At 40.0% G+C, this 144,179-nt stretch overlaps 2 protein-coding genes across 8 annotated transcripts; both read left to right on the top strand.

Moving 5' to 3' along the window:
• The first annotated feature begins 11,018 nt into the window (after positions 1-11,018).
• Positions 11,019-34,366, top strand: LOC116455732. Of its 3 annotated transcripts, XR_004244459.1 has the most exons (4): positions 11,019-11,203; positions 17,684-17,871; positions 23,900-24,091; positions 33,740-34,366. XR_004244459.1 is itself a non-coding variant. In XM_032133973.1 (3 exons), the coding sequence occupies exons 1-3, from the start codon at positions 11,026-11,028 to the stop codon at positions 23,903-23,905; spliced, it is 354 nt and encodes a 117-aa protein (XP_031989864.1). In that variant the 5' UTR covers positions 11,019-11,025; the 3' UTR covers positions 23,906-24,304. The 3 variants fall into 3 exon arrangements, 2 of the variants coding, with proteins under 2 accessions (XP_031989864.1, XP_031989853.1); XM_032133973.1 differs by lacking the exon at positions 33,740-34,366 and having other exon boundaries at positions 17,684-17,853; positions 23,900-24,304; XM_032133962.1 differs by lacking the exon at positions 33,740-34,366 and having other exon boundaries at positions 23,900-24,304.
• Positions 34,367-53,840: 19,474 nt separating this feature from the next.
• ZFAT (zinc finger and AT-hook domain containing) lies at positions 53,841-133,452 on the top strand. Of its 5 annotated transcripts, none has more exons than XM_032133918.1 (16): positions 53,841-54,046; positions 63,852-64,022; positions 69,677-69,937; positions 78,663-78,836; positions 86,483-86,633; positions 86,908-88,370; positions 89,566-89,798; positions 97,178-97,265; positions 101,082-101,231; positions 103,092-103,265; positions 108,726-108,814; positions 111,229-111,367; positions 117,252-117,370; positions 118,790-118,916; positions 120,982-121,112; positions 132,163-133,452. In XM_032133918.1, exons 1-16 carry the CDS (start codon positions 54,028-54,030, stop codon positions 132,400-132,402), a joined length of 3,729 nt encoding a protein of 1,242 aa, XP_031989809.1. In that variant the 5' UTR covers positions 53,841-54,027; the 3' UTR covers positions 132,403-133,452. The 5 variants fall into 5 exon arrangements, with proteins under 5 accessions (XP_031989809.1, XP_031989829.1, XP_031989834.1 ...); XM_032133938.1 differs by lacking the exon at positions 111,229-111,367 and adding an exon at positions 111,101-111,188; XM_032133943.1 differs by lacking the exon at positions 132,163-133,452 and adding an exon at positions 125,308-132,146.
• Positions 133,453-144,179: the final 10,727 nt, after the last annotated feature.

The following is a 144,179-nucleotide window of genomic DNA, read 5'->3' as shown; positions in this document are numbered from 1 at the left end:
CTGGGTTAAGCAGTGCCCATCTAGATCAGCTCTCTTTGCCTGTCAGAGAGGACATTTCCACAGGGATATGGCAAGATTTTTACTACAGCTGAGGCAAAGCTGCTTTGCCTTTACCAACTGGGCTAAGAACTACACTGGCTTCATGGGATATGCTTTATTCTTAAAAACTCAATGTTGGCAGTTTCTCATAGGGATGGAGCAAATAATTCATTTCAGTATCTTTACAAATATCAGAACTGCAATGTTTGATTTAGAATTGTGGATCCTCCCTTCCCCTGTTTTTTAAGTACATAATTTATTTTAATATATATTACCAGAGCTGTCATGCAGGTTACACCCACACAAACAGATGGAAAAATGCAGGGAAAGTTCCTGGGCACTGGGACTGAATTCTCCCTATCTTACACTGTGAGAGGAGATGTTATTTCAGCCAGTTAGTGTCTTCCCAAAGAATTCCTGCACACCATGCAAGAGCTGTCTGCATGAGCCCATCCTGTTTCGAATGGTAGAAATTTAAAAATATAGCCATAGCCAGCTATGTCAGTCAGCCCAGAGCAAAATAAGGGCCCCACTGTTGCTTACTTTGTAGATTTTTCCGATTTTGGTTATTTTTGAAATTTTGTCTCACTAATCACTGCAGAAAAAACCCACAATTTCCAGAATAATTTCAGATATCTGAAATAATTAACCAAGTAGGTAAATGAAGGAATATGATCCACTTCCTACAAAACAAAGGGACTTTGGCAAAATGGCTGATGCCAAAAACTTTTGTCTGTTTAAAATGTTCCCATCAGCAGGTGTCTGACACAATAAAAGAGGGTATCACACATCACCCTTCAGGACTGCAGCTTAGTTGCTGGGGTTGAATCACTCCCTCCACTCTCCATCCAGTTTGTCCTTAGTACTTGAGGTTTTTCAGAAGAAATTTTGGATGGAGTAGAGCTTGCTTTAGCCATTAATTCCCGGCCAGTCTCTGGAGCTACATTAAGCAAGGTTTCCAATAATGTTTCCAATTAATTTTTAGGTAATAGCAGTGCATGGCGTTCTGCGAGGAACACTGAAGGTTGGTGGAGGTCCATTCATCAAAACCTGATGGGAACCGTGGCCTCCATGGTGTACACAGATGTTGTTCTGGTCTAGGGAAACATTAGAGAGAATAGTTAACACAGCAAGGCAAAGGATATATCACAGTAAAAGATTTCCAGCCATATAATTAAAAAGAGAAGAGGGTAAAAGCATATCTATTCAGCAGAGAGAGTGGAGTAATAACTAAAGATAATCTAATTACAGTCTGAAGCAAGAAAGAACTTTTTTTCCACAGTTTTCAGTGAGACAGATTACCCTGTATTGTGGAGGGGACTCAGAAGTGAGCAGAGACTATAATCATCTCCAGCCAAGTCCTTCTGGTAGGACAGCCAAGGTGTGACAAGGGCGAGATGTGATGACAGGTTTGACACCCTGTGATGGGACCAGAACAGAGACAAAGCCTTAGAGCCAACCCACTTGTGAATGGTCCTCAGAGTGAACACACCAGGCCACAAAAAAAGAGTTGATGAGGAAGGGTTTGTTTTTATTAGAAGACAAATTAGAACAATCAATTTCTAAAATACAGAAAATTGGATGTTCTGGGTGAGAGACTTCAGTACTAAAGTTTTTGTAAGGAAGTTTCCCTCCATATGCCCTCCACTTATGAGAGTCTGTGAAAACTTTTCAAGGGCAGATCTTGCTCCAGCCACCTCAGCAAGGAGCCAAGGGGCAAGTCTGATGGGAGCTGGACTGGTCAGCCTGGTGCTTTGGCAGGGTTTGGCCTGGGGCAGGCCATGGGGCTGCAGGGTAGAGAGGTAGGGGCTCCCCGTGCTGGACACAGCTGATCCCAGTTGGCTCCAATGGCCCCACCACAGGGCACATCTGAGCCCCTCAACCAAGCAGGGGTGTCCAGATGATGCTCTTACTCATCAAGTTCAGTGGTAGGATGTCCTGCACAGAGCAGGGAGTTGGACTCCAAGATCCTTATGGGTCCTTTTCAACTTGAGATATTCTATGATTCTGTGACCATAACCCCCATTCCCACCCACTGCAACTCTTGGGGCCTGTTTTTTCTGGCAGAGAGAAGTCTGGGATCATCTGAGAGCTGTCTACAGCTACACCAAGATGGGAGCTGTAAAGACAGCGCAGACAAACACTCTCAGCCCTGGCAGACAGGGTAAGGAAGAGCAAGGGCCACAAAAGGCAGCATGGAAAATTCAGGTGGGACACAATGACAATCTTTTTCACTCAAGGGTGATGAAGTCCAGGCACAGGTTTCCACAGCAAGGCTGTGGATCTGCTGTTCCTGGGGATTTTTAAATGTCAAAGACATGGCTTATCCCAGCAGTTGCTAGTACAATACCTGCTTTCAGTGAGTGGTTGGACCAGAGACCTCCAGAAGTCTCTTTGGACCAGCACTTCAATGACTGTGATTATAACAGCTGTAAAACAAAAGTGTGGTGGACTAGTTTTGAAAAGTAAGGAAAGTAATATAACCCAGGAAGAATATTTGCAGCCACTGCAAAAGAACTCCCATACTTAGAATAAGGAGTCTGAAGGTTAAATCCTCCTGGGGAAAAACTGCAATAAAGATAAAGGTAGTATAAAGAAAGTTGGTGAGATCATAAAGATAGATGACCTTGGGGAATAACACTTTATTTTCAACACTTATTTTGCTTTGTTCTGATTTTTAGGGGGAAAAAAAAAATGTGTTGTGCTGTCTTTTTAAGGGAAGCATAGCAGGCAATGCTCCTTGCAGGAAAAGTACAGCTGGGCAACCATTGCTGTGTTCCTGCATTTGCTGGAGGGCTGGTGGAACTGGGATCCCTCCCAGAGCTGAAGAAGTGTTGTGGGGCAGAAGCTCTCCCCCTTGTATTACAAGCATTTGGGCTTGGACACAGGTGGAGGATCCAAAACTAAGCTGAAGATGAGAGCTGCCATCTCATATACAGGTAAGAATCCAACTCATCTTATGCAAAGGGTTTCTGCACTACTGGGAATGAGGAGAAGGGGGAATCACAGCCTTCCTGGAGGCAAGTTAACAGCAGCCAGAGGATCTGAAGGATGCTTCCCCTGTTGAGGGGAATGGTTAAGCCTGGAAAACCATGCTGCCTCAAGTACTCCACTGGGAGGGATAGAAATGGCCTGTAGGGACCATGACTGAGAGATGCTATGGATCCTGTACACATGGAATGACTGGCAAGGCTGAATGCAGGACTTGGAATGCAGCTGTGATCACAAGTAAACACTGCTGTCCCTCTAGCCTCTCTGAAAAACTCTGCCCACATCTGACTGAATGAGTTCAGAGAAGACAAATTCAGTGTGGACTAGGTAAAAGGAAGGGCTTTTTGAAGAACCATGGGAGTGGAGGGCCTATTTTATAAAGTCCTGTTTCATAAGAAGTCTTGTTTAGTCTGGCAGAAGAGTGGCTGCAAGAGAACATGACTGCTTTCTAAAAATACAACAAGGAGGGAAACACTGGGGAAAACTATTTAAGTGAAAAGCCAATTCTGGTGCAGAAACAGGTGGTATAAATTGTCTCAGAAAAAAATTAGTGCAGATTTGTAACCAACCAAACAGGGATGTCTAACAGCTGCAATGTGTTGAGAGTGGGGGGCATCCAAACTACTTTGTGACAAAATTTGGCAGGTTTGAACCTGCTCATGAGGCTCTTTGTAGTAGCAGACAATGGGACTCAGTCACTCAGGAGTTGTTCTGCCTCTGGCCCTGCAGGGCTGGTGTGTCAGAGGGCAGAGATCCTGTGATCCCCATGCTGTTCTGCCATCAGGGCAGAATTACACTGCTCTTTAAAGTGCTTTGGTAAATGCAGCCTAAATGTTTTCCTTTGCTTTCACAGATTTCTTGTGAATCTCAACACTTTGTTCTGCTGGTGTCCCGGGGAGATACTGTAGTCCAGCCAAAGGACCAACGCCTTCTTCTGTGCTTTATCTTCTGTTTTTTCCAGCATTGTCTGACACTGCCTCTCAATTAGCATGCATTCCCTCTTCTCCTTTAACTTCATGTTTTCCAATCCATCTGATTCTTCCTCCTGATTTCTTTTCTTCTACCCTGTGCTACATCTGCTTGATCTTCTGTATCATCCTGAATCTCTGATGTCAATTCCCAGCTCTTCTTCCACCACTGTCACCGCTTGCATCCCACATCTTCCTGAAGTGGGGTTGATGTTTGTACTTCTTACTTCCAACTGATAATACATCAAAATCTACACCTCACATGTTCCATGTGGAACGTGTGCCTAACAGCAGTATCATAGGATGTAGAACATAAAGTAAACCAGAGCAGATGTACGTTGACATAAAGTGTGGCTTGAGGGAGTACAACTGCTCATTTCTATGAATGGGCCATCCACCACCAGGAGATTGCAAGGCTTGTGTTGTGGGACAGAGAAGCACCACAGCTGGGTTAAGGAGGATTTTTTGCTTGGGAATTTGCCTGCCTTTTTTCGGTGTCTGCCTTCTAGCTGAAAAGAAAGTCCTGGATTCTTAGTCCCTTGAAACTTGGCTCCTCCTATGTGTGACTCTGTCTGGTGTGCAGAGACTGTTTAAATTAGATTCCAGCATGCACACGAAAGAGCAAAACACCGCCCGCTCAGAAAAATGTGTCAACTGAATGTCCAGCAGAAAAGCATGATGATCCCACACCCCAGAGTGGACACTAGAGGCCTGGTCAGCTGGATGCTCTCTAGGCTCTGCTGGCTGGGTCTCTGTTGGCTCTGGTGGGAATATAGATACCCAGCTCAGAGGGAAATGCCTGCACACAGCCCAGTTACATTTAACCAGTTGAAATGCAAGTGCCAAGAGTCACTGGAGATGCGCCAGGGTATCTCAGATGTATTTATGGGACTGTCAGAAATTACACAGGATCTACAGTGGACTTGTGACCTTCTGAAGCAGGAGCTGCAGTTGTCTACAATATCTTAAATGGCACAGAAGTTTTATGTGTGGGCAACTGCATCAAGCTGTGTGTGTTAATCTGGAGCTGAATTGTGGCTGGAAAGATAAAATAAAAATTTTCATGTGCAGCTGAAGAAACCAAAAAACTGGTTTTGCAAGCTCCAGAGCTTCAGTGCAGCACTTGCAACTTGATATCGATCATGCAATAAAACCAACACCGACCTAAATCAAAAGGAATCACTCAAATCTCCAAAGAGGAGCAAAAGCAAAGTCTGAGGGAAAGGCAGGAGACTGTTAACTGAGTTATATCACAGGATACAGTGGCTGAAGACTTTGATACTGTAAATAAGAAAGCAGCCTTAGAAATGGCCTAAACTGAAATAAAACCAGCTTTGAATGAAAACAAAGTGTTTGCTGCCTCAGAGGTTTGAAATTAACTTGGCTGCTGATTCAATAGATCAAAAATTGCATTGATCTAATGCCTCTGACTTTCCACTTATGTCCAAAAAAATGTAACTTGTACAGCTCAACTGGAAGATTGCTGTCTGAAGAGTTTTTTTTTTTTCTTTTAATGGAAAATTTCAGCTCCATTTTTCCAGCAGTCCAAAACATCCTCTGCTTCCCACATTGTGAGATGACAACAATGCTCAGCTGTCTTTGGCCTGAGTTGTGGCACCAGGCCAGAAAGTATCTCAAGTTGTGAAAAGTCTTAAATCAACACATTTTACCATTGAAGAGTGAGGAAAAACAGTTTCTAAACCATATGAAATATTCATGTCTAGCATCTTGTGAGATACCATCTGGTTAGATCAAACCAAAGTAGAGCTGATAGTGACAGAGAAACACTGGGTAGAAAGTGGGGTGCTGTGACTTGAAGATTCATTGTTTCATGCTCTACAAAAGAGCACTACAAAACCAGCATCACTTCAGCAACAATTTACTTTTCCAACAACAACAACAACAAAAATCTGAAATGAAAGTGTTGATCTTTTGGGTCTGTTACTAGGAAAATCATAATGTACTTCATATAATATCACACTTCTCATAAGGGCATTGACAATTAAATTACAATTTAATATTTGCCTAAATATTAAAGTGTCTAAGAAAAAAAGCCAAACCCCAAAATTACCAAACAAGGACTTCTACAGACAGCAAGAAGAATAAACAAAGAACAAATCCTGCTGCAGACATTGTGATCTTCTTGCATTTTATATTTATATCCCCAGAAAGTGCTTTTATCCCTAAAAAGCACTTGTTCATGGGACATAGCACTTGGGAGACCTGATCTTTTCTCCCGTCAGAGCTACTTTTCTGATATATGACCTTGAGACAAATATTTTGCTTCTGTTATTGCTTCCCCTCCCACTTCCAGTCTCTTCCAAACAGCAGCAGGTTTGCTGTGCCTTATACAATGGGGCCTTCAGGTGCTAATGCAATGTAAATAGTGGCAGCACAGGTGCAGTTGTGAGTAGAGTATGGCTTTGATTATTCAGTTACAAGGTCACCCTTGGGTAAAAGGATTGCTGCATAAAACATTGCTGAGCCATCAGTCTGTGGCTGCCTCCTGGTTATATAATAATGTTGTTTCAAATGCACTGGAAGTGATTAGGGGTTTCCCAAAATTGCCAAGTTTGTGGTGCAGTGGAACATCAGTGGTAAAACAGTCCCACACAGGTGAGTATGAACACAGACATGCTTACAGTGCTGGGGTTTTCCCCACCCTCTCCCTGTTGTTGGCAATTAACCCATTCCTTCTCTCAAGGTTAATTAAGCTTTGTGCCACTTTGGAGCATAAGGAACTATTGTACCCAGCTCCGGGGAGGGGGAAGATAAAGAAAGCAGAAATTAAATGGCTGCCTTGGAGCATAGAGCCGGAATCAGGACCAGAGTGCTCTCCTTTCCCTCTCCGCATACCTTGTGATAAAACCAAAATACCCCTTTAACAGCAGTGTCACTCACACAGTATGGGTTCTGCACAGGCTTTGAAAACAGAGAAGAGAGCATCAAACGTTCCAGCCCACTTAATTTGAAAGCTGCCTATAATAAACCTTTGGGAACATGTAAAACAGACAGGGCAAATTACATAATTACACAAATATCACTGGATTTCTGGCATTTAGGAATAAAAGGCTTTGATCTGTTCAATTTAAAAGTGCCTAAAACATCCATACACTATGTTAAAATCTAACAGTAAGTGCTTTTCTTTTTGTACTTTCCAAAAGCTTAGCTAGAGACAATTTGGACACAGCAGGACAAAACTTTGCCTTAATAATATAAATATCTATGCACAAGTAATTTGACACAGTGTGCCATTGCAAAATATTTTATATTCAGTAAAATGACAGTCCTTATCTAGTTCTTATCCACAGAAACCCTTAAAGAAACAATCCAGTGTCCTTTAAAAGCCCCACTCAATTCCTCGCTTTCCCATCCATCTTATTTATAGCTCTGTCTTTGTAAAGCGCTCCAGGATCTACGAATAAGAAGTGCTCATAAAACCTCTGTGTGAGCTGGGATTTGAAATAAGCAGCACTTATGGATGTTATGCATATGAAGGGAAGACTTGAGTGCAATGCTGCAGCATTCAAAATCAACCCCACATCAGTGTCCTCGTCAACGACTTTGCTTTAAACCAGCGCTCACTTGACATCTGTATAAATTCACCAAAATGCCTCTTACCCCTTCTCCCACTTATTTTTGACAGGCGTTTCACTGTGTTTATGAGCAGGGATCCTCCCTCCCTGTTTTCCCTCATTGCACAATTCGCTTTCCATGGGCCTCTTTGGCAGCTCCAGCCCTTTCGGAAAGCAGAGTTTATTCCTCCCCTCCTCTTTGAGCCTTGCATTGAGGAGGAGGTCTGTGGCAGGACTCGATGCAGCAGAATGTCAATGCCAGAAGTGGCCTTTCTCATGGAAATCAGGTGCAGGAGCTTGGCATTGTCTGTGCAAGAATGAGAGACGTTGGTGGGTTGGTTTTTTTGCCCCCTCCCTTTCTGGAAGATTATATTTGAACTGATGAGCTCTGGCTCTCTCATGCCTTGTGGGTGCCAGATCTTTCCTCAGGACTGATTTCTCCATCTCCTCCCTCACCTACATTGTTGTGCCATCTCCTTTCGTCATGTCCAATTAGTCATTATGGGCTTATCTTGGCTTTTTTTAAGATTTCATGGATAAAAATGCCAAAGAAGTGTATTTGGTTTGAATTTACTCATGCTGAGGACTGTATTTATGTCCCCAACTAACACTGATTACATCACCTGACCCCCGGGAGAAAAGAAAGGACTCTCCTCGCTAAACTGGGGAGCAACAGGAGATGTGCAGAAAGGAAATGACTTCCCTGCAGACACACTGAGGTCATACTGATATATTCCTGCTGGCTCATTTATTTATGCCCTTCCTTAGAGTTTGCTTTTCAAAGTATTCCTCCTGATTTGACTCAACAGAGTTTTTGTGGGGATTGGTAACACGGACACCACACTTTTTCAGCGTTACAAATATGAAGGTCCAAGTCCTGGTGTCTTGATACACAGTTTATCCTGGCTGACAGTCACATCCAGCCCAGATGGTTCTCTGGTACCTTAGAATAAGGTCACTCCTGGCTGCTCCTGACTGGCCAAACTCATCCCCTTCACAGCCCTGTGAGCTGGCCACAGTCAGACTCATGGCTTGGAGACTGGAATTAAAGGAACCCATGAAAAAGGAAATTCCAGCAGAGCTGGCACCTACCAGAACCACTGTGCAAAGCCAGCAGATCCACACATGGCCTGCCGATGCAGGCTGGTGTCACCCTCACCACCCACCATGCAAGAGTTGCCTTCCACCCAAACACTCCTTCTCTGAATAGCATCCAGTTGCAGCATTTTCACAGAATCACAGAATATTCTGAGTTGGAAGGGACCCACAAGGATCATTGAGTCCAGCTCTTCAGTGAACGGCCTGCACAGGTATCAAACCCACAACCATGGCATTATCAGTCAGTAACACAACACTAAATCTACTTGGGCTGATAAGAAATAAGCTATGTCACAAAGTCAGTGATAGCTAAAAATGTCTCTTTAAAATTATTTCCTTATTAAATCTCTACCTTCAAATGAACAAGACACAAACCATGCATGAATTCACACTGCAGATCCTGGTCTTGCTGTGATAGGATTTGAACTGGTTTGTTCATACTCTGGAATAAAGGTATGGTGCATTTCAAAGGCAGGAAAACTGTATCCATGCCCTTTTATCCACCTTCAGGATATCCTTCAGGAAAGGTTTGCTGAACATAGCTTGCATTTTTGACGAATATTGGATTGTATTTCTGAATTAATATTTTGATTAAAATTGTTTGAAATCTGTCACAGCTCCAAAAATGACAGCAAGTGGCACACATAAAGTATTCAGTGTGTTCTGCATGTCGGGCAGCTGAAAGACAGTGTAATTGCTAATTGATAGTGTATTTAAATACCATGCCTGCATACTTATCTTGACATAAAGCCTGAAATATGTAACATGCACACACCTTTCATGAAACAAAGTACAAACCCTGAGTCAAACATGCTGACCTTACACACATTGCAAGCTGCATGTGCTCGCAGCTGACAAGTGTTTGAAGCAAAGCATTTACACATAAAACATTTATGCACACATTGTGCACTGAGGCATTGAAATATGCAGCCTTCCATATGTTATACATATTACATATATGATATCTATGCCAAGTATTTTGGGAAAAGAAAAAGCAATTACCCATATGCTCTCTAAACAATAGGCTCGTGCTGTAAGTTGTGGGACTGGAAAAGCAGCTTTATCCTCAGGGAATATTTAAGTGTCATGGGATATGGAAGAACATTAGAGATGGAAAGGAGCAGGCAAACTGCGACGGCACAAGCTGAGCTTGTGCAAATGTGTGCATAGAAAAGGCAGTATTTAAATTCACAGAACAGAACAGGATAGAATCAAAGAGAACATCCTGAGCTGGAAATGACCACTTCCAGTGGAAGGATCATTGAGCCCAACTCCTGGCCCTGCACAGCATGATCACCAAGAATCATACCATGTGCCTGAGAGTATTGTCCAAACTCTTCTTGAACTCTGTCAGGCTGGTGCTATGACTGCTTCCTTGGGGACCCTGTTCCAGTGCCCAAACACCTCCTGGGGGAAGAACCTTTCCTGATACTCAACCTAAACCTTCACTGACACAGCATCAGGTCATTCCCTTGGGACCGGTGACTGGTCACCAGAGAGGAGAGATTGATGCTACTCCTTGTGAAGAAGCTGCAGACCACAATAAGGTCTCCTCTCAGTTTCCTCCAGACTGAACAGAGCAAGTGACCTTGGCCACACCTCATATGGCTTCCCCTCCAGACCCTTCACCACCCTCATGGCTCTTCTTTGGACACTCTACAATGGCTTAATGTCTTTATATTGTGGTGCCCACAACTGCCCCCAGGAGTCGAGGGGAGGCCCCCAGTGCAGAGCAGAGTGGGACAATCCCCTTGCTTGGCTGGCAATGCTGCCCCTGATGCCCCAGGACACGGATGTCCCTCCTGGCTGCCAGGGCACTCATGTTCAACTTGCCATAAGCCAGGATCCCAACATTGCCTCTCTCCTGGTAGAGAGGATGGAAGGACTGACTCCATGAAGGCCTTTGCGCATGTGCTCGCACATCTCACACTCCCAAGGCACACCCATAGGCACACCAGACTGCCCTGGCATTCAAACCCTATAGCCGACAGCAGCTCTGCTCCAGGGTTTGCTAAAAACAATCACCAAGGGCCTTGTTCTGTACTGTCACAGAATCCTGCTTGTGCAGTGGGCTGCTGTGGGGGGAAAGAAGGAATATACTATATATACACACATGTATATATGCACACACACACACACATACACACATATATAACAGAAATACACATAATATCAATACTGTATGTTTATTATCGGCTCGGCTCCCTGTGGGTGACTCCGGGGGGCGGGGCGAGCCCGCCCCCGCCGCGCGCTCATTGGCGGGGGGGCTGGAGGCACCGCCCCCTCCGGCCGGCGGCGCGTGCGCGCGCGCGGGGTTGGGGGGCGGGGCCGGGAGAGGGCGGGGATTGGTTGCCATGGCGGTGACGTCAGAGGGTGCCGGGGACGGGCGGCGGAGACACGGAAAGGTCAAACTGGAGGCGAGGGCAGCGAGCGCGGTGGGGCCGCGGCGGCGGCACGGCTGCTCCGGGAGGCTCCGCGGCACGCACCGGCCGGGCGAGGCGGCTCCTTGGTCCCCGCCGCCTCCCCGCGCAGGTACGGGAGGAGCGGCGCTCCGGGGCCGGGCTTGGGTTGGGGGACAGGCGGCGAGGAGGGGGTCGGGGCCGGGTTGAGGAGCGCCTGTGGAGGACCTCGTGTGAGGGGTCGCGGCCGGCCATTCCCGGCAGTGGGGGAGCTAGGAGGGGGCTCCCTGCGCTGTGCGGGGTGGGACGGGAGCCCTGCACCTTCCCGGTGCCCCTTCCCCACCCCCCGTGCCGGGGGTCGTTTTCCCTGCGGTTGTGACCCCGGCACTGTGACCCCCATGACCCTTGAACAGAAGTTGGGCTTTTTTTTTTTTCTGTGGGCCTCAGGGAGTTCTGCCCCCCGCCCGGCCCCCAGCTTTGCATAACTTGACTCCCAGTTGACTGTCCCTTCCTCCCTGCACTTCGCCCTTGCCCGGTGGTCTGTGGCGTGAGGGAGTAAAACTATTCAAGGACTGGGTTTTGTTTCTCTAGGGAAAGAGCTGGGTCACAAATGAGGCAGGCTACCTAATAATATATACGTATATTCCTTTTTTCCCCCCACAGCAGCCCATTGCACGAGCAGGATTCTGTGACAGTACAGAACAAGGCCCTTGGGTGTGATTTTTTAGCAAACCCTGGAGCAGAGCTGCTATTAGCATGTAGAGTTTGAATGCCACAGGCAGTCTGTTGTCTCTTCCTGCTGAAAGAATAATTTAGAGGAGCAGCAGTGACTCATTAATAGAAAGTATTAGTTGCAGGAAGGCAAAACCAGGTGAAGTTTCTTACTTTACTACAGACTTACTCTGTGACCTTGGATCAGTCTTTTCTGCACCCATCAGTCCTCTGTTTGCTTATGAATCGGGAATAGCGGTGCTTTCCAAAAATGTCCTGTGGATAAACATACCGATGACTGTGAAATGCTTATCTGCTGTAGTAATAATGGGTAGATAGTGGTGGTATTTCTATTATAGAAGCAGAGAGGCTCTAGCCAGGATGTGAACTGTAGTAGCCACACTTTGATGGAAATAGGAGCTTGCTTGAAAAGACATTTAATAACCTGTGATATTGCATGATTTGCACTGTGGTCATCTTGCATTTCATATTTTGATGTAGTGTGTGCTTTCAAAGAGCTGCCATTCCACACTGCAAATACTTTATGGATTTTTTTTTTTTTTTTCCCCTTCTGTTAGCCTAGAACAAAGCTGGTGTGGTATCCTCTTCTACTGCTAAGGAAACCTTGTGAATTTCTAATGTGGCAGATGATCCCCGATAGTTGACATCTCTGAGCTACGTGGTGTTTTTGCAAGGAAATACTAAAGGGAGTGACAAATTGTTCATTATACCTGTAATGAAAGGCAAACTTAGTTTTAGGAGCAGTATTTTTCCCCTCACCTTATAGGATGCTCTCTATGTAAAATCAGAATACTTTAAAGGATTTCATAGGCAAAAACCTAAATACAGGAGTTCTGAAGCTGAAGGAGTTCACTGTTGTGGTTCACACACTGCTCTGAAGTGCAGCCACTGCAATAACAGATGGAAGCAGCCAAGCACAGAGCTGGGAGCTGCTGCTGCAAATCCTGACCTGAGTGAAATAAGTTTTCCCTCTTTACAGTTTTGCTTTATACTAACTTGTGCAGCTTGATTACTCATCTTTTTTTCTAATTTCTTTTAATATATTGTAGAAGGATACACCAGGAAGAAACACTGTTTGCCTCATATCTTGGGGATTTTTTGAAAATAATTTGATCTATAGTTTCTCACTTACCTATTCAATTTAATATGAAACTTCCATAATCAGATTAACGTTAAATAGAAAGGCTTTTGTGTTGAGGAGGAGGTAAGCACAACCCAGTTGGGTTTGGGTTTTGTGTTTTATTTTGTTTTTTTTTTAATGAACCTGAAAGCTGCTCTGGTAGAATGGCAATTCATTGTTAATTCATCATATGTAGGTGCCCTGGAAAAATCAAATACCCAGTTTCATAGCTACCCTTAGGCATCTTTAATTTATGCAAGCAGGGCTCACTGAGTAACTACTATAAGTCTCATTGACCTTAGTAGGTTTGCAGAGGTCATATTTTCAAGTGGGTAAGTTGTGCTTGAACTATTTTCTCAGTAAGTATCAGGCTCATGTATTTGTGTACACAATTACATGCTTTTTCCAGTTCTCCATTACATTTTCTGTTTTTCTTTAGATTCTTGCTCATCTTAAAGAAAGCTCTCGTTAGGAAGAAACACAGGTTTTTGAAAACAAGTTCCTTTTCAAGATGTGGCTGTAGCAGAGCAGACTGCAAGGTTTTACAAACAGCCAGAAAGGCCAGTGTTGGTTTCAGAGAAACTTGGCCAGCGCAAGCCGAATGTACACGAGTGACATCAGCATTTTCCTGAGCCATTTATGCTGTTCACTTGTGCTGGTTCCCAGCAGTGCCTTGTGTCTTATGTAAGCTTACACTGTACATCCTGTCCGGCTGTTCTCATGCATGATAATTCACTGGTGTTATCTTACGGGAGGGTTTGAGAGCTGCTGCTTGTCTCAAATGTCTGCATGCAAGTTTCCTATGAGCCAGGAGCATAACAGTGTCCTAGAAGACATCTGAGGAACAACTTGGAGTGAGACACAGCTTGTCCCCTGCTCCTTTTGGTAATGGAACTGTAACCACTGTGAAGTCATGTGGCTGTGACAGAGATTTTAGGGGACTGAAGCCTTGATCTGTATCATATGTAGATGGGCCACTAATGCAGTTTTGATGGCTGGTGATAAAACAGCCATAAAACTCAAAGGACTTAAGTTTCCCTCGATTATTAAGACTGGAAAATAAAGGCTTTTATTATGTTGTCACTGCACACTGTTACAAGGTGTTTGGAAGGAATTAATTGTGTCTTCAGATACTGATCCTTCAAACTTGTCCTTGCAGTTAGCATTTAGTCACGTGTAATGAAAGTACTGCCACTTGATGGGTGAAATTGAAACAAACCCTCCATTATAAGCTCTCAAACCCAGACATTCCTTCTGTTTTTCTTTTCAGCTAAATCTAGCTGAAACTTGCTGGCATAAAATCCTTCAGTAACTCAATGCACATAATCTAGTTCTAAGTAAATGGACCACCTTCTTTAAATAGTGTCTGATGTTTCATACTTCAGTCTCTTTTGTTAGCGCTGTAGCAGTGTGAGGGAGCCAAATTCCTGATTACCTGTCTTGGTGAACGTGGCTGTCCTTGTGTGACTCCTTGGCTTGTTCGGAACAGCTGGAAAGTTTCCTTAGGAGTTCTGATCTGGCACAGCTGTGTACAGGACTGTGAGATTTATAGCTCTGCAAGGGAACCACCTACAGAGGGAAGAAGGGTTGACATGGAGAAGTGCAGCTGGAGAGGAGTGCTGATGTTCCTTGTGGAAGTAACCAGGTCTGTCCTGTGACTTTTCCTGAGTGATCTGCTCCAAACTGCACAAAACAGTTTTTTGTTGTAGTGGAGAAACGAGGAATGCAAGACTTGACAAGGGGACTGGTTATCTGAAAAGGAACAGGTGCAGTCCTTAGACTCTGAAAAGCTAAACAGATGCCTTTAAGTGAGCTGTTCTTACGAAGTTTAAGGACACTTATTGCCAAAACATATAAGAGAAACTTAAATTTTTGTTTTGAGAAGGAACTTGAATTATCACTACTACTTTTATTGACCAAAGGTAGGGATGCATGGGCTTTTCCTAGTGCTTTTGTTATTTATGGAGGACATGCAAATCTGTTTTGAAACCACATACAGGAGAATAGGGAGCAAGGAAGTTGTGTGCATTTTAGAGACCTGTAGCAGCTGTAAGAATAAGCATTGTAAAAAAAAAAAAAAAACAAAAAAAACCCAAACAAACTCCCCCCCAAAAAATCCCAAACTTCAAAAGCTCCTTCATTTAGCACATTCAAGATTCTGTTAATTATATTTTGTTGCATTACAAATATTTATATGACTATAAAAGTTCACATATATGTTATCATGAATCAATAGCTTTTTTAGTAGATGTGGGCAAATAAAATGTAGTCTGCATGCTTAAATCGCTAAAATATTTATAAGAAAGCTGGCTCTTGGAAAAAGTTTCCCACAGGATGCAGTGGGTGTCAGGTCTAAAGGTCAGCAGCAGACACAGTAAAGCAAAGGCTCTTCAGCATTTATTTTTCTCCAAATTTTTCAAACAAACCTTGTGTAAAGAAGCATAGAATCTTTCTTACTTCCTAAATTCCAATTGCTAATAGGCATTTGCAGGTTCGTTCATACTTAAGCTGTTTGTTGCAAACTTTTTTTTCTTAAAGAGAGGGGAAAAAAAAACCCCTCCATGCAGTTAATACATTCATGAACTCTTAGCACGGAAGTTCTTGGTGTAAATCATAAAAGCCAGATGGAGTTTTAAGGGACTGTCATGTACAACTTGGGGAATGAACATTCTTGATACTAATAAAAGGGCCAGATTGGAGCTACATAATTAATCCCAGCGTCCTTTTCAATGCATGATAAGATTTGGCTACAACAGCCGTGGAGTTAATGGAGACAACTGTCACATCCTGTGAAGCAGTGGATTATTTGCCTAAAATAAAAATACCTGTGTGCTTACTCTGGTATGTATCTCCAGGTGGTTAGTACTCAAATTGCAGTTCAAATCAGGAGAAAAAGAGTGTGAGTAGTAACTGAGTTTTTCTTGAATCTATTTTCTGTCTTAAGTATGTATGTAAATATATTTATACATATATTCAATATGTATAATTTTTCTGCATACATATTTTATATCTATAAATGTTATTAAAGCAGACAATAAGTATGTAGGGCTTTTTCGGGTGTTACACGGCAAAACCTTTTCTAAATAGGAGTTGATTTGAAATGTAATGCCTGGGAATCCCCAGGAAACAATCATACAATGAAGTTTATTCCCTCTATGTACCAGTGTCCTGAAGCAAGTGTGCAGAAAAGTGCTAAAAAAGCATATGAGATGGCACAAAGGCTGTGTCAGAGACAGACAGGAGGAGGAGTGGGCAGATGGCAGTCAGTACAAAACACGTGAATAATCAGATTGAGAACAAGCTGAATAGACTGTCAGTATGCTGGTTGCATGCTGCTGCATTTTGGGTTTGGTGAATGTGCTGGGGATTTTTTCTGTTTTGATCAGTGTTTGATACTCCAGAGAGGTAAAAATCTTCAAGTTAGAAGCATATATAAGGGTGAAGGCATGCCTACCATTGTCAGGGGAACTTCTGGGATGAGGGAAAGGTCAGTGCTTCCAGAACTATCAGGACTGGAAAACATTAGAAAAAAATCTGTTCAGTTTATTATAGACTTCATCTGCAAGTTTATTCAGATCTATCTTTGGTGTGCATGACGTGGAATAATGTTAAAATGATCCAAAGTCTTAGTGCCTGAACCTGTGTGATGATAGACTTATTTCTTTCTCTGAAAAGGTCTGGAAGGTAGTAAGACTTACTTGTGATAAATTGTTTACATAACTTAGTCTAATTTATTGGAAAACTCTTTGGGTAGCTGTCTGGCCTGACTGTTCATTGCCTGGCTCAGTGGTCTTTTCCACATTGTTGGTTGGATGCACTCCTGGAGTGTGGAATGGAAAGAAGAGCAAAGGGATGGCTGCACTGGTGAATGATTGATCCCATAACCCCTAGTACAATGCTAAGGATTATAGAGAAAAATAAATCCAAAAATGGAACAAAAAAACCCCTCCTGCCCTACCAATTCTTACTTGAAAAAGGTTATAATATCAATTTATAACAGCAATAAGGTATACACATGGAAGAGAGTGTATTGAGATGCAGTTGATCTGTAGCAACTTGGTCTTGTTTATATTTGTTTCAAAATATTCCTGCTTTTTTCTTTTTCAGCGAGTTCCATAGGCTAAAACAGTAGTGAACTGGTCTAACTGGAGAATGTCCTACTTCCAAGAAAGAGGCTTTGCTTTGTCTGAGATGGCATCTGAATGAAAGGAGCAGCACACACCTTGGAGTTTAAAATTTATTTAGTACAGATAATTTTGCATGTCTCAAGTTATCCTTTAGTAATACCAGTTTGCTCCTTGTACACTGTATTAGCATGCCTCAGTCTGAACAACAGCAGTAAAGGGTTTAACAGCACAACAAGGTAGAGCAAATTGGTCTATATTTCTGCAGAAGTGAAGGTTAGAAAGATAAAGGGAAAGAGATTAAAATATTCACAAGAAGTGCCCTAGATAAGACTGTTTCATGTCTGAGGGTGTGATGAATCCTGTGGGAATGAGGAAGCTAAAAGGCCGTTTAATTCCGATGTCGCACACTGAATCAACATGTTAGATATCAAAGTGGTATTAGTGAAATTTGTAAGAACATGGGCATTTTATGTAAAGAATAAAGAAATAAAAGAAGTTCATCCAAACCAAATCTTTTGCTGTATCCGAGCTATGCGGAGAATGAATGTTGGAGGCTTAACGTGAGTATAATAAATCAAACTGCCAGCTGAGCCTCAGAGGGCTTTATTCATGCATTTCATTGTTCTCTCTGCAGATACAGCGGGGCTCAGCCAAACGCAGGGTTGTCATTCTGCAGATGTTCAGAGTGTTTCCCAGTGTTCTGAAGACCGAGCTGGTGTCTGCCTTATCCAAACTGCTCAGTTCACCTCTCGGAGTGGCCGTGCTCTGACTCTCGTGGGCACTTTTACATACAGGAATCACAGCGTGAGTTCGCAGTTTGGGGTGAGTGGGGAGCTATGTTGTGTACTGTTGGTCACTCCCAGGAAAGGCTCACATTTGTACCTTCTGGAAAGTACTTTTTGGCAGCAGAGGATGCCCTGCTGACCCTCTGCAGCTTGGCAGAAAATATTTCTCAGTGCATGAGCTTCCAAAACATCTCTCTCACGGTACAGACTGCTTGGGACTGCTGGCACAGAGCAGGTTTTTTAACCTTCACCAAACTGTCTCCTTTCCCCATATCCTCAGTACCAGGCAAACAGAATAGTAAAACAGGAGGCAGACTTGTTTTATAAGATAGAAATGGGAAACAAAAGGGTAGAAGCAGAACAGATGCAAAGTTGTGTTCTGGTTTAACACATGATGACACATCTGGCTGTTCATACCCAGAGTTCTAAAGCAGCTCTCTGCTGTTGGGCCTGGAGAGTCAGTACTCATAGCAATAGTCTCTCATTAGTGTTAGCTTTAAGTATTTAAAGTTAAAATTGCTAAGTTTTCCATCACATCTTCGTTTCTTTTACCTCATCCTCACTGGGCCTCTGGCTGAAGATGGGCACCTTTGTGTTGAAAGAGTGTTGCTTTTTCATTCTATCCATATTCATTTTTCTGGTTGACTGGTCCATATTTGATATGCATCAGTATTGTAATAAACATGCTTGCAGCATGCTCATATGATTAGTGCAGTGTGTTTTGTTAACTCAATGTTTCCTGAGAGTATCTTGAGCATTTTATAGAGACCTCATGGGACATATTTTTAGTCCTGCTGATAAACTTTAACTAAATGATCTGATTACACACAGATCATGCTTGTAAATAAATATTCTTTCTCATCTTCTCCTTAGTCTGCTGCTTTTGGAGTTTTGCTTAAGTTACTGTTCAGTAAACTTAACCAGTAAAACTTTAACCTAAGAGCAATCAGTATTGCACTCACTTCCAGAAGGATAAGTAAACACATTTTTTCCTATCAAATCAGGTTAACATACAAAATACTACAGCTAACTAATTTCTGATATTAGTTTGACAGCTGTGTACTTTATCCCAGTACAACAAAGGCAGTGTTCAGGAATGTTTTTCTTGGTGGTGGTTCTGTGAGCATGACCCTTGGATCTCGCTGTAGGTCAAGGACAAGCTTCACACAGCCCTTTGCAGTGGGATAACTAAGCTGTCTGCTGACAGGATCAGGTACTTTCAGGTCACTGGAGCACTGGGAATGTTCTGGTATCAGGGAAGCCAGTTTTTCTGCAACCTGCCCCTCATCTGTTCTGAATATATCAAGGGAGTATTTCAAGGAAATGCTAAGGAAGGTAAAGGTGACTTCTAGGGCTTTATGAAGATTGGTGTACATATCTCTAGCTGAACACAACTTCCAGTGTTCAAACTTGACTCAGGTGTGCTGCAAGACTGATTCTTAAACAAGGAAGTCTGTGATACTTGCTTAAACTATTCATCTGTGTATTTTGACTCTTCCTTTCTTTGGATTCTTTTTTCAATTACTCTAACTGAAAAAAGAGTTGTCACATCTGATCCAATGCTTTTGATATTATTAATTGCAAAATAAATGTAGTAGTTATGCTACAGATATTATGTGATTAGGCATGATTATTTGGTCTTGCATTCTTCATTTGATTTCAGCTTGCATGATTGCTTTGAGTTCAGAAACCTAATTAAAATTTTATTATGAGTTTTTTTATAGTGGCTGAATGACTTGTCTAGATAAACACACTAGTTAGACCAGGATCTGCTAAGGTGATGGTTCACTTAAGAGTCAGGTTATGCTAAATATTAACCAGAAGTGGTAAAATCTCATCAAAGTCTAATGAATCTGTGTACTTAAATATTCCTTGGTTCTAACAAACTGATGGAAACTGTGCTTCTGTATGTTAATGTGAAGTTGCATATTGCAAGATCAGGGAGAGGTTTGGTGTATTTGTTGCTCTTTCTTACACAACAAAAACTTCAGTGTGAAGTTCCTTGTTGTAGTTAATGATACCTGGCTTCTTGCTTTTATAGAAATTAAGACACAAGACCTTTATTTACACAGCTTGAATTGCTGTAATGTGTAATACTACTTCTAAATTTCTTCTGAGAGTACCAGACATCCTAGTAAAACCAAACCTCTGCTGCAATTTTCAAAGACTGTTAATCATTAATTTATTTTTTGGGGGGCAGGAGAAGGGTTAATGTTTTCTTAAGTTGCCTCATTTAAATGAGAAGGTGACTACTAGTTTTCTGTCATTTTACTGGTGTGCTACAAATCTATTTCTTAATAGTTTAGACAGTTTATAATCTGCTGGTAACTTGAACTATGTGGCTGTTTGCTTCAGTCATTTCTTCCCCCTCTGTAGAATTATTTTAGCTGTCTGGTTTATCTTTGCAGAGATGGGGCTTGCAGATCGTTGGGAGACTGAAGCACTGTGGTATTCAGGCTATTGCTAATTCTGTGATATTTCCTGTCTTTTAAGCTACTGGTTTAAGTTCTAAAATATAATTAGTTTGAGGTGTTGTACTCTTAAGTAGTATTGTAGTTAAATTGGTATTTGCAAGATTAAATATTAGATTTCACTTGTGTACAGAGCTTGACAAATATTGCCAACTATGATACTCTGTTTCTTGCATTTAAGTGGAGCCTAAGGCAGCTGACTGTGGCTTTGTGCAAGGGTGGTGAGTTTTGGTACTTGAGTTTATTGTATACAAATGACTGGAAGCCTGTGTTTGCAGCATTTCCTTAAGTGTACCTTTGTTGGTCCCATTGTACAAGTTCAATTTTTGCAGAACATATTTGTTCTAGAAATGCTATTCCTGATTGTTTTTACTCTAGGACCAGTTACATTTGAATTCTTCACATTGAAATAAGATTACAAACTGCACATGAAATTGATTTTTTTTTTTAATTGAATTGATTCCTTAGAGTAATTTCTTGGATGTTTTTACAGTATTTCTGTTGAGCTAATACGATGTTCATTGACCTCTGCTTGAGTTGCTACAGTTACAGAATCACAGAAGGGTTTGAGTTGGAATGGACCTTAAAGATCATCTTGTTCTAACCTCCTTGCCATGAGCAGTGACATCTTCCACTAGACCAGGTTGCTCAAAGCCCCATCCAGCCTGACTTTGAGCCTCCTTGACTGAGAATTTGCAGTTGGTCACTCAGATAAAGACTAGGAGCAGTAGGTGTTGCTTTCAGTAACTTGACCTGCACCTGCAGGTAAACACTCTGGAAGAGGCTGTGGAAAACAACTGATTACAGAGTTTGATCAGCGTCCAAACACCTTGGGAGTTTTCTTCAGTTACCTGTTCTAGTTTGTTTGGCTTTTTAAAAAGCAGTTGAAGCAAATGGTAACTGTTGTGGAAAGCTGAGTGAACTTTTTAGCTCTTTCAACAGGTGAAGTAAGTCTTAAGGACTGCAGCATCCTTGCACTTCAAACCTCTGTGGGGACCATCATCTGGTTCATGAACTGAGTGTGGCAGGATTCCTATGAAGAGCCATATGTTTTCTTATTTTTCTGTTTTTGTAAACAAATTTTTCTAGGCAAATGTGGTGAAATGAGGCAGGCAGCTTTAATTTTTTTTTTCTCTTTTTTTTTGGTTGATGCCTAACTTTAATGAGCTTTTATTTTGGTCTCTTATATATAAAATAAAATCTTTAGTGTAGAAACTCCACATTTAATGACATTTTTGTGTGGGAGCTCTACTCTTGGGCTTGGCTTGCATCACTCATGCAAATTCTGCAGAGCTGTACCCTTGACCTAATGAAGTAACTGATGCTCATGTGTCAGCCACACGTGTCGTTTCCAGTCACTGAAGGAGGGTGGAACCACATCCTTGGGTAGAGGTTTTCACAGATATTTTTTGGGAATATTAGTATTCAGAAATGTGTTGTACCAGCAAGGTCTTCAGGGAAATTTTTGCTTGAGGTGCTTTAAATGCTTCTGACTACTCAGAAAGGATTTTGTTTATTCTTACATTCTTTTAGTTTGCCTTGGCCTCCCCAAGGGCTGGGTGCTTTTGGGACTAACCTGCACTGTACCAGGTACTGGCAAGTGGAGCACTGGGAATGCAAAACAGACTTGGAACTCCTTCCAGCATTTGGGAAAAGTGCTGTGGAATTGCTCAGCTGATTTCCATGGAGGTGGAGTCTGCTGACTGTTTGGCACAGAAGCCTGTGGGAAGAGCTCCATGTTAACGTGCAGCATTAACAAAAGAGGCTGAAGGACAGTGTTCAGACTTGCAGAGAGGGTGTGTAGCAGGTTGAGTTCGAAACCGGGCAGAAACACCAATTAAATGTAGTGGTTTTGGTTCAAAATATTCATTACTTACTTATTTTCCTTCTGTGAGATAAGAATTAGGAGAAAAGCAAAGCAGGCACAAACCTTAAACAGTTGCAGTACAATGAAAGAGTTTTATTACTAATAGAATTAAAAGTAAAGAGAAAATAACAAAACAAAATTAAAGCAAATCCCCCCCCCCCCCCCCAGCACTTCTCTCCTTTTACCCAGCTCACACAAGGGATAACAGAACATGGGATGTTAGTCAGTGTTGCAGTTCTTGAAAAGTCTCTCTCTTATGCTTAAGGAAAAAAGGGTTTTCCTTCAGTTGCACGTGGTTCCCAAACTGCCACCAACAGCAGACCCGCCCGGAAACAATCGATCTGCTGTGTGTAGAACATCTCTCCCATGAAAAATCTCACAATTCCTTCACACTGCAAAACATGGGCCATCACATGGGGTTATTAATCTTTTTAAGGATAAGTTATTTTGGCCTGCACACAAAGGCTTATCTTCGCCACAAGTCTCTAACAGCCTCTTACTACTTCTATATAGCCTGGCATAGGCATTCTTCACAATCTTCACAGGCCACATGAGGATTCTCCATCCCCCCATGTTCTTCAGATGGATTAAAGAGACAAGCAGTTTGTGGTATTACAGTTTCTTACCACGGCATGCAAGAAGGTTTCTTTTAAGCTGTGCGCCAGAATCGCGGCACCGCCCTCTTCTCTCCCGTCGCCATGCTCAGCTCCGTCCCACGGGACTCACTTCCCTTTCTCTCTGACTCTGAAGCCTCCACGTTGAAGGGTGTTCTTGTTCGGGCTTTACGGTGGGGAAAGCCTCGCTCCCTTTGTGCTGCTGGCTGCACGGTGTCTTCTTCAGTTCAGCACGAAGTGTGCTGGCTGCAGGCAGGAGGCTCCGCCGGCTCCCGTTGACTCCGCCGGCTCCGCATGGAGAGGAGAGGGACCCGCCTGTCCCCAGAAGCCGCGCTGGATGGGTTTAGCTGTGGCAGTCCATGGCTGGTTTTAGCTGCCTGCGGCTCTGGGACAGTCCCCCCTTGCCAGCGACCCAGGGTCCGTGCCGCAGCATTGGGGAAGGGGGGGAAGGGGCAGTGGTCCCGGCCCGGCCCAGCGGGGCCGGGAGGCTCGGAGCCCCCCCCACCTTCCAGCAGGGGAGCTCTGACAAAAAGGGGAAGTGGCGCCTTTCCGTGCAGTTTAAATATGTAAATTGCAAGAAGCGTAATTGGTCTTAAAGACTGTCCATCAACTCAGGGTCAACCCACAGGGTGAACTTCAATGCAGAGAGTAAAAAGCAACTTGATGTTCCTCTGATGATTTTTTGGTTTTTTTTTTTCCCTCCCCCCAATGTCAGGTTCCTCTTGCAAGGCAGGGAAGTATTGAAGCTGCATCTAAATGGTTGCAGAGTTAATATTACCTTTAAGGAAGCATGTCTTGCCAAATTAATTTTTTATTGTTTACTCTGTCTCTTGAGATCTACATCTTGCTCACATTACTATTCCCCACTCAAAAGGTTGATGCCAGAGGTCTTAAGTATTTGTCTTTTTAGGGGGCAGGGGAAGGGAAAGTTCTGTTGTGGTTAAACAATTCACCTATCTTGGTTTAGCACTATATTGCCACCAAAACAGGCGGTCCTGGCCTATGCGGTACCTTCCTGTCAGTGCTGAGGATTGAACTGCTCTCCAGTGATTGAGATCGTCTGTCTGCTGTGGCAGAAAACTCATCTTTTTTTGTCTTATTTTTTTTTCCCAGGTTTAGTTTGCAGATAATACAGTGGTTGTCCAAGTAACTTGCATCATGAAGTCCAAAAATTCCTGCAGCAGTAGAGGAAGCAGGAATCCCTCAGCTGGAAGACAGAGAACACAACTACCCTTCTGCCACAATGCTTTTACCATGTTCAGTTTAAACCATCCTGAAAGTATACCAGTAGTCAGACTCTGTGGTGTGAGTATTCTTTTCATGTCTTTGAAACAGTCATTGTGCAACAGCCTCCCTCATTAAGATAATTTTAAAGCTATACTGAGTTGCATTAAGTGATGTTGCGCAGTTGTTTTCTGTTTGAGGTACGACATGGAATTCAGCTGCATGTAGTTGTTGTGTTCATGTATTACTCTGTATTTTGCAGAGCTAATAAAAATTGCTTCAAGATTAACTTGAGAACAACTGTGTGTTGTTGTCCCCAGAATGCCTGTCACTGTAGGCTGGGTACTGGGATTCTTTGTTGCTGATCCTGCTGAACATGCAAGTGATGTTTTGGGAGAAACAGAGTTGAAGCATGTGCTTCTAGACTTCATTGATGGGTTTGGTTTAAGGGTATTTGGACCTTAGGCAGGATTAGAGCCTATTTTGAAGTGAGATCCCCTGGAATATGTGTAGTTTAAATATTGTCTTCAGCACAAACTGTTAGGTTTTGCAGATCTCCTCCCACTGCAGTACACTCACTAACCACTAATGTGGGCAGAGAGCTGGGGTTTGTTTATTTTAGAGGAATACTTCAGTTAGTTAACCAAAAGGTGTGAAAAGCATCAGTCAACGCAAGGAAGAAAGTTCATTTTAGCTACTAATCTTGATAAAATTGAGTTGCTCTCATTGTTGGTTTGGAACTTGGTGACAGTGTGGGAGTTCCAGGTTTGCTGGATCAGAAGTACCCAAGCCCCAGGATTTTAATGTCAGGCAATGATCTGGGTTTCCCCTTCACCAGGCTGTTTTGTCTCTTGCATTTAATTGTTGCTTAAACTGCATTGTTGTGGGAGTGAGTTGTAGGAACAGGTCCTTCTACTCCTACGTTACTTCTGAACTATTTGTTTACTGTAAATGGTTTAATTTTGATTATTACTGAAGCCCTGCACTTGTAAGGTGACTGAAAAACAGTTTGGGTCATACTGTCCATCTTCAGTGTTTAGTTTATGATGGTTCAAAAAGCTTATTCAGTACTGGGAGAAAACAAAAATGAGATTTGCTGGGAAAAAAATAGACACTGAAAATCAGTAGTCAATCCTTAAATGTTAGGCATCCCTGTGTACTGCTTCACAGTAACATTTTAAAGTTTTCATGTTCAAAATAGAGTATTGTAGAAACATTCTGCTACCTTTTTCAAATTTGAGGGAGTTCCTGCATACAAGCTAGTAAAAATATCTTTTGTGTTGCTTGTTCTTCAATATACTGGCATAAAATTGTAATCTTAAAGAGTTCTTTTTCTGGAAGAACACTGAGTCATCTACAGAGGTGACCATTGGATAGTGTTTGGCAGCATATTTAAATACAGTAGGCTTAGGTATGCAACTTCTATTCTCTCTGTAATTTATTTTTTAAAATATTTGGCATCAACTCATTAAAATAGTTTTAACATCAAATATTTGTGATTTCAGAACTGTTGGGCCTGCTGGCAGTGGAATCTATTGATAACACCTGGTTATTTATAGAAAAGACTGTACTGATGTAATCTGTGGATAGTTCTATATCCAATATTGACTTCACTATGTCTGGGAACAATTATATAAACAAGGCTCTAGTTGCTGGAAGCATATCGCAGGAATTAATGAGATTATGGAGCTGCAGGTATAATTGTCAGAAGAAACTTCTGGGGGTTTCTGGTCCAACTACTCATTTAAAGCAGGGGTAGAACTAGCACTGGGTGGGATAAGTCATGGCTTTGATCCCTGAAGCCATGAAAACCCCCAAGAACAGCAAATCCACAACCTCTCTGTGAAAGGTTGAAATGAAAAAGATAGTCTTTGTGTCCAACCTGAATCTTCTATGCTGCCTTTTGTGGCCATTGCTCTTCCTTACCCTGTCTGCCCGGGCTGAGAGTGTGTGTCTGCACTGTCTTTACAGCTCCCATCTTGGTGTAGCTGTAGACAGCTCTCAGATGGTCCCAGCCTTGTCTGTGCCAGAGAGAACAGGCCCCTCTGCCTCTCCCTATGGATGATACCCCTGAGGCCCTTGACCACCTGGGTAGCCTATGGCTGGACGCTCCTTGGTTCCTGAGTCTCCTGCTGAAGTGGGTCCCCACCTGGGCACCAGGTTTGTGCAGAGTGGCTTTGCCAGCATCTGGCCAGGCAGGGATCACCCCCTTCCTGCTGGCTCCTGTTCCCTCTGGTGTCTGCCCCAGCACCTGGGCCCTTTCCCACAGGGCTGGTGCTGTGCCAGCCCTCCCAGCTTGTATTGGGGCACGGGGCTCTTCTGCCCTGGGGGCACAGCTTTACTTTCCTGCCCTGAGCCTGATGAGGTTTGTTTTGGCCCCATCCTCGGGCTTATCCTGGTTGGTTTATGTTTGTGGAAGTGCTGCCATTCCCTCTGTGAGCCCTCTTTTCCCTGCCCCCCTTCTCTTTTCGATCCCCTTGCCAGTTTGCTGAGGGTGCACTCTGCCCCATCTTCTGGGTGCTGATGAGTGTTTGGAGCCCTGGGATGGCCCCTGGAGTCCTCTCTGGCCAAGTTGCAGCTGTGTGATCCAGAGATCTGGCTTGTTCTCCAGGCCAGCTTTCCTTCTGTTCATGGAGCTTGGGGCGCTTTAGCTCCCAGGTAAGACTGCGGTGGGAGATCTGTCCTGAAGTCAGAGAATGTTCTCTTGGCCATTCATCTTTCATCAGAGCCCCCCAGCAGTTGGGTACACTCTGCCCTTGATAAATATTTGTTAACTCCTTAAGATCATCAAAACTAATCTCATCAGGATTTGTTCCATGTTCCTTCCAGAAGCTGATGGGACTCTATACTTTTGAGTTCTCAGGCACAACTACAGTGGGAACCTCCTGTGAATGCCATGACACTTAAGTAGGTGACAACACTCAAAGGCACATGGTGTGATTCATGGGGTGTCCTGTGCAGGGCCAGGAGCTGGACCTCGTGATCCAGATGGGCCCCTTCCAACTCAGCATATTCTGTGATTCATTGATTCTTGGGGTAATTCTGTGTAGAACACAGAAAAAAAACCAGCTAATTTAAGTTGGTAAGCAAAATTTTTAACAGGCAGTAGGAAAATCAAAAATTATTTTCATGATTTAGGAAAAAAAATATTTCCTACTAAAAGTTACTTCTGTCTCCTCCAAAAGGTTGTATGCCTCATCTTGTAGTCCAGTAACTAAATTTTAACTCTTATGTTGTTCCAAGTAGGGACAGATAACGCAGATTTATCAGTTATACTCCTGGCAAATTTGCAGACTAGGAAAGTCGTTTTAATTCTTGTTTGTTATAAATTATTGAAGGAGATGGCTTGATTCTGGGGGAGATGGTGTTTAGAGGCTCTGAAAGCAGTAATTTTCCAAGTCTATTTGTCAGATCCGATGTAAGATTGATTCTATAATATAGAGTTAATGTTTTCAAAATGAGCTGCTTGGCCAGTGCACTGTGTCTGGTTCCAATTACTGTCAGTAAATCCTGAAAACTATTTTTTGAGAAGGACTTGGTGAAATCTGCATTTTAAATAGAGATAATCAGTCTGAAAGTAGCTGAAAGGAGTTTTGTATTTCTTCATGCTGTATGGTTTCGCTTTTGTCTTTGAGAATGTTGATCCTGAAGTGGATGCCATGACTCTGCTGTTCTGGCGTGCACTGTTTCCTCTGTGGAAGCAAGATTATGAGTGTGCTTAAAAGAATGGATCTCCTGGGTATTATTGCAAAACAACTAATTGACTTTCTTTAAAAAAAACCTTGTGCATAAGGACAGAGATGCTGTGTAAACCCAAGTGCTGTGCACTTATTTGATGTTTGTGACTTGCATGCTTGCTGGGTTGAGCTTATTTTCTTTTAAGTAATTTTAAAAAGTGTATATGCTCTGGAAGCAAGGTTAGGATTGATACCAGTGTATAGATTGCTTCTCAGTCTGAAACTCTTCAGGATTTAAATGCAGTGGAGCAGTTGAGCCCTCTTTATACAGCAGGGAAAATAGGTGGTTGTGGCACTGTACTTTCAGCAGAATCTACCGGCTGCAGACTCTGCTTTCAAAATTCAGTGTGATGATGCCAGGACTTGTCATATTTGCAACTATACTCATTTGAAAGGATTGGAATACGTTCACAGAGGATTATCCTTAAAATGGGAACATTGTCTCTGGACCTCTTGGTGCCCTAGCTCTTACCAGTTTCTGCAGCAATTTAGTAATTGCTGCAGACTTAGTTGTTGGACCCTGCCGTCAGTTGACTGTCAAAATGTACCCTTGTTCAGCAAGGTAAGCAAAGGGATTTTGAATGTCTGCTTGCAATTCTCTACTTGTTCCCTCACAGTGTTACAGAGAGCTGTTGTTGGCAACTGATATCACCAGAGAATTATAATTTCAAATGTGAGTGAACAGTCATTAAGTGAAGGAGTGTGCTAAATGTGTCATTGATTGGAGTCTGCGACACCAGACTCAATTGATATCCACTCAAAAGAACCCCCAAACAACCAACAACCTACTTAACAAATGACATACTTATATAGATTTTTTGGTTTCAGTCTTTTTAGGGAGGTTTTTCCATCCATACTCGGCCATGTTTGAGTCAGCAGGTGTGGAGGACTTCAATAGTGAACTTATTACAAATAATTCAATCTTTACCATTCCCGGTATTTCGATTATTTTTAGAGGGCACTGCAATGAACTTCTATTAGGTGTATTCTTCATTTCTATTTCTTGTCAAGTGTTAAGGTTATTTTTTGCCCTTGTGCTTCTGTCTTCAGCTCTCTTAGAATAATCAGATCACTGGGTATGAACTTTCTTTGTATTTTTTTCAGATTGGAGGATCTTCTGAATCTTATACTTTAAAGATGCCTTTAAAATGAAAGAGTCCATTTTCTACAGGCAGCTTTGTCATCTTAGATCAGAGAGATTGGTTACCTTGGAAGAAGAAAAGATAGACTATGGGCCCAAATTAGGAGTTGGAAGAGTCTTCAGGATAAAATGGAGATATGTCACATAGAGGTAGCTGGAAACACTTAGAGATTTGTTTGAATAGTTTGTTTTTAAGTATCTACAAGAATCTGCCCCAGATTGAGCAATCTAGTTTCCCTGTAGGTCTTTACCAGGAATGAGGCAAAAATTCCTTTTCTGTAAGAGGGAGCAAAAGAGGTAAATAGCTGAAACTATGAAATTAGAACTGTGCCATGGACAGCAATAATGAGCTATAATGTTAAACCTACTGAAGTTGTCAAAATTTCTTGCTGACAGTGGGGAAGGAATACTTTATTGGAAACATGAGGGAAGGATCAAATCTTTATGTGAAATCTGGCATAAAATATTCATAGTATTTGTAGTTCTCCTAATGCTGTAGTACTGGTTGTTCAGGTTTCTCTTGTTCATTGGGATGAGGCTGTCCTGCTAGAAAAGTTTAAAATGTACAAAGTGAAAATAACAGTGCATGTTGCTGTATATTATATTCCAATGTAAACTGCTGGATGTCTGTATGCTGAGAAAGAGAAATACAAGTAAGGGTGGTTTCTTCTTTCTGTTCTTGATTGCAGCTTAACCTACTGGTTGGGACTTCATGAGGGTAATTCATTATGATAACTTCTTAGTGTGGCAGACGAGTTTTAAATTTTTTTTAGCTCATTTTTAAAGCAAAATGACCTTGAATTAGCCACTTCCTACCTCCTGTGGTGACTCTGGAGATTACCAGTTACTGCAGAACTTCCTGAAATAAAGACTTAATTTGCCTGAATAACATCTTGGGTATAGTACTCCACCCAATGGAGAGCCAAGATTGTGTTCCATAAATAAACATATGGTTTCTTTAGGCAGAGCTGTTGCTCAGCCAGAGGAATATGAGACTCTGGTGGGGAAGAAAGGGATGTCTGACTGCTGCCATCATTCTTAGGCAGAGCACACTAAATTTATTACTTTTTCTAACTTTGTTCAGACTAAGATGTGGGGCAGTCTTGAATCAGAACCTGAACTTTATTTCGGCTCACACCATTATCCTTTTTCAGTAGTTTGTCCTCCTTAGAATTCCTTTTGTCAGATAAAAATAATTACCACACAGACTTCTAGTGGTTTGTTTTACTAAAATAATTACGTATACTGTATGCACCCAGCCCTCACTGAAATTCCATCTGAGATGTGCTAGTAACATTCTACTTTCATGCTTTCCCAGACATTTTTAAAATACAAAGACACTTTTTTCCTCTTTTTTTACAATTGGTAATGTTAGATTCAATCTCTTTCATTGTGTTAGAATTCATGTCCCAGTTTAAAAGGTCTTTCTCCCTCTTGTGCTGAATTTGCTAGTTGCACTGTGTAAGTATTAGTGATCAAAAGAAGCTGCATGTGTGTTTTTCTGAAAATACACAGGAAATGCAGTGTTAAAACTACTTGTGTACACTTCCTACTTCACCATAATTCCTCATGATGAGTATTGTTAACTTGTAGCGAACTCTCTGTTGGTGTCAGAAGTTAGCTGCAGTTCACGGTGGAACCTCTTGATTTCCATTGTGAAGGTCTTCCTACTGTATTTAAATTTGTGTACAGTTCGAGGATCCCTTTTAATAGTTAGATTTTAATGTTTAATTCTCAATTCTCTTCTGGTCAGTATACATGACTGTAAAGAAAACCTCATAGCAACAATGAGCATCTATCTGCCTTTGTAATTTTTCAGCACTCTGTGCTTGCGTCAGGAATCTGAGGGTAAATTGCCTTGACAGACAGATGGACTGACTGACAAGACCTTGGCTCCAAACACACACACACACAGACAGGCTCCTTGGCTCCATTTACATTTGACTATTTTTACGTGGCAGCTGAGGCCCCAAATACAATGAGTTTCAGTGGTGATGCTGGTTGTAGAGTGAGGAAGTATTAAGATGTGGTGGAAGAGAAGGAAGAAGCTCTTTGGCTCCTTACTCTCTTCTCTCTTCCTTTCTCCTCCCTGTCTTGCTGGACTTTTTGCTTAAGGTGGTCATGAAAGGTGCAGTAGAAATTCAGAGTGACTGGTAAATTAATGATGGAGGCTTGGGAAAATTGCAGTAAGTCTTGGTGATCTGCATGACTTTGATTTGGAAATGGTGAATAAACATGAACAGTATGGTGTCTCTTTAATGGTGTCTCTTTTAAATCCTGACTGTTACTATGAGGTTTTTTTAAAGTCATGCATATTGACCAGAAGAGAATTGAGAATGAAACATTAAATCCTAACTATTAAAGGGATTCTTGAACTGCACACAAATATAAATACAGTAGGAAGAACATCACAGTGGAAGTCAACAGCCAGCATCCACAAATTTTCTGGTAGTTGAAAAAGGATTTTAATTTTTTTGTTGTTGTTGTTATTCCGGAGTATTGACAGCTGAAGAACGGTTCCTAGGCAGGTGATCTTACATTACTGTTAATGACAAAGAGGTAGATTTCAGGTGTCAGAAGGACTTAATGTAGTGTTAAAGATCTGCATCATTCCTTGTGTTGTCTACATGTGGAGTTAGAAGGGGACTTCACACTTGAAAGAATGGTATCTTTTATTACTGTTCTCAATAAAATCAGTTAAACGCATTAACGGAAGCCAGCAGCCAATATTCTTCATCTTGTGATGACGTTAGAATAAATCCTGGTTGTTCTCAGAGCTTTTAGTCTTTACAAAAAAAAGAGGGCTGTGCCATTAAGGAATATTAGAGTATGCTCTCTACTTTTTTGTTTGAAAAGAAGAAAGTGGTTGGGAAAATAGCTGAAGATGGTTCTTAATGAATGTATGGCTTCAGTTTTGATTGAACTTTTCTAGAAATTGGTGTCTTTCAAGCATGTAGTTGTACTGTGACCTGTAATGCCTCTGCCTTTTTTAACACCACATTTGGAAATGCAAATTTAAACTCCTTTTATACAAATACAATTACTTTGTAAAATGTTGTGTAAGTATTTATAGTCGATAGTGAATCCAATAAAGCAAGAGATTTCACTGTCATGTAGATTGGCAATTTTGTGATGATGCACATGGTAAACCAAAATGAGGTTGTGGAGAGTTTGTTCTCTTTGGGCAGGTGACATTGTAGTAACCTTCCTTATTCCTTAAGAACTGTTAAAGGAAAGCAGCGTAAGAAATGGCTCATTGCAACTTAATGCTCAGCAGCCTAATTAGTCAAATACCATGTACCTACCTCTGCATGAAATAGGCTATTTCTTTCCAATGTAAAATAGGAATTTTCAGTTTCGGAACAGCCTGAAGAGGGCCTTTGTTGCAAATGACCACTGGCTTTTTAGTTATTTATTCTCAAAAATAATGAAGGTCAGCATGGTATCCATAGTGACTGCATGCAGCTTCCTCGTTAATCTTGGCATGCTGCTGTAAAAACGAAATTCACTTACTAGTAAGAACTTTTCGTGTTGCAGAGGGAAACCTTTCTTTGAAAACTGGATGTGATTGGGTTTCTGTAACTTGAGAAATCTTGAATACTGTAGTTTTTCTTCAGTTTTAAATTCCTTGTCAATTTCTGGTTGCATGAGTTGCTGTGGAGGTCTTAACAGAGAACAACCAACCTTAAATTGCTGATGTATGTGTATAATCTGGCACTGGAAAACTTGTGACTTGAAAAATTACTTTCATTTGGAAGTGATAAGGACTGCTAAATGGGGAATATATCATTCTACTTGCAGCTCTGTTAGTAAAAGGAAGGCATTCTGCTATAAACTGCAAAATTCAGGCTTCTAAGAAGTATGTGAATATGATCAAGCCAGAATGGTTGAATGGTCCCAATTCCACGGCGTGAAATGGAGCATTAGGAGAAAATGTGGCAACTAACTTGGTGAAATGCTTTTAGTAAATAACTAAAAACTAGTAAAAACCTAAATTTAGGAAATGTTCACTATTTCTTTTTGAGTATTACACAGTATAAATACTAAATTTTAATATTACAAAGGCTCTTTTAACTTCGAGGAAGTATTGTTGCAGAACTGAATGCAAGTCTTGTGGGAGTTTTGATAGGAACTTGTTGAAGATGGGGAGTGAAGTGGTTCCATCCGGATGTTGCTGTTGTTTTCCCTCTCACCCCATCCCTCTCCTTTAATGCTTACCCAAAGAGAGTGGGTTTGGGTTGGGTTTTTTTTAATCAGTTGGTTGTAATAGAGTTTTAAACTGATCAGGCAGGATTCTGACACTGAGGGTAAATATTTTCAGAATTCTGTCAAGTTTCTGTTTCTGATATTTTCTTCATTATGAATGTGGCTGTTTTTGCTTCTGTCTTTAATTTTGCATAGAGCTGTATGTAAAAACATAAATATTTATGAGAGGATAGCCATTTGCAAAATTCATGGGAAAGTTCAAAGTGGAAGTCTGTTTTAGAGCGCTCTAGGAATGAGCCTATAGGGAAGTAAAGTCAATGTATCTTTAAAGTAATAATTATTTTATGTCTATTTTAAATGTATAAATGAAAAAATATTTATAAATAAGTATAAAATAATATAGAAATAAGAATTAATCTATTTGAACCAAAGAGGTCTTAAAATGTGTATTAAAATTGAGAATTTGTAATCTAGTTGTTGCATTTAGAAATACTAATTTAATGTAAGTTGTGTGTGAATCTAAAACTGTACTTTTGCTACTGAATGTAAAAAATATGTTTTCTTTGATATTAGCTGCACAGTAATTGGCTGGAATGCTACAGAAGCTTATCTTAAATCCTTTCTTTTTTTATTTCCCTCTCCTAGAGGTGACCAGCTGCTCTGCGCCAAGTCCCTTGCAGTGATGTATCGTAGTCTGTTGCTGTAAACATCCCCGACTGGAAGCTGTACCAGCGCCAGCTTTCAGTCAGATGTTTGCTGCACCTGGCTATGCTTGGACAACAGCAGAAGGAGAAGCTGTCATGAATACATATGTGCATTTATATTTATCAAACAGTGTTTCTACAGAAAGAGATTAATTGCCTTCCCATGAATTAACCTGGCTGGTAGGTGCAATTTCCTGAAATCTAGTCTGAAATGGAGATCCAAAGCTGGTGCATGGGTCACTCAAAGCTGAGCTCTTTGCTGCTTTGTGGTATTAACTACAGGGTTAGGCTTCCCTGGAATGACAAGTGGTGGTGAACTTCTACAATTGCACATGAACCCTTCATTGCTTTATCAATTGTCTGTTTTAGCAGCTTCTGTTACTTAGGGCTCTGAGGACAAATTACTATCAATGCTGTCAAATACTTAGCAGGTACCTTACCTGCTGTGCTTTGCTTTTTATTGTTTTTTCTGGAATTCTGTAGTCCAAGTGTCCTTGTTAGTAGGTTATGCTCTTAATTGTTTGTAAGCTGGACATAACCCAAGACCAAAATAAAGGTTAAAAACATATGGCCCAGTGTGTATTTTTGCTGTATTTTTGCATAGCATATACCCTTGTGTAGTGGTTTGGTCCAAAATACTCATTACTGTTTACCTTCTGTGAGATAAGAATTAGGAGAAAAGCAAAGCAGGCACAAAACTTGAAAGAATATAAAGAAGTTTATTAATAGACCTAAAAGAAGGGAAAGAAAAAATAAAATCATACCACACCTTCAGAACACTTCTCCTCCCCCCACCTTTCCCCCTCTCCCACTGTAAAAAAGACAACCCTTGAGATGTTCAGTCTGTTTACCACTTCCATAATAACCTTGTTCAGTTTATTTAGGGAGAGGAGTCTCTCTTGCTCATCTCCACAAGAAATTCTCTCATGGCTTCAAGTATCACAAGGAGACAGCTGCCCATGTTGATTCTCTGCTCGCATCATGTGAGAGTCCCTTCCCCCGACTTGCAGCTTTTCCCACAACTGCTTTCGAGGGTCCAGTCTTGAGCTACTGGGGTACCATTTTAAGGTTGAGCCATTCAGAAACAAAAGTTCTCTTCACCCATCTCTGGGAGCATTTTCATCTCTAAGAATAGAGGCCCTCCCTTTTTCCTGGGAGACAAGGGTCCTCATCATCTTCATCTCTAGGACTATCTCTGGGAGCATCTCTAGGAACTGAGGTCTTCTCCTTCCAATTTGGAGCAAGAGTCCTCATTGCTTCCATCTCTCCCTATTCAAGCTTCTCATCAAATTACAGCTGCTTCAGCATTTGCTTATTCCAGCACAGGTGCTTTTGCTCACAAGTACAAGTTGAACGCTCCACCCCCCATGCTTTCATGAAATTACAACGGGTACTCTGATATATCATAGTCTATCACCACCCATAGTTTTACAGCAGATTTTCAGCTTTATGCATCTCCTCTTTCTCCTCCCTCAGAATTTCAGTTCTTCTTTCTTTACTTAATGTCTGCAGCACTTACAGCACTAAAAGGGTTAATCTCAGTCGGGCCTTGCAGCTGGAATTTTGCTTATTGGTCACATGATCTTTGCTGGACAGCGGGGCAGCTTCAGCTGAATCTTCGGCCGCATCTTCGGCCGCACTGGAGAGGGGGAGCCGGGCCGCGCCGTCTGCACGTAACAGAGCTGGGGGGGCGCAGGTGGAACAGGGCCCATTGGCCCCAGGATGGCTGTAGCCCGACCCAGGCCCAGCCCAAGCAGGTCCCGGCAGGCCCCGCTGGGCCCTGTATGGGCCCAGCCCAGTTACCTGTCCCCCAGCCAGAAGCAAGAAAGAGAGGGAGCTTCCCAGGGTCTGTCCATTCCTAAATGTGGACCACAGAGGTGGTCAGAATTCTAAGTGGCTTAAAAAATTGTCAATATTCAAACTAGCCAGTTGATAGGTTCTGTTAGGTCACAGAGGAAGCTGTAAGCACCTCTTTGCAGGAAAATCCAGAGCTTGTCTGGTGTGTTTGGTTTGTGGTGCCTCCACCATGGCCCTGCAAGGGTTTGCTTTTCATGGAAATAACAGCTTTTGAAAGTATTCCTTCAGAAGCAAGTCTACACTGATTTAGTTCCTGGACAACTTAAAACAGTCTTGTCATCAGGAACAGCATCTGCAGAAAAGCTTCTGCACTTTCCACTTTTCTCCAGTGGGATCTGCACGTGTGGTTGCCTGGATCTTCTCTGGGATTTCTTTCCTTCTTCGTTTCACTTTAGTCTTCTATTTTTAAAGGGATGGCCTCTGTGAGTAACTGCTGTTAATACAAAAAATATTCTTGCAATAATGTAGCTCTCCATTCTTTCACCTCCCAAAATGGTGGTTTTTTTTTTTTTTATTCCCTAACACTTAAAGACTTTGTTTAATTGAAGTGGTAGTATATCAAACCTAGGTATTTATTTGTTCAGCTTCACTATAGTGGTTCTACAAAAGATGATTATGTCCAAAAATACAGATACTTTTAAAAGGGAAATATTTTCTCCTTAACTTACCAGAATTGAAACTAGGAGGACTTCTTAGTCTTGGGAAAGCTGAACTAATAAGCATTGGAAAGCTGATGATTTTGAAGCTGTCTGGAAATGATCAAAAGTGAACCAAGGACAGCCATTGTTCTGTGATGGTCCTATTGCTCTAACCACTTTGTTTCTTACCCTGTGTTCTGTCCGGTGACGTAGGAACATGTGTGGTGATAGAAGGTTGTGAACTTATTTATTGATCTAATTCATTGCTAGCACCTCTACAAAGATTTTTAAAGCAACTTGCACACCTAATATAACCTCAGTTAAAATTGCTTTTTAAAAAATAACTCTATTTGGTTTGAAAAATCATGTTGGTATATTTGTAAAAAAAGACTTTGATGCAGAAACTACAGAGCTTGATTTTTAAAAAAAAATGCTGGTAGTTGTTTTCCAAGCTTTCTTTGCTGTAAATATTTAGCATTTCCTAGTTCTAGATAGTATTTGGGCTTAAAAGAAAGGAAATGTTTCTCGTTAACGAACTTCTTTGTTCAAAGTAAGTGTCTTATAATTAATCTAGTGGACATATTGATTAGTGTTGTCTTAGCCATTCCACATGCCAGATCAGTGCTGCTGCTTTTTTTTTTTTTTAAATAAGCTTAGTTCACGTGCAGTTTGTCTGTCCAGTCTTGTGGAATTGTACTTGTGCCTACCTTTATATTGTACTGGTGTCTAATTCATGTACTCCAACACAGCTGTCACATGTCAGCATACAAAAATAATTTGAAGTGGCTTGAAACTGCAAGAAATAAATAGGTTTAAAGATCCACACTGTATTTTTGCTTGAGTTTTTTTTTCAAGTGTTTGAAATGCAGGGATCTGCTTTTTCTATTCATGAAATACAAAGTCCTGAACATACTAACATGTCTCAAATGTGGCTCTTGTTTGCAGCTGAAGAAGGTGGGCGTCTTAGTGTTGTCCAAATGCGTATTTATGCCGTGATCCCAGGTGAGCTTGCGGTACTGGGAGATTTGGGAAGGGATGATGGGGATTTGACATGGTGTCTGTGCAGTTCTGCTGGTGCTGGGGATGAGGAGTTGAAGCAACTGTTGCAGAATGTGGCAGGACAGGCTCACAAACACAGCAGTGAAGTTTGGGAACAGAAGCAGATTCGACACGTCAGCCTGGTGGCCAGCAAGCAAATGACCTCATCTTGTTCACATGAAGCTAGCGACCAGTGCTTGTGTGACGTGGATCAGTTCCTGGTGTTTTGCAGCAGAGGAAAACACCTGAATGAAAACCAGTCTGGGGATCCAGAGTGACACAGTGGCCACATAGCCATTGCTTTTGGGTGGCTGTCATAAGCTGTATGTGCAGGTGCAAGGTACAGCTCTTTGGTGATGGAAGCTTGTGATTAATACAAAGGTTGTCCCTTGCTGAGCCAGTGGAGTGTCTGTGAAGTCCAGTGTTTGGGGGCTGCCTGTGGTGTTCCTCTGAGTTGCTTTTGAGCATTACCTCAAAGTCCTCAGTGCCTTTGGACTGGCCTGGTGAAGCGCTGTCTTCCCTTGCTCGGAACTCGGCAGCTGCGTTCAGCAGAAATGCCTGAGCTCATGTTTTCCTTCATACAAAGAACAACTGTTAAAACATTTGGAGGGCTTCCCCCCGCCTCCTCTATGCATGAAATAATCTGCATCTGTGATTTCTTTTACCCAGTAAAGCTGCAAACACCTGTTCAGGGAAGAGCTTGGAGAAGGCTGAGGCTCAGTGTCTTGACTGATTGGGTTCATCGAAGTTTTCTTTCTCTGCACTGCTGAGGTCCTGTTTGTTCAAGACTGGACATCAAATTAAACTAACCTGTAAAATACAAGATAAGATGCTGAAGAGTGTTCTGCTCTTTTGCTATTATAATGACTTGTATTTCTGAGTAGCTGAAAGTGGAGGAGAAAATAAGAATGAAAACAGTTGAAATAGTAGAAGTGCCTTGTAAAAGTTCTGGAGGAGAAACTGGAATTATTTTAAGAACATAAAAATAAGATGTACAAATGTCACAACAAATGTAAAATTTAGCACACTAAGGAAACTTGAAATATAAACAAAGGGTTGTTTTTGCATAGAATTTGAGATGGACATTTTTGAGGACTCCAAGTCTCTACCTCCTCTTTAATCTCCCATATATATTTTAGACTTGAGTTTCAGTTTTAAAAATTTTGAGATTTCTAGAAGGTGCCTGTACTGAGCATCAAGGGCCTTGGCAGCTACATGCAATAGAATGCTTATCTTACACAGGCTGTGAGAAACTTCTTATTTTTGCTTTTGGATCTCTACAGCATCAGGGACTGTACACGGGTATCATTGTATTCTCAGATTCAGAAGAGTAAATGTTAAAATACATATTTTGACTTTGTAATGTTAGTCAAGGTTAATGAGAGTCACGTGTACTTTATGAATTGTGTAAATACTCTGAAGTATGTCTGTGCAGATTTATTTTTAGATATCTTGAAAGGCACTGCTGTATTTATATAGTTAAGCTAATTTTTAGTTCCTGTAAACATCCTACACTCAGCTATAACAAGTGCTGATGCTGGGGCGTGGTTGTTAACTTCAGCTGACTTGGAAAGGCAGCTTTCCTCAATGACCAAGTGATACATTGGCAAGCAGGGAATACTATTTTTCAGTAGTATTTAAAATAACATTGTAAGCACTAATTTCTGTGGAAGCAGTATGTATTTCTAGAAATCTCTTAATACTCAAATTATGATTCTGGCTGTATAAAGGCATACATGTTTATTGTGAAGCAGGGTTTAACTGATGGGATCTATATCTTTCTAATTGCAAATAAACTGTGACAATATATCTTTGCTTGAAAAGCAACTTCTGATACCCTGATGACAGAGAAATAATCTAAAACCTTATATTGAATGTTCAGGTCTCAGTTGCAGTAGTGATTTATTGCTTCTTATCTACTTGATCATTGTCAAAGGAGGAATAGATTTACAGAGTACTGTAAAAACAATTCCCAAACCAAGAGATCATTAAAGTAGTAAAACTACTAAGATTTAACCATTTCTATTGCCCTTTGTATCTTACAAAATGAGAAATATCTTTGACAGGGGAAATTTGCATAGGAGAAAAAAGAAGACAAGCATCTCTTGCTTTCCTAGTAGCTCCTCTTCTATCACTTGGATATTATCTCTTGGAATCACATTCCCACTGATGATGGATGTGTTGTTAAATGAAGTATGGCTTCAGGATTTGGACAGTATTAAGTACCAAGAAATTTAAAAACTTACATATTTTTTATTTGAACAGAAGAATGGGGGACATGGAATTCATCTTTGTGAAGCATAACCTGGCTTCTTGAGGATCACTTTTACAATCTGATATCCTTGTTAATATTTGAAAGGCTCAGACTCTAAGATGTAACATTTTTTACTTATAAGGCCAAATACATTATAAAAATAATCAAGAGGGTTTGTCCTCATTTAAATTCACAGACACGAGCCCCTTTTTGCTATAGTTAAGCTTTTTGTTGTGGTTTACTTTTGCTTACAGACGGAGGTGGTCTTTTTAATATGTAAGTCCTTATGGGCAGTTTCTATGCAATATATGGCACTAGAGGCTATTGCATGGAAGAGACCACATCAAATTCTGTATTTGAAGATCATCTGTGTGTGTGTGTGTGAACACTGCACTGCAACCATGTGTTTGCTGTGTGTGCACTTCTGCATGTACAAAACTATTTTAGATTTTTATTCAGTGCATCTGTTTAACTGGTACAAAACACATTTCTCCAGTTGGGATGAACTAGGGAAGTATGAGGGACGCGAATTCTCCTCAGGAGAGATATGTAATTAAAAACATTGAAAGCTTATCTCCAGAAAGAATCTGCATGTCTGTCTGTTCTATTCCATTTCCCAGAATCAGATGCCTCATGGCACCCCTGACTCTGCCTGAGAGAACTTCTCTCAAGTTCTGCTGTCTTTGCGTCACCCATCCTGCTGTGGGCTGCCACGCTCAGGGAATGCCAGGTTTTGACAGCTGTGCTGAAGCACGAGGAAAGTGCCAAGACAGAAGGATTTCCCTGTGAGGCTGTAACATTTTGCAGCTTTGCTGTCACTTGTTGTGTGGTAGTGAATGCTGACACACACTTTTGACCCATCCCACTGTGATTTCTGCCCTTGCTCACGGGAAGGAACACACAGTGTAACAAACGCAGCTCTCTCGTGTCACGGGGAGAGCAGTGACATGCTCTCGCTGTCCTTCCACAGGCTGGATCCATGCCCTCACGGGGTGTATTGTATGCACCACAAGCTGATGGAGCCATGCAATTGTGCAGTGACATAAAAAAAAAAAAAAAAAATTGATGACAAGAAGGAATCCTCAAATCAACATTTACTGTCAACCAAAAAATCTAAGATTCATCTTTCTAGCCAGTGCCTCTGTGTGGAGCTGATTTTGTTGGTAGTATGGACAGTGAGTAAACAATCTGAGCAGATCAGGTGTGGAGGTATACTTGGTGTTTCAGCAGTTTGTTTTTTTTAAATGCATTTGAAATCTAGAATTCATATTGCAGAAACTCAGGAGTGATCAAACTAGAGACTTGCTGTTGTTTTATTACAGAAAGAACAGTTCTGACCACTTTTGATGCAGCTCTTGAAAACTCACTAGGAGTGGAATGTAAAAATAGTAAACCAGTGAGCCTATTGAAGCTTTAATTAATGTATTTGAATAGTTGGGGTTTGCAAGAGTTTGAGTTCTTTGTGGTTCCAGGTTTGGGGGTTTTGTTTAGCTACTCCTTGGTTAAATAGGCAGGAGAAGAGGTTATAATGATACTCTGTCAAACGATTTCAAATAGTTTGGCTCCTCTTAAGGGAGAAAACACATTCACTGAAGAGTGTCAGGACCACTGTTTGGAGGGGGGGGGGTTGGGTAGGGGTTGTTTGATTTTGGTTTTTTTAGGTGAGGATTTGGTAGGAGAATGAGTATTGTGCTTGTGTGCACCCTTCCATGGGCTTGGCTGCACTTGTGAGTGTTGTGAAAGTGCTGACTTGTTTTCCTTTCTGTGAAAATCTTCATTTGAGAGTCAGACAGACCAATTTTGGTACTGTTCTTCCTTGTTGAGGTAATCTTTGGCATTCTGGTTTGGGTTAAACTAAAACTAAACTTCTAGAATATGTCTTTGAGGATTCCAAGTATAAAATAACTCTGCAGAACTTGAAAATCTATTTTAAATAGTGTAGTTCACTTTTTTCTTCCATTCTTTTAGTGCTTTTTAGATAAACAGTGATAATCCCATGGCGCCAGTGATGGCCTAAAACAAAATGGGATAAGTATCTTGGGGAAAGATAGTGTGAATGATTTATAAGATTGTCTGGAAGTTTTTTATAGCTATGACATCAATGGTAAATCACTTAACATTAGTCAAAAATTAAATTTCTCTAGAAAAACACAGAGGCATCATTAATGTGGATTTTTTTCACAGCAATTTTGAAAATACACATTTACTCATGTTTGATTCTTCCTGGGTTTGTCTTCTGCTAAAAAAACAAGTATTTCAATAGATGGTCACTGATACTTGGTTTACTTGTCTGTTGTGTTCACTGAGACTGTTCCAAAATTCAGCTCACTTCCTTTTAACCAGCTATGCCAGTTCTGACCAGCTTAATTCACGTTTTATAGAGGTCCTGTGTCTGGCGAGAGTACAAAGTTAAAACTGCTTAAAACTTGAGCTTAAAACATGATTTTATAGTTGGTGAGTATTCGTAGTGAGGATCTTACCTCTGGCATTTGGGTTTCCTCTGTAAAGGAACAGCAGATCCTTCACTTGTCCACCACTGCAGGCAAGGAGAGCCTGATCCATGGAACAGTACATGGGCCCTGGAAGCAGAACGAAGGAAATGCAGTTTATGTCAGTCAGAATTGTTTGTGGTCTGATAACATCGCTGTCTCAGCAGGGAAATAATTTCCTGTAAACAATATGGCTTTATCTCAAAAACCTGCTTTTTTAATAAAGTGAAAAATTATTTTTCCAAGCTTCACACAAGTCGTATCTTTGTCTGACAGGAAAAAGGGAGGCAGGGATGAAAGATGCTTTGTGAACTGAGCTCTGTTTACTTAAGGCTATGGAAAACATGCTGAAAACATATACATTAGGTGCATAGCTTAATGCATTTTTTTAATAAACACATTTCCCCACATATTATTGAATTAGTTGAATTGACTAACTACTATCTAGGGGAAAATGTGATCTGTTAACAATCTTTTTTTGGAGATGTTTAGATGTTACTCTAAGGAATTTATGAGATAGAAAATCTCTTAACCTGGATTCCAGTCCAATGTTGACAGTCCACAGAAGCTTTTTAACTGCGTGTGATATCCCACTATACACAAAGTCTTGTTCATCCTATGAGCTGTCTGCCATAGTTACTGTAGGCTGCTTCCTGCCTGTAATGGAGACATAACACACCCAGGATTTCCATTGTCACAGCTACTCTGGTTCTCCAGGCAGAGGCATTTCTTGGATGCATCCCACGCCAAGGGGCTGACACTGGTCTGGCTCTGTCAGCTGGAGACACAAACTTTGTACCTTCAGAGAAGTGTTAATGAAATCTGTCTTCTGCTACTAAACAAAGAAATACCCCTGACCCCTTCCTGCTTAAATCAGTCTTAGAAAAAAGTTGGTGTTACGGGATAGAGGCAGGAAAGCAAGAAGTAAACTGGATCTTATCAGAAGATGGAATCTTTGAGGGGCAAAGGAGAGGGAAGATAATTTAGTAGAATTCTCAGAGGCACTAGTGTGTATGTTGGTTCTTTCTGTTCTGCAGGAATTTGAACAGTGATGTTACATCTCCCACTAGTAAATATATTTATATCTATGTTTAGCTCAGGCTTCCACACATTAGAAAACTTAGGGAAAACTAAGTTAAGAAGTTGTGAGGAATCTCTTCTATCTATGCTATGATGCTTCTTGGTCAACTAAATTCATAGGTGTTTTGTAGGTTTTTGAAGCACAAATTTCCCATATTTGTATATTTTTTTGTTCCTTTCTGAACTTTTTTGAGTTTTTGCTATATAGAGATTTTCCTATTTTTAATCAGTGAATTCAGGAAATGGAAACTTTAGCCATTTCACATGCTTAGTAGCAAAAAATAAATATTTAAATAATCTTGGATGGTGTTTCACAGTAAGAGTAAAGGTTTTGATACAGTTTTTCATATTTTTTTTTAATACTAGAAAAACCAATTGCATGTTGAACAATCAGAAATAATTTCCATACAGATGCTCATCTTAAAACTGTTTTTTCTATTTATTTAGACTGCTTAAAGTGCAGATTTAAGGTACTGTACCATAAAACTGGTGTGTGTATGTGTGTATGTATATATAAGAAAAGTCAAGATCTAATGAAGGTTTTCATAGGGCAATACTGATAAGAATGTTTGCTTATTAATGCTTTAACTGATGAGGCAGTAGTTAATATTGTGGGATGCACAATGAAGGCTGCAGTTCTTTCCATCAAAAACATCCTTTTTGGTGTAGATACCATTTTAATTAAACATCCATGTGTGCTGCTGTGTGACAGTGACCCTGTGGAGGTTTGTAATGTGCCAGGCTCTGACCTTTCACTGGCAGCTCCAGTTCTGGAGCTCTTGCAGACAAGGCCTGCATGCTTGGGAGCCACAAGGGATGTGAAGGTTCTGCTGGTCCTTGGCTGAATGTCCTCCAGTGTGTCCAGGTGGGATATTGGGAAATCCTACAGTACCAAACTTCCATGAATTTTTGTTTGAGCTGCAGCATTTCTGCTAGAAAAATAGGTGAGGTCATACTAAGGTCACACTAAACTAATGACTTCCAAGGGCTTGATCTCAGTGACAGCTCACATCTGTTAATTATATTTGGTGATTGTGTTTATGGCAGAGTAGTAGATGTAAGAGCATGTAATCTATCTGAAGTTGTTGTGACTGAAGGCCAGATTCTGACTCCATTAAATTCCATAACATCTGACTGACTCCACTGATGTCTAAGGTGGTTTTTTTCTGGCTTTCATGAATATGAATGAGATTATAATCAGGCTTCAGTTATGGTTCAGAATATATCAGGAGATAATAAATATGTGCAAATGTAAACAGTCCTAAAGCACATTAAGTATCCACAATACATACCTGGGTTTATTCATAAATGAGTTTTGCAAAATTGACAGCTGAGCCATGACAGGGATGAGTAATTTCTTAGCAGAGCTTTCCTGTATGAGCATAAAAGCAGAACTCATGTAGTTTTATTGGATGTTTAAGTAGTGGTGTCTGTGTTACAAAAATAACCAAACCCAAACCCTTGTCATGGTGTACTAATGAAAGGAGACTGAGCAGATGGTTTTTAGGGACTGCACGGCACGTGTTATGCAACTGTGCTGTTCTTTCAGAGAAAGAGAAGTGAGGCAGAAAGAAGTCTAGCTAAACCTTTAATGCTTAAATTTTCACTCGTTAAAAGAACACAGAAAATGAATGACAAAAGCTCCACAAATAGAATATTCAAGTGTGCAAGCTACAAAACTTACTTGCTTTTACTCTCCAATCTGAGCAATTATCTCAATAGAGCACCAGAGTTACAAATTAGGCACACTCAACATGTTTTTATCAAGGAGGAAGAGAAAAGGAATAATAAATTGTTCTTGGATGAGGAAAAACCTTGTAGCATGGCCAAGAGAACAATGCTAGACAGAGCACAGAGTTGCTTGGGTTTGAGATACTGCCCAATGAAACCTGAAGATGCGAGCTTACACTGGAGGAGTAATAAAAAAAGAAAATCAAACAGCTTATTCCAATTAAGGAGTAAAACTGGAGCCTCTGTCAGCCCTAGTAAATGAGGTTTAGAGAAGTGAAGTCATGTTCTCACACAGACTGCCTGTAGACTGTACAATTCAGTGGTGTTGTCATCACATTTCAGTGGCTGGAGTATTCAAAAGATGAACAGTATTAGTGATTTTTAGGAAAACTGTAAAGCTGTAAATTTTCCTTGAAACATTTTGTGGTGTAATCTCTATACTACTTTCAAAATTCCTCTGTAAGAGAGACGGGTTGGTTAAAATACCCACAAACACTGCGCAGTGCACGTGTTTTCCTCCGTGTAAGGAGCAAAGAACGAATAGGTGGTGATCAGACTTTCTGTCAGTCAAGCAATATTACTCTGAAAAAGGACTTATTTACAGCTTTTCCCTGTTAATGGATTTTCGTTTATCATCACTTTATTATGTCAAAGAGGGCAGTGTCGGGCTGTGATAATTGTGGAAGTTGCAATGTAGGATGGAAAGACTAATGAGCAAATCAATGGTATCAACACTACACAGATTAGATCCCTTAGCTTTTTTTTCATAAGTAGGTATGTGCTCCTTTAGAGTCTTTTTTATATGGTCACAGTGGTCTCATCAATCTCCTTCTGTAGTCACTGGGGAATTCTAGATGCTTCTGAGGCCCTCTGGAAGCTATAGGCAGACAGGCCTAGATCATGGAATCACAGAATGTTTCGGGTTAGAAGGGACATTAAAGGTCATATAGTTCCAAGCCCACTGCCATGTATGGGGACACCTTCCACTAGACTAGTTTGCTCAAGGCCTTATCCAGCCTGGCTTTGAACACTGCCAGGGTTGGGGCATCCACATCATCTCTAGGCAACCCAGTCTAGAGTCTCACCACCCTCACAGTAAGGACCTTCTTAATATCCAGCCTAAATTTCCCCTCTTTCAGTTTGTACCCATTATTCTCTGTCCTATCACTACAGTTCCTGATGAAGAGTCCCTCTCTGGCTTCCCTGTAGCCCCTTCAGATACTGGAAGGTTGCTGTGAGTTCTCCCTGGAACCTGCTCAAGGCTGAACAACCCCAACTTTCTCAGCCTGTCTTCATGGGGGAGGAACTCCAGTCCTCTTACCAACTTTATGACCTCCTCTGGACTTGTTCCATGGTTCCATGTCCTTTTTATGTTGGGGACACCAGAACTGGATGCATTTGGGGGATCTCACAAGAGCAGAGTAGAGGGGGAGCATCACCTCCCTAAGCCTGCTGCCCTTGGTGCTTTTGCTGCAGCCCAGGACTTATTTGGCTTTCTGGGCTGCAAGAGCTCACTGCCAGCTCATGGTGAATTTTCCATCACCCATCACCCCCAACTCCTTCTCCCAGGGCTGGTCTCAATCACTTCTCTACCCAATCTGTTGGTGTGTCTGGGATCACCATGACACAGGTGCAGGACCTTGCACTTTGCTCTGTCAAACTTCATGAGGTCTGACCAGCCCCACCTCTCCAGCCTGTCCAGGTCCCTCTGGATCCATCCCTTCCCTCCAGTCTGTGACTGCACCACACAGCTTGGTGTGGTCAGTGAATTTGCTGAGGGTGCCTCGATCCCACCGTCCATGTCACTGACGAAGCTGTTGAACAGCATCAGCCCCAGTACTGACCCCTGCGGGACTCCACTCATCACTGGTTTCCATGTGGACAATTCGCTGTTGACCACAACTCTTCATGTGCACCATCCAGCCAGTTCTTCATCCATCCGTCCATCCATCCATCCATCCATCCATCCATCCATCCATCCATGTCTCTCCAATTTGGAGACAAGGATGTTGTGTGGGACTGTCTCACATGCTTTCTGTAAGTCCAGGTAGATGATGTCAGTAGGTAATGGTGGTGGTTCTCATTTTCCTGGGAGGGAGCTTAAGGTATTAAGTATTTAATAACATGATAATCTTGCAGAAACTTGATGAAGATTGAGAATTGTACAGCAATCTGCTGAAGTCAAACATATGATGCAATGTCTAATCAAATTAACATCATACAAATCATGGAGGAACTGTCAGATTTGTACAGTTTGGGCATATCATGGTTGTCAAATTTCTACTGTAGATTTTATAAATCAAACCCAGCATGATCGGTGCTGTTTTTCCTCTCTGTTCCACTATCCTATAAATAGCTCCCTGTTCCATGAGAGCAGTGGCAACTTTCCCAGCAGGAATACGATAACAAAGATGTCTATCTTCTCCACCTCTCTTTGTGCCTTTTTCAGTACCACTTAGTGGTGTGGAGAATATGCTGTTTGTACTATGAATTTACCTTTTCTATTAGGTGTGTATATACATTTCTTCTTGCTCTGAATTACAGTAAAGGTGAAGTGAATGAAATCAGGGTGCTGTTTGGATATTGTGCTGCACTTTTCATACATAATCATAAATATAAATAATCTTCTATTTTGACAGTGCTACATTTTGCAAAGCTTCAGGCAAAGTTTGCTTTCTCACATGCATTTCTATCTCAGTCCAGCTGCACAGTGTTCGTTTTGTACTAGACTGAAGAAACAGCACATAATAGCATTTCTTAACTTTCATTTCTCTAATATAATTTCTTGTCTTACAGGTCCCTGTGTAAGAAAACAATCCCCAATCCAAAACTACTTAAAAAAACAAGGAGAACCACCATTTAAACCTGCACAGTGTTCCAGCTGTGCTGCTGTCTCCAGCTAGCCCGACATCACCTACCAAAGGAAAAACATGCTGTACAGTTGTAATAGGATTAAACAGTATAAACCTGCAAGCAGAAATGTGATTAATACAGGGTATTTCTGACTCCTGCAGTGACTATATTGCTACACTGAGAAAACCAGAATCTGTTTATTAGAAGCATTTTCAGTATGTATATATTTTTCTGAAGTTATTTATAATTGTTGCCTTTCTCTCAGGCCTGCAGGAGATAAATTTCAAATTAACTGTGCAGTGTAATCAGTATCAGTAGACTATACAATCCTGAGATGTCAAGAATTATGATAAGCCTCATACTAAGCTCTGGAGAGATTTGTAACTGTGTAGTTTGCATTTGTAGTTTGCCCCATTTTTATTAGCATTTTCATTATGAAGTTGTTACTGGAAGCATAAAGTTAATGTTCTGTAACAAGAAAATAGCAATTATGCAGTCCTAAACAAGAACTCAACATTAAACATAGCAGATAAAAATAACAAGCAGATACAGTTACTGCAGACAGATAATGTGGAAAAAAAGTAATGTAGCATTTACAGTAAAGCAATGGCAACTTTTCTTCCTTAAGCATAAAGCTGGTTGCCAAACAACCCCCTATAATTTCTGAGCATTCATCTTTGCATTTTCAAGTAGAACTTTCAAAAGTGCAGACCATAAGCTCAAATTGTTTTCCCTTTGAAATCAATGAGAAAATAAAAATGTTGCAAAAATATATGTGCTAATTAACTTTAAAAAATTCTCTTAAACGTTTGTATCTTTTGAGAATGCTCTCTTCTGTGTCCTCCCCCAGAATGTATTTTAAATGGATACTGGTGAGTACCTCCACAGCTGTAAATATGGCTCAAGTTTTTCTTAGTGGAAAAACAGTTTACAAAACCCAGGAAGAACTGTTTAATTACTTTACAAAGTTCAGTCTTCGCTCTCACTAAACAATGGTCCCTTTTCTTTTAAAAATAATGCAACACATCCATGGGGCCGGATGGGATCCACCCCAGGGTAGTGACGGAATGGAGGAAGAGCTCACCCTGCCACTCTCCATCATTTATCAGCAGTCCTGGCTGACTGGGGAGGTCCCAGTTGACCGGAGGTTCGCAAATGCAACACCCACCTACACAAAGGGCTGGAAGGAGGATGTGGGGAATGACAGCCTGACCATGGTGCCAGGGGAAGTCGTGCTGCAAATCATTGTGAGTGTCGCCAGATACAGAACAACCAGGGGATCAGTCCCAGCCAGCACAGGGTCATGAAAGGCAGGTTCTGCTTGACCAGCCTGACCTCCTTCTATTATCAGGTGACAATGTAGTGGGTGAGGGAAGGCTGTGGATGTGTCTACCTGGACTTCACCAAAGCCTTTGACACCTTTTCCCACAGCATTCTCCTGGAGAAACTCGCTTCCTATGGCTTGGGCAGGTGCACTCTTTGCTGGGTTAAAAACTGGCTGAATGGCCAAGCCCAGAGAGTGGTGGTGAATGGTGACACATCCAGATGGTGGCTGGTCACTAGCGGCATTTCCCAGGGCTCAGTACTCTGTCCAGCCCTGATTAAGATCTTTATCGATGACCTGGATGAGGGGATTGAATGTACTCTCGTTAAATTTGCAGATGACACCAAACTGAGAGGGAGTGTTGGTCTGCTGGAGGGTAGGAAGGTTCTGGACAGGCTGGATTGGCAGACCCAGACCAGTTGTATGAGGTTCAGTAAGGCCAAGTGCTGGGTCCTGCTGCTGGATCCCAGCAACCCCCTCCAGTGCTCCAGGCTAGGGGCAGAGGCGCTGGAAAGCTCCCAGCAGGAAAGGCTCTGGGGATGCTGGCCGACAGCAGCTGACCATGAGCCAGCATGTGCCCAGGTGGGCAAGGAGGCTGGTGGCCTCCTGGCCTTCTGTGTCAGCAATAGTGTGGTCAGCAGGACCAGGGCACTGACTGTCCCCCTGTACCTGGCACTGGTGAGGACACACCCCAAGTGCTGTGTTCAGTTCTGGGTCTCTCACTACAATAAAGAGATTGAGGTGCTGAAGTGTGTCCAGAGAAGAACAGTGGAGCTGGGAAGGGTCTGGAGCACAAGTCTGATGAGGAGCAGCTGAGGGAGCCAGGGATGTTCAGCCTGGAGAAAAGGAAGCTCAGGGGGCACTTAATTGCTCTGTACAACTACCTGAAAGGAGGCTGTATCCAGATGGGAATTGGCCTCTTCTCCCAAGTAACAAGCCACAGGAGGTAATGGCCTCAAGTTGTACCAGGCAAAGTTTAGGTAAGGTATTATTGGATATTCACAGAAAGGGTTGTTAGGCATTGGAACAAGCTGCCCAGGGAATTATTTGCAAGCAAGTACAGGAAACTGAAATGCAGTAGAGTGTTTGTGTACTGTGTAATTAATGAAAGACCCAGACAGATGTTTTGGGTTTTTTCCATTCTACAGCAAGTGCGCACAAAGTTGAGGATTTTTCATTTTACACTGTTTCTTACAATATTTAACTTGTTGTATCTATGAGTTCTGCTCTCCTGCTAGAATGCTTTACGCACTCTACTTCATAAAATGCTAAAGGATTTTTGTCTTAAAATATTGGTAATAAAAATCAGGTTGGAAATTCAAGCACTGGAAGGTCATTAAGCATCTAAATCAAGGTTGTCAGCATACGTCTGTTTTTATCCTCTGTTGGTATTTTTTGTTGCAGATCCTTAGGTCACAATCACATAATTTACTGTTTTCTCTCACAGGACAACTGCTTCATTTAGCCAATTATTGTGTCTTCCCTCAACAGAGCTTTGTCTCGTTTTGGGTGCTTATGGGACATTTATTGATTTGCTATTTCAACAGAAATTACTTTATTTTCTCAAAATGCTCACGGGGGAAAAAAGGGAAAGTGAAGCACTGAAGGTTAGGGTAAAGTTTCCCTAACTGGGTATTTTCAATGTAAGTCATCCAGGATAAGGGGGTTTAAAAGTAATTATCACATTTAAGCATCGATGCTAAAATTTTCAACTATAGAAATACATAAAGCTTTTCAAAGCACATTGCAAATGCCATTGTGAAGAAGCAGAAAAGGAGAAAGATGAAATTAATGAACACTGTTTTTGTATCATAAATGAACTCTGTGAGAGCAATCTGTTCCTAATTTCCCTTCATAAAACCTCATGTTTACTTCTCAACATTTTCCAGCTTCTGTAACAAATGAGGCAGAGTCTTGTGTTACAGACGAGCCCCTGTGCTGTGTAGCCCTCATTCATATCTAGGTCAGGTACGTCAGCAACGCTGAATGAGTCAGAGATTCTGAACAAATGCAGTGTATGACTGTGGGATGTAAAATATTCCCAGAAATAGCTTATGCAGAACCAAATGGAAATGAAAGCTGTATAGAGCAGTACTAATTCTAATTTTTGATTGATTTTACCACCTTAATTCTGTGGGGCTGTTATGGAACAGCCAAGCAAGCTGCACTCTCATTTCACACTTGGGAATACACATCTTCAGTGAAGTGCTTTTCCTATTTGTGAATAAAGCCAAACCATGTAACTGGGAAAAGAAGTCAGCATCTGGTATGCCCTCAGTAAGGCCATGCACACTCTGTTCATGGATTCCAGCTCCATATGCAGGCTGAAGCCTGTGCAATACTGAACTTGCTCTATATTTGAACTTGGCATTCTCTAGCAATTGGTAGAGATATTATTATTATTATTATTATTATTATTATTATACTACAAGAGTTGATTCAGGAGAAGTCAACTCATACCAGCCAGGCATGGAGGCTATGAGAAGGAGCTACTCAGTGGGCTGAAGAGAGGGAACTGGGAGCTGTATTTGATAAACACTTGTGTGTGCAGGAGCTTATCTGCAAGTGGCTAGAGAGACGTCAGGGGTGAGAGAGAAAGTGCTGAAAGCATCTGGAAAGAGCACTTCAGAAAAACAGGAAAGATTTTCCTGTGAATGAAAACTGGGACTGGGACCTGAAAAACAACAAAAGAGGTCAGACAAGTGAATGTGCAGGAGGGAGAGGGAAAGCATGGGTAGTGTGAGCCTTGAATTTTGTCAATAAGGAAACTGTGACAGAATGAGATGAACAGATGGGGATCAGGTTCTCCCTTAAGACAGGAACTGTTCATAGAATCACAGAATATCCTGAGTTGGAAGGGACCATCAAGGATCATTGAAGTCGAGGTCCTGCATGGAACAGCCCAAGGAATCACTGCTGTGTTGAGAGGGCCTCACACCTGATGCTGCTTATCCCAGTACCTGGATCTGTGTTGTGTGTGGTGCAGCTGAACTCTGCTGGTGATGAGTTATGTGGCTTCTGATATGATGGCACTTGGAAGAACTTGAGGGCATTTTTGTTTAAGCTGTGAAACTGTTTATTCAGAGCTGCAAAAACTTTGCTTCATGAGGCTCTGTGACCTGACCAGGCACCCCAACAGTGATAGCTTTCCTCTTTCTTCTCTGACATCCAACAGACAGACCTCCCAAACATTTTGACTGGGACAGGCAGCACAGCTCAGAGATTCTAACTCTGATTTGCTGTCTTAGGTAAAGAACAAGCCTTCATTAATGTAGCCTTTTAAACAGGCTTGTGGTTGTGCAAAGCAGAACCGTATGCAATATCTGTATGTAAAAAGTAAACCATGTGGCATGCTGATGCTCAGCCAGTGGTTCTATGTGAAGACAAGTGTTTTTCTTGGCAGGAGAATCCATCCCACTTGCTGTAGTGAGGCTCAGTGACTCAAGGACCAGAGAATGTTCTTTCAATGCCAAGGTAAGGATGAATATTATTCATGTCCAAAAAAGAGCACAGTCCCTTCCTTTCATGGGCAGTGTGTGCCTGAGCATAAGTGTGCTTTCATCTTTATTGCTCCTAGAAGTATGAAACATTCTCGAGAAGATATGTGCAGTGGGTAGGAAGAGGGGCAGAAAGGGGCACAAGGAGTCTAGAAAGTGAAGAGGGCAGGTCAAGGCTGCAGGCTAAAACAGGTTCCCAGTGTTGTTTCTCGTGAGGTCAGAACACCCACTGATGACTCTGCTAAAATATTGCTCTGTTATTTGCATCTGGTCAGAGGAGGCAAATTTTGCAGAGGAGCAACGACAGCCTCTGGAGAGATCTGGTCTTTCCCTTCTGCCTTCTGGTTGGATCTCTGACACAAATTTTAAAGAACATGTTTTTGTAAGAGTTGTCTCATGCAAGTCATTCTGAGTAAGAGACGCACTGATGGGGTGAACACTGGTAAAGTAAAGCTGCCCCGTCTGCCTGCTGGGGGCTAAGACCCAGCCTGGCCCTGCCATGCTGCACCTGTATAGAGCAAAGCTCAGTGTAAGGCTAGCAGAAGTGTGACACCAGCGAGGAGAGGCGACTTTTACACACAAACGACCCTGCTTCCTCACACTTGCCTTTTCATGCCCATAAACACCAAGGGTGTTTGTTCATATAGTCCTGCCTGAGTTACCTGTGGTGACACAGAGGACAAGGGACACATGCCCCGGGTCCCCATGATCACAGCTCTTACCTCAGAAGGTAGGTTTAAATTAAGAAGAAATCCCTTACTGTGAGGATGGCAAGACTCTGCAGATTCTTGAGTCAATCAGACTCAATATTGCCCAGGGAAGCTGTGGATGTCCCACTCTCGGAAGTGTTCAAGGCCAGGCTGGATGTGGCTTGGAACAACCTGGTTTAGTGGAAGGTCTCCCTGCCCATAGCAGAAGGGTTGGAACGACATGGTCTTTAAGGTCCCTACAAAGCCAGTATATTCTATGACTACCTCGTACGTGCTAAAGTACCAGGCTCATAAAAACACATTTTACCCACAGGTGGTGAATTAAAACGCCTTTAGCATGCCGGGGCTGTGTCAGCCTGAGCTGAGCAGCCCCGGCCTCCCGGGGTCCTGGGGCAGGCGGCGGGTGCTCAGGAGGGTACGGGGAGATGACGGCGGGGTGTCGCGGCTGTCTCGGGTGTCTCTGGTCGCGGCTGTCCCCGCGTCCCTCATCCTCCTCCCGCCGCTCCCTCAGCCCGCGGGCGGCGCCTCAAGGGGACGCGGCCACGCGCGGCCGCCACTGCGCAGGCGCCGCTCCGCCCCGCGGAGCCGAGCCGAGCGGCCACTGCCGTGTCGGCCGCGGCAGATTCGCCATAAGGCGCCGCACGGGGACCCGATTTTCGGTGTTGTTTTTTTTTTTTTCCCCCTCTTTTCCCTCACTCTGTTTTCCAAGCGGGCCGCGCTCGGCTCCCGGCGCGCTGTCCCGCTGAGCCCCCGCGGCGATGGAGGCGGCGGCTGCAGGTGAGCGGGGCCGGGCCGGGCGGGCGGGGGAGCGCGCACGGATCCCCGCGCGGCGGGCTCGGAGAAGTAGTTCCGGCGGGGTTGCGGTGACGCTCCTTCCGCACGACAAGTAGTTCCCAGAGTGGCGGCCGCCCCAGAATCCGTCGCCCGGTGCTGCTGGCGTGTGGGGGGCTTCGGGAAGCGGACGGAGGACTCGGGAAGCCCGAACCTAGGAGTCCTGCTGTTCCCCGGCTGCCCGTCCCGAGGCTGCCGCTTAGCAGCGAGTCGGGAAGCACTGGGAGCTGCTGCTGGTGCCGATTTGATGCGTGGAGACCCCATAACAACCTTACAGGATGTGACGGGGGCCTGCAGAGAAGGCGGAGAGGTTTCTCTTCGTGAGGAACTGTAGTGACAGGACAGGGAATAATGGGTACAAACTGAAAGAGGGGAAATTTAGGCTGGATGTTAGGAAGAAATCCTTTACTGTGAGAGTGGTGAGACTCTGGAACAGGTTGACCAGGAAGGTTGTGGATGCCCCAGCCCTGGCAGTGTTCAAAGGCCAGGTTGCCTTGAGCAGCCTGGTCTGGTGGGAGGTGTCCCTGGCCATGGCAGGGGGGTTGCGACTGGATGGTCTTTGAGGTCCGTTCGAATGCCTTTCCATTCTGTGATTCCATGGTTCTGTGCTCACCTCGGTTTGAAACGCTCGTGAGCTCCTCTGGCAGCCGCTGTAAATAGTGTAAACAGCTCAAGGTCCCCAGAGTTTATCTGCAGAAGGCAAATGTTTAAGACGTGTTAAAGATGTTTCCAGTGCAGTGTCATCTCATGCCTTTATGTGCCTTGTAGTGGCCTGGCTTTCATTCCAGCAGTGAAAACGGTGTCACAGAGGTAACAGCCTTAGGAGTGCTGTGTATGTGCTTTCTGCATTTCACAATCCCTATGTGCTGTTGCAGTACAAGTTCGTGAAGTGATGTCGCAATAATTGAATGCCTGTTAATTACCCTGTATATTCAAATTTGGCTTCTGGTTGTCATTCCCCGAGCTGACTTCTTAACTTTTGGAGTCCTGTGTTATTTCTACCTGTCCTACAAAGTATTGATGGATAGTTTACAACTCAAAGCACCACTAAGGGGCAACAGACGTATTCTAAAACTCAGAAATTTCAACTACAACATGTAGAAGAACCTCTTTATGTTGAGGACGACAGTGGAACAGGCTGCCCAGGGAGGTCATGGAGTCTCCTTTTCTGGAGATATTCAGTACCCACCTGGGTGCATTCCTGTGTCACCTGCTCTAGGTGATCCAGCTTTGGCAGGAGGGTTGGACTAGATGGTCTCCAGAGGTCCCTTCCAACCCCATCTATTCTGTGTTTCTGTGAAACAGTATTGTATGCCAATGAGAATTGCACTATCAGGAGAATAACTGAGTAGCAGAATAGCCAACAGGTGCTGTGTTACTTAAGGACTATTGTAAAAGCATTCCAGGACTGCTTTATATTCTGGGATCCAGCTTTCAGTGAGAAATAATTCTCTTATTACTAGTGCTACTAATAAATTCGTATTTATTCAAGCATATTTGTCTTAATAAAAAGTGTTCTGAGTGTGGTTGAATGCATAATTGTCCTGAGTGTTCAGTATTTTTGATATTGCTGCTGAGGCGTATCTGACCTCAGATGCATTTCCATTATCGGTGCTTTCAAAAATCAGGTTCAGAGTGTTTCCTGAAGTACGTCCTGAAGTCGATGGCTGATCACGTAGTTTGTGCTTATTCTTTGAGGGGTTCTGAGTGGTTTTGGTGTCTGATAGTGCATCTTACACATTTTGATGTCGTGTATTAGTGTATTTCAGTGGAACCTTCAGTAGTGTTGTGTTTAGCCACATGAGGGAGATCTTAGAACACGAAAATAAAAATGTCTTGCTATCAACATATTTACTCTGGCTCTTTTTTTTTCCCCTTAATGATGGAAAAGCTGTCTTGTTTATATGTTTGATAAAGCGATTATTCTAAACTGAAAATAATTTAATTTCCTAGTTATTTGAATATCCTATTAAATCCATGTTATATCCAAGTCCTGAATTTTATATATTTTAGCCAACATAAATGTGTAGAGACAGTTGTCTTCTTTTAGAGAACTTTATTTAACTTTTTTCCAGGAGCATTTGTAAAGATGGGGTGTGTAAAACAGAAAAATACATGTGCTTTTATTTACCATCATCAGTTAAACTCCTAGTTTCAAATGCAAGTTTCTTTTCAAAAATAGTTTCAGACTGGTTAAATACAATGTGTTTGGTTTAGATGAGAATGTGAGAGGTCTGGGTGAGCCTTGTGGAGCTCAGCAAGGCCAAGTGCAAGATCCTACACCTGGCTTGGGGCAGTCCCAAGCACAAACATAGACTGGGGAGGGAATGGATTGAGAGTAGCCCTGAGGAGAAGGACTGGGGTGTTGGTGGGTGAGAAGCTAGACATCACCCAGCAGTGTGCTCTGGCAGCCTAGAAACCAAATGTGTCCTGGGCTGCATCCAAAGCAGCTTGAGGGAGGGGATTCTGCCCCTCTGCTCTGCTCTCGTGAGACCCCACCTGCAGTGCTGTGTCCACCTCTGGGACCTCAAACATAGAAAGGATCCTGTTTGAATGCTGGAATAACTGAGCTACGTTAAGGTTTATGTTAGGCAGTGTTCTTGTTGTGATGTACAAAATACAGTGTCAGAAAGTATTGAATGATTTGGATCTTAATTTTGTTTCACTCCTGACATTCCATGTGCCTAACAGCCACTCAAGGATGCATGTTTAAATAGAAAAGTGTAAGAGCAGGGCATGCACACAGTGATACTTGTCCAGAATATGGTCTTAGACCTTCTTATGGGCTTTGCTGAGCCCTGACCATTCTCTTTCAACTTGATGCTTCCTGGTCAACTTCTAAGAATTGTGGACACCAAGTGGATGTGTACCTGCCTTAGAGTTGCAGTAGCAGGGAGAGATCAGCTACAAGACAGGTAGTAGTTTCAGAGGGATCATGTCCTTCATGACACATGGTTTTGTAGTTCCTCATTTTACACTTTGCCTTTTCTCTAGTCCTCGATTCCATCCTTCTCGGGCAAAAAAAAATCTAATTTATTTAACTGCTTACTATGCTGTGTTGTTGATCTTCGTTATTTCTGCACTTTTTAAGGATGATGATTATGATTATTCTGGTAGAGGAGCAATAGCCAAAGATGTAAGCCCAGTATGGATTTTTTTTTTTTTTTAATAGGTCTTCGTATTATAGGACCATCTGTTTTCTAGGTCTGCCTGTTTTAACTGTAAGGTTTTGTTTCTGAGGAGTACAGTTCCTAGCCTTGTTTTGAGGCTGTCTTTAAAGTGTTTGCTGTAATTGAGAGATCTTTCACAGAAAACCTCTCCAAGCCATTATAAAATGACAGCAGATTGAAACACTTGGTTTGCTACGGGGTCACTTTCTTTGAAGAGTCTTTTTCCTATACAGATTACTTTTCATTGCACAGGCTCTTGGGCAGGCCTGTTACTATTGAGATGTTTTTAAAATGTTGCTCCATTCTGCTTTTTCTTTTTTAAGTTGATAGAATTGCCCTTGATGACCTGCCTCACTGTGTTTTTACATTAAATTTGACACAATTTAAATCTTCCTTTGCTTTCCTCATTTTACAAAACTTCTGTAAAGATGATTTCTTCTACTGAAAGTTCATTTCACTGCTATTTAGCTGTGCTAGATTTTTCCTTCCTGTTTCTAAAACCTTCTTTGATGATTAGCATCAAATCTGATGCTTTTAAATAGCCTTCATGCTGATTTCAAGGATTTAACTTGTCTTGGAACTTTTTTAGTCCTTTTTGTGGTTTGTTCTGTTAAAGATGCTTTTTTTTCTTTATATAGTTCGCATTGTTGAAGTGAAATGCAAACCTTTGGCTCTTTATCACTCTTTTAAGAGGGCTTTTGAGTAGTATTTTATTCATGGTTACAGAGTAACTCTCAAATAATATCACTTTGAAAAGGGTCCTGTGTTTTACTTCTGATAAAGTCAAGAACTGTTTCTCCTCTTGTAGTTTCTCTGACTGCGTGCTGGGTTAAACAGTCACTAATGGCATTTAAACGTTTAACCTTGGCATCCTGTCCTGACCTGACGTTTAACCACTCTGCATAAGGCTAATTAAAACCTACAATATGTTTTTTCTGTCTTTGTAACCTCTTCTATCCCCTCCAGTGTGCCACAGTCACTTGTACCCCTGTGGTCAGATTGTTGCTCATGTGTAGTCCTTACACTGTGCTTTTCTGTACACTGTATTTAAATTCCTCAGTAGTTGTTACTTGTTAAAATAGCCTGTTAATCAGATTTGACCCTAAGCTGCTTCTAACAGGCCTTATTTCCTTAAAATAATACATCCTACTTTGTCCTCGATATTTTGGTAGTGGTAGTGACCCACTGGCATTACAACGTTTATCAGAAGCTTATTTGAATGCATGAATGTCAGTAATCCTTGTCTACAACCAGGCATTCCAACTTTGCCACTTTATTAGGCTTCTTGCATTATTGTAGTAGTATGTAGGTTTATTTTTTTTTTAAAAGCAACTACAAAAACAAACCTAAGAAGTTGTTTTGTTCTTTCCTGCAAAAATTTTACTGATTTCTGTATCATCCTTCATTTGAAAGTAGTCTCTGATTTTTGCTGCTGCAAGGTGAATCTCCTTCATCTTTGTGGTCTTTTGCACTTGTCACCTACCCTTCAGTCTTGATTTAAAACCACTTTCATACTCCCTTGAAGTTTTGCTTGGGTAAAGCCTGATGCTCCTCTGTTTTTATTTCTCAAATTGTAATTTTCTCTTAGATATATACAGAGCTGCTAACTTAGTTCTGCTCACAACAGCACCATCATGAATTCATATCCCAGGCACCTTAACTAGTGCACTTTTCTTTCTTTCTTTCAGTGCTAGTGTATTTGTATTGTATAGATCATAGAATCACAGAATGGTTTGTGTTGGGAGGGACCTTAAAGATCACCCAATTCCACCCACCTGCCATGGGCAGAGACACCTTCCACTAGATCAGATTGCTCAGGGCCCCATCCAATCTGGCTTTGAACACTTCCAGGGATGGGGCGTCCACAGGTTCTCTGGACAGCCTGTGCTAGTGCCTCACCACCCTCACAGGAAAGGTAGGGATTTTAAAATACATTATTTCTTAATCATGAACGTTCACAAACTTCAGTGTAATTTAGTCTTGTATGCAATGTTTGAGAGCCTCTACAGATGTAGTTTGAGTAAACTTCACTTATGGCCTGGCTAGGAAAAATGGTGAATGTATATGACTGGGTTTTCCATAAAACCATATTAAGTGGTGTTGATTTTACCATTATCTTTTCATTTTTGCAGGAATGCATCCTGTACCAACATTGCTGTAGCATTCTTCCTTTCTGTTAAAATAAATGTTGTGGCACTTAACTAAAGATAATTAAATTGTGCTGAGTTTTGTTAGCAACTAAGAGTGAGAACAGTCATGGTCAGGGGCTCCTTTTCTTTGATTGAATGCTTTCTGCGCTGCTGCTTTTGTCTCAGCAGTCATTTTGTGCTGGTGAATTAGAAAACTGTTGCTTACTGTTTAGAATTGCCCAAATTCAGATGAAGGAAGCCCTAAAATAGCTTTTGATTCTCCACCTGCCACTTCTGATATGGTTAGCAAATAGTTTGTTTTATAGACTTCATATACTTATTTTTTTTTTAACACTTACCAAGGATAATGCTTTTGATTCAAGAGATGTCCTGTAATACTGGATATTAATTTCTTGATGAATCAAAATAGAGAAAATAGCCAGAAACCAGTATTGGTTTTTTAAATCTTTTTTAATGAAGAGAAATAAAATTAGTTTATACCAGCATCTTTACTAAAATAATGATTATAATGTTATGAGGTCCGTAAAAAGTAGATTTTAAGTAAAACAACAGCAACAAAAAAAAAATCCTACAAAAAACTGCAAAACCAACAAACAAGTGTTCTGGAGGTGAAACATCAGAGATGCATTGTAATATGTTTGGGAAAATTTTGGATGTTTGAAATGTCTTTGAAGATGAAAAGCCGCTACCATGCTCAGAGGAGTAAGATCCTCTGTAAAATATTTTTTAAGTATTTGATAGTAGTACAGGATATCATAATTCCTTCTACTGTGTTTTCCCATTCTTTTATGTTCAGTTCAAACTGTTTTATTACTAAGAAATAGTATTGCTTGTCTTAAACAAGTTATTGGCGTTTTGCATGCTGCTTTCATATTAACTGCTACCTCATATTTCAATGCTTCTACCTAAATAGAAAAAGTCTTGTTTATTGTTCTTAGACACTTCAATATCTTACATGCTCAACATTTGTGTGTGAAAAGTTCTTTCACAAAACAAACAATTTGATTGGAATAGTTGTGCCCACTTTTTATTGTATTTGGTATCTGTACGGAAACAGCAGAAAGAGGAAAAAAAAAAGCCCAAGACCAAGTCCTAGTCTGATGAATAAGATTTTTAATTGCAGAAAGTTCCTGTTAAGAATTTGATGGTGGTGAGGCAACAAAGTTTGTCTCAGCTCTGCAATAAGTTTAGAAGGAAAGAAATAATTAGAATTTCATTGCTGTCTATTTTATAAAGGTTGACCACATGTGTAGTTATCCTATCAACTTTTTCCACAGGCCAACAAATATCCAGTGACTTTTTAATTTTGTATTTAATTGTGGAGTTCTAGTTCCTTTTAACAGCTGCAGAACTTCAAAGGTACTTACAGAAGTTGTTAACTGTTGTCTGCTTTGAAAGGAGGGGAGAAAAGTTTTGGATCTATTAGAATGATTTAGGGCATATAAATACAGATTTGTGTCCTTGCTCTGTGTGTCTTGTAAAAGTAGTTATGAAAAATAAAACAATACCCAACACTGAGCCTTCCTTTTATGCAAAATGAAAGTTTTTGGTTAGTTAAAATTGACTCTGGACTAGGTTTTGTCATACAGTGTTTAAAAGTATACATGACAATAATATATTCCTTGATTCACTTACGTACTGTTAATTTCAGTGATCTTTCCAAGATAAGTGTTTCTTTCTTCCCGCTTCCCTCTTCCCCACTCCAGCTTCAAAGCAGAACAGGACAGATACTGGTTTATGCTTAGTGAAGGGCGTTGGGAATCAGGGAATCTGCTTCCTAGTCTGCAGCTTGTTCTTTGTTTTTAGTAATCCATTTGTTAAACTTCCTTTGCTGTAGATATACTTAGTGTGAAGAAAAAAAGCCCTACTAATTAAGCAATATGCTGAGGGTTTTGGAAGAATTAAAAAAAAGGCTTTGCTTACGTTGTGGCTTTATTTTCTACATAGTCAATTAAGAAGAAAATTATTGGTATTATTTATTTCAATATATATTTAGCACAGTTTATAGGGGCAAACTGAAGATAATGAATTACCACAAAGCATGTTTAGTGAACAGAATGTCCCAGATTGGTTTTGGCTGAATTTCCTGATGTTTGTGTACCTGCATACTTGATTACTGTTCCTTTCTTTCTCCACATATTTAATTGCTGCCTAATTAATTGCTCTGTTGATTTCCTACATAATTAGTTATTCACTAATTAGTCATTGATTCCATGCATAGTTAATTAACTTACTCCTTATTTGATTTTTACACTTAATTGACTATAATTCATTGCTTTATTGCTACACTGCCTAATTAGCAGCTGGGTAATCAATTATTGTTTGCTTACTCCATACTTGTTTAGTCTGGTGATCAGCAAAGTTTTTTCTCTGCTCTCTGACCTCCTTTTCAAGTCATTCTTCCTAAAATAATTCCTTTACTCTGTTTGGTTTCCATCTCACCTCTGAGTAAAGCTCATGCATCTTCTGTGTGTTCTCCTGGTGCTTCCTGCACCTTCACTGACACTCATTGTCCTCTGCCTGCTGGGCTGTCCATTTCTGGGTTTTGTCCAGCTTTACTTCTGTTTGGTGATGTTGGTAATCAAACACTTTAAACATCCACAGAAGCTTCTGGGGATTCTTCTTGCTCTTCTGCCCCTCCTCAAGTCCTCGCTGGGAGGAGTGAGAGATAAAGTGGTGTGTGAGTACCCATTGCAGCTGTTGAAGGAGGAGACAGGAGACAAAACACTGAGCCCGAACTTCTAGGGAAAACAGCCAGCAGGGCAGGAAGCAGGAACAGTGACAAAGAAAACCTCAAAACAGAAATGTCAGCTAAATCATGGAATTTCAGTTAATTAAACATTTAGATAAATGTTCATAGGTTTTATGGTGCATTTACATTTAAAGAGAGCAGCTGTCATCCACTGGGTCAATAACAGGCTTCATTCCCTTAAAAAAAAAAAAAAAATTAATGCTAACTAGAGCAGAACTAGTTCAAAGGAACATTTCAACATACTGCAATCAAAACAGAAATATCTGTGTGCTCAAGACAGCAGAATGCCTGAGAAGGAGCCCAGCCGAGCTCCTAAGAACACGTTGATTGTACCGTACACTTACGTAGCTGCTCGTGTGTAATACTGAGGAAGTTTCAAACAACAGGAGCAGTACTGGAGTTGTTTTTTCAGAGATCTTTTGAAAGAGATGAAGGTATAATCTGCCTTTAGTTTTGAGCTGTGCTTCTGTTATATTTCAACACCTCTGCTGTTCTTAACTTTCAGGACACCTTAAAGAAGGATATTTTTGAGTGGGGTGAACTGTGTAATTAGTGTGTCATGAAGGAAATGGAATAATGTTGAGTAAGGTAGTGCTTAGGATTATTTTGAAAATAGGTCCCAAAATATAGCTTCCCTGTTCCCTTATTCCCAGATTCATCCCAAAGTTCACAAACTATCACTTTATTTCTGTACTTATCCAGTGATCTGTGGTTTGACTTGTACCTCAAAAGTGCTGCTTGTTCCAGTTTGATTTCAGGCGGGCGTATGTCCCTAATTTTTTAGGGAGGTGGAGGGAGAGTAGTAATTGGAACTGGTCTCTGGGCCAGAACTTTTTACATGAAGCTGGAGAACAAGTGTGCTGTTAAAATTGGTTCTTGGTTGTTCTTAGGTTTCATTGGATCCTGAAGGGTGTAGGGACTCTTGAAAAATCAAACCATTAAGCCAAAAGACTGAAGTGTTAGAAAACAAAGTTTTCTGAATTTCTCTGGCCAAAATTTTTGAGCTTTTTTATCTGGGATTATATTAATCCTTCTTTATTGTTATTTACTTTAGTGAGGCTTTGCTTTCACATCATGCTTCAAGTACCTGTGAATTAAAAAAAACCCATGAAGTTTTGCCTAAAAAGTTGTGCCAAATTTCTGTTTAAAGCATTGACCACGGGGAGTTTTAGTGATGTTCTTCATTTGCTGCTGCTTTGAAGGTTTTTCGCTTTGTTTTGGTTTTTTTTATGTTTGTTTTTCTTAAATCAACAGGAACTTTTAATTGAACTTGATGAGGATGTCCTGTCTTACATACAATTTTACCATGTGTTTGAAAATATATAAAATTATAATGATGTTTGAGGCTGGAAGGGGAGAAAGGTCTTAATCTTTTCTGCTTCCTTTTCTGTCATGTTAGAACATTTCTAAGATTTGAGCCAGAAGAAAGTTTTTGTCCTGTGGGGATCTATCTAGGAGTTTACCCATTTCTTAAATTAATTTATTTTGGGATGTATTATGAATGTGTTCATTTAGTGATATAACATTTGTCATTTCACCTCATTGCTGTCTGTTAAATGTATTAAGTAAATTATAGTTATTATGTTGACTGAATCAAATTCCCAGTAACTCATGGTAATATAAATAACTTACATTTGAAAATATTATATTAACTTCTTGTTTCTAAACTTGTTTTTCAGGGATCAATTCCATCTTCATGTGTAAGCTTTGTAACTTATTTTCACCAAATAAGTCCGAACTTTTGTCTCATGTCTCCGAGAAACACACAGAAGAAGGGACCAGTGTGGATGACATCATTATTCCTCTCCAACCTCTAACAGTACCCACAAACACAAGCAAAGATGGAGAAGGTACATTCATAAATTGAGAGGAATGTAATTTTCAGTGTTATGTATTTCTTTAATAAAACCTGTGGTGATGACTCTGCACTGTGCATAGAATGGTTTACATAGTTTGTTTTTATAATAATCACTGTACACTGCTACCCTGAATTTCATTCAGCACAGAATAGATCATGTGACAGATATGGATAAACTGAATGTGTCTTACGGAACAGTGGCATTGGCTCATTAATTTTCAGTGTCAAGTATAGCAAAGTTTGCTTCCTACAGCTTTAATTTGAGTTCTATAGTAGTAGTGGGAAGATTGTCTAACAGCAGTGGAAAGCAATCAGGACACCATGGGTGAGAGTGTGTCTTGAGGCTTAGATGTCCTTTTTGAGTTGTCTAACCTGTTTGTTGTGATTCAGGTAATGTTAATAGTTCTATTCCAAAAAGGTAGTGGCACGATTTGTAATTTATAACTGTGTTTTTGTTATTGACGCTCGTAAATAAAGCAATCAGAGGTTGAATTAGTTACACATAAAAATTCCACTCTGCAGTGAAGGAAGTAACATTCATTCCATTCCATTTTTAACTGGTTATAATTGCAGTCCTTTGGAATATTAGCAATGGGTTCAAAATAATTCAGACTTTTTATCTTCTTTTATGCCCTTACTGAGTAATGGATTTATATTGTTGGCAAACCTATTATTTAACACAAATACTAGGATTTTTCAATCATTATGACTTCTGGATTTTAAAAACTTATGTGCTTATGGATCAAACCTACTCTAATATCATATCTTAAAGAATTTTTTGGTGTTAACGTATGCATGTAATGTTTCTTCACTTATTTACCAGAGTAATTCAGTAGTTATACTAACTTCATCAATGTAAGAAGATATTTCTAATAATGGTCGTACAGTATTTCACTAGAGCTGCTGTCTCCTAAGGTGGCTGGTGAGGAAAAATCACACCGGATTATTATTTTACACAATGCCCAAAATTACCAGTGTATCAGAAGATGATGAATAAATATCAAATCAGGTTTCAAAATGCCATTCTAATTTTATTTTAATTGCACAGAATTAATTCCTCAGGCATGCAAGATGCATTTTCCTTTCTCAAATCTTTCTTTCTTGTTATCCCTTCACTACGTATGTTTCTGAGCACAGTGAGACTTGTACTGTGTAACATATTCTTATTTGTTTTAGTAAAAAGGCTCTTCTGTAAACTTCTCTTTGCATTTTTGTCAGGAGTGTCTTCACTTTCTGTATTGTATGTGTTCAGCATGCATTATACATTTATGAGGATAGTTTGTAATTACCATTATGATCTGAAACAACAGAAATTAGACATAAATAGCTTTTAAGAAAATAACTCTGCAAATCTTATGTAAAACATGACATTCTTATGTTAAATTATATATTCATAATTTATCTTTCTCATTATTCTTGGTGAATAATTTTATTCATCTGATGTGTTCATATGGTGCCACCTTTATCAGGTTATGTAGCTCAACCCTTTGCCATCTGCTGTCAGTAAGAATGTCAAGGTAAATTACTTTTGCATAGTTTTCAAGTCATAATCTAGTCATACTTTAGCAATTCTCCTTTCCCATCAGACAGATTGATTGGAGAAGAGGGTTCTGAAGTCCCATTCAATTATTTTCTGTGTTCTATTTAAAAAAAAAAATGGGGCATTCTACAGATGAACATAGGATTTGGAAAGAGTTCTTCTTTCAAAGCATCAATTTTACCCTCCTGCTATGGCATCTGCAGCAGATGAAATTTAGAAAGTTTATAGTATACAATTATCTGTCAGTGAACCAGTCTTTGTTAGTAATTCAGTATTGTCACTGAAAGGAGAAGTAATTGGTGAATGACAGTCTGAGAAATTACAACTTTTAGTACTTAGTGACTAATAGATGAACATATTTTTGTCCTTTGAAAGTGTGATTTCTCTTCCAAGTATTGGTAAATGCTGTAGCTGCCCCAGAGTTGGGATAGAGGAGTGAATGCTGACTTGCTAATGGAGCTCTTTATTCTGCCTGACTAATAAATTAACGATTTTATAAGTACTGGGGACAAGTAAAGTGCTAGGCATGTAATACATGTATATTACTCTAATGTTGCTTTATTTACAGTGCTTTCTGCTGAATTTTGTTTAGCCACGCCACTTTCCCATCGTTAAGCCATGACCTATTTAGAGTTGATTTGTCCTAGACATTTTGGCACAATGATGTTAACATTTTTTTATTAAGTGGGACCAAGGATGCCAGGGAGATGTTGCTGTTGGACATACATGCACAGGTCACATTTTCTCCAGCAATGGAGTGTGACATCATTGTTTGGGAAATGGCAGGTATTTACCTGGTAACTGTCATCATTCATACTCCTGTGCAGCCTAGGGCTTCCTTTCATGAGTGTTCACAATGATCTCCATTTCCTTCAAAGTGCAAAAACTCAGCTTTCTTTTGCTTCTGCTTAGTCAGATTGGTGAGGATTTGAGGGGCAGCATCAATGGGCCTGTGTTCATCTATTCATACTGTTACTCCCCGATGGATTCTTGTTTGTTTTAGGCTGTATCTGGATTATGTGATACATGGCTCTGTTGGTTCTGAAACCTTGAAGAATGTCTGAGTATCCAAGGAGTTTTAGTTTATTCAGGTCACTTAAAACCATGGCCTGTGCATCAGCCTCATCCTTGCCTGAACACAGGATGCAGCCAGAGCCTGCATTCACACCTGAGGGGTAGGAGGTGTTGCAGGTGCTGTGATACAAACACAGAACAGTAACAAAATACATCTGGGGATGAGATTTATTTGCATGCATTTGTGTGACACCTTATGCAGAAGATTCTGAATATGGCCATGTGCTGTTGTAACTGATGAAATATAAGCTTTTAATACTGGCATTTGGGGAAAGATTCATGTTGCATAATGCCTCAACCTGTTAAAATTTGGTCAGGATGTTTAAGTGAACACTGCAGAAGTGTTTTGTGACTGCTGACAAACTTTTTATATTAAATTGATTGAATTGGAGAAACTTATGTGAACAATTCTTGTGAAGCAACAGTATCAAAATAGACATATAGTTTATTCATTACTCTCTGTTTGAAGTATCTTTTTTTATGTCTTGGAGTACATAATTATACAGCATAGCACAGAATGTCTTTTCTGGATATTGCCATTGCTCATCCAGTAGCAGTCAGCATAAAGATTGGTTTCAGTCAGTCTGTAATGAGTGCAAAATCCCCAGAAACAACTAAGTTGTTCTTGAGGGAACAGAATCTTAATTAAAAGTCTTCTTAATGACCAATTCAAAACTTCTATTTATGACTAAGCATCCTTGAAATAAGTGATAGGGTGGGGTTTTTTTTATTTTTTATTTAATATACTACTTTATTTTTAACAGTTAAACAGATTCTTTTTTCTAACAAGCAATGTTTGATTAACTTGGTTATGTACTGGCAGATGAATGACAATGTTCTACTATTAAATTACTGTGTGTTGTTGATCTTAGGTGGTGCTTTGAGCTGGAATTAGTATAATGCAGTGTGGAGAGCTCACTGGGGGCAAGCTGGGTAGAGAGACAGCTGGAATTTATGGTTATGTGCCTCATTAAAAATTTAATTCTGTTAACTCAAAGTGGCTTGAGATAAGTTCTGTCCTGGGAAAAGGAAACCAAGAAATGACTGTCATAAGCCTCAGGACTTCTGGTGATGTGTCAGTTGCCCACATGGGCCCTCCTGTTCTTGTGTTTGTTGCTGCCTGCGTCTTGCCACCAAACCTTTTAAAATGTTTGAGAACTGCTTTAAATTCTCCTGCTGGTGGACACATTTACAAACATTTCTAAAATTTGCATGTTTTTTGTGTATTTGCCGCACCATTAGCAGTCACAGTGATAAGAACTGCATTTTTGTAAGCCACAGCAGAGGTTCTATCACCAGCCATCTAAAGGAGCAGTTTTCCTATTTCCACTTGCATGCAAGACTTTGTTTCAATTTCTGTCTTAATGTGAAAATGCTATTCTGTTTTTCATTAAGCTTGCATTAAACAGTCAGGAAGAAGCATCTCTTTGACCTTATTTTTCTTCATTTCCATTTATTGGGCAATCTGATGATTGCTTTGTAAAGGAATGAAAAGAATATAATATGCAGAGAATATGGTGGTTGCATTCACTCTTCCAACCCTTGGATTTAATTATTTTGTAGTAGTCTGACCAGCATCCACATCTGTATTCCTCAGGTTTGACACTTTAGCAAACTGTGACCTTTTGATGGCTTGATGTAAAGATAATTCTTGTTGGGTTTATTTTAATTGTGTGTTAGTTTCTTCAGCTGAAGGCACCAAATACTGGTTGCTGTGATGGATGGATATCAAAGTAACATGAATGGTAGCAAAGAGAAGTTTTGAGAGCACTGAAACCACCCCTTTATTTTTGGCTGATGACTGACTACTTTTGCTAGAGTAGCAAAGAAGTTCAGGATGCTGGTGGAGGGTTGCAAAAAGTTATGGGAAACAGTTGTTTTTCTTCATAGTAAGGTTTTTGTCAGTTTTATTACATTTATTTAAGCAGGTATTCACTATCTTCTATAAGAAGACAGAATGCTTTCTTTTTCATTTGATTGTAATTACATGATTAACTCAAAGCTGTGGTCTCCGAATGTGGGTTGTGTTTGCCTGGTATATTTAAGGGAAGTGCTGAATAGGTTATGAATAACATGATGCTACCTTCTTCTGTTCTCCTTAATCATCTTCCTTTAAGATTCCTTAAGTAATTTATTTTTCCATATGCTCTAAATAACCAATTCAGTAAGGTTTTTGGGCACCTGTGCTTGAAAAATTTTTGTGGTTTAGAATTTTTTTTTATATTCTCTCTTTTTGTGGTTTTTTCAGACTTCTACATTGTCAATCTCAATTTATCAGTATCTGTGATCCTACAGCAGTGATGAGAGAAGTCTTAAGCAGAAAATACAGTTTATGTTGTCGGGCATTTTTGTGCCCTGCATCTCATGGATTTCATCAATATTTCCTCTACAGAAATACGGAAATGTAAAATTATATTGTACCTATTAGGAGTTGTGGATGACTTCTGATTTAATTAAGGAAACATTTTTTTGGATGACTTCTGCAATTTATTTGTTACCAACAATCTTTATGCCAGCTTTTTTCTAGAAAGTACTGACAATCAAGAACCACAGAAAATATTAAGGAGTAATTGTTCACTATATTAAAAGGACAATGAGCTTTTGGTTCTAAAATATAAGTTGCTTTTCTCAAATTACATCTCAATACTTGGATAATTTCTTTGAAAATTATTTAAATTAAAAAGCTTTTTGTAGACTGTTGAAACACAGTAGAGCAATTTTGTAGAATACGTGTGCTGATAGAGTTATACAGTAGCCTAGAAGAGTGCTTGCAGTGTAATTTATGTAAAATTGTGGCACTTGGACATCTGCTGATCTCAATGACACAAATGTTATTGCTTTGCAGCCACCAGAAATGCCAGCAAATACCACTGCTTGAAATAAGTTTGTGTGATGCTAACCTTTTTTAAGCTTTTGTGATAACGCCTCTTAAACCTCATTTAAGGCACCTATTTTTCAAATATCGGGAATATTAGCTCATTAGCTGTGGAATTTAAGTATAGTTTAAAGTAAACTTTAATTTTCTTTTCTAGAGCTTCTCGTAGCGAAGAGGAAAAGGGGCAGACCAAAAGGGTCCACTAAGAAGTTTTGTGTGGATGAAGACATGGCAGAAAATAACCCCGTTCCAAGCAAAGAAACTCCAGCTGGGACAGAAGAGGGCCCAGAACTGCCTGAAGTCTCAGCAGGCAGCCTGGAATGCAGGAAATGCAATCGGAAGTTCTCCAACACGCGTCAGCTGACTAAACACATCTGCATTATTGTCCTAAATGAAGGAGAAGAAGAAGGAGATGGAGGTAAGAAAACATGCAGCAAAAATATTTGAAGCAGGTTGTGGAACAGTGTGTTCCCACCGTGAGACCTGCCTCGGAATCCCCAGTGCTGGTTTTAAATGGAGTGGAGTTGTCTGTTTCTTGTAGCACAAAAAGCATGTTGAAGCAAAACTGAACTTAGACAAGGTATTTAGCCTTCTTTCAAAGTGGTCAAAATGTTTATTACATTAATGATTGTCTTAAAACTCCCTGAAACGCTTGTTTTGCATTAGCAACTGTTCTGTTTGTCATAAAGGGGATTGCAGATTTTCCGTGAGAAGTGGTATAGGCCATGCAGGTGAGTATCACACAATGGTGAGGATGGATGGTCCTGTACAGGTGCTTCTATCCTGTGGCTTGGGAAACCTGACTTCTGTTCTCTTCTTTTGATAGATTTAGAGTCTGCTTTTCTGGATGGCTTCTTTTCCTGTATAAAAAATAATGTCAAACTCCCCTCTTCTTTTTAACAAAGCTTCATGTGAATGATTGGCATATGAGATTTCAGTGTTTAAATTTAGCTTTAGGATTGATTTGGATATATTCAACCTCCCAAATTTTTAGTACAGAACAGAGCAGGATGGAGTTATTTTCAGTTGTAAGGAACCTGCAACAGCCATCTCATCCAACTGCCTGACCAATTCAGGGCTGACCAACAGTTAAAGCTGTTGCTAAGGGCATTGTCCAAATGGATTCTTAAACACTCACAGGCCTGAGGCATCGAACCCAAATCTGTTTAAAAAGACAACGGTGAATATTCATTCAGAATAGAGTAGTGGAAGGGACATACAGTAATCATCTTGTCTACCTATCTATTTAACATTTCTCTGTGGTGAATGTCACATAACATACAGAGCAATGACTTAGTCCATATTATCTTAGCTTTATGTGAGTTTTGTGTTGATGGTAAAATTCAGGTTTTGCTTTTGCTACAGTCACTCAGTATGATATTGTGGATTCTGCTTGTAGACAAAATTTGCCGTTGATTTTTTTTCCCAGTTTTTTGTTACCCTTTTATGTCCAGTCTGTCATTATTATACAAATTAGTATGACTGTTTTACTTTCACTAGTATGAAGAGTTTAACTTCTGTGGCAAAGCTTAATGAAAATAAGCTTAGAATATAATGACAGAGCAGAGAAACTCTTGCTTTGATAAAGTACCTGCTTATATTTTACTGTCATCAGTGGTACAACTTTTCAACTGCACATAATGACAGTTACTCTAGCTGTCTTACCTCTGACATTCCAAGTGTCCGTGCCCTTTGCTGTTTGTATGTGCTAGGTCCAGTGTCAACATTTGCATTATTTTAGCAATGTTACCTTTTCTAATGTCCTCTTAAAATAAACTCTCAGGTCAAAGTATAAACTCAGATTACCTGTTCTTGACCTGTTAGCTCATTAGAGCTCCTAAATCTTACCTTTGTTTGTTTCTCTGCAAAACACCCTGGCAAATTTTCCAAACTAAACTGCTCATCCTTTTCCTTCTTCGTAAAGAAAATAGCCTCAGCTTTGGGCAGATGAAACATTTTTTGTTTATTCTCTGGTAAAAGCAAAACAATCAAGCAAAGTCAATCATAAGAAACAAATAACAAGGGGTTCCAGTTTTTGGAAGCTTTCTATCTTGACTGCAAACTGTGAAGGTATTGGGGGCTGGTTTTGTCCTGAAGAAATACATCTGGGAAACTCAGTCTTCAGCTGTCTACTGGTTACTGTCCCATCACAGGAAAACTTTTCACTTCTGGCTTTAACATATGAACTGCTTTGAGACAACTTTTCAGTTTCTAAATATGTAGATGAAAGTAGCATGTGCATTATTATTGTCCTCTAAGAAAGTGTGAATACAGTCAGTAGCTCAAAACTGTGAGGAATGATCAAGAACAGTTCTCTGTCATGTTCTGTGTTGTGTTCTCTGTCTAGGGGTCTCTGTAATACTCCCTGTAACCTTTTGCATAATCACAGTATCACTAAGTTTGGAAAAGACATCCAAGATCATTGAGTCCAACTGTTAACTCAGCACTGCCATGGTCACCACTAAAGCATGTCCCCCAAGTGTCACATCCACAGACCTTGTGAACCCTTCCAGGGATGCTGAGTCCACCACTTCCCTTGCACAGCCTGTTCTGATGGCTGACCACCTTTTCAATGAAGAAATGTTTCCTAATATCCGATCTAAACCTCCCCTGGCACAACTTGCAGCCATGTCCTCTCATACTGTCACTTTTTACTTGGGAGAAGAGGCTGACCCCCACGTGGTTACAGCCTCCTTTCAGGGAGTTGTAGAGAGTGATAAGGTCCTCCCTGAGCCTCCTTTTCTCCAGGCTGAACACCCCCAGCTCCCTCAGCTGCTCCTCATCAGACTTGTGCTCCAGCCCCTTCCCCAGCTCTGTTGTCCTTCTCTGGACACATTCCATCACCTTAATGTCTTTCTTGTAGTGAAGGGCCCAAAACTGAGCAGAGGATTTGGGGTACAGCCTTGCCAGTGCCCAGCACAGGGGGATAATCCCTGCCCTAGTCCTGCTGACCGCATTAATTTGATACAAGCCATGTGCCACTGGCCTTCTTGCCCACCTTGGCACATGCTGGCTTCATGTTCAGCTGTTATTGACCCACACCCCCAGATCCTTCTCTGCCAGGCAGTTTTCCAGGCTCTGTCCCCAGCCTGGAGCACTGCATGGAACAGTTGTGACCCAAGGGCAGGACCTGGCACTTTGCCTTATTGAGCCTCACACAGTCCATTGATCCAGCCTGTCTGGATCCCTCTGCAGGGCCTTCCTGGTTCATGCCATGGCATGAGGGGCTTTTTTTCTGTTCTGCTCTTTTCTTAATGTTTCCTTTAGATTATAGTTGATTTTTCTGACTCCTGCTTACTATTAAACTTACGTTTTCAGGGAAGTATTTAGAAATACAGGCAGATCTTTTTTGTACTCTAAGAGTCAATTTAGAACCCATAATTTTATCAGCAATTATTTTTTCTTGAATCCTCTGTTGCCAATTTTCTTAGAGCTGGATGGAAGATTTTATTGAAGGTCTTTGAATCTTCTGGAAATATAATATCTACTTCATTTCAGACACAGTTCAAAATAGATGGCTAAAATTTACAAGGAGCTTTGGCTATAGGATCTTCTCACTTAGTCTTTGACATTTCACCTAGTACATGCAGGCTGGGTTTTTTTTTTCCTTTTATCCATGTCTTTTCCAACTTGAAATTACTTTTGTCTGTTTTTCTAATGCTTCTGAGATGTTTCTGTAGTTTGGTGGTTTGGGTGGTTTTTTTTTTTTACCACTTTCTCATGTTTTTAATTTCTTGTAAAGCTTAGCACTCTGGAGCTCTGGGTAATAATCAGATGTTTTCACTTTGCACTGTGTCTGGCTGTAATGGAGTTAACTTTCTTAATCGCAGCTCGTATGATGGCAGCGGTTTGTATTTTTGACCAAAATAATGTTTTGGCTATTGCTAAAATATGCTAAGCGTGCAAATATTGAAAAGATATTGTAGCGGGTTGAGTTCGAAACCGGGCAGAAACACTAATTAAATGTAGTGGTTTTGATTCAAAATATCCATTATTTACTTATTTTTCTTCTGTGAGATAAGAATTAGGAGAAAAGCAAAGCAGGCACAAACCTTAAACAGTTGCAGTACAATGAAAGAGCTTTATTACTAACAGAATTAAAAGTAAAGAGAAAACAACGAAACAAAATTAAAGTAAATTCCCCCCCCCCCCCCCCTTTCCAGCACTTCTCTCCTTTTATCCAGCTCACACAAGGGATAACAAAACATGGGATGTTAGTCAGTGTTGCAGTTCTTGAAAAGTCTTTCTCTTATGCTTAAGGAAGAAAAGGTTTTCCTTCAGTTGCACGTGGTTCCCAAACTGCCACCAACAGCACACCCGCCCGGAAACAAACAGTCTGCTGTGTGTAGAACATCTCTCTCATGAAGAATTTCACAGTTCTTTCATACTACAGAACATGGGCCATCACATGGGGTTATTCATCTTTTTAAGGATAAGTTATTTTGGCCTGCACACAGAGGCTTTTCTTCGCCACAAGTCTCTAACAGCCTCTCACTACTTCTATATAGCCTGGCATAGGCATTCTTCACAATCTTCACAGGCACACGAGGATACTCCATCCCCCCATGTTCTTTCATTGGATTAAAGAGACAAACAGTTTGTGGTATTACGGTTTCTTACCACGGCATGCAAGAAGGTTTCTTTTAAGCTGCGCGCCAGAATCGCGGCACCGCCCTCTTCTCTCCCGTCGCCATTTCCAGCTCCGTCCCACGGGACTCACTTCTCTTTCTCTGACTCCGAAGCCGCCATGTTGAAGGGTGTTCTTGTTCGGGCTTGACGGTGGGGAAAGCCTCGCTCCCTCTGTGCTGCTGGCTGCACGGTGTCCTCTTCAGTTCAGCACGAAGTGTGCTGGCTGCAGACAGGAGGCTCTGCCGGCTCCCGCTGGCTCCGCCGGCTCCGCATGGAGAGGAGAGGGACCCGCCTGTCCCCAGAAGCCGCGCTGGATGGGTTTAGCTGTGAGCAGTCCATGGCTGGTTTTAGCTGCTTGCGGCTCTGGGACAGTCCCCCCCAGCGACCCAGGGTCCGTGCCGTGGTGCTGAGAAAGGGGGAAAGGGGCAGTGGCCCCGGCCCGGCCCAGCGGGGCCGGGAGGCTCGGAGCCCCCCCACCTTCCAGCAGGCGAGCTCCGACCAAAAGGGGAAGTCCCGCCTTTCTGTGTGGTTTAAATATGTAAATTGTGAGAAGCGTAATTGGTCTTAAAGACTGTCCATCAACTCAGGGTCAACCCAACACAGATATTTATATATATATATATATATATATATATATAGTTATTCCATGTGATATTCTTTATAGAGAAAAACATAATAAAGTTTTGAGCTGGAGCTCAAATATTCATAGAGGTTTCCAAGTAATGAAATGTTTTGCTGTCTTTTATATGTTGACAAGAAAAGTGTTGAAATCCCTAACATAATGGATGTTTAAATAAATCACTAGAAAACTCTATTGAAACTGCATATATGTTGGTCAGAGGAATAACTGCTAGATGCAATCAGCCTCTGCAGTTCTTAGCTTCTGTAATTAATGACCTGCATTGATCTCTGAGATCACTGACTCATTGATAGTTCTACTCTTTCCAGAGTCACCAGGCCTTACTGGTTACTGACATCCTCTATGCATCTAATTTGATCCTTTGATGCATCATGATTGCCTTCGCCTTGTGGGCCCATTCACTAAAACAGCAAAAATAAGTGACTTTTTTTTTCAAATCTGGCAGGTTGACCCTTCCTGAACTCCAAGGTGCCTGGAAAGCAGCTCCTCAGATGGACTGGAAAGAGAAAATATAACAAAAAGCATGAGGGGAGAGATCACTCACCAGTTACCATCACAGGCAAAACAGACACAACCTGGAGAAATTAGTTTATTACCAATCAAATCAGAGCAGGATAATGAGGAATAAACCCAAATCTGCATCAGAGAAGCCAAACTGTAGCCCCCCTGCCACCAAAACCTGGCCACACAAAGCAAATACAGTTTGGGATTAAAAAAATGTCCATTGTACTTCCAATTTCCCCATGTACATGCTTAGTAAATATATTTTTTCATAGAGGGCTTGTTTGCCTAAGCAAATTTCTGTTTTGTAAGCTAAACTGTGTATACACCTATTTTTGTTCTTTTTGGTTAAACCAAGTTAAAAGTTCTGGCTAATGATTTGGATCTGGCTGGCAAAATACAAGAGAGGTCATTTAATGGCTGGGGAATGGCATTTGGGTGGAAGGCAGATTACCATCCCTTGTCTGGAGTGAACCATTCAATCCTACTGAAGTGGGAGCCTGCATAATTCTTAAAGATGTCACTTTTGGCCTTCTTTTAAAATAGTTTTGCCATCAGCTGGATTCTAATTTAAATTAATTCTTCCTGCAAGTAGGATTTCAGTCTCTGCAGGAGAAACAATTGCCTGTGTTAATTTTATATGGCCAGTTCACTTTCTTTTTTCCAAGCTGCTCTCCTCCTGCTATGAAATACCACTTTTTAGAGGTTAAAAAATAGTACTTTGAATGAAGAGTAGTTTAAAAACATGCCAGTTCAGGTGGCGTAGCTATGCCTGCGAAATGTCGTACATCCAATTACAAATGTTGAGAGCAGTCCCTTCAGTCAGTGACTCCAACAGAATCATGGGACAGATGAATGATCTACCTCAGTGGGACTCTGGAAGAACTGATAAATTCAGAGCTGGCAGCAGCTTTGCTGATCAACAGACGTGAGCATTTCTTAATTGTGTTAGAAGGCACAGCTCAGCGTTGTGTTTCTTGCACAGACAAACCGGCATTGGAAGCGCCTGACACTGGGGAGGGGAGATCACTTTGTCTCTTGGATCCAGGTGCCAGCTGACAAAGTGCTGAGCTGAGGGAGGTGCAGAGTGAGACAGTTTGTCCAAACAAACCTGTTCAGGAGCAAGCCAAGGTCTTTCCTGCCTGGAGAAACTCAGCTTAGCTATTCAAGTGGCATATACTCCATTTTCTCATAAATAATCTTAAAATCATCCAAGGGTGATCCTTTATAACCCATGGTAGTTCTTATACAGCAGAACTGTCCTAGTTGTGATGGAAAAATCATTTATTTTGACACTCTAATCCATGATGCTAACACTGAAGGAATTTTTTCCAGGAAGGCAACTAAATACTGATGAGATGGTCCTATACTATAAAAAGGCTGTTTGAGCCCTGTGGTTGAAGTTGAAGCTCTTTTTCATTAAAACATGTTTTTGTCTCCCTTTTAATCCTTTCCTAAAGCACACCTTCCACCTCAGGTGTTTTTTTTGGTGTAGAGTGAGTTCAGGAGCAAAGCAGCTACCATTGAAAGTTAAGGTTTTTGTTGGTTTGGTGGTTTGATAGGTAGTGTTGGTTTGAAGGATTTTTAAGTCTCAGGTTAACAGACTAGGAAATAGTTCTGTTTGTAGCAAAAAGCGTTGGCAATGTGTGCACCCCAGCTCCTTACCAACAAATTGTTTCTGGAAGATGCTTGTTCCTCTCAGACAGGGGTAGAATGGGGCTACTGCTGTCAACAGGCATCGGATTAGGGAATAATTTTTACTGTTTAACTATCAGAACTAGATCATTGTAGAGATTTGTGTCTGTACACTAGATCAGTGTACAGGTTTGTGTGTCAGTATGCCTGAGAAAGCTAAACTTGTTCCTGCACTCCTTGTTTCGTTCTGGTTCTGTGTCTAGTAAAGAAATTGTGGTTTATACAGGTGGTAGTTACATGATCAGCCCTACCCTGCTGTTTAACTTCTGCTTCTGTCCTTCAGTTTTGTAAGGAACAGCTAGCACATTTCAAACCTTTGTTCATTGTGGTCAGACCACAGAGACAGACTTTGTTTCAGTCTCAGCTGAGTATTTACAAAATATTACTGGAATTAAAACAGCCATTTCCATGTTGTGTATCTTTTTACTGCTTCTGCTGTTTGCATGTGGGAAACAAGTCTGAACACCCTACAGCTTTGCTCTTACTGTTTTTTTTATTTATATTTTGTTTCCCTATCTCAGTAGAGCAGCTCCAGCACACTTTGAATTTACTTGGAATTACTTACTGTGGAGATAGAATCAACTGATGTAGATTGAGAGAGGGAAAAAAAAAGAAAAATTCACTGGGTTTATTTATAATCTTCTTCCATTAGTTTCTTCTTCCCTCGTTTATTACCTCTAGAACATTTGCATAATGCCTTAATTTGCCGACTTTGTTTTCTCTTGTCTGCGTTTTCTACCGCTTCATCTGATATAAGAAGTTTGACTGGTATAAACTTAAGAATTCTCTGTTTTTATCTATGCTGCTAATTACTTATATGTAAGGACCTTTGGGGTTGGTTTTAAGTTTACTTTTTATTTTTTAGAATTTCAGTAAGGAATTCCTCATTTGCTTTAAGAAAGAAGTAGCTTCAAGGAGTAACTCAGCTGATTACTGGCTCTTTTATTTCAGAAGAGTGTTTTGTATACAGCTCTTGTGTGGCTTTCTAGTTAACAGGTTCAAAACTTATCCAGTTGAAGAGGCTGAAGACATTCTGAATAGCAACAGGGAATAATTTGGAAGTGCAGCCTTCAAAATGAGGAGTTACATGTTGAGAGTTAGTTTGAACCAAAGACCTGTTTTGAACCCTAATTCTTCCTGAACCAACACTAAAATGATAATTATGTTTCTGGCTGTTGATTTACAATAACAGGAGAGGAAAAAGGTCTAATCCAAAGAGACTGTCAAAAGACTTTCCATTAAATAAGATTGAAAATTAAGCCAGTACTAAAGGAAATAATCCTAAATTTGTCAGAACAATTAAATATGGAAAAGAGAAAAATAAATTGTTCATTAATTGCAAAATCATGAGAACTTTGACCAAGTTTTTAGAATTTTCGCAGAAATCCTCAATAATGTGAATGAATTTAGAAACACGTTTCTGTGAGTTCATTTTGAAAATTTTGATTTTTTTTTTTCTCTCTTATTTTCTTTATGTTTAAGTATCATACCAGTTTTATTAAACAGAGGGGAAAAAAGTTCCCCTTTAGGGATCATGCAGCAGATCTTGTTTAGATAACGTGTCTTTCTTTCTACAGTAGCATTAATTTCCCCCCCTTTTTTTTGTGCAGTGTTAGTGACTGTGTTACCTGCATTGCTTTTGTACATAGTTACCCTCTTTTTGATGTTTGCTCTTTAGGTAATGATTCTGACGTTGACCTTGACAGGAAGGAAGATGAACGAGAAAAAACTCCAAAGAGGCCCAGAGTTCAGAAAACAGAGAAAACAGCATCAACTAAGGAGACTGAGCAGGTTTCAGGAGCTAAAAATCCTATTATAAGTGTGGTTTTGACAGCCCATGAAACTATTCCAGGTAATCAAAATCACCAATTATATATATATATATTTTTTATTGTACTGACACTGTATAAAATATTCATTGCTTTAAGACCAAATTGCTTAGGATATTTATTGTGTTAAAAATATTTAGCATTATTTGATTGTCTTGATACAGAGCCTCCCCATCTGGCAGCTACATAATTTTAGAACTTGTCACATTTCTTCATAGGTACAAGAAATGCTGGACCTGGCTGTAGTTAACATCAGCTACTGCATTAGCATCAGTTACGTTTAGTCTGTGAATAGTTTTAAAGAAGAAAATGATAAAGCACTGACCAGAGAACAGAAAAGTGTATATATATTTGAAAATCAAGTTCTACATAATGATTACATGTTTCAAATATTTATTTAAAACTAGACTTGAATTTGACTGTTTTTATAAACCATTAGCTGGTTATAAACCATTAACTATTTTGACTGACTGTCAGTTAATAGTTTTGTGCATTATTTTCAGCTTTGTAGTTTTATTGCTCTCCTTTTTGTTATTGTTAACATTTCTGAGTATTTGTTTTGCTTGTTACTATCAGAACAACTCTAAGGTCTTTATTTCGTTGTTGTGGGTTGGAAGCTAGCAGGATTTTCTGTGTTGTTAGTATCTTTTGATATTGAGATCTGTGATATGCTGGTTCAGGGGCTCATGGAGATGTTGGAAAGTGGGTTCCTATAGGTGTTACTCTATGGATATATACAAACCTCTCTTCCTCAGGGCTTTTGGAAAGAGCCATAACTGAGGATTCCCCTCTCCTGGTGCTAAATTTTATGCATCTTATAAGAGTTTTTATCTTAGGCCTTTACATTTCTAGCAAGAACTAGAAGAATTTCCAAGAAAGGAAGGAAAGACGTGGTGGATAGTGCAATCAAAGATCCATTTCCTTATAAAACTGGCCGAAAAAGGCAAATGAAATAATAGCAAATACAGATAATGAAGCAAATGTAGGAAGCATGTGATACAGGAGAGGAAATTGGTGCCTTAAGTACTACCTAGTAAAATTCTTCTTTGTGCAACCAAAATTTTGGGTTTTCTTTGCACATATGCTTTTTGAGGTACTCAAAAGAGTAAAACAACTTCAACTTTGGAGGTACTTGAGCATAGTACATCAAGCATTCAGAAGGCTTTAATGAACCAAAAAGATTTATGGTCAAGTGTGAACCTGCAGGAGTTCTTGAAGGTCCTCTCATCCATTTGACTGACAATTAATCTTACTACATTCAAGTTCCCAGCTAAATTATGTGTAATAAAAAAGTCAGTACTCTTCAAAAAGTTTTGAATTGTCACCCAACTTTTCAGAATTTGGAAATTCTAGAGATACAATATAAGTGGTTAACTCTGAAGATTCAAAAGAAAAATAATTTATTTAATGCAATTATGGTTTAATTTATTTTTCATTGCTTTTCCTTCTATTTTTTTCCCATTAATTTCCATGATCTAACTATATCTTAATGTCACTAGCAATTCTTAGACAGTTCCCCTTTCTCAGTAATACTTTAATGTCTGGAATTTTTAATGAAGATCTTTCACAGTCTTTCATAGTCATTTTTCTGGAGATTTATCATGTGCTGAAGAGATGAGTTACTGCTGTAGACGAATATAAATAGAGAAAACAATTCTCCCTTCTCTTCTGCTTTCTGTGTGCTAGACCATCTGTAAAGTTAAGTTGAAAATAAAGTTTAAAGGTGCTTAAGCACTATGTAAACTTAGTATTTCTCTTCAAGCATTAACAATCTGTACCCACCTGTTACCCAGTTTTAAAGCTGCATAGAAATATCACTTTTTGTGTCCCCTGTGGTAAAATTCTGTTTGAAGATTTCAGATGACAATCAGAAAAATAGAGAAGGCTTTAAGAATTAGCTGTATTTTATTCCCAGTAATAAGGAACTACTTAGACTGTATTTTTCCTTTCTTAAATAAAAGATTCTTTAGAAGCATTGTATTAACACTTTGCTGTTATTTTGCTGTGCACTAATGAGGTTTGGGACAATGCTTTATATCATGTGTTTGGTAGATTATGACTAAAGTGATGTCTTCAAAATCCCTTTGAACAAACAGGATCAGTCAGTTTTTAACTTCCCAGAAAGGACATTTGGGCAACATTGATTTTCCCCAGTGTTCCTCTTCTGTAATGTTTCCTTGGGAGGTATATGAAAGGTAATAGATTTACAGCTTTAGAAGTCTGAAAGCTGGCATTAACCCACAGAGTAAATACAGTTTGAATAGAAGTTGTAGATTTTTTTTCTGTGCAGGTGCTGAAGTTCCTTGATAGGCTTGAGAGGTGAGCCTGGGAAAAGCTCTTGGAGTGCAAGGCCAAGTGCAAGGCCAAGTGCAGGGTCCTGCACCAGGATAAGGGGAAATAACTTCAAACTGAAAAAGGGTAGTTTTAGATTAGATTGTAGGGAGAATTTCTTCACTGTGAGGGTGATGAGGCATGGAAGAGTTTGCTTAGAGAATTTGTGGATGCCCCATCCCTGGACGTGTTCGAGGCCAGGTTGGATGGGCCTTTGAGCAGCCTGGTCTGCTGGAAGGTGTCTCTGCTCACAGCAGACAGGTTGGAATTAGACAACCTTTAAAGCCCATTCCAACCCAAACCATTCCATGGTTCTATAACTGGAGGGATGTGGAGACCTTCAAGAGAAGGAATGCTGAGTTCATGAGCACACCAAGGTATCAGATCAAACATAGGACAGTTTTTTGTAAGCATCACAATTAAGCAGGTGAACTGCAATATGCACTTCTGAAAATTGTTTTGAGTGGCAGACACTTTTTTCATAGTCCGGTTTTAAGAACAAGTGAGTAAATTCAGCCAAATATTCCATCTTCTGGGTTTTTTTAATGTATGTTATTTCCCATGTTTAAATTCTGTAAATTTTCGAGGTTTTTAAAACCAATTTATAATTCGTGCTCAGTTAGTTTCATTCAGGAGAGATTTGAACATTTAAATTATTGTTTTATGTAAATTCTGAAATATTTTAAAGACTCAGCTTGTTACTAGGAGAGTTGTTTTAAGTGCCTGTGAAGATGGCCAGTGGTAGACTATCTTCATTTTTTCATCAACCGTTTTTGGTTTTGGTTTTGTTGTTTGTTTTTTTTTTTTTTCAAGAAATACAAAAATAGCATGAAGTCTTGAATTTCTTGAGGGTAATTATTTTTTCTTTTCTAAAGGAGTTGGATTTTTTTCAACTACAAATTCTTTATACAGCAGTGTGAAGGTTTTTCTCTCCCTGATTTCCACTGTCCTTAAAAGTCCAGCTGAGTTCCCCTTTACTGTGTGAGAGGATTTTATCTGTAATCTATGAACACTTGGCTCCTTCTTCCATCGAAATTTTTGCGCAGTGGGGAAGAAGTGGAAGAATGTAATTTTGCTTACTATTTTGGCACTGACTTAATTTAACTGGTGGCAGTCTTTTCTCTTAAACTGATAAAAGTCTTTTTTGTTTAAGATAATTTCTGTTCTGTAGCTCATGGAATGATGGTTGTGGGTTTATGACGCATCTGAATGGATTTAATGTCAAACAAAATGAGCCTCTCAGGGCAAGGAGGAGGATTGGTACTTTCCTTTTTCGTAGTCTTTCAAGTCTTGGTCAGTAAGTACAGACTGCTGTCACAAGCAAGTGCTGTTCTCCAACCCGTTTCCTGCCCTTTGGATCATTGTGCCAACTTGTTGATGCACTTTTGTAATAAAACATACTAGAAAACTCATAATATATTTGCAGAAGGAGAGATATGGTCTAGAGTTTAGGCAGATCCCCTCTCTAATCCTCTTCATCTTCATGATCTCCTGTGCTGGTACTTTTCAAGCATCACCAACATGTAGTTGAATGGAGGCTGGAGAAAAGATGCTGTCCTTTTGCTGACTGAAAGCAAATATCGAATTAGGCAAGGTTAGGAAAATTAAACCTTTCCCCTCTGAATGTGAGCAGGTGTTTATGTTATCATGGTTTTACAGATTGATTTAGCTCAGCCAACCTAATGTCCAGCTGTTGAAAGGGTTAGGAATCTTCATCCCCTCATACACAGGTCTGAGTTTTTGTTTTTTTTTTTGTCTGAATTAAAATGTGTTCAACCTCACGGTGACCTAACCTATTAAATGGTCTTTTTGCTTTTTTTGAGCTTTGTTTTGGGGGTTAGGGATAGGTTTACATGGAGACCTTTGGGGATTATGGGTGGGGTTGGTTTCTGGTGATTTGACTTTCAGAGCTGTCTTACCATGGATCATACACGTTTGGACCACATTCCTCAGGATACTGTAGAAGCTGGAAAAATACATTCCTTCAAAAAGAGATTGTAAGAAACAAATACTCACTTAATACCCATAGCACATTATTTTAACTATACAGACCAGAGTACCTACATTGTGAAGATTTTTTTTTTTTAAACTTCAGCTAAAGTCGTTTTTTAAAACAAAAGTAGTTGGTCTAGTTGGATCAGTTGTCTCTAAAGTCAGCTTGCAGCATCTATACAGGAAAGAAATAAGACACTTATTGTGTAAAGTCTCATGGATTCTGACAGTTATTGAGCTGGTGTTTGCATCTAGATGATCATATTTAATACATATCAATTAATTTGTCTAAATCCCATCTTGAATGCATTTATATTTTCATTCTCTGTGACATTATGCAGTAATTGTTCCATAATTTAATTACACGTGGGATGAAAGGGCATATTTCTTTATTTTAAGTCTGCTGACTTCTTACTGAACTGTTCTTTTGTGGGTTGTGAGATAATGATCATTCACACCTTTTTTTCACAGTATTGCTAATTTTAGAGGTTTTTCTGATATTTCACTTTCAGTTCTGTCTTTTCCATGCTGAAGGTCGCCAAGTCCTGTATCCCTTTCTCAAACAAAATACCTCTGATTTTGTCTTTGTTACTGTTTTCTGGTTCTTCTTTATCCTTTTTTGTGATCCGTACTTGAAGCTTCAGGAGGTTCGCAGAATTTAGTTGAATTAGTAGGAATTTGGTTGATGTTCTTTCCTGGTGTATCTCTGATCCATTCTTAATAATTCTTTTACCTTTTAGACTGTTGATAAGTATTGGGGAACTCTGTAGTGAAGGACAAGCTGCTTTGCCAAGGGACAGACTGTGAGAGATTGGAAGGCATCTCTGAGTTTGAGCCAGAGATGAGGCTCACTGGGTAATGCTTATCTGTAGAAGCTGCTGTTAGAATGTCATGAGGAACTCAAATCTTATTCTTCTGAAGGCAGATTTACTTAGATAATATTGACTGAAAAGAGGAAAGCAAAAGGCATAAATAAATTCTAGTGAACTAAAGTTGATTCTGCCTTTAAAATAGAGATGTGATAGTGCTGGAGGAAGGATTTTTCTGAAAGAAATGATGAGTACAGTTAACTTCCTTCCCCCCCCCCCAAGTATTTATATGCTCTCACTTCTTGAAATGATTGTCTAGGGAAACGGTTAGGAAAACCTTTATCTTCCCTACTGGCATATGATGATTTTAATGAAAAATAAGGCCTTGTATCTGTTGGCCTTGTTCTTATGCATTTCCCTAGCCCGAATATTGAGGACATTCTTTTGGGATTTGGGACATGTGGGGACTAGGCTGGGTAGGCCCTAGAGGTTTTCTCACTTCCTGGTCATATGGTGTAGTCATTAGTTTGTGATCTAGTGGTGATTGCTGTGGCTGCTGGTCCATTGGTACCCTCAGTCAGCGTCCCAAGTGGATGGAGATATCTCATGTTTCTTAATGCTTCCCTATCTTCTAAGGGTGGGAAGTAGCAACCTCCCACTAGGGGACATGATTGCCTTTTGTGAGCAGGTACTTCATCAGCATGTCTGAAAATCTAGATCTCCCACTTTAGGCTTTTAAAGACATTTGTCTCTCTGTGAACTGCATAGATAATTTAGAGGCAATAACATGAGGATAACCTTGGAGCATTCTGCCCACTCAAAATATGCAAAATACTGGTGAGTTAGTATTTATCTAGTGAGTATATATTTAGTTCACCCAATTTAGATGATTAAATTTTTATAGTGGTAGTATGAAGGTCTATTAAAACAGTTCAGCAGTCCTTTCAGGAAATGCTCAAACATCCTGAAATGCAGAAGGGCACAGAAGTGAGTTAGTGTGGAGCATTTAATGAGGATCTTTGTCTCAGAGTCAGGAAATGGGAGGCCTAGAAGAGGCAACCATGCATATAAAGCAGTTTAAGACCTATTTTCTTTTAACTGAGTCATTCTAAATATAGAATTTGCTTCTATTTTAAGTATTGAAATATTGGAACACTTGTCTGGTGTGTAATGTCTATTCTATCACCTTTATACTGAACCCACTGAACCATGGCTCCTGTGCTGTAATGACAAGGTCCCATCTCACTGGCCCTACCACAGTGCAATTTGGGAGATGAAATCCTATGGACAACCTGACATTTGTGGGAGAGGGAGGAACAGGAAGAACAGAAGTTTTAATGTTCTGGTAACATTTAGGGTGAAAACTTGGAAGATCGGTTCTGATGAACCTGCAGAATCTTTAGTACAGAACTGAAAGCATTTTTAATAAAATGTAGTCCAAAAAAGCTGGTTTTAGATGCAACCAGTTTAGTGAGCAACAGAGCTATTACAGTTTACTTACCCTGTTTAGTTACAGTTGGCTGATGTCCAGTCTGATAGGAAAAGCTTCAATGGCTTTACACACTCCCAAATGGCCTCCTTTCAAAATATCTCAATTTCCCACTTTAAATCAGTCTGAAGGACCCACAGAATCTCCATCTGTAGACATCCTTGTTGTCTACAGCACTGCTTTCCTCCATGTAATGTCCCTAAGTCTTTCCTGCCATTTGTTGGGTAACCCCCACTGTGGTTTCAGAGATTTTATGTTAATACTGCCTGTATTTTATAAATTATATCTTCAGGAATCTGGTCTTAGTGCATTCAGTAGATCTCCTTCTGCTCCCAGTGGAGACTGAGAAGTGCACTTGGAATGTAGAATCAGAATATCGTGAGTTGGAAGGGCTGCACAAAGATCAAGTCCAGCTCCCAGCCCAGCATAGGACAGCCCCAAGAGTCACACCATGTGCCTGAGAACGTTGTCCAAACGCTTTTTGAGCTCTGTCAGGCTTGGAGCTGTGACCACTGCCCTGGGGAGCCTGTTCCAAACATATTCTTTTATTCTGAGGGATGGCAATATGCCCCAAAATAGAAGGAGTTTAAGGAAATTATGTACAGATTTTTAAGTATAGACTAAACTGTCTTTTAGGTGAAACTGTTTTTTTCCCCAGCCTTATTTGTAAGCTTGGCGTAATTTTTCAAAGGATGTTGTATGAAGCAGAAACAGAAAAATTTAAATTTTATTTAGAAGAGTTACAATCTTTTAAAGGTGGAAATACTTGGAGGTAGGATCTCTTAGTAGCAGGCATCAAGCACCATGAATAATGCTCCAAACCATCAGTCCTGGCATGTTACTTGAGCAGAACTATGGTGTAAGTACTGATAGCTTCTGGAACTGTGTCCATCATTCTATGCAAAGGAATATAACAACAGAAACTAAAATAGATGAGCTAATGATTACAGAGTTTATTGTTTAATTTACATTTACACTGGTATATTATAGACAATGCATGTTTTTAGTATGTGATTTTTAATGAGCATTTTTATCATTCTTCCTTTAGGAGCCAGAAAAATTGTTCCTCTTGAGGCTTCTCCTCATGAAAGTGAAGCCACAACTCCAGACACAACAGTCCAAGACCCATCACAACGAAAAGGATATCAAGAATATGCCATTCAGCAAACCCCATATGAGCAGGCAATGAAAACAAGCAGGTAATTTTGAAGTGCTTATATCTGTGTTCATGCAGAATATGAATGAAGTGCTTCCCCATTCATTTTCATGAAACTGGGGTATTTTTCTGAGCCCTTTAAATAAAGGAACAGCTAACAATAAACTGTAAGTTGTATAATTTAAAATGCCTTTGGAAAATACATTTTTTTTAAAAACTAAGCATTTCTGTCCATTATGAATATCTAGGGAAATTCTGACACATTATGTTACCGAGGTTCACTACTGTAAATATACTGTTTGTTTGGGTTTTTTCAGGTTGGGTCCAACTCAACTGAAGATTTTTACATGTGAATACTGTAACAAGGTGTTCAAATTTAAACACTCCCTCCAAGCACATCTGAGGATTCATACAAATGAGAAACCTTACAAGTGTTCCTACTGCAGTTATGCCAGTGCAATCAAAGCCAACCTGAATGTTCACCTGCGGAAGCACACTGGGGAGAAGTTCAGCTGCGATTATTGCACCTTCACTTGTCTCAGCAAAGGCCATCTCAAAGTCCATATCGAAAGGGTTCATAAGAAAATTAAGCAGCACTGTCGTTTCTGCAAAAAGAAATACTCAGATGTTAAAAATTTGATCAAGCATATGAAGGAAACTCATGACCTTCAAGATAAAAAGGTGAAAGATGTTTTTGATGAGCTTCGCTTGATGACACGGGAGGGCAAAAGACAACTTCTGTATGACTGCCATATTTGTGAGCGCAAATTCAAAAATGAACTGGATCGGGACCGTCACATGCTCGTTCATGGTGATGAAAGACCCTTTGCTTGTGAACTCTGTGGTCATGGAGCCACTAAATACCAAGCCCTTGAGCTTCACGTTCGGAAGCACCCTTTTGTATATGTGTGTTCTGTGTGCCTGAAGAAGTTTGTCAGTTCGGTGAGGCTCCGTGCTCACATCAAAGACGTGCATGCAGATCTGCAGGAGGATTCTGTTTTTAACAGCTCTATCAACCAAAGCTTCTGCCTGCTTGAGCCAGGAGGTGACATCCAGCCAGAAGCCCTTGGTGAGCAGCAGACACAAACTGCGGGTGAATCGACTGTCACGAGTACTGATGCTGTTAACACTCCACAGCCATCTGCTTCTAAAGGTGAATTAGCAGCTGCAGATGTAAACCATAATGGTCAACAGAATGGTGATGTAAAAATTGATGCAGTCCTTTCCTTAGAATTTGAAAATCCTGTGGTGAAGAATGTAGCAGAGACGCTGTGTCAGTCAACAGGTATAGTAGTCCCAGGCATTCAGCCCTGTGTAGCATCAGACTGCTTCCTACTGAAAAATGGTACTGCTGGCCCTGAGGAGTTAAAAGGTTCTCCTCCAAATGAAGAGGCAGTTAATCAGTGCAGTTCTGTAAATGAGCAGGGTGAAGAAATTCATCTTTTACTGTCTGAAGACAAAAGTTTGAGTCAGAACAACACAGTGACTGAGAACCTTCCAGTCCCTGAAGAGAGGATCCAGTCTGCTCCTCCTAGTGAATCAGAAACAAGCAATCCACCCATACAAAATTTGGCAGAACCCACAGACCCTTTGGCAGCAGCAGAAGCTGGTGCAGCCACCAGCCCACAGGCAGCCTCTTCTAACACAGCTGCAGCCAACGGGGGGACTGGATCTGTCGCCTTCATGCAGATCTTGGACAGCTTGCAGAAGAGACAAATGAACACAGAGTTGCGTGAGAGGATAAGGAAGGTTTATGGAGACTTGGAATGTGAATACTGTGGTAAGAAGCAGTAGAGTTATTAGAGTTAGTAGAGTTCGGGATTTTTTAAGTGTTATGCAGTGAGCCATCTTTTTCCTGCTCCTCTGGTTTACAATGTTTGATATATTTGTGTATCTTTGCAGCAGCATTAATTTTGTAGTTCAGTATGGATTCTGGGGTCCAGTGAGATTTGCTTTTTGCTGTACAAATAGTGTGAAATATGTCAAATCTCCTCAAAAAAACCCCACTAGTGAAATACAGCAAAGCAGTGCTTTGCAAGGCTCAATTTTCTATTGATGTGAAATTTGATAGATTATTTCTGTACAAATGCCTCTCCCCAAGTCATAACTTTCACTGGGGCCAAGCAGAGCAGATTTAGGCATGTGATCAGCATTAGTTCAGCCCATGCTTTAATGCTTGAGCTTCATTATCAGCCTAGTATAAAATTCAGAGTTTTTTTCATATAGTGTAGGAGGATGCATGGTAATATACGTTCTGTACAATAGGTACATATATACAGGCATAACTTTGTGTCTTGTTTTGAACCAAGTTCTTTGAGATGAAAATTTTAATTACATGGTATCAAATCGAGACTATCCTGATTGTAATTGTTCGGGTTTTTTAATTTATGGAAGTGGGAATAACACACCATTTCCACTTATTGTAACTGAAAATGTTTGTGTTTACATAACTGGAAAGGAAGCAATTTGGGATTTATTTTGTAGTTTTCATTCTTGAAAAGGGAAAGGAATCAAAGTCTGAAAAAACAAGTTTTTGAAGCACTATAACAATGTACTTTAGATGAATTTCTCTGGGCTTTTTGGTGCCATTATGCCACAAAGGCTTTTAAGAAGGAGTAACATGAAAGAAAGTAACAAAAAATATTTTGACAGTCTCTTTATGTACAGTTGAATTCGGATTCTTTGCATAGGAGAGCAGATATAAAGGACTTTTTATTTAGGAAAATAAATACATTGATATGTATTAAAGTTGCCCTTGTTAGGCTGTTTCAGGACATATAATCTTTTTAGACAAAGGTTGGTTTTGTAAACATATTTTCAGTAGCGAAGGGTCTTTAGACAAGTTTTCATTAAAGACAAAAGGGATGGAATTCAAACAGGGTGTTTTTGCCCTGAAAGAAAATTGGTTATTTTTTTGAATTTTTCACTAACAATTGTTTAGGAATCACTTTCTTCATGTCTAATTTAATTTTCAGGCAAGTTGTTCTGGTACCAGGTGCACTATGACATGCACGTCCGTACACACACTCGAGAGCATTTATATTACTGCTCCCAGTGCAATTATTCTTCCATCACCAAGAACTGCCTTAAGCGTCACGTCATTCAGAAACACAGTAATATTTTGCTGAAATGTCCCACAGAACATTGTGACTACTCCACTCCAGATAAATACAAGCTCCAAGCACACCTTAAAGTTCACACAGATCTGGTGAGTAACAAACCGAATGCCGTGTTTGCCTGAATTCAGTGTCTTCAGAGTGTTTGGAGTTGTGTGGTAATACTTGAAGACATAGCTAAGGGTTCTTGCCTGTGTGCTCTCTACACACTTCTGGGAATACCTGATTTACAGCAACTGGGTAATTGGACCTTCTCAGCTGTTTCCAGGAAAGTATGTCTGTATCCATTTCTTCTCTTTGGTTTTCCCAGTAGTGCCAGATCCTTTGGGGTTTGAGAGAGTAGAAAAACTTGGTACTGTTGTTACTTTCCTTCATTTTATGAGCCTGAATTCCCTTCCTTCATAAATGGATGACGTGGGTAAAATGAAAATATGTTCCTCTTAATTGCTAGAGACTGAAGATATTTAAGTTGTTGAAAAGGATTTTTTTTCTCCTAGTATCTCCAACTAGTTGCAGTTGAACATCTACCATTTTCTGTTGTGTTTACAAAGACAAAGGGATCACATTTTAAAGGTTCCTGTCTTATTCAGACAGCCCTCCAGCTCAGACTGACTTGTGCTAAAACCAGGTCTTGGTAGACTATTGATCACTATTTTCAATAGTTAAAGTTACTTCAAAGGTATTTGGAAGAGAACAACACTTCACTTCCTACTTTTCTTAATCAGTTACTTTAGGAGAACTTCAAAAACCAAACAGAAGAGATGGCACAAAAAGGAACATTTTTCCTCCTTGTGTCCTCCCCTTCTGTAACTATCTTAAATAGAATCTGACTTAGTTATGAAATATGCAGAACATTCGCATAGTAGACATTCTATTTGGATGCATTTGAATTCATGATGTTTGTAATGCCTATCTGATAGCAAAAATCTGTGTAATTGGTGTCTAAGAACACTTAAGAAAAAAGAGTCTACAATTACCTCTCCTATATCCTTCCATAAGTACCTGTTTTTCAAGTATGATGAATGTCCAACAGCTCCCACAAGAAGGATCATTTTCATAATACTAAATAGAACTGAGAAAATGCCATGTCATAATTATGTCATAATTAAAACCAGTGTGACAGTAGGATCTTTCAGAAGCATGCTTACTGATGGTTACTGTCAAATATATTTATTTAAATGGATTCAAAAATTCATATATTAGAATTTACTGAGTGTCTCGGTTTTGAAAGACAGGTGTCTGCTAAGGAAGGCAGAGGCCCCCCTTGAAGTGGCAGATATAACCCCTTTTCCCTCCAAGTTATTATATTTTGAAATCAAGGGCCTTTAGGCAAAGATGTGGGAAATAGGAATAACAGTTCTTTACTCTTTCTATATATATATGTATATAAACAGTCAAACAAAACAACAACAACTATGGCAGTAACAGCAAACAATCACAAACCCAGTCCCAGCCTTCTCGGCTGTCGGGCCCTTTCCCCTCGGGTGCAGTTCCGCTCGCAGCCGGCAGGGGCGCTGGCGGCTCCCGGTGAGCAGGGCAGGTGCGATGGTTCCCCCGCGGCTGCAGGGGGCGCTCCGGAGCGAGCTCGGGGAGCACGCGGCACCGGTGCCCTGGGATCCCGGGAAGGGATGGGACAAAGGCTTCACAAACCCCTGGGCAGCCGATCCCGGACTCTCAGGAACAGCAGGCTGGAACGGCAGGCTAGAGCGGCAGGCTAGAACGGCAGGCTGGAGCGGCAGGGACTAACGCAAATCCCGGGTGGCAGGCGAGATGTATCCAGATGGGAGAACCCCACGGAAGCCCAGGCAGGCAGGGCGAGCAGGGCTACAGCGTAGCGAAAGCTCGAAGCAGCAGCGGGGCAGGGCAGCCACAGCCCGGTCTCCAGCAGGGCAGGGAAAACGGCTTTTGGGGTCCCGGCGTTGTTTCCAGCAGGAAGAAAGAACGGCCAAAAAGAAAGAAGCAGCAGCTCCTTTCTCTGCAGCTTCTCTCTCCGGACGCTCAGAGCGAACTGCCCCCACACCCAGGTGTAGACAAAGGAGTAGCCAGGCCCGCCCCACTCCCCTTTTTGTCTTTCTTAAGTACAGCTATTTGTCCCCTAGCAACATGCATATGGGAGAAAATTCCTTTAACAGGAAAACCTAAGACTAAACTAAAACCCAACACTGAGTAGCTAAATTTGGCAGTTCTCATATTGGCCTTTATGACCACTGCTTGGTATGGTATATTTACTGCATGCATAGGTCACTGAGAAGGGCCACTTCTTCAAATATATAATTATGCACGGTTAAATGTGGAAATCTACTTTAATTTTAATTTGAAAAATCAGTTCTTAATAAATACTAAAATTAAAACTTCCCTGGAGACAGACAGTATTGAAATCTCAGTTCATTTCCTTGTATGCATGCATGTCCTTCATCACCTCCTTGCTGGCTGCATTTCAGCTGGATCCCTGCATTATTTGGTGAAGAAGATAAATGATGGGTATTGAAAAGCAGCTTTCCCTTCATCCTTGTCACTCGCTGTATATCCACCCATCTTACTCTCTATGCAGCACCCAAGTCTTGCACTGAATTTGGGATTGGTTATTCCCTGACAGATAATGATGGGGTGTCTGCCTCTTGCCTTCTCTATTTGCTATACATTGTTGTTACAGGGAAGATTTTTACTTTTGAAGCCTGGGAATTGAGGCTTGGCTTGATTCAAAATCAAAACTTTGTATATATTCTCTGATTTTCAGTACTCATCTTTTGCTCCTAGAGCTTTTATAGTGGGTTTTGACATTTATTGGCATTTATTGAGCTCTTCAAAAGTTCAAACCATGACATGACCAATCACTTCAATGACATGGGAGCTAGGAAACGGCTGGGCAGTTTCAAATTGCTTTAGGACAATTTACATTATGAATGAGCTCATGGTAGCATTAAGGACAGGATGTGGAACTAAACAATGCTGATGTAGGTACCAGAGTTTGTTTACAAACCCCAGTGGCTTTTGCCATACTCAGTATGCTGAGCAGATAAACAATCACAGAGAGGTTTCTCTGAAAACATTTTAAGTCTATGTATGTAATTGATACTGCAACATTAGCACCTCAATAAAACTGTAGTTCAGACCCAGAACCACCACTCGTTATTAGGTGCCTACGTCTGCTTTCATGCACATTTTGGGATGTAAATTATTCTTGTCTTTGGAAGGATGCTTAGAAGTTCCATTATGCTGTTGACCTTTCAGGTAATAGTGTAGCTGTCAGTAGGATGTGAGATGCTTGAGCTCTGATGGCTTATTTGCCCTTCCTGAGGAGAGTAAATTTTCACATGGTCACTGGTCTGACTGTGTTACCTTTGCCTCTGGAGCAGTGCTGCTGTGCAGTCAAGAATGCAAGGTACTGCAAAGGGAAGCAATTAACAAAAACGTCTCTGATCTAATGAGCGGGGACTCCATTGGAAAACAGTTTTTGCTCTTAGTCCTCACTTCCATAATGAATATCAGCTTGGCATTTCTTTTTACTAGTGATTATGTCATAAAAAATGCTTCAGTAGTGTCTGCAGGTGCTTGTCATTTTGTGAGCTGAGAGTTCTGCTGCTTGCCAGACTTCAGAAAAGTTTGTCTAAGCATTTGCACATTCTTCTGTAGCCTCCCTCACACGTGTGCACAGCTGTCTCCTAGGTACATCCACATCCTTTTAGCTGAGTTGCATTTTAATAGGAAATCACTTTAATTCAGGAATCTTTCAGGAAAATTTTAATTTGAACATCATGACAACTGCAGTGAAGATTTCTGGAGGTCTTCACTCCTCAGAAGTGTAACTCGGGTCTAATTCTGATCCCATAGGTGTTAGGAATTAAATTTCTGTTGATCTGAGTAGATGTGGGAGTAGGCTTTGGCCCTCTATTCCTCTACAAAATTATGCAATCAGATATGTTAATTGAGTTGTGTGAACTTTTCCTGGAAATGCTCTGTGAGTGCCAATATTTAGTAGAGGGTTTTAATTTTTCTTTTTGTGACTGTATACTTGTACACCTCCACCTTGAATTATCTTGAAACACATGCCTCAGAGAAATAAAATTCTCTTCAGAGCATTATAAATGGGTAATGCAATATAGCTGATGCTTTCTTAGCACAATTTTAATTCATTTCTATAAAGAGAAATGCATTGTGATTATTATGTAAGTGATCTTATTTTATAACAAAACAGCATAAACAAGAAAATTTGTGATAGCTTTAGACTAATTTATTTTCACTAGGTTTAAGGATACTTACGTACCTAATTAAATTCCTGTTTTATGGAATGTAAACAACACTTTCAGTCAAAAACCTACCTTTATTTAGGAATTACTTTAAGTTTCTTATATTTTCTCAAATTGGCTAATAGGGGTGTTGAGCAAATATCAGGAAGTGATTGACTTCGAAATTTAAATAGCTGATTGGAATATGCAGCTGGTCTCTAACAAAGGTAGATCCAGCTCTCTCCATGCTTTGCTTCTGTTCATGTCCTTCAGAAAAATCTTCAAAGGCATTTAAAAGGCAGGCACTCCAGTAAGGCATAGGATAAATAACTTTTGTTATTACCAGAGGAAAACTTGCATGCTGAGAATGTGATTAAGGTATTACTGCAACGTCAGGCTTCAAAGGGCTTCTGTCATCACCTATGGCCAGGGCCCCTGAGAGATGGAGCTGTGGTGCGGGAGACCTTCTCTAGGTCTCTCTGTTGTGGTCTGGGTGCTCTGAAATATCCATTTGCAACAGAGGATTTTTAAAAGCTGTTTTGAGAGTGTTGGGATTACACTGAAGGACTCGCACAAGCTCTCAGAGCAGTGACAGAAGAACACTTCAACATTCCAAGCTAACAGCATGAGCTCTGTGGCACTGGCCTGGATACCCAGCAAGGAAAGGTTTGGTTTTCTGGAGCTTGACAGAGACACTTTGAAGGGACTCAATGCTTGTAGGCACACTCTGTTTGTTACACTACAAAAGATAACCCTTTTGAAGATGACTTCTGCAGAACTTGGTGTAGATAACTTTTTAACTGCTTGAAAAAAGCTCTTGGGGTTATTTCTATATTGAAAAATTTCGTAACCATTGTCTTGTGAAAAGATGTGTTCTCAGCCCCTATCCATTCATGTTGCTCTATAGCTCTTGATGCATTTACTGATTATTTTGATTTTTCCTCTAAGGTTTATAGCCTTGCCTTCCTCAAGAATATTATCAGGAATGTAAAGTTGTAGTTAACAGCACTTCAGTTAAAGTGGTGTGTGTGTAGTGGAGTGCTGAATTTTTTTCTTATTTAACATTTGTCTCAGTGTTTTGGTCACACTGAGAAATACTTAATTCAGTGAGTATTAAAGACCAGCAACACCCAACTGTACATTAAAAGTATACTATTTTTTTTCCTTTATTTATTGTATATTTTGAAATCAGATACATAGCACATTTGAGGAACAGACATCTGTCAACAAATTTTAGCTCAAGAGCCCCTAAGTGATACTGTGCTGGTTTTTTTTATGTGTGCCAAATTATGAATGTGATAATGCAACTCCATCTTTGAAAAGGTGCAAACATTGCTATGGAGCTTTGTTATGATTAATCTACCAATCTTTATTGGAGTAATGTGTTAAGGTAGAAATCCAAAACCATCAGTAGCAGATTTAGTAGTAGGTTATATCATTTGAGAGACCCTAATTCCACAAATTAACAGCTCTTTTTCAAGGTTTTGTCAGCTTTGTAGGCTCCTTGAATCTCTTCCAAAACTTGGCTAGTATTCTCTGTTGTTCTGTTTTTTTTTACTTGAGATTCTTAGGGCTTAAAATGTTGACAGCCCCAACTCCATCATAGCAAGGCCCAGTCCTCAGGGTGGTAATCCTTTCGTAGCTGCCATCCCCAGTCCCTGGTGCAGGTTTTCTCGCAGGAGCAGATGCCTGTCAGCTCAGGCAGAATCCTCCTTGTGCCAGTGCCATATTAATGGCAGTGAGAGCTCCATATCCTACGGTCGTGGGAGTATTTATTTCTATTTCAGCTCAAGAGTTCTAGGGCTACTGCTGGTCTTAAGTTGTACATACTTCAACGTAGGGATTTGTTTCTCAGAGGTACCTGATACTGACTGCAGATGCTGCATCATATTCTAAAACCTGTCTGCCATGAAAACCCATCAATTCTTGCTTTCCTTTCAAGGGAGATGTCCATTTACAGCTGCACAACAGCAGCATCTGGACGATAATGACCCCCTTGTACAGTCCTCCTTGCTATTCAGAGGTGCTCTTTGGTCAAAGGTCAGAAACTGGTAGAGTCCAGGACCCTTAGCCTCCTGTTATCTCCAAATTTCTCATTCATAACACAGGGTTCTGTCTCTTTTTGATCAGTAGTCTTCCTTCCACACTCTTCAAGAAGTATTTCTGTCCTCCTGAAATAAGTACTGAAGTGTCTGTTCTGTGGCTTCAGCTCAGCTTTTCAGAGTTCTCTGTAGTTGGGTAGCTGCACCTCTCCAACCAGGTAATGTGTTACGTGGGCACCAGGACTGACTCGACTTCCTCCATCTGTGGTTTTGATAATTTACTCATAAATTAATCCACTCAGTGCAGAGGTGACTAGGAGCCACTCATTTGATTGAGCATCCAGTGTCAGCAGGTGCTTCTGGAAAGATCAACCTCTCCAATTTATATAATAAGTGGCAAGGTTTAACTTGAATTGGATAATGTACCAATTAATAGAGAAAAGTCCTACATTTTTATGTGGAGTCAGATGCATTTGTAAAAAGCATGAAAACTGCAATTAGACTAAAATTTCATATAGGAAGAAATTTTATCAAAACTCTCCAGTTGAACTTGATTGATAGTGTTAAATCTGTTATAACATCAGAAACACTGAGAAAATTCCACAGTAGTCTGTAAGTCTTTAAATCAAAATGGTAGAATAAGACTTTTATCAGTAATTCGTAAAATGCTGAATATTTATAAAGTAGTTAGAAATGTAGGCACTGAATAAAGTAATGGTATCTGTCATTGTTAACTCTGCTGCTCAATTTCAGGCCATATTATAAATCCACATGGTGGTGGCTGTCTTCAGCAGGGTAAGATCTGATCCTTAGGTTTCAGAAGGGTTGACTTGTGGGGAAAAAAAAAAAAAGAGAAAAATCCTAAATATTACTGCTTACATCAAATACATTTTCTTCTATTACGCGACTTGATTTTTCGACTCGTGATTTTCTACACAGTTAGTCAGAAGATAATGCTTACATTTATTGTGCATATTCTCATCTGCTGTAACTTGGGGCCCTGTATTCATGAGGATTAATGATGTGCTTAGATTCTTTTAATATTTCTCCTTCACTTATTTCACTATAAATGCCTTCATTTTTTCCTTAAAAACCAAACCTTGAATTATAACTTTGTTGAGAACCATGTATTACTGAATAATGACTATAGTGATTATACCAGTAGACTGATAATGCAATCTCTTTCTTTCTTTCTCATTTAAGGATAAAAAGAGTTATTCCTGTCCTGTGTGTGAGAAGTCATTTTCTGAAGATCGACTTATAAAATCTCACATCAAGACAAATCACCCTGGTAAAAAAAATCAAGGAAAATTTCTCAGTCTATTGCAGTGAATGGATAAGGGTTTAGAATGAGCAGTGTAATGTGATTATATTCCTAAGAAAGAGAAGAGTCTATTTTTAATTCAACGGGTTTAGAGTAAGAATTGTGTTGGTTTTGCAGGTGTTAGAATTTAGAGTGAAAAATGTTACTGTTTGAGCACGTGTGTTGTGGAGTGTCAGGTAATTGTGCTAAGAAATCTGTCTTCATCAGGCAAAGGGTGAATTCAAATTAAGCATTAGGAGGTTTGGGATCAGGCATGTAGACATCCTGTAGCAACCCAGGAGGTGTAAAATTCTCACTGGCCTTACATGACTTGACAGAAATGCATTTAGTGGTCATTATTTGTCTGTAGGTGACTGATGGGAATGCAGAGCTGGCCCTGTGTGTGCCCGGGTCCTGTGGGCTGGGCTGTACCCCCAGGGCCAGCTGGAGTCTGCAGCAGGGCTCCTGCTAGAACCAGCTGGGCTGTGGTGTGGCCAGTAGTAATCTGGAGCTGGCAAGCTTGGCTGGATCCAGCAAACTGCTCCAAGTTCTGTTTATACCTTGCATTCTGGTGCCCTGATTTATCAGTGCAAGTACAAGATACCATGAATGTGGTGAGTCAGTGTGCTGTGCCTGAGTAAACAACCTCTTCTCAGATCTTGGGAATTCAATGCCAAAATGCTGGTGTGGGGGCTGATTTAAACCTGGCTGATGTGAATTCGGCAGAGCCACACTGGTGTGTCCCTAATTTCCTCCTCCTCAGGATCTGTGTTATGTTGGATAGAAAGCCCCACTGCTACTGTGGAGGAGGGAGAGGTGACATTTTCATTAACTCAGCTACAGTGCTCCTTATCACCTGACATAATTGGATACAAAGAAAGAAAACACTGGCCATGCTCAGACTGATTCTGAGGAAAAAAAAATCCTATTAAAATGACTTTTCTTGTCTTTCTTGTCATAGTACAGGATAATAGGTAAAGCAGTAGTTTATCTTCTTACTGCCACTAGATAGTGCTAGACCCGTGTTTTAAACAATTTCCTTTGCTTTAATTTCATACTTAACTCCCACTTCAGCTCTTTAGTTACTAAACCTCTTTATTTGCAGACCACTCCAGAGCAGTCTGGTTGGAGGGCTTGTCGTACGTCAGAGGACATGTCTGATGCAGGAAATTGAGATGAGAAAAGGCTTCTGAGCTATACTGTAGTCAGGAGGTATAACACCAGTAAGCATAGAAATTGAATCTCAAGAACTGTGCCCTTAAAGCCTTCGTGCTGCCTCAGCCAGGGAGCACAGGAGACCTCCCTGAATAACAGGATCTGTGAACTGGCAGGACATTAAGTTCTGTGCCCTTACATGTTGCCATTAGCCTGAAGTGGTCCACTGACTGCTGAATTATCAGTGTATGCTGTGTCTGAGGTCCAGAAATATCAGTTAACTCTGGAACCCTGAAGTACGAAACTCATGGATTTAAATACTTCTGAACAACTTATTTGGTATCTGAATCCCTCTAAAAAAAGTATAGTGTAATTTTTTTTTTGATCCAAGTGGGTCTTTTAAGCTCTTATAATAGATGTAAGGCTTAAAAAGAAAATCTGCACTATTATTTTGTGGTTTTGTTTTTCATTCATGTATCACAGGCGAATAGAGCTTAAAGGCAGAATAGCAGATTTATTAGATACATCTCTGTGGTACTAAAAAAATAATACATCTAAGATATGCCTGTGCAATAGTTATGCAACAAGCCTGTCTTAATATATGGAGGAGAATTACTGTACAAATCTATTTCATTTCTGTGAATTTTCTCCTTGTATTCAGGAGGAAATCCTTTATTTGTACACCATACCTAATTACGAGCCAAATAAATGTGAGGAGTCTGATGGTGTAAGCTATTAAATACTGCAGTGGCACGAGTGCAATTATTTTCAAAAATGTAAATGAACATGAATAAAGATGAAAGGAAAAATGAGTACTGTTAAGAGGAATTGAATTTTAAAACAACATATCAAAAATTAATTCAAACAAACACGTTCATATTTATCATTAAAATGTTATTTTTAGAACTCCCCCTCTCCTTCCTTTCTTAGTATTATTCAGCATTCCCCCCCCTTCCTTGTCTCTTCTGTTTCATCAAGTAGAAAGTATGCAATTATAAAGTACTCCTTCCTCTTCTATATTTGCAGAGGAGTTGAATTTTGGTCCCATGAAGATAGTGAGACAAAAATCTCTGTAGGCTTTGGCAGAGACGTATTTCAAACCAAAGAGATAAGAGAGCTTGGCTTTATTACCCAATGATTTTAGTATGCAGCAGTGAAGGAGGAGTCCTGGGTTCTGGTCCCAGCTCTCTAGAATTATCTACCTTTCATCCACTGTCTGATTTAATGTGATATTTCTTAATAGTTCTGAGACATGAGAGGCATCAGCTTCCATAGCTCCCCACTGAGCAGACATCCTAGCCTGCAGTCAGGATTGAAGGATCTAAGCCAGGAAAGGCAGATGAGGGTTCAGACTTACGGCTGTATTTTTCTTTTTTGGGTACTTTAGAACTTATCTCTGCTCAGTTCATGGGCTTTTATAGTTCCCTTTTGAGGTTGTTTTCCCTGTGCATATGAGTTCAGGCAGGATTTTTGTGATTCCATTCTGGGACCAATGATCAGGAGACAAAGTGATTTTGGTAAAAGTCTAAGTTTAGACAGGAACTTTCAAATTTATAAGATGTGGGGCATGAAACATCACCAGCTCTTATGTCTTAAGGTTTAGATTGCATGAGTGTTTTACTTTCATTAAGTCAAGAGATAGCATTTCATTCATCTGATGTGCATTGAGCAATTTGATTTATTTTTAAAAGCATCTGGCAATGTTTTCATTATGCGTCTGGGCCACTTTAATTTAAACTTCATTATTTTGAACTTTTTCATTGTGACAACCAAAACATTATCTCTCATGAAGGAAATACACAGAATTGAGTGTGTCTAACTTGAATAAGAAAAGGCCAGGAGAGGAATCTTAATTGCTGTCTTCAGCAATCTAATTAAAAAGAAGGCAGAGGCAGATTTTTCTCTACAGCTCTTTCAGAGCTGTACAGTGAAGGGATGTGAGTTGAAACAAGGAGATTCTGATTAGAACTAGGAAAACAGTTTTGTCTGTAAAGGTGGTCAAACACTGGAATGGGCCAAGAGAGGCTGTAGAATCTGCATCCTTGGATATGTTCAGAATAGGACTGGAAATGACCTCAAGCAACTTGATCAAACTTCGAAAATGGAACTGTAAAGTTGACCCTGCTTGGAGTAGGTGACTTCAGAGGTCCTTTCCAGTCACATATATTCCACGAGTCTGGTTTTGAATTTAAAGTGCCTGATTATCAGCATTCTGACCATTGTAGATGTGGCTGAAATGAATTGTCAGATTCGTGACATCGAAATCTGGGGTGAAATCTTGAATAAAACTTCGAAAATATTGAAGAAAAAAGTGCCAATTTAGCTTACTGGAAATATTTATAGTCAGAAAATGATCTTTTGTGCCAGTGGCACAATCAAATTTTTTTTTATATTAAAAAATATATTTTTTTTAAACAGGCAGTGAGGACAGTGAGTTCACAGATCAGGAGAGAAAGGACAGAGCATCCTAGAAGGCCTAAAGGAAAAAAAAGTCCTTGTGCTCTTTGTTTAAGTCAGTTTTGAGTGGGAGTAGGGGAAATAGAGCTTTTAAAAAACTGGACTGAATCAGGATCTAGCTCTTCAATATTATTTACAGAATAAATTCCCTCATGTCCTTCTGTTTCTTACTATCTTTTGCATTTCTCTCAGAGGTTTCAATGACTACTATTTCTGAGATTCTTGGCAGAAGAGTTCAGCTGAAAGGACTTATTGGAAAACGAGCTGTGAAATGTCCCCACTGTGATTTTTATTTTATGAAGAATGGATCAGACCTTCAACGTCATATTTGGGCTCATGAAGGTAAAACTCTGGTTTTACACTTTTGGGCATATAACGAGTCTCATATTCCACTGGAGCTTTGCTGACATAAAAAAAACCAGATTCAAGTTTATTTCTATAGCCAAATTACAAACTATAAGCTACATTGGAGATTAATTAATTAGTTTAATGGATTCTGGATCACATGTGGAACTGCACACTCAGAATATGAAGAGACAATTTAAATGTTTTATAAAAATTAATAAAAATCGGATGCAATTTTTTTCCAAAACTCATTCATAAACATCTGTAAAGTATTCTATGGGAGTAAGGAGGAGTGAATTAAAAACATGCTCAGTATTTTAAAACAAGTAATTTTCTGTAGCATCTTACGAGTCACTGCTGCTCCTTTCACATTTGTCCAAAAATCCTTGGTCTGGAAATCTGTTAGTAAACCAACTGAAATCCAATTGCTTTGATGTATACATATAAATTCTGTGAGTATTTTAATTAAATCATGCAGAGCATGGCAGCTAGCTGCACAGACACAGACAGTGATCAAAATCCCCTAAGATAATGCTCATCATATTTATGACTTTTTAAGGGAGAAATTCCAGTAATGTGGCAACACCTGGGTTAAAAATGCCTAGAATTTAAATCTTTAGACAGTAAAATCTTGTGTCTATCAAGTCTGTGTATTTTAATAAAAGGTTGAAGACTGCTTACATGGTCTTTGGTCATGTTAATAATCTCTGGGACAGACTGCCCATGCCTTTGGGTTCTTTAGCCATCGCTCTGCATAAAGGGGGTAATGGGATTTGGTGTTCTCAAGCTGGTATCTTGTTTTCAAAGTGTTCCCATATAGGTAGTTCAGCATTTTTGTTTAAATGCTCTAAGTTTTCCTGCCTGCGTAGCATAGCAGGGGTCCTCTCCAGTGGCCTTCATTAAGGAATTTAGGTAAGGCAGAATGCAGGTTAGAGCAATTCCTTGTGTATTCCGTAGACAGAGTTCTTTTATTCTGACTGGAACTGGGAACCCATGTCATGTAACTAGCAGGAGAAAGAGGTGAATAGAAATTTATTCCCAAATGAAAGTGTGCAATCAAGTCTGCTTAAAGCAGACTGTAATTCCTCATGCTTGTACATCTAGTTTTAAGGTCACGAGTATCAATCTAAAATGTGCAGACCCTCATGCAACTGTTGAACTACTCTGCCAGTTCAGATTTATTCAGCTTTTCTTTGAAGGATTTACTTTGTTCTTACAGACCTTTTGTTATGTGACACACTGGATATCTCTCAACATGCTTTGGACAGTTTGAGGGAAGTGAAGTTTTAAGTGCTTATATCTTACTGAGAGCCCAGGCAATACCACTGCCTGACCCATTAGCAAATCTGACACTAGTTAACAATAAAACACAGTTTGCACATTTAACTTATGCTTTAACTACCTAATGAAGCAGTCCTCCTTACCACAGGTTGCTTCTTTGTTGTAAACAGTGTAGTAAACAGAGAATGATAGTTATTTGAAGCTATTCAGAGGGAGATATTTACACCAGCTAGGCATCACTGCAGGCAGTCTGGAGTTTACTTCTAAATGAAGGATAGGCATAGCAAGACCCAATTATCAGTACTGCCTGGCTAAACTCAGTACCTGGCTTCAGTAGAGCAATATTCAATTCTAAAAGACTCCTCCTTTCGCTTAACAGTTAAGTGATGCTTAACAAGCTTGGCATCATTTACACAGAAGCTGTAGATGAAATTTTTTATTTGTAGAGATCCAAATTTTGAATGTTTCTCTTTGACCATGTTGCTCACATGATGTGAAATTTCTTTCAAGCAAATGTCCAGCCTCTCATGGAAAGGCACAGCCTGCTTGTTTCATGGTATAATTTTTCATGTTTAGGTGTCAAACCCTTCAAATGTTCCCTCTGTGAGTATGCCACTCGCAGCAAGAGCAACTTGAAAGCCCACATGAATCGTCACAGCACGGAGAAAACGCACCTTTGTGATATGTGTGGGAAAAAGTTCAAATCAAAGGGCACTTTGAAGAGCCATAAACTCCTTCATACTGCTGATGGTAAGTGCATGTTTATTAAATCTATTTTAGGACAATAAATATTGGTTGTACAACAGGCCTCATTAACAAATGTTTTACAGTTGAACACTTAAGTATGATTTACAGGTTTTGTTTATTCTCAGGAGACACCATTTGGAAAACAGTTCAAAACTTTGAAAAACTGCAGCGGGTTCAGTTCGTAAACCGGGCAGAAACACCAATTAGAGTGTAGTGGTTTGGTCCAAAATGCTCAGTATTTACCTTCTGTGAGGTAAGAATTAGGAGAAAGCAAAGCAGGCACAAAACTTAAAAGAATATAAAGAACTTTATTAATGGACCTAAAAGAAAGAAAAAAAAAATCAGACTAAACCTTCAGAACACTTCTCCTCCCCCCACCTTTCTCCCTTCTCCCACTGACAATGTAAAAAGACAACCCTTGAGATGTTCAGTCAGTTTACCACTTCTATAATAACCTTTTTCAGTTCACTTAGGGAGAGGAGTCTCTCTTGCTCATGCTGTGGAGGCATCTCCACAAGAAGTTCTCTTCATGGCTTCAATGTCACAGCAAGACAGCCGCCCGGGTTGGTTCTCTGCTCGCATCATGTGAGAGTCCCTTCCCCCGACTTGCAGCTTTTCCCACAACTGCTTTCGAGGGTCCAATCTTGAGCTACTGGGCTACCATTTTAAGGTTGAGCTGTTCAGGAACAAAGGTTCTCTTCATCCATCTCTGGGAGCATCTTCATCTCTAGGAATAGAGGCCTTCCCTCTTCCCTGGGAGCAAAAGGATCCTCATGAAATTACAGCTACTGTCATTTGCTTATTTCAGCACAAGTACTTCTGCTCACAATTACAGTTTGAGCACTCATGAAATTACATGCTTTCATGAAATTACAACAGGTACTCTGATATATCATAGTCCATCACCACCATAGCTTTACAACAGAATTTCAGCTTCTAAGCATCTCCTCTTTCTCCTCCCTCAGGGTTTCAGCTCTTCCTTCTTCCCTGACTTTGGTGTCTTTATGGTGTTGACTAGGGAGAGAATTGATGTCTGCAGGCTTCATCTGTTCTGGGGGAAACTTACAGCACTAAAAGGGTTAATCTCAGCTGGGCCTTGCAGCTGGAATTCCCTTATCACTGTTGGTCACATGATCTTTGCCGGACAGCGGGGCATCGATCTCAGATGAGCCCCGGCTGCACCAGGAGTTGCCTGGATGGAACAGGGCTGTGGGGGGCTGTGGATGGAACAGGGCTGTGGATGGAACAGGGCTGTGGGGGGCCTGGATGGAACAGGGCTGTGGGGGGCTGTGGATGGAACAGGGCTGTGGATGGAACAGGGCTGTGGGGGGCTGTGGATGGAACAGGGGGGCTGTGGATGGAACAGGGTTGTGGGGGGCCTGGATGGAACAGGGGGGCTGTGGATGGAACAGGGCTGTGGGGGGCTATGGATGGAACACGGGGGCTGTGGATGGAACAGGGCTGTGGGGGGCTATGGATGGAACAGGGGGGCTGTGGATGGAACAGGGTTGTGGGGGGCCTGGATGGAACAGGGCTGTGGGGGGCTATGGATGGAACAGGGCTGTGGGGGGGCTGTGGATGGAACAGGGCTGTGGGGGGCTATGGATGGAACAGGGGGGCTGTGGATGGAACAGGGCTGTGGATGGAACAGGGCTGTGGGGGGCCTGGATGGAACAGGGGGGCTGTGGATGGAACAGGGCTGTGGGGGGCTATGGATGGAACAGGGGGGCTGTGGATGGAACAGGGCTGTGGGGGGCTATGGATGGAACAGGGGGGCTGTGGATGGAACAGGGTTGTGGGGGGCTATGGATGGAACAGGGGGGCTGTGGATGGAACAGGGCTGTGGGGGGCCGGGATGGAACAGGGCTGTGGGGGGCTATGGATGGAACAGGGGGGCCTGGATGGAACAGGGGGGCTGTGGATGGAACAGGGTTGTGGGGGGCCTGGATGGAACAGGGGGGCTGTGGATGGAACAGGGCTGTGGGGGGCCTGGATGGAACAGGGGGGCCTGGATGGAACAGGGGGGCTGTGGATGGAACAGGGTTGTGGGGGGCCTGGATGGAACAGGGGGGCTGTGGATGGAACAGGGCTGTGGGGGGCCTGGATGGAACAGGGCCGCACGGCTCCAGGATGCTGTGTCCTGGCCCGGCCCGGGCTGAGCAGGGCCTGGCCCCTCTGGGCCGCATGGGTCCCCCCCAGTTACCTGTCCCAAGGCCGGAAGCAAGAGACAGCTTTTCCAGGGTTTGTCCATTCTTAAATGTGGACCACAGAGGCGTGTCAAGCTAAAGAGTGGCTTTTAAAGTGGCTTAAAAAGTTGCCAGCATTCAAACTAGCCAGTTGATAGGTTCTGTCAGGTCATAGAGGAAGCTGTAAGCACCTCTTTGCAAGAGAATCACTTCTGTAGCTATGCTAACCCATGACAAAAACTAATTTCTGTGAAAGACAGACAGCTGTCTCTGAAATACTAGGTTTTTCTGAAATTTTGTGTTTTCTGAAATTTATATGCCTTCCTTGTTCTTACAGAAAATGGTTGATCTCAATACATCAAAAATAATTGGTAGTTTGAAATTGCCGATAGTTCTATATTTAAGTCTCTTACTGTTTTGTTCTATGAGAATATTGTTAGGATCCTGATGGCAAATCCAGCAGCCCAGCAGACACAAGGCCCTGTCCTGATGTCTGATCAGCCAGTGGCAAACCTGGGCACTGACTCTCTACAGTCTCACATGCAGCACCTTATTTGCCCTGCAGTTTTAATATTTCTGTGATGATAACTGTAAAAAGCAAGATGCACATCCAGAAAAGTACCCCATTTTATATCAAAAGTTAGAGCACAACAATACTTTATTATTCTGTGATTATCAAATTGAAGTAAATTATTTAGCAGGATAAGTTGTACAGACCTTCACTATGACTTAGTAGCTTGATCTTTGTTACTCATGCAACTCTGTGAAACCTCATTCCACTTTTTGTTGACCATTTCATTTCCATTCTTTCTTTTTTTTTCCTTCAAATTACATCTTCACAGAAAGCAGACAATGCTCTGTTACATTTTTAGAATGTATATGAAGTTTCTGTGTCAGAGATATTAAGTAATGCTTATGTCTGTGTGTTCAAGTGAGAGAGAATCCCCTTTACATCAATATGCTACATTACAGGAAGATTATAGTTACTGTTTTATTACCGAAGTTACTGCAGAAATACTGTGAGTTAGTAAATCACTTGTTACTCAAAAAGTACTTTCCAGTATTTTGAAATAACTTGGTCAGTAACAAGTAGGTGTGGCACATGCATCTAAACTTCATATGCAAGAATCAAGATTTTACTTACCAAATGCAGTCCTCAGCTGATTCCTGGCTGGGAGAAGGAGGCAGGTTGTTGTGTTTGAATGAAAAGGAAATTTCAAGCATGATCAGTCTATAAAGAAAAATTAAAAGGTCTCTTTCTATGTCCCTGTAAAGTAAATCACTACATGGGGTTTAATTTCAAAACCTTTCTGTTTTGTTTTCACCATCTGGCATGATCAAATATTCAGCAATGAAAGTTGAATTTTTTTCACCTGTTAGTTACATTTCTTGAACAAAATCTATGTGTGTGTAAGTCATTACTGCAATTCATCTGAGGCTGCTTTGAATTTTGGCACTGTTAAGAATAGTGCCACAGTTGAGCAGGATCTCGCCATCTCTGGGTTGGGTTTAAAAGTGTGAAATTAGCTTTAAATATTGAAATCCAAGTGAAGAGCTATGTTCTCTTACAAATAACTGCTAGGTCAGGCTGAAACCTTGACTCTAGAGGCATTGTTATTACCAGGAGCCTTCTTTATCTGGCTTCAAACTCATCATCTTCTGGAATAACTGTGGTGACTTCTAGTGGAAGGTGTCCTAGCCCATCACAGGGGGGTTGGAACAAGATGACCTTTAAAGTCCCTTCCAACCCAAACCATTCTATGACTCTGTGTTCCTTTTTGATGAACCTCCGTTTTTGACTGGTACAAATAAATCCAAGACTTAGGCTCTTTTGCCTTGCTTTTCACAATTCCAAAACTGTTACAGGAAATTCCTCATACATTTGAAGGGTGAGTTTTGCCATTGGCTCCAGTGGAAACAGGATCTCACTGTCTGTGGAGTCTTAAGTAATATTCCTCACTACGTCCACCCCAACAAACTTCTCATGCATTTCAAACCGCTGTGAAAAAAGAAGAGAACGTTTGTCACCAGGAATGTGGTTTGTCAGGGGACTTTCAGCCTCTTGAGCGACAGCTTCTCTTTGCTCAAGGTCCCTTCCTGAAGTGACAGCACTGCAAAAGTTCCTACCAGCACACACCTAGTGTTCTTCAGTTATTTCATGAATAAGTGAATCTGAAAGATGTTTCACTGTTCATGAGTCTTGTCTTACTGACTTATGAATCCAAGCAATTTTTGTTCAAATATCACAGCCCTGCAAGGTCAGTTTAAGCAGTGGAATATAAAGTAGTTTTGTGTCTGATTTATTCTTTTCCAGAAGACAGACTTCTCAAGAGCGACATGATAGAAAGCAATTCTGTAGCCCAGGGTCATTACTGTTTGTGAGTAGAAGCAAACCAAAAAGCCTAGTTTTCATTATTTTATTTAGATACCAGAAGGTTCTTCTTAGCCGTGTTTTATAGAAACTTTCACACTTAGTATAAAATGCTTGTAACTTTTTACATCAGGATCTGGAATCTAAAGAAACCCCATTTCTTTGTGATAATACAGAATATTCTCTATTCTACTTTACTTTTTGCTTCTTTTGCTTTTAGAGTAGTTTCTAGCATATCCTTATTGCACGTCAGTCAAATACGATTTGCCAGCCATGCTTATTTAATTCAGGGATGAAGTCCTTCTGTATTTAATGCACCTTGTAATTTGGCTGGAGGTAGCAGCCCTGATAGAATCTTAGAGGCAAAATAAGGAGAAAGGGGGTATGAAACCCAGAGAATAAAAAGAAGGAAATCGTGTGCATTTAAATCATAAGGGAAAAAATAAATTAGTGAGAGAGACTGCTTTGAAGGGAAAATGTATTTGAATCATAGCAATTCAGTGTTATGGACAGAAATAAATAAAACCATGTGAGCATGATCAAACATGGGTGTTTTAAGGATTTCCAAGTGTGCTTTACAAATAGCAAAGTAGCTGTGCCTGCAGCTGTAAATAATGGATTTCCTCCTTTCATTTAGGGTGCACTATAACAATTCTTTTTCTTCTTTCCCAAGTGACTATCCCAGGAGAATCCAGAGTGTTTAATGCTTACAATTTAAAGATTGCACTCAGGCCTTTTTTCCTCCCATACTCTGCTCTTAGCTCTATTTAACCAAAGTTTTGCAGAGCAAGCGCCAGACTTCTCGTATTGTTCATTCTTAGCATTTTGGAATTTATGGGGAAATAGAATCAGTAGTTTTCTAAACTTAAATAGAAAAAGTTATTCCATTTCCTATTCCCATTTCAGGAAAGCAGTTTAAATGCACAGTGTGTGACTATACAGCTGCCCAGAAACCACAGCTCCTACGTCATATGGAACAACACGTCTCTTTCAAGGTAAGAAAACATATAAATCGTGCTTAAAGTTATTAGGAAATACAGAGAACTTCAGATAACAATATTAAAACTGGCACATTTTCCTGTTTGGTGACAATTAACAGTATATAAATACTTTAATATTTTAGAAATTTTGACTTTATATTCAGACTTTTGAGATAGGGTTATTTTGTTCATGACCAATTTGTAATTAGTAGTTTTACTTGACAAAAATATCTGTGTGTTGCAATATGAAACAAGCATTATTGGGTTTGATTGTCAGTCCTTGAGAGAGTGGATTTAATATGTACCTTAAAATGTCCTAGGGAGGCATGAAAGCAAATTCCCTATATCACTGTTCATTGCCCACCTTAATTTTCCCTGAAGATTGCCAGTCTGTTGTACTGTAGATGAGTTCATATATTTGAAGAAAATTGAAGAGAATTAATTTTAAAACAGCCCATTTATCTGAAACATGCATTGGAAAGAGTTTTGAAAATTGTTAATGCTTCTGTGAAGTATTGAAATTAGAGATACAGTTTATTTTAATAAATGGTAGTACGGTTTTATTTCTAAATTTCACATTGGTTCTCAGCATGATAGCTCTTAATGTATTGTCAATTGTTATATTCAGTAAATAGGAATTATACTAGCTTCTTTTCCAGAAAAAAAAGTATTTTGTATTTATGAAAATGTTCATTTTAATGTGAGGCTTTATCTTGACAATAAGCATATTTCTTACTGAAAACATCATACTATTTTCATAAGTAACATCTTTCATTATCTAACAGATCATCGTACTTCTATAAAGAGTACACTGCAGGCATTCTTAACAAGAGCCATAAAGCAGAAAGGCAAGCAGTCTTTTCAATGATGATTTAAGTTTTGGAAGACAAAACAAGTCATCGAAAGAGATGATACATTTTGAACAAATAATTTTTCTTTCTTAAGTATGTGGTTTTGCTCCGGACTTACATTTTTAAAGGATTTTTTGTAAATGGAAATACATAATTTTCCTTTTTTGATGGCTAAAGTGATGAATGTACTCACAGTGCAGTTCTTGAAATGTAGCTGGTTCTGACCTCGGGATCTGCTTGCACATAAGTGTGGCAATTTAAGGCATTGTCAAGAGTACTGACCACTGGATCAGATCAATCAGAAGTATTTGTGTAAAGGAGTTAAAAAAATGTTTGCCTCCTTCTAGGACAGTTGTTTTCATGCTTATGAGACTCAGAGAAATGTCACTACTTACGTGATCTAATTATCCTTTAATCCATCATATTTCCCAGCTCCATGAATTTGCAATCCTGCTGTCCAATAGCAGGTGACATGTGTGACTTGCACAAGAGAGTGCTACAAGAACACAGCAGTCTGTCTGGATTACTGTCTTTTAAAAATGACAGTTTCAGCAATAGACAGTACCCATCTCTGAAATATTGAGTAGCTGAATGTTACAGTACTGTCTGAAGTGTAAGGTTAAGGGAGTCTGAACATCACTTTTCTTCCTTATTTTTGCTGTTTGGAGCCTGAAGGAAGAGCGTGAGCAATGAGCTTAGGAGAGTGTTCTAATTAATGGACCCTGACATTTCTCTGCTTTAAATTCAGCTCCTAGATGAACATTTCTGTACCAACCATTTTCTGCTGAGCAGCTTTAGGTGGGGCTGCTGTGCATGAGACATTTTGCATCCCATTCTCAGGTATTTGACTTTTCCCTGAGGACTTTGGTCAATGTCTGCATGCTTTTCCAGGACCTAATGATTGTGTCAAGCTTCCTATAACTGTGATAACTGTCAGAAAGTTATTCTCAAAGGTTAACTTTAGGCTCAGATGTTTGTTTTCCTCATTTTTTTTCCTTAGGAATTTGTCTCCCTGTCAGTTGAAGAGAGACGTGTTCTTAAAAAATTAATTAATTTAGTTGCCAAAACTAGCTCACCAAATGGTCATAGAATTGCAAATTCCAGGGAAAGGTGAAAGAAAAGGGAAAGGGGAAAGGAAAGAAAAAATTAAAGGAAAGGGAAACCTGTTAAATTAGATTGACTGTACAACCATGTTGTAGTTTCAGTTATTTTAGTTGTCTTGCTCCCCTCTTTCAGTCCAAAGCTCACAACAGCTGAGTAATTTCATAGTAGACAGTCTCCATATGGTCAGACCTGTTATCATCAATTATGAAAGCACACAATTTACTGAATTACAGAAACTGTGTAATAATCTTACAATATTGAGAATACTTGTTGTCTTGCACATAATAAAAAGTACCAAATTTAGGCAATGTTTAGTTACACTTTCCATTTATGTTGAATTTCGGAGGGTCTCCTTGAAAGATGCCTAAGCCAGAAATGGACATGGTTTCTTGGGATCAAAACATTGCAGCTTAGACCTGTATCTCCTGTTAAGGGTGAGGAAATACAGTCCAACATTTTCCTTTTTGCTCCCAGCCCTTCCGCTGTGCACACTGCCACTATTCCTGCAATATCTCTGGTTCCCTCAAGAGACATTACAACAGGAAACATCCTAATGAAGAATATGTCAATGCAGGGTCTGGGGAGCCTGCAGCTGAAGCCCTTATCCAACAAGGTACATCTCCACCATATAAGATTTGTTATATTTTTTTGCTGAAGCAAACTTGGTGTGAAGATAAACTTTTGTGCAATATGTGTTCCTCAGTTTATTGGGTGTTTCATGATAAATCGTTATTCCTTTTTAGTAATTTGGAAACGGCCACCTTTTACCCTTCATTCAGAGTCCTTTGTTCCTGGTTTTTAAGGGTGTGTGAACCAAAGTTTTGTTTGACCTTGCCTGTGCTGTTTGTTGTTGCATACATTTATCATTGACACTTGTCTCTTTCTGTAAGTAAAGGATCACTGTCTGTTGAAATGAATGATAAATTTCTACCATTCTGCTGATAAATTTCTGTGACAATTCTGCAAGGTTGAACTTGAGGTAAGGTTGAGCAAACACAAGGAAAGAGACTGAAGAGTAAATAGCAGCAAATCATTCCCCCACTAGAAAAATCTGGGGTAAAAGGAGAGTACAGGTAAAACAGGTTAGGAATTGTTATGCTCACAATCTTGCTTATGGGCAAAGGAAGCATGTCTGTGTAAATAACCCAAGACTTTATTAGTAGTATAACAGAAATCTTAACATTCTAATTTAAAATTTATCTGACTCACATGAGTAGCTTTGCTGTTACACACTGGGTAGATGAACCAAAGCAAAACAACTGATAATGCAGTCAGGTATGTTTTTGGGTGTCAAGCTGCTTCAGTTCTACTGCCTGGTGTGAGGAATATTGAGCAAGAAGAGGAGAAAGCCAGATTATGTATTAAAGTGTGTTGAAAATACTTTAATTCTTGGTAAAAGTAAGTTTTCTTCTTTGTTACTCATAATTTTAGAAAGTGTTTTCCCTATTTTTTAATAGAAACTATGAACAGTTTAATAATATCTTTTGAAATCTTCAGTTTCTGATTTCATTGAAGAGGAACAGAGACCAAAGTAATGCTGTTGTATTAGATAATGAATTAAATATAATTCTTCTAAGGTTACATTATTTCTAAATGGGATTTCCGAACCATTCATCTAACACATAACATTTATCTATTGAAGGCATTAATCCATGTTAAAATACTGAAATCATGACACAGAGAAAGATAACTCAATCTGAGACTCTCCTCTTAAACTTGCACTGTGAGGGGGAAAAGTGTAACTACAATAAGTAATGGGTCTGTGTTGTTTTTATATAACATTTCGTTGTTTCCTTTTTGTCAAAAAAACAAATAATTTTAAAAGTAAATATCTATAAATTTCAGGGTAGGAATATATAGTATAATTTAACAATTATTTTCACAGACAGTGTAAGTCCATGGGGAGCCTGCAGTTGTTTTAAGGAAGTAGTATTTGCTTGGTCAGTATTCAGAGCCTCTATTTTGTGGTCACCCAGATGAAGGAAGAACTGTGCATTATAGGGAGCTTTGTTTAACTTCCCAAATATCTGAACACTGCAAGGAATTATTTGTCTGTAGCCACTCTTAGGAATAGGTATCAGAGAATGAATTCTCTTAGTATAAATTAGGGATCATACTTGCAATGTCTTGAACAAATAAAATTAATCATGAGCTGATTAGGCTTTCCCTTTGGGAGCCAGATAAATGCACTTCTGAAAATAATTCTTTTCCACTGAAACAAACAACTGTAATGTTGTTGAGATGCAAGAGTAGCCTTAAAATGGAGACATTAGGGTGAGATGTGAGAGAAGAGCCTTTAACTTTTTCTGTGGTGGATATCCTTTTTCCACCACATTGGAACATTGGACAGTGATTAACAGGATGAAATTTAACAAGTTCAAGTGTCAGATTCTCCTTAGGATGGAGTAATGCCTGGCACAGGTCTAAGTAGGGAGATCAGCCCTGCAGATGGGGATCCAGGAGTGCAGGTTGGCAGCAGCTCTCCAGGAGCCAGCAGTGAGCCCTGGCACGCCTGGGGGCAAACCCCATCCTGGGGTGCATTGAATGCAGCATGACCAGCCAGGAAAAATGAGGATTATCCTGCTGTGCTCAGTGTTGGAGCCCTGAGTGCAGGGCTGGGACCCACCAGGTGAGGATGTGACGGTTCATGACTGTTTCCAGAGGGAAAGAAAGCTGGTGACGGGAATGGAAGTCATGTCCTGTGAGGAGCAGCTGAGGGCTCTGGGCTTTGTCTGGTTTGGAGAAGAGGGGGCTGAGGGGTGACGTCATTGCTCTCTAACAGCTTCCTGAGGGGGGGAAGGGGAGAGAGAGGTGCTGAGCTCTTCTCCCTGGGATGCAGCGGTAGGAAACATCGGAATGGTTCAAAACTGTGCCTAGGCATTAGGAAGCATTTCTCTACTGAGAAGTTGACCTAACACTGGAACAGCCTTCCCAGAGAGGTGATCAGTGTTCCAAGGCTGTCAGTGTTTGAGGGGCATTTGGGCAATGCCCTTAACAACAGCTTTAACTTTTGGTCCTCCATCATTTGGCCAGGCAGTTGGACTAGATGGTCCTTGTAGATCCCCTCCAACTGAAAGAGCCTTTTCTGTTCTTTGCATCTCTGACTTCGCATCCTTCTTTCTCTTCCCCTCCTTACACAGCATTTTTATTTCCTGTGCTGACATTAGTGCTGTGTCTGTTTTCCACATTCATCTGTGGAATTCACACTTTTTCACATTCATCTGTGAAAAAGTCAGGCATTTTAGAGCAGTAATGGGGCATCAAATCCATGTAGGAGCTATGAAGTCAGTGTCTCTTCTCAGGGCTCTGTAATGAAGAAAGCTGTATTAATAGGTGCAATTTTCCCACATGCAACTTCCTTTGCCAACTCAAATTCCTGCTCTGTGATGCATCAGATGGATCTTGCACCTGGGTTCCAAATAAGACCAGAAATTCTTTATCATGCTATAGAAACACTGAATTTTTCTCAGTGTTTTGGTATCTCACTGAGGGAAGAATTGTTCCTTGTGGGAGACGTTTGCATTTTGAGGTGATAAACATGAATCCTACTGAAGTTAATAAAAGTTTTCCTGATTTGCAAATCAGGTCTTCTGTATTTGGTTCACACAACACAAGCAGATTACTGTGGACACATTATGCAGTATGACAAGTCATATTTGTCATATATGACACCTGAGTGTCATACAAGGTAATAGAAATTCTTCGCTGTGAGGCACTGAAACAAGTTGCCCATAGAAATTGTGGATGCTCCATGCCTGGAAGTGTTCAAGCCCACTTGAGGCTCAGGGGCCCTAAGCAACCTGTTCTAGTGGAAGGTGTCCCTGCCAGTTGGCAAGGGGTTTGGAACAGGATAATCTTTAAGGTTCCTTCCAACCCAAACCTTTTGATGATTCTCTGTGTTTCTGAGCTGCTTGGGCCAGAAGTTGCACCTTGCTGTCTGACTAGCTTCTCTTTAGTTTCAATTTACTATATTCATAGATCTGAAAAGCAATTTTGGAAAATTATTCATGTATTCATATAAAGGAAGAAGACCTTTCAGACCTGATATTAAGCAAACCCTTTGAAATGAAAGGACTATAGATGAAAAGGAAAAGGAGAGAATATCAGCAGGCAAAAAAGGCTTGGAAAGAAATTGAGAGGGGAAAGTAACAAAGATTAATATCAGTAAAAGCTGTCTATATCTATTTTTATTGTATTCTGCTTGTTCTAAGTTACCCACTGAGCCCAGAGTGAATGCCTCACACTTGCTCATCTCCTCTACTCAATTGGTTTTTGAGGCATTTGCAGGCACTGCAGATAATCTTAATTGGAAATATTTATATGAATGTAGACTGCTGGACTGTACTCAAGATTCCTAGAATGAGCTTATAAATAAATGAATGATTCATGGAAGAGGGAATGTGTTCATTTGAGCAACTGCATTGCCAAGGATAGACAGCAGTATTTAATTTCTGGGCTTGTGGTAGAAATTGGAATCACCCAGGATCAGAGAAATGCTTGGGATTTTGCAGGGTTTGTGCATGTTTCTTTGTTTAAGTAGAAGTCTATGATCTGGCATTTATTTTAGTGTTATAAAGTAATAAAGGAAAATAAATACCATAAGAATTTGATGTATTCTGCAAAGGCAACAAGAGTACTTATGCACTACCCACTAGTTTTTCTGCAAGGCCCTGCCTGTGTGCTCACTTGATGGCTTATTTTTTTAGTTCCACTTGCTTTGTGCTGGGCAAGTCACATAAAGTTTTCCTCAATTTTTTCTTTTCTCCTCACCAATCCTCCTTCCCATCCATAAATATTTTGTTTATGTATCTGAGAGACAGATTTTCACTTGTGTTTGTGCAGCTACTTGTGCACACATGAGGATCCAGTTGTGGCCTCAGTGTTCTGTTATATAGCTGTCATCATGTGCTTTCTTTGGACAGAAAATAAGAGTTATCTTATGGAGATTTTAGGCCAATAAATAAACTGGAGAGCACATGTCAATGGAAGAAAGTTATGGAGTTATATAAGATCTGCCTGCAGTATTTTGTTACAAACATCAGTTTTGTTATTGAAAGTAGTAAAGGCATGTAATTCATTGGCTTTCTCTGTATGTTACCCATTATTTTAAAGAATCATCTAGAAATTAATTTTTCTGAGCTTTCATATCAAGTCACCGATATGGAGTTCTATATTACCAGTTTAATTCTGTGCTTCTATTACTTGTTACTTAATTAAAGTCATAATGACAAAAGTTACGGATTTAATTTACCTGGTGTGTTGTTATAATAGTTTCAATAGCAAAGTAATGCAGAAAAGTGTTCACTGTTTCACAGCAATGGCTTTTTCCTCATGCTGCAGATTGGTGTGAAATTAATGTGTAATTTCATTTTCTGTAACTGATAATGTCATTGTTCTAATCTGAACTTTTTGAGTTTCCCTTAATAGTGAAGCTATTTCAGATTTGTTTAGAGATGAAATATTGAGCATCTACTCTAACAGTGAAGTTTGGTAAAGACTGAGAGAGCAAAGAGGGAGGTTTGTGTAGTAACAAGTGTTGGTGAATCCCCTAGAGACTGGGTGTAGTTATATTCTGTTTTATCAAAATAAAATGTTTACTTTTTTTCACCTGGTAGGATACCATATGGTAGGTTTCCATTAATGAAAAATGGTCTGTTTTTTCTAATCACCTTGTTCATAAAGGACTGTGCACCCAGGTCTTGGCTAATAACCAGCTTCTGTGAGTCTGTTTGAAGCATTTGAACATCATGAGTAAGCATCATCTTTGGCCACAATGATGTGGAGTCAGCCACATGGTAGCACAGTTCCTGCAGTGGCATAAGGCACTTCCCGAGCCATTAGGTTTGTTAGAGTGGGTTCTGGTCACCTAATGCAATCATTTATCACAGGCAGGTTATTCTTGTTCTCTTTAGTCAATAGAGAGGAAAAAGGAGAAATACTTATTGGCATAATTACAAGCAGCTGAGATCTAACATCTGACCAAATGATTTTCATAAGAAAAGAAGTAAAAGCTGTTTAATCTGGTGTAGAAAATTGGATTCTCATGATTTCCTGCTCAGTTTTTTACCTGTAATGCTGCACACTCACACAGTAAACATTGTGCTAGCTTCATGTTATGTGTCATTTTGTAGACAGAAAACTTTATTTACAGTTTGCATGTTAACATAAAACTCAAGAGCAAAGATATCTGGGTGAAGAGGATATTACTTTGTTAACTCTTCCTAGTTTACTTTGCTAATGTACAAATAAAAAGAACAAAGTTTGAAAAAACTGGAACAGCTGTCTTAGAGAAGATACATTTAAAAAAAAATTATTAAAGCGTGCCATTGATGTATATGTTGAATATTAACATTCTTCATGTTGGACAAATGGCTACAGGAAAACAATTTACAGTTACATGGCTTGATTGAGATGGGGTCAAATTAAACGGGTTGTTACTGCCTTGAAAAAGAATTATATGAAAATAGTCCAAGGAATTTATTTGTGTTTCCTTATAGGTGGCATTAAATGTCCTGTTTGCAGCTTTGTGTATGGTACAAAATGGGAGTTCAACAGACATCTTAAAAACAAGCATGGAATGAAGTTAGTGGAGAATGATGGGGAGACCAAATGGGAGGTAAAGCAAAATATCAGTGGCTTTGACCCTAAGTTTTTTTAAAATTCTGGGGAGAAAAGTAAGGATAAAAATAAGAAGCATACAAAAATGTGGTTCTGACTTTATATAAGATCAGGTCATGGGATCTTATCTTCATTTGAATGCATACCTTGCTATGTCTGTTAAATTTTAATATATGATAGGGTTAACAACCTTGTAAATGTTTATTTTTGCATTTTAGGCTTCCAGTCCTCTATTTGCAGCAGGAAGGGTGAAAACTTTAGCAAAAACCATGAAATTGAAAAACTCACTGCATTTTGTAATATACTGAATAGTGTGTGGTGTTAACTGTAAGATGAGCAAAGCTGCAGAGAAAAGCATATGTCTTGGTCCGGAGAAGGCTAAAATCTAGAAAATGGAATTTTTTAATTGATCAGCTGAAAAAATGATAATGTTGTGCAGAGTAAGTCTTCTATGATACGTTCTGTGTTTTCAGCTTCAATCCTGCAGATGCAGAATTGATGGGAAAACTACAGATTTAGACACTTCTATTAAAAAATTATGATTGGCCAGCTGAGTGTTCCATTGCCCGAGCAGGCTGATTTTGAAGTCCAATGAGAGGAAAAAGCCAGGAGCCAACTGCAGTTGGCTGACCTCCACAGTTTCAGACCTCTTCTGCTAAATTTCAGTCCTCCCCCATCACAAATCTAATGCCTGATTTGGAAGAGCTGACCTGCAGGTCTTGTCTAATAGTTATTGAGTATCCACACACAGAAGGATAAGTCCTTGGAAAACATTGGAGTAGGTTCTATTTGGACAGCTGTTCAAAGAAGCTGGGACAAGCATTTTAAAATGTAGCCCTTCAAAGCCTTGTATCCATATTCCAAGTGATCATCTGTACACTTTCCCAGTAGATGCCCAAAGCTGAAAAAGTAAGAGGATATCCTGGATGCAAGAATGTCTCTGTTGCTGAACTGGCTATAAAGAAAGAGTCACATCAGAGCAGGAATACATATTGACAGCTTGTCTTGAAAAAAACATAGCTTATGGAAAGGATAACTTTTCTGAAACAAAATGCCATTTTTTTCAAGCTTCTGAGGTGTTTAGCAGATCTGCATTATAAACTCATTTTGCTCAAAAGTTCTTTTCTCAACTCTGATGTAGTAGAAGTCTGTTGTTAGTTCTAAAATAACTGTGCAACAAAAATAAATTCAGCTTATTATTATTATTCAGACAATAACTTAACATCCTTAAAACAACTTTTGAAGTAGAATCTAGAACACCGTGGGATGATCATCCCACCTCCCATGTAATACTCTTGAATTCTGTTTCACATTGTATAGCTCTTGTTACAGTATTTGTTGTCCAAACCCATTCCTTATTGTTGTTTAAATCACTGAAATGAGATTATTCATGCCTTGGCTGGGTTTTGTTTCCAAGTTAACTGCTGAAGTTGCTGAAGAAGCATCCACTCAATATCTCCATATCACAGAGGCTGGAGAAGATGTTCAAGGCACTCAAGCTGCTGTAGCTGCCTTACAGAACCTTAGATACACTTCTGAAAACAGTAAGTTACCTTTTTCTAGGTTGGAACAGAAATAAACCTTTTTTTCCAAAATACCTTATTGTTTTGAGTGTACTGGGCAGTATATGATCTCCTGTGATCTCCTATTAAAAATTATGAAATTAGTCATCCAGAACTTAGTTCTGGGGGGTTATATTTTCTCCAAGTATAAATGAGAAATTATAATTCATTATGAATTTCTATATCCTGAAGTCATTAATAATTATCACTGCCTGTTTTGCACTGTATTATTAGCTGTGTGGAATTTCCTGCCTATATTATTAAATATAGTGTGAAATTAGCTATCTTGGCAGAGTAGATGATGTGTATCCAATGGCAATCCACTGGCTGTTATTTTTCTCCCTCTCTGGCTTTAGTCAGCAGGACTGCAGGAGCGACATGGTGGAATAGCTCATTTACCATGTTCCCAAGACAGCACTAACAATCTCAATTCTGATGGTACACGAAACTAAGTGAGCTATTCTGTATCAGGTTGAGGAGGAAAAGAGTAGCATTATCTAATGTCTGCTAAGTGGGAAATAACAAAAACTGGAAGAAAAGAAAAAATGCCCAGATTTCTGAGAGTCTTAAAACAGAGACTAGAGTAGATATTACTATGAGTGTTTTGTAATGCATATAAATAAATGCCCTGGTTATCAGAAGACAACATTTTACAATTGTTTACCATTGTGGTCTTTATAGTTCACAATACAGATACATGTCAAAAACTCCCACTTTTTACAGATTTTCCAAGCATGTTGCAATTTAATTACATTGCTACCAATTTCTGTATATTATTTTAATGAGTGGAAATTCTGAGTAAGTGAAAACTTCTTGAGAACTCCCCTTTAACTTTTGTATATCTAAATTAAAATAAACATTGTCATGGAATGTACTGTAGATAGTAGTTTTTATTTTCAGCTTGAGACAATAGTTTTCTGAGTAATCTTGCTTTTAGAGCATCCAACTTCAGATACGCTTCCAGCATATTCCCTCTTAGTATGAAAAAGGTAATATCTTGTCTAAAGGCAGTTTTATAGTATAAAAAAAAAACAAAAAAGAGCAAGCAAACATTTTTCAGTACTCAGATACACTTTTTTCTTATGTAAATAACAAAATATAAATACTTGCTATTTGAAATTAAATTATCTGACCTAGACTACTATCACAGTATCAACCTCAGTTTGAAAGAATTTAAATTAAGAAATTAGATTTATTCTTATTGCTGTCTCTTTTCTATCTCTCACAGTGATTAAAGTAAACATAAGGCAGCTTTACATGACCCTAACAGTTTCTTTCTCTGTCTGACCTCTCCCTCATGCTGACAATGGGCATGTGGGAATAGTGGGCCATTGGTAGGAATTTGTATTCCTGCATAACAGAAAACATTTTTCTGCATTCAGGTATTCCACACTTTGTGAGAAATCAGAGTACAACTATAAAAGGGGTTTTTTTGTTTTTTTGTAAACCTCCCTTTACTCTGGCAGGGCTACACACATCAGAGAATTTTTTAAAAAGGACAGACGTTCTGATCCAGTGTTTATAAAATGATAACTGTGAGCTTTCCCAAGCAATTAACTTTTCCCTTCAGCATGTTAGTAATAAAACTACTTCTTTTAGGTTGAGGGGTATTGCAAAGGACCAGTCAGATGGTAAACACAGGTTTCTAAAGTACCAAATGGGTGTTCTGGTTATAGGTGTACAGGTAGGTTGTGTGTAAGATGAATGTCTGGTAAATACACATTTGGATTTGTAAAGCCGCGCAGCTTCCTACTTTGCAGTTACTGCTATGAGTTGTGGCTGTTTCTTTATTCAATGTATTCTTTTAGATCTCTTTCAAATAGGCATAGAAATGATCGGTGTGGCTTCACTTGCTGATTCGTGCATTCCCTGGGCAAATTTGTTCTGTGAATACTTTCCTGACACAGATCTGTTATTAAAGTGTCACATTGTTGAGCCTTTTGAATTGTACCAACAGTGCTGTGAGTCAGGGCTGTGCTACTTAGATTCACATAGCCTCAGAACTGCTCTGCTGTGATGATCTTATGGCTGCTGTCTTTCTGATAAGGTGAAAGACTGGATCCAACAGCTGTAAACATCTTGCAGCAGATCATTGAGCTGGGTTCGGAATCCCACGATACCACTGCAGTGGCTTCTGTCGTTACCATGGCACCTGGCACAGTGACAGTGGTGAAGCAGGTAAGAGCTCTTTTCTTCTCTAAACCAGCTATATTTAATTTTCATATATGTATTGTGAAATGGGGTTACTTTGCAAGGGACAAATTTTAAATGATCATTCAAGACACATATAGAATTTTTCCTTAACTAATTTTTCACTGGGTGTTGTGTGTATGTGTGTTCACATGCCCACATGTGTACATGTTTATACTTGTATACACATATATCTTTATACATCTAAAAATGCATATATTTTTGTATGTACATAAAATATGAATGAATAAATACACGTATTTACGTGAAAATACAGCTTTTTCTAGCAGGTGTTTTCAGGCTCTGTAAAATAGCGTACTTGTATTTTGTGCAGACACTTAGTGCCATTTTCATCTAAAAGATTCAGGTGGTCCTTGGTGCAGTAAAGGAAAGGAAATAATTTTTAATTTGAAGTGCCTGTTGGCTTCAAACATCAAGACTTTTGCTCTGTATTTCCTTCTCACAGGTGTCTGCTAACTTTGTTGCTGCCATTTCTCATTGTCCTTGCAGTGTTCTCCAAACTCTACTTGTTTCTTCTGTTTCATCACAGCTCTTTGCTTATCCCTTTCCCCACTGATTCACTGGGGTGTCTGCACTCAATGTGGTTGACAGGTGAGGCAAGGAAAGTACATTAGAAGTTTTAACTTTTCGAAGACTTTAAGTAACTCCTTTTATTTAAATGAACCAAAACTGATTATTCTGAGTGCTAAAACTAACTTCTGAGTTCAGCATTTTTTGTAGTGTTTTGAACATTGGGTTCATGAGAGCTCCATAGAAGTGTGAAGTTCATGGTCTGTGAAGTACTTGGATCATTCCTAAGCTTGCTACCCAAATGTCACAAAGACAAGGCAGAATTTGAAGACAGAGCATTTTCAGATGTTCCTTTGCAATACTTAACAGGCATTTTGACTAGAAACTATGTAAGAGTTCAGGGTTTTTTGGTAGAATAACATACCAAATTTGAAAACTAAATTGAGTCATAAAAGAGAAGAGACATTGTGGTCCAATTATGTGCAAGTTTCAAAGCAACTTTTATAATATAGCCACTACCGACGTGCATGCTGTGCTATAGAGATGACTTCTTTGGGGGTCGAATGCAGTATTAGCAATTGGTGTTTGTCAATATTACTGAAATTAGTTCTTCCCTAAAGAAAATTCATCTTTTGAGGCTGTTGTACTAAAGGTATAGGAGAAAATGGCTGCTGGAATAGAGCTGCCAAGAGAATGTTTTGGTATCTGAATGTTAAATTTTAAATATACAGGAGTTAACTCTGATTAATGTCTGAGTCATCATAAAATCCATTCACTTCCTTGTTGGACCCTCTGAATTTACTGGTAGCTTTTTCTAAGTAAATATTTATATTCCAAATTAGTTTTCTTTTTCACTTTTAAATCCATATTTATAGCCTTTTGAGTTTGCAGACTTCTAAGCCTTAGTTACTTCTTTTTGCTTGTATACATCAGTGACTCTCACTGGTCTGATACCGAACTCTTACAAGCCCCACTCCTATATCAAATGAAATACTGAATTCTCAGAGCACAGAATCTCTTTGCTGCTTTTCTTTTTATGCCCCCTTTTCCCCTCCCTTTAGAGTCTTTTATTATATAGGAGCTTTTACCTTTCTAAAATTTTTCATTTTTCTCTTTTTTTTTAATTCTTTTAATTTTCTTTAGTAATCAGTTTTATCATAGTCCAGTCTGTTATACAGCTGTAGTTACTTTCCAGCTCTTGTCTTCTCACCAGAAAATTGCTCCAGAGTTACAGGCACTCCCATTTTTAATCTGAGGAAAGAAGTCTTTAAATGTTACTAATTTGACTTTAATCATCCACTATTAGAAACTGTTGGTTTTTTTCTTCAATACTGAGTTGGTGGTGGTGGGATATCCCTCATTTGTACCTATGACTTGGTCGAGTTTTAATTATCCCAAGTTCCTAATTGTTAACCTTGAAGTGACCTTTAGACATGTTTATATTTCACTTTCCTACTGGAAAATGTATTCCACACTTTCTTCTGTGACCTTCAGCTTCTCTTGTGGATTGTGAGACAAAGAATTCATTCAGGGTGTCAGCAATATATCGACATCATCTGTCACTGAATTTCCACTCCTTTTCTTTAATGGCCTCACTGAGTCCTTGCTTAGCAGCTTGGGTCCTTTTTTTTGCCCTTAACAATATTTATTGTAGTTGTCCTGATTTTTATGCTGTTTGGTTTTTTTTCTTTTTCTCTAAGGACATGCATTATCCATTTTTTATATCAGTTCTTGCTTTCATATCTCATTTTTAGCTAACCCTTGCAAGCTGCCTTCATATTTCTCTATTTGCACTGAGAAATTTCTTCTAAATTCTAGATTACTAGTATGTTTTAAAAAGGTTGTGGTTTTTTTTGGCTGTAAGTTTTACACTATAGTGTTCCTATTTTTGTCTTCTCTTTCCTCCCTGGAAATTTCTTTCTCCCACAGCTGTCCTCATCCTTACTTTTCACTCATAAAAGTGCCATTTACACTTAATCCTTAAAATCATGTATGAATCCAGCTGTATCTATCAGTAATGCTGCCATCCTCATGCCTTAGCACTTCCTACTCTGGGTGCTCACATACCTTCAGTGTGCTGTGCTTGTAGAGCTTCAGGTTAATGCAAGAATTTTTACCTCCAGTAGCAAGACTCTGTCTTTATCCATAAGTCCTTTTCAGCATCTTGGAAGATACTTGGTGTATTAATTAGGCATAACTGATAAAATTCTAAAATTTTCTATTAAGTCATAGGACATAAAGGGTACCATGTTTGAGGGGTTCTTTTATTAAATTATTGTTCTGCTTGTAGTCTTACTGCAAGTATCCTGAATTATAAGTACACGTTATAATAGAGGTGAAATGAGGATCAGATTGTCTCTTCACAGTTCACAGCTCCTGAATTGCATGTTGAGAACAAAATATCAGTTCTGACTTAGGAAACCTCATATTTCTTGTTTATACGAATGATTATATAAAGAAAAGGCTTTGACAACATAGCAGTAACCAATTCCAGCCAGAATTGGGATTCAATTTACGATTTTAAACCCCAAAAATGCAAAATTAACCCTGCTTAGTTTGTATTTTGCTTGGTAAATAGGAATCATTTTTGGCTCAGTTAGTGTCACATATATGGGACCTTTCCAAGGTTGTGTCTAGAGCCTGAAATGATTTTATCTTAATCTTTCCTGTGAGTCACTATACTAATCTGTTATCAAAGTTAAATTTTTTCTAATTTGGGATAAATCCAGTTGTGTGAGCTCTGAAAATATGCAGCTGCTAAGGAATGTAATATACACCAAATTCCTGAGGAAAAAACAGTTAATAATGTGAAGTTTTACCAATATGATCTGAGACTGGCAAAAATCCCCTTTAAAGCTTTGATCACAACATGGCAGGAGAAGTCCATCTTTATTCAGTTCTAGGGATCCAGTCTGGATTTCTTTGTAAAAGAGCTCATGAAGATATTTCTTCATAGCATGACATTTGAGTTGTTCTGCTCTGCTTAAACACCAAAAAAGTAACAAAGTGGGGAAAAGGAGAGAGCAAAGAGTGCTAAGTTTGAAGAGCAACTAGGAAAGAGGCTAATAAATGCTTAGAAAAGCCATGAAATACTCTTCATAGTAGATGGTAAATACAGGCAAGAGACTGGGGAGAAAGGAGTTTTGTGGGAACAGCACTCAGGAAGGTGGTAAAACAAGACACTTTCCTTTCTGCACATTCAACTCTCTGTGTCCTGTTACAGATGTACTTTTGCCCTTGTGCCATAGGGTGGAGATTGATTCATTTGGTTTTTTGTTTATTTTGCTAGAAGAGGCTGTTCAATACATTATTTATAAGGGTGTATGTGTACTATTTTCCTGGCTCACCTGCCAAACATAAGGCAGGATTGGAGGATGAGCAGTCAGACCAGTGTCACAGACACCCTCAATTTAGAGTCTCTGCAGGCCTGTGTTCAGAGACTTGTTTCTCACACCAAATCTATGTGTTAACTAGAGCAGAGATAGTGTTTATCTAGAAACTGCCTTAATATATAGTTGTTTCTTTGAGGTAGAATGTACACCAAATAAGGATATTAATTGTTCCATAAAAAGTTTGTTTCAAGTTAAACTGAGTTTCTTGTGAGGAAACATTACCCTCAGAAATGAGCCCCCTGATATCTTATTTTTTGCAGAGGAGACTCTTGGAGTGTGTAGTGTTATAAATTATTCTCCAGGGAAACAATATTCAAAGTGCATATTCTTGGTTTCACAATATATGAAGAACATCCTTGAAAGCTTAGTTCCTGAATCCCTCACTGCACTGACAAGAATATCAGAAGTGTTTCCCCTTCTTGGTCTGTTTACCTTTAAGTTGTTGCTCTTCCATTTCCAGTGTTTGTTAGCAGGAATGTGTAATGGTAGCAAGATACTTTCTTGTTTAATTCATTTATTCTTCATAAAAGCAGTTTATTATTTGTATCAGATCTCTTTGATGTATGGTTCTTTGTCCAAATATGAGTTTTTCTTTTTGCATCAAATTACTGAACCAGAGCAGTAGAATTTTGGATTCCAAACCAAAGGTTTACATTGGTATGCACTACAGTAACCAGTTGAATTTGGTTGCATGTTATCTGTTTTTCAGTTTGGGTTTTTTTTTTCATTTAGATAGTGATTAGCAAATTTGCTGGTAATTGGCTATTTTTAAGCCTGTGATACTGTATTGGGTTTTTATGCTCTAGAGCCATCCCTTTGAGCTCACTCTGAAGATGGCTGAGAAGTTTGTGTTAATCACTAGTCATTATTATTAATCACTGAGGTGATTATATCAGCCTTTCTGTACCACTATTCATCAGTAGTCCACTTTATTTTTCAACCCTGTGGGATGTCTCCTCAAGCCAGAGAGCCGATGTCCTCCTCAGGAACATTATTGGGCCTTGCCTGCAGGTGAATACCTAAATGGTGCCAATTTGTTCTGAATGATGACTCCTGTATGGTTTCCCATTTCAACCTTTTAGCTACAGTGGTTGTCCAAGCCATCATTATTTTATGCTATAGTTAACTTTGATAATCTTTTTTCTGACATTCACAGTTTATGTTTTGTCTCTTGGAGTTTTTTTCTGAAAGAATACAAGATTGCTTTCTCTCCTCTTTCTTACCCTGTTTACTTGGTGTTCCTTTTTTTGCCACATCAAAAAAAATCTGGTTTTCCTTTCCTAGGTTTTTTTTTAGTCCTTTCCAACTTAGAGTCCCATTTCTCATTAACTGTAAAGATTTTGGCTCCTACCTTTGCTCAGTCCACAAAGATTTAAATGCTCATTACTTTTTTCAAACAAGTTTCTTAATGTCTTCTTCCATATTGTGCTTAGTTATGTGGATTTTTAATGAGGAGCAATTTGTACCTCACTGTCTTCTCTCAATTACTTGTCAAAAATATGATGACAGTAATTATCTGTGGATAGACTGTTGTATATTGGTACTAATGCCTGTCACACAGAGCTACCACTGTCTCATTTGTGTTTTACTCTCTCACCACCCTTTTTCTGTATCTGCTTACTGTCTCTTGTTTTATACTGAAATGATACTGAAATTATAAGGCCTTTGGGGCATGAACTACTCGTTTCATGTAGCATAGCTGATACAATCCAGGTCCTGATCCAAAGCACTTCATTAATATTAACAATAAAGAGCAGCAGTTGGCTGCTGAATTCTCTCTCTTTTCCTTCCATTCAGAAAGATGAGACAGGACGGATGTTTTTACTATTTCTGTAGGCTGAAGTGAAGGGTTAAATCTATCCCTGAAAAGCATAGTAACCTATTTTTAACCTAGACATAATGTGTTCTGGAGAATAAGTAAATCAACTGTTACAATAACTAAACAGATCTTTATCAGAAGATAACCAGAAAACACTGGATTTCCATGTGTTTCACCCTTTATTTTAGTTCCTTTCATCCTTTTATTCTGTGATCTCTTCAGGCTCCAGTAAAATCCTACCATGGTAAGTCACTTTCTTCAAAGTGACAGCAATAGGAAGGCAGAGCAAAGATTATACATCAGCTCAAAGCAGATCACAGAAAAGAATTTTATTGTGAATCACATCTTCAAAAGTAAATACCTAACATTAGCATGGCTGTCACATCAGAGGCTACTCAACATTGTACTTCAGCAACACATCTTGTATTTCAGTCTGGCTTGAATTGGTCCTGACGTGATGATGGGTGCTGGTGTTAATCTAGAAAATCTGCCAGTATATGAAATTATAAATATGTTGATTGTCAATTCTGTACTTGTTTTAGAACGTGGAGCAATTTGATGCTTCCTGTCACAGTAACAGCAATGGAAAGTTTTAAATGGGGCTGAGGCCCTCTTTCCTCAGCCTTTGAGGAGTTCTCATCTCTGTAACGTACAGATAAAATCTCATGTCAAGATCGCTGTCCTGTTAGAGCTCCTACAACAGTGGCAGTGTTGCTATTCTGCCTCAAAAGGAAGTGGGGTGATCCAGCATTTTGCCAGATGAGTGCCATGTCCAATCACAGTCCTTCTGTTAGGATGTATTCAACCAGCCAATTGCTAAAACTTTTTAAAAATCTTCATCACCAATATGAAGATTTGTCTCCTTTTTGTTTTTATTTTATGCAAAACAAGTCTTTCATACTCAAGCCTCTTACTATTGCCACAAACCATTGTGCACCAGATTGTTTTGTAGCTCATTATGGAGATTCAGATGATCGAATTAGTGTTTTCTGTGTGTCTTTTTCACACAATATAACTGTATGTAAACCAAAACTGATAAAGAGTTGAAATTATTCAAATGATACTGAAAAAAACTTGTAGGCACCAATGTAAGCTGACACATCACATATCCAGGTGCTCTCTGTGATCTAAAATGCTTTCATTTTAATCCTTTCGGCAGGTATTTTGTATATTTTCTTACTGATATTTTATGATATAAATAGGAGCATCTGCAGCCTAGTGTAAGGTTTTGAAAATCTGAAAGATCTCTCTGATTAACTCTTCTGCTTCATGGTAAACTGAAAAGCAGCATTCAGTCTGAAATCAAGGGAGAGATTCCACTGAGGATTTGGGGACAGGCCCAGCAAAACTGTTTTAAACACAATGGACCTGCAGCTCCTGCTGACTTCAAATAAAATTGGAGATATTTCAGTATTTCACAGGTTGAGATCTAGAGTAAGGAAAAGACTTTAGCATCTTACTGCAAATACTTTTTTTTCACTCCTTTTCAGGAAAGGGAAGAATTATATTTTCCTTAATGGCTTGAATTCATTTATTTCAAATTTAAAGACTTTCTTGTTTTGAGAGGAATCGATTCCTCTAAGAGACCCATTTGTAACAAATGCTTCCGTGTATTTGGATGGTTCTCGGATATGTAAATTAAGAACATTTGGAATTTAGAGATGTTGAGCTTCTTATGAAAACATGGTGGTAAAAGTCCCATTGGCTTTTGCACAAGACAGATTTAGTTAATAAAGAATATTTATGCAGGTACTGACTTGATGTAATGCACCAGCAGTGTGTGGCTTCAGCTCCTTGCTGTCATTCTTTAATGAAGGATAAGCAGACATGCTTTTCAGCTGACTCTCAAACAGAAAAGAGGTCTTGGGTGCTACTCTTCAAAAGATTTCAGAAGCCAATAAAGAGAATTGAGTGTAGTGACATCGTTCATTCAGATGGCAGCTGTCCCACTGTTTCTTCAATTTGAGGGATATAAATTAACATTTTGAGATGATTCCCTGTGGAACAATCTAATAGGAACCAAGGAGAAGCATGTAAACATTGAACTGATTTGAAATGTAAATATCCCAGATAATGTGTTGATTTGTCTAAACTAAAAGGATTACAGATAGCTGTCCAAAAAAGATTTTGGAAGCTAGAAACACCAGAAATAAAGGCATTAGTTTTTTCTACCCTGCATGACAAGGGTAATAAACCCACACTGATAAAGTCAGGTAGGGAGGTTAAACTAACTTTCTTTATTGGCCATTTTCATTTCAAAAGCATATAAAAACCAAGTAAGTATTAGATTGCTGCTATTGAATTGAATGAGATTCCGCTTTCATTCCATTTTTGTGGCAACTGTGCTCTATTTATTTTCCTCTGTTCATTATTTATGTACATTCACAAAACTATATTTAAAATTATTTATGGGTTTTGATTTAGAGTGATAACAGTGAGATCCATCTCATACTGTGTTGTGCATTCTTGCAGCTCTTAGCAAACATAGTGTAATTTTTCTGGCCTGAGGCATGTTGTCATAGGGTTATGTGTAGTGCACTAAAACGAGGGATTAGTGTATATTGCGTAATTATAGGGCCACATTTTAGACACCCCTATTTCTGTATTTGTTTGAGCATCTCTAGCATCAAGGGCTGTAATTGTGAGCTGATTCATAACAAGCTGTGAGATTCTAATTATCTAACATTCTTAACTGCAGCTTCCTATCTGAACTCACTGGTGATTAGACTTTTCCTGGCCTGGAGCAATATTCATTGGTGGATCTTGTGTATGTCCTTAACTTCCACACAGGTGCTGACAGTGGAGCTGGTACCCTCAGGAAAGAGGAGAGGACAATTATGAAAAGGGAGTTCAGTGTATGAATTCACTAAAGCTCTGTTGCTCTCAGTAGGATTTAGGGTTTCTTTATTAATTAAAAAATAAAAAAAGGGTGCATTAGGAGCAGCAAGAGAAGCAAGTTAACAGTGCTGTGGTTATTTTTCATTATTTAGCTCCCTGCTTTTCAAAGAGAGGCTCAAGCTTTCATTAGTGAGGGGTATGTTGGTGAAAGGGGCTTATAAAAAGAGAGTGACTTGTGACATGATCAGATAGGGAAAGGATGAGGGGGATTGTTTATTAACTCAAAGAGGAGAGACTTAGATTAGATGTTAGAAAGAAATTCCTTTCTCAGAGGGTAGTGAGACGTGGGAACAGCTTGCCCAGAGGAGTTGTGGATGCCCCAACCCTGGGGGAGTGTTTGAGGCCAGGCTGGATGGGTCTGGTGGAAGATGTCCCTGCCCATGGCAGAGGGGTTGGAACTAGATCATCTCCAAGTTCCCTGTCAATCTCCAAACCATTCTGTGAGTCTATGACTCTTTGATTTTATGATACTTGTATCTTGAGACAACATAAATAGTTCTTTCTGAGGGTGGTTGCAAATTTTACCGTGTCAAGAAAAACATCCAGCATCACCTACTTTTGTAGAGTGTTGAGCTTGAACTTCAGCAGGAGATGTTTAAACTGTATTTCAGATAAAACATTCAGATACGTTTGGTAAAAGAAACAGAATGTGGAAAGGACTTCATTCTATTCCTGTATTTTTATCCCTATAACCTGAATCCTGTGCAACAAAGCCAGAGTGAGCATCAGCAGGTATGAATGTGCTGTTGCATTAAAGTCAGTGACAATGGCCACGTTCCCTTTAGATGTTAAATCTTTCACCAGATAAAATCCACATATATTTCATCAGTATATTGCAGCCATACTGACTTGGGGCCCTCTGAATAATTTAACACCTGGACATACTTGTTACTGTTCAAGAAAAAGCTTTCTATAGCCTTATTAATTGAGTGAAAGTTCAAAGTACTGTGAAGTCCTAAGGGGCTTGTGTATCTCTAAAGTCTTCTGACAGATATTTTAAACATGAAATAGAAAAGTCAGAAGCAAAGTCACTGTATAACAAAGGGAATGGTTGCTTAGGGAAAAAAAATTAACTGAGAAAAGAGCATCAGGAAAACAAACATACAGGGCTTATTTTTCTCCTTGCTCGTCTCTAAGGGACCAGACAGATCCTTGGAATCTTTGCTGTAGTTTTTCTCTTCTGTTCCCACTCCCGTCTTAAACAACATTAATGATCTTAATTATATTAACTTGAATTTGATTGTGTTAATGCTGTTTACTTTTGAGCCAGCTTCTAACTAAAAAAAATTAGCCCTTTCTAACTTCTGTAATTTAGATTCCACACTTCGTAGAGTCTGCCTTGTCTGACCTCTTCTTTTTAAGATCACTTAAGAGCTCCGTGCTGCGAGAGCACACTGAACTCCAGCAAATGGAATCATAGATTCCTAGAATTGTTTGGATTGGAAAGGACCTTAAAGATGATCTCATTCCAACCTTCCTGCCATGGGCAGGGACAACTTCCACTAACAAATGCCATTGCATATGTCTTGCATACTGAAAAATTGCTGTTCCATTCTCTCCTTAAAAGTAGATTATTTTATCACTAACACTTGAGAGAATGCATTTCTTCCACATGACTTACAGTTTTCTGATTTATTTATACTTGCATGGAGTACTTTGCATAGGAATTTTATATGGATTGGTAGAGGATTAAGACTTGGTTTTGAATTCTAGTACATACTGTGTTTCAATAATTGACAGGCACATGTATGAATTTTGAATTCAACACCAGATTGTGTTGCTTTTTTAAATTTTGCCAAGAAGCAAACTGTTCAGTAAAAAATCTTTTATTTTCACTTGTTTCTATCACTCTCCTTTCAATAATGTAAGCATTGCTGCCTCACAAACAGTAGGCCTTAGGAATCTATTTCAGTAATATTTATATTTCACATTTTTCTAATAAAACCCCTAAGGTTTACAATGAAATTTTCAGTTCTTTGAGCAGTCATTGATTAGGGAAAAAAAGAAAGACATGGGTACAGTAGGTGTTTTTTTACACGGTTTTGGATGGATTCTTATCTCAGTGCTACTAGAGGAATTGCTTGAGTTCAGATGTATTTAAATAAGAGCAGTTTTGAATGTGTGACTGCTGAGAGATTAAAGCTGTCTCCAAAGACCAATGTACCTGAAACTTTGCAGCTCTCTGTGCACAGAATTGAGATGCTGTGTTGCTGCTTTCAGTATTCTGCCTAGTTACACCCTCATTAATCAAAAGTGCTCACATTTTCTGTAGAACTTACATTTTCTTTCAAAACTGTTTGATTGCTAATTTGTGTGCGCTGTATTACCAATAATCATCACAATACCAGGTACTTACTGGAAAGGTGGAATTTCTGTAAGTTCTTCAATGTCTCCTCAGGTGAAGGAAGAGGAGCAGGCAGCCAACCACACGCTGATGATCCAGGAGACGCTGCAGCAGGCCTCAGTGGAGCTGTCGGAGCAGCATCACCTGGTGGTGTCCTCAGATGAGGTGGAAGGCATCGAGACAGTGACTGTCTATACCCAGGGTGGAGAGGCTTCAGAATTCATTGTTTATGTTCAGGAGGCTGTGCAGCCTGTGGAGGAGCAAACTGTGGAAGAATCAGTGCAGGAGCTCTAGAGAACAGTGTTCAAAGGAGGTGACTTCTTGATTTGCCAAAGCCAGAGGTTTGGGGTTTTTTGTCCCAACCAAAAGCAAGCAAGCTGATGGATTTTCAGTTAATTTTTGAAGTGATCTAACTGGTTGGATTGTATCAGTAACTTAAATTTATTATGTGCAAAACCTTCTCAGACTTCTGTTTTGTAGAAAATGCTTTTGAGGAAAAAGTATTCTTCCCCTTCTTACAAGATCTCTCACTTGATTCCTGTAAATCCGCACAAATATTGTCTGTTCAAAACTGTGGTATCCCATGATAAAAAACATCTGTAAAGATAGCTAGAGTGTCCGGAAAAGCCCATACATCCCATTTTATACATACTTCATATAGTCTTGACTTGGCTGGAAGGAAAGTTGTTTTTTCTATAACTAAAAGGGCCTCTTAGCTCTGAGTACATGCTTAGAAATTATCTGCTGAGTTGTGGATTTAACCCAAACAAAGGCTTGAGATTTGATTAGAAACCACCACAGATGGACTGTAGTTTATACCTGTGAGATGATCCTTCGAGTTTGGAAGGTATTTAAAGCCATATGTGATAATTCTGGGTATCAGTAGGATGACTGTTATTTAGCTATTTGAATAATGTTAACTCTTTCCATCCCTCTGAATAAATACCTGTCCAGTATCATAAGGTGAAACCAAAACTGTCAAATCAAGGAAATACTCTTTTGTTTCTAAGAAAAAAATATATATTCAAAAGATTTGTAAATGCTATAAGAGATGTATGTTCATATGTTTTAAACAGACATGCTTGTAAATACAACTGTGTGAAAAGATTTGTACAAAAAGCTTAAGTAAATATTGACAAGAATCAAGATATTCGTAATTGTGCATGTATATAGTTCCAGATTTTTCTTCATGAACCTTGAATTGTTTCTGGTTTAATATTTTTAAATTTGAGCTATAAAAATCATTAATAAATAGCAAAATTGTCATCTTTTATTCTAGTGCTCTAATTTCTTAAGTGTTGGCTTCCCTTTCACGGCTAATTAAAAAATGCTGGTGTGCATTGACTCTGACGACTTATTCCTCCAGTTAGCAGTCTCTAATCAAGAAAGTAGCACCATGAAATCCAGGTGGACCATTATATGTGATTGAACTTATTTATGGGTGTACTGGATAAAAAAAGTGGAAAAAAGCTTTTGACTAAGTGGATGTAATGTAGGGAGTTGGTTGTCTGCCCCCTCTGAGTCTGCTGGGTTCTCTTGATGCTTGATAAAATCAGAGTGCAAACCTTTAGTGGCAGTTTCTCACTTAGCTGTGGCGATGGGGAATTTAAATTTGGTAATGGAAAAGGACCGAGAATTGTTTGACTTTGGTGGCAGCTTGGTTCGTCTGGTTTCATCTTGACAGTGCAGGAGAAGCCCAGAGATGTTGAGTTTGTAGGGTGGAGACTTTGTTGCCATTTTTTGTCACTGACTGGAGCTGGTCACAAGTGTCTGGGTTGATTCTTTGTATCCTCAGTAAACTTGGCAAGAATGAGCCATTAAATGTTTGTAATGTGATAGAAACTGATGCATCAAATGTATCAGAATGATTAATCTGCATAAGAAACTGTGTTTTTGTAATTACTGGTTGAAATTCAGTGTTGATTTACAAGAACAATCCTTTCTGTTATCTAGAAGAGAAGAAAGCAGTCTCAAAAACTTAGAATTTGTTGAAACAGCCCATTTGCTGTTAAAGCCATTTGGAAGAGCCTCATGATCATGTGTTCACCATGCAGTAATGAACTTAGTGTAAAACCTCTCTGAAAAGGGGACAGAAAAATATTTTTCTATGCATCACTCAGGAATTCCTAAGTACATTGTTTCAGATAGACTGAGTACTCCTGTCTGGAAGAGCTGTGGCTGTCTTTGGACAAAGAGTTTTGGAGTTTTGTTTAATTCCAGTCTATCACAGCCTTACATACCTATGTAATTTAAGGCTTGATTTGTAATTGATGAGTTATATCACATTTTCCTATATTAACGCATAAACACTTACGTGAATTTTCTGCTTCCTTTTTTTAATTATTATTTTAAAAATACATTTCAGTTCAGGTCTTTTTTTTTTTTCCCAGCTCTGCCATGACCTAAACAACACAAATTGTTGTTGCTTCTAATAGCATGTTTTCTAACCAAATTACAGACGTGATATCGATGCAATTCAGATTTTCAAAACATTTTGATATTTTTAATTCTTCTAAAGAATTTCTTAGTCCACACAGCATCTTAGTACTGCTGTATAGAATATGAACTGCATCCATTCAATATTAATAAAGGAAAATGGTTTCACATTCCAATAAATTTGCTCACAACATGGACATGTGCTTTACAAACTTAAAAAAAAAAAAAGCCAAACCCAAAACACCTAAGAAAACCCCCTGCATCTCAAGAATGAGCAGTACTGTTAGCACTGTTAGTAGAGAAAGGAAGAAAGCAGCAGAAATCATATTGCAAGATACTCAGTCAAATGATTTAAGATCCAAGTGGTCAGAAAATCTGGCCTGTGAGGGAATCTTTCAGAGCTGTGTTCAACTGGCATGATCAGGACTTGATTTTTGGCTTAAACTCTTCACTCCTGCCTGTGGAAGAGTCTGATCACAGAAGCTTCAGTGAAATGTCAGTGTGTCATGGTTTAGCATAGTTTGGGTTTTTAGTTAAAGAGGGCTCCATCAGCCACGAAGTGATTCTCTTGCAAAGAGGTGCTTACAGCTTCCTCTAGACCTGACAGAACCAATCAACTGGCTAGTTTGAATATTGGCAACTTTTTTAAGCCACTTGAGAAGCTTGACACGCCTCTGTGATCCACCTTTAAGAACGAACAAACCCCGGGAAAGCTGTCTCTTGCTCCCGGCTTTCAGACAGGTAACTGGGGGCCTGCGGCACAGCCCAGCGGGGCCAGGTTGGCCACGGCGCAGCTTGGCTGAGGTTTGAGCCGCTTCTGCTGGCTGGACACCCAGCGCAGCCCCCTCCGTGCGAGCCGGGCCGGCCGGGACACAGCCACCCCGGAGCTGCGCGGCTCGGCCAGGCCAGCCCTCACGCAGTGCGGCCAAAATTCATCTGAGGCCGCTGCCCCGCAAAGATCGTGTGACTAACAGCGATAAGGGAATTCCAGCTGTGGGGCCAGGTGAGATTAACCCTTTTAGTGCTGTAAGATTCTCCAGAGCAGATGAAGCCTGCAGATGTCAACCCTCTCCCGAGTCAGAGGAAGAGGAAAGGTGAAGACACGTGAAGAAAACACCATAAAGACACCCAAGTCAGTGAAGAAGGAGGAGCTGAAGCCCCGAGAGAGGAGAAAGAGGAGATGCTTCAAACCTAGAAGCTGAAATTCTGTTGTGAAGCTATGGTGATGGCCTATGATACATCAGGGTATCCGTTGTAATTTCATGAAAGCATGGGGGGATGGAGTGTTCAAACTGCAATTGTGAGCAAAAGTACCTGTGCTGAAATAAGCAAATCTTGAAGTAGCTGTAATTTGATGAGAAGCTTGAACAGAGAGAGATGAAAATGATGAAGACTCTTGTTCCCAGGGAAGAAGAAGAAGACATCTGTTCCTAGAGATGAAGATGCTCCCAGAGATGGATGAAGAGAACCTTTGCTTCTGAACAGCTCAACCTTAAAATGGTACCCCAGTAGCTCAAGACTGGACCCTCGAAAACAGTTGTGGGAAAAGCTCTAAGTTGGGGGAAGGGACTCTCACATGCAAGCAGAGAACCAACCCGGGCGGCTGTGTTGCTGTGACATTAAAGCCATGCAAAGAACTGTTTCTTGTGGAGATGTCTCCATAGCATGAGCAAGAGAGACTCCTCTCCCTAAGTGAACTGAAAAAGAGATTATTATAGAGGTGGTAAACAGACTGAAAATCTCATGGGTTGTCTTTTTACATTGTCAGTGGGAAAAGGGAGAAAGGTGGGGGGAGGAGAAGTGTTCTGAAGGTTTAGTCTGGTTTTTTTTCTTTCTTTTAGGTCTGTTAATAAACTTCTTTATACTCTTTTAAGTTTTGTGCCTGCTTGGCTTTCTCCTAATTCTTACCTCACAGAAGGTAAATAAGTAAGTAATGGATATATCGAACCAAACCACTACACAATGTAAATGTGAAAATGGACCCAGTGAGGAAGTTTTACTTTCCTGCCCCTTGTGAAAATCAAACTTGGGATAAAAGCATGCTGAATGTTTGAGAATGACCCCTCACAGAGAACTTCTTTCCTAAGTCCCACCTAATCTTTTATGGAGGTAGAATTATCAACCCATCTTATGCCCTAAAAGACTGCAAGCCTGTCTTGTCTTGCTTACACATAGAGTTGTATTTATGTAAGAGCAGTGAGGTTCAGCTGAGGACTCTGCTACTAGTATTGAGTAAAAATAATACTGATTCTTATTTTGTAATTCTTTTGATCTCTTAATAAGGATGATTGCTATCAGCGCACACAGAGCAGAGCTGAGTGAAACAGATGGTGTGCACAAAGTCCTAGTTTATAGATTTTTGTATTTGGGTTTGTGGTTTATGGTTGGATTTCTTTACACCAGATTACAATTTTTGCTATTTGTAGATATGTTTGAGCTGTATCTGAAAGTTTGAACAGGGAGTTCATGAGAAACATGAGCTCATTTGCAGATGGCATCATTTACAAAAGTGTGGCTTGTTTAGGTAATGCTAATCTTGCAGTCTTCACTCATAACGTGCTGAACTGCAGATGTTCCGTTCCCTTTTGTAATACGATGACAGTGAGGTTACTGCGTGGCGCTGCATGTGGTTTGACAGCTTCTCAATTTGCATTTCCAGCTTTCCCATCAGAGCAGGCATCATTTCCATCAATAGCATCACTACTCCATTTATCTTTTTTTCTTCCTTGAAATGAGGGCAACTTTTAATCTGGGAAGACTTTCATGTTCACTCAGTCACAGAGATGTATTTTGGCTCATCCTGAGAGGATCAGACTTGCTATTAGGACATAAATACGCAGTATCATATCCATCCCTGCTATAGTTCCATCAGGTAATTGATTAAGGTGATCTTTCATGTGTTCCTGTTCTCAACTTGCCTGTATTGTGCTTTAAGTGATAAAAAAGAGTGCCACACGTTTCAAAGGACAGTGCAAATTACTGAGCTCTCGTATCTGCCTAACAAAATATTCTGTTCAAGTCCATGGTGTTCCCCACCCCATCAACCTTCAAAATGGTTGAAGCAGAGAAAGGAAACCAGCATGTTTCTCTGTAGATAAATACTAATGGACAAAAATACTCTGTTTGTGACTGATACCAAGTGTGGACACTGTCTGGACAGAATTCCATGCCATGTGCTCTGGGATGACCCTGCTGGAGCAGGGAGATTGGACCAGGTGACCCAATGTAGTCCTTTCCAATCTGACCCATTCTGGGATTCCATGAAGTGCCTGTGTGTACCCTCATCAGCAATGTTTAAAGATTTCACCAGAGGGGAAGGACCAGAGCTTAGTGTGAAACAAAACCATGGAATGATGAAATTGTCATCAAGGAAAAGAAATATTAGGCCAAGTAACAGAATTAACATCCTGTTGGGGAGATCTGTTAGCTTAGAAGGTAGTACCTGATGTGGTGATCTGTTCACCCACTGCTTTTCTGATCCCGTATTTCCCCCATCCCCGCTTTCCCTTGCTCCTAGCCTTGGCCACTCCCTTGGGTCCTCCCTGTTGGTTCCTGTACCCCAGACCCGCCCAGGGACCGCCCCTGAGCCCCTGAGAAAAGCCCCCCGCACCTGGGTCACGAGGTCTCTCTGCCTCTGAGGGTCAGCGGGATAAGATGTGATCAAAGTCTTCTCAAACCCTCACGGGAGACCCTTCTCTGCCTCCTTCGCCATCACTGGTTGTAACGCTGATAGCTGACCAGAGAAAGTTCGTGGGAACGTCTGAAATGGACTACGGGAGGGCGACCATGGTCACACTGCCCTAGGCAGCCCCACTGAGCTCTCAGGAAAGCTGCAGCCTGCTAAACTAAACCTAGCAACTACAACACCTAAAGCAGCAGAAGCTCTTCTTGAGTTGCTCTGGTTTTGCACTGAATAAAATCCAGCCAGACATTAGGAATGAGCCCGGTGGGAAGAACAGGGCAGCTGACCTCAAAGGTTTCTCTTACACCTCAAATTTCTGGGCATTTAATGACAGCAAAAGAGAACAAAGTGACAAAAGACCTTTTTTATATTCAGAACCACATCTAACAAGGATGCTTGTCAGAGCTCACTCTGAAGGAATTGATGGGATGGGCATTGATGGGATGTTAAATAAGAGCAAAATCATCACTTACATATTCTTATGTCACATATTCTCCATAAAAAGTTCAGTGCAAGGCTTGAAGTGAGTAGTGGCTGCCAGTAGAGTAGAAAAACAAAATAAATGTCTCTGACAACACTATAAATGACCTTTTTATTCACTATAAAAGTATTTCTACAGGCTTGTTTGTGAAAGAGGGATAAAGAGAGAAATCACAGTTGATACGTTGCACAGAGCCCTTCCTTTTTTTTTGAGATGTTGCAAATTTTCCTAAAAAGTGGAAATAACTATCAGCGTAGGTAAATTAAAAGGAGTCAAAAGTCTTCACTGTCTTGGAATGAAAACAAACAATGGGAATTTATAGAGCAAGCCTTGTTACTGGTTTTCTTCAGTTCAAGGAATGCTATCTTCTGGAAAATAAGGGATCATTTTGTGTTGTGCACCCAAATGAAAAACACTGCAAGTGTGTTTTACAGGAACACATTAAGATATATGAGAATGAGACCACAGGAGCTCCACATTGGTAATACTCTTTATGGGCTAGCAGTGAAATAAGGGACAAAATATCACAGTGGATTACAGAGCCAGTCAATGTTTTTACACTTTGTTTTGGAAATGGTTCCCCTTTTTGATTAGCCTTTATAGCATTTATTTTGCTACTGCCATTAGGAGTGAAAATACTTTCTGGGAGCTGAAAGCTGAATGGGCCTCTGGTATTAAAAGTAGAGTACAGAATCTTTTAGTGAGGGATAGCTTGTTCAAATCCATGTTCAGACAGTATTAGTCAAATATTCCTTTCATCTAATGGTGACTGAATGAGTGAGAGAGTTCAAATCCAAGATAAGATAAAAAAGGTCCAAATCAGAAAATCTCTATGGAGTTGCTTTTTGTATACCTCTTACCCCTTGGTCAAAAGCCAGTCAGTTTCTCCAGCAGAAACAACCACCCTTTGCTTGCCACAGAATTTGCCTAGACAGTGACATTCTGTTTAGAGTTTGGGTTTAGCTATGCAGGTTGCATTTTCAAACCCTAAATGAATTGCACATGGAGTCTTGTCTATTTAGAGTGCAGTCCTGCTCACGCAGAGATGTTTTCCATTTCTGTTCAGGTGATTCCCGTGCGCTGGATGTTGACTTGAACTCCTGGGTCATGCCACAGCACAAGAGCTTTTTGCTACCAATTGTAGTACTTACAAGTTCTCATGGCATAATGCCATTGCTGTTTTGTGAGGTCAGCACACTTGAAGCTACAAAAATTTTTTACTGAAGTGCTAGAGAAATGCCTGGTTTTGAACCCAGGAGTGTTCATCAGGACTGTGTGGTCCTCAGGAACTGCTCTCTCCATTTGCCAGCATTGACTCAATAGCTTTGCCAGCAGAAGAGCACCTCAATAGCTGTTGGGTTTGCATGGCCAAGTTTTGGCAACAGTGGGGCTACAATTTGGCTTCTGTGAGAAGCTGCCAGAAACTTCTCCCCATATCTGCCAAATCCAGTGCTAGCTGGCTCCAAGACACACCTGCCACTGGCCAAGGCTGAGCCCAACAGTAACTCCTCTGGGGTAACATATTTAATAAAGGAAAAAAAAGTCATTGTGCAGAAGTAATCGCAGGCAGGAGGAGTGAGAATATGTAAGAGCAACCTCTCTGCAGGCACCAAGGTCAGTGAAGAAGGAGGGGGAGAAGGTGCTCCAGAAGCCGAAGCTGAGATTCCCCTGGTGCAGCCCATGGTGAGGCAGCTGTGCCCCTGCAGCCCATGGAGGTCCATGGGGGAGCAGAGATCCACCTGCAGCTCCTTCAGGACCCCACACCAGAGCAGGGACATGGCCAAAGGATGCTGTGACCTCATGGGAAGCCCATGCTTAGCAGGGTCCTGGCAGGACCTGTGTCCCTGTGGAAAGTTGGAGCAGTCTGTGCAGAGCTGCAGCCCATTGGTGGGACTCAGGTTGTAGAAGTCCATGGAGGACTTTCCTGTGGGAGGGACCTTGTGCTGGAGCTGGGCTGGAGAAGGAAGCAGCAGCAGAGACAAAACAAAGTGTGATGAACTGACCTCACCCCCATTCCCTGTCCCCCTGCACCCTGAGGAGGTAGAGTCCAGCAAGGAGGGTGAGGTGGTGTGAAAGGTGTTTTTAAGGTTTGTTTTACTTCTCATTACCCTACTCTGATTCGATTGGTAATAAATTCAGTTCATTTCCCCAAGCTGGATCTGTTCTACCTGTGACTGGTGAGTGATCTCTTCCTCCCTTTATTTCAACTCAATGACCTTTCTTTATATTTTCTCTCCCCTGTCCACCTAGGAAAGGAACTGACAGAACAGCTTTGGGGGGTACCTGGTGTCCAGCCAGGATCAAACCAGAACAAGAGGTCATGTAGGAGCTTCTTATTATACCCCAAGGGAACTGGAACATTAACTTAATCCCTTACACTTCCCTTGAAGCACGCTGGGGAATTTCACCTGAGCCTTCTGCTCTCAGAGCTCTTGGGCAAGCTCAAGGAGACAGCTGCTCATGAGCATTTTGGGGATTTCACTGATATCAACCAATATGGAATTCATGGCTTTGGAAAGAATACAGTGGTGACAGCATAAAACTCCTTACACAGGTATGGCTAATGCTGGGACTATCCTGCTTCTGTGTTTTAATTTTGTATTACTTGAATGTATTTATTTAAAATAAATTCTTTTCCTACTTTCCTGAATATATTATTTTTTTATGGCAAAAGGTCCGTGCTAACATAATGCATCTGCATTGAAAATGTGGCCCTCCGTAGTTCTCTCTATGCCTCTTAAGGTGTGTTTAAACTGAAAATGTGAACAAAGCTGTAGATGGTGTACTTTAGCCACTCTCATGCTTTAATTTTCCTGAGTCAGAATGAAAAAAAATAACCAAACCAACAAGCTGCTAGAAAATGTAAATTTCAATGTAATTTAGCAGAAAATAAAGGAACTGCCACAATGATTGTGTTATGCTTTTTGGGGATTAGTCTAATGTTATTTTTGTTTTACTTTACCTGAAGCTGCACCAGAACTTCCAGCTTTCCATGTGAAGCCCTTAACTACAGACCCTCTCCACAGCTTCGTCTGAAGTGAGGAAAACAAGGGAAGCAGGTAAACCTTAGACTTTTGTGTAAAGTTGTTGTTACTTTTGAGTGACCCTAATATTTATTTAGTCTTACTTAAAACATAAACTCAGCATGGAATCCATTCAATGGTCTTTTATACTAAGGAGGATGGAGGATGCACTAGGAGTAAAGTTTATTAGAATTTTGAGGGTTTGTGGGGTTTTTCATTGGTTTGGTTTGGCTTGGTTTGGTTTTTTGTTGTTTTGGGGTTTTTGTTTGTTTAGTTGTTTTGGTTTGTTGTTGTTTTGGGGTTTTTGTTTGTTTAGTTGTTTTGGTTTGTTGTTTTAACCATCACCTTAAAAACTGTTACAGAAGAAAGCCAAGTGTAACAGAAGTTCTGACAATAATTAATAAAAAAGGAAATACTTTACTATGTCATATTCTGAAGTTAATATAGGCCTTTTTATTTTACTATTAGTTTTTAATAGAATTCAGAATTTAGTCAGTGGATGTAGTAGGTGCTGTAAAATCTCAACAAAAATCCTTGCCCCAAAGGTCTTACTCTCACCTCCAAGTAGGTGGGATTGATATGAGTTCTTAAAATACAGGGTATTTTCATGTGTGTAAGTGCAGAATTAGAGTAGCGGGTAGCTGTAAATCTGTGGCAGAGCCAAGAGAAGCCATGAAGCCTTGTCTTTGTCTTTCCACTTGGAAAAAAAAAAAAAAAAAAAAGGAAGTTCCAGAAGTTCTAGAAACTGATATTTCCTTGGCAGGTGAGTGGAAAAGGACAGACGCTGGCTGAGTGATGGCAGCATGATTTCAGTTTCAGTTACACTGGTTTTCAAGCGGTTATGGTTTGGGTTGGTATTTTCAGCATGGAATTCTGCATGGGACCAGCTTTCAACTGTAGATACCTAAAATGAGAGTATCTTGTCATGTAACTGCTGTCCAGCCCCTAATGGTAGACTTAGTGGATGCTAAGGGAGCAGTGTGACACCATGGCAATCATAAACACAGCTTGCAAAACCACGCACAGGGGATATTCTTGAAACGTCTGATTTGGTAGTATTGCAAACCAGAAGTCTGTCTGTCTTGAATTAACAATATTAATGTGTTTAGTAGCAAAATTTGTAATTTTCTATAGGGAAGCCACTGGGACTTCTTTCCTCCTGGCCACACCTAAAAGCAGAGAAAGTGTTTTGTCTTAGGCTACAAACTGTGGTTTTGACTTTCTTCTCTCTTTCCACACTCTTGTTCACCAGCTGTTAGAGTCTGTACTGCATGCTTAAGCTGGTTCACAAAGACTTGAGGACACTGAGTGCTGTGAGGCATCAATAAAGTTTCTAGGCTGGATGTCAGGATGTCCCACATCATAGCTCAGCATGAAGCCAGATTGTTGTTTAATTGCATATTTCCCAGTGGAGCCCAGATCCATCTGAATTGGACATTCATACTTATTCCCTTGTGCTCTATGTTCAGAAGAATGCCTTGCCTCTCTTGCTCTGCTTTCAGATCCCTTGGTGCTCCTTTGTTATGCTGAATGCTTTGGTTGATCCATTTTTCTACTGCAGTTTTCCTTATCCACATACTCAGAAATGTAACAGGATTCTGTGTATTAGAGGATTTTGCTTGTTCTAGATCCTGCCTATAAAACAGAAGGCACTAAGACTTGGATACTGTGTGATTTACTGTGAACCCAAACCGTTTCACTGAGTCTGACACCACAAGGGTATATGAATTTGTGTCGAAATTATCCTCCCAGTGATTTAGAGGGGTTAGTTAAATACCTGATTTAGAAACTAATAATTGAGCCTATGTGAGCTGGCAATTATGCATGCAGTAATTGAATGTGCTTAGGAGCATGTGTCATGAAAATGGGAACCAATGGGATTATACCACTTCTCAGGAGGTTTTAGAGATTGAGAGTAACAGCAAGTATGGTTAAAAACAAAATAAGCTGTGCATATGTAGAGATTATAAAGCATCAGCAGGCAAACAACAGTACTAATTCTCCTCTGCCAGTGGCTGGGAGTTCATTGGCACTAAATGAGCATCCAGCTGCATGTGGATGGAGGTGGGAGCTGGGTGGGGAGCACTCCTCACACACAGGTGGCTGGGGAAATCTTGCAATATCTGGAACAAGACCTGAAGCTGCTGTGAAAACAGACACAGAAGAGTTGCTCAGGACTTGCTGAAGAGCTGCATTGCTGTTTCTCAGCATCCAAAGTTCAAGTCTTTTTGCATAAACCAGAGCATTGAGCAGCTCTCCGGACAGGTAATGGCCCACAAAGGTCCCAGGCTCCTGTGGTGTGTCTGAGCCAAGAGCCTTTGGGGTTGTGGTGCTGCAGACAGGAGGGGAGCATTGAAGAAGTCAGTCCAGAGAAAGAGGCATATCCAGGCGTTGTAAAACTTTTACCAGTTTAAAACATTCACCTGTAATATGTAGCTCATCCTAGCAG

The sequence above is a fragment of the Corvus moneduloides genome, chromosome 1 (genome assembly GCF_009650955.1).
Source record: "Corvus moneduloides isolate bCorMon1 chromosome 1, bCorMon1.pri, whole genome shotgun sequence".
Lineage (NCBI taxonomy): Eukaryota > Metazoa > Chordata > Aves > Passeriformes > Corvidae > Corvus > Corvus moneduloides.
The sequence above is the reverse complement of the archived record's forward strand: the minus strand, read 5'-3'. Positions and strand labels throughout refer to the sequence as shown.

What these genes read in the sequence shown, in the direction of transcription:
- LOC116455732 (XM_032133962.1), top strand. Translation starts at nt 11,026, where the DNA reads ATGGCGGTGACGTCAGAGGGTGCCGGGGACGGGCGGCGGAGACACGGA. An exon ending in CCCGCCGCCTCCCCGCGCAG is followed by an intron (nt 11,204 to 17,683) that starts GTACGGGAGGAG and finishes TTCTCTCTGCAG; the next exon opens with ATACAGCGGGGCTCAGCCAA.
- ZFAT (XM_032133918.1), top strand. An exon ending in AGAAGAAGAAGGAGATGGAG is followed by an intron (nt 69,938 to 78,662) that starts GTAAGAAAACAT and finishes TTTGCTCTTTAG; the next exon opens with GTAATGATTCTGACGTTGAC. An exon ending in TAGATACACTTCTGAAAACA is followed by an intron (nt 118,917 to 120,981) that starts GTAAGTTACCTT and finishes CTTTCTGATAAG; the next exon opens with GTGAAAGACTGGATCCAACA.